Below are 121896 nucleotides of genomic sequence, written 5' to 3' on the forward strand. Positions count from 1 at the left end.
CAGGCTTCACTGCACCCTAGGGTTCTTGTTCCTACACCAGCGAACGTGGCTGTAATTTGGGGTCTGCTGGGACCTTTGTCTGTGGGGAGGCTGCACGGCCTCTAGCAAATGTCCTCCTGGCAGGGGAACCGTCTCTCCCTGTGTGGCCCAAGGACCCCTCAGACCTTGCTGTCTGCTCCTGGGGACTCGCCCTTTCCACCAGAGCACCACCAGGTATCAAGCTGCGGGATTTCTGACTCTGTGCTCCCTTGTTTATAGAGTCCTAATGGTATTGAAACCATCTCCTTTCTCCTTTCTCCTTTCTCCTTTCTCCTTTCTCCTTTCTCCTTTCTCCCTTTCTCCCTTTCTTGTTCAGTTCCTTTTGGGTGTTTCCACTCTTTCTCTTTCTCTCCAGCTGCTTTCAGAGGGAGTGCTTTTCCTATACTCTCCTCCCTGTCTCTGCCCTCTCTCTACAAACAAAAACAGTTCCCTACCTTCCAGGGCTTATCTCTCCCCCAGTTCAGCTCGCTGTGCCATGTACTTACTGAGTGCTCTGATTCAAATTATGCATATTGTTGTGTTAGTCCTCAGATCAGTTTTCTAGGTGTGCAAAATGGTTTGGTGCTGATCTAGCCACCCTATCCTTCTTTTATAAATACGCTTTTATCAAATATTAGTGATTCAGGATCTAAGTGTTCCTTGGGTTCTCTACAATGTAGGATTTAGAAGACACCACCTACGGGCAGACAGGCAGAATTTAAGTTAGAAAATGAAATAAAAATACAGCCCTAAGGCCACACAGAATGCTGTTCTCTCTCACCTCCTGGCTGCTCACCAGATAGATCCTCGTGGTAAAATACACATTGGCTAATACATTCTTCATGTTAAAAGAGTGTATTGTGTACCATATACTAGAGGGATTTCTAAGTCAGCCCTGACTAATTTGAAGATGGATATTCTGGGTCAAATTTCTCAGAGTAGAAAGCCCCAGCAGAGGAAGAGCCTGTGCTGAGACAGGATGTGACTTATTTGACGTGTTTAAGACCAGATTGTGGCCAGATAGACCCAATCCCATCTTTCAAAGTCCTATTAACTAGTATACCTTGGGCAAATCATTTAACTCTTGAAAGCCACAATTCCTGATCTGAAAAATTGAGATTATGATAGGACCTGTTCATAGAAGCCTCCTGTGAAGATAAAGGGCGCCTGGGCGGCTCAGTTGGTTAAGCGTCCGACTTCAGCTCAGGTCATGATCTCACAGTCTGTGAGTTCGAGCCCCACGTCGGGCTCTGTGCTGATAGCTCAGAGCCTAGAGCCTGCTTCAGATTCTATGTCTCCTTCTCTCTCTGCCCCTTCCCTGCTCAGGCTCTGTTTCTCTCTGTCTCAAAAATAAATAAAAACATTTAAAAAATTTTTTTAAAAGCCTCTTGTGAAGATTAAAATCATGTCCAGAGAGCTCAGTAGTTGGAATCTAACATATTCTCTAGAAAGAGCCTGCTTCTGTGATGAAGCTAATGCAGGATATTCTTGTTGCCATCAAATTTCGATTTGCCTCAAATCCCCTGGGTTCCTCATTTAAAACACAATTTCTACAATGCTTTTAGATATTTTGATTGGGTTAAGTCCCTGAGCATATATATGATAACAAATATCTGGGTGATTTGGGTATACATTCTAGCAAACACCTATGATAACTGACCTCCAACACACTCCTAAGCAAGGAAAAATAAAAAGCAGCAACTCTCTTGAAGGATAAAACTTCTTTCATTATTTGTATTACTTAAGAACTTAAAGCCTTAAGACAAACTTCTGGGAACAGTAATGACAAAAAACAACAATAATAATAAGCATACCCAACACACTCTACAACTTATTATGCACCAAGATTGGTCAAAACACTTTGAATACAGTAGCCTTTTATTCTTCAAAATAACCCTTTGAGATCGGTACTCTCTCTTGTTGCCACCATTTTACAGATGAGGAAACTGAGGCACAGAAAGTTTAAGTCACTTGCCAAGGTCTCTCTATAAGGAACAGAGCAAAGCGAGCCAGGTTCTAAACCAAAAAAGTCAGGCTCCAGAGCTGATGCTCTTAAACACAGATCCACCCTTCATCACAAATATGGCAATATTCTCTGCCAAACCAAATCACATGGACTAAACAGCTACTCTTCAACAAGAGGGACTAAGTTTTCTGTAGAGTTTTTCTATTTAATGAAGTCCCCAGGAGAACAGGTCATTAATACTGTAGTCAATGACAGCCTTTTACTGCGTTCAACTTTTTTTTTTTATTACTTATTTTCATTTGTTGCTCTCCACTTTTTTTACCTTACAATATCCCCATGCTGAATTACTGTTGTTACCATGTTTTAGTCTGATGTTCATGGATAGACGTGCAACAGTCTGTACACGTGTGTGCACCTCTAATTAAATTTTTTTTCTTAATGTTTATTCATTTTTGAGAGAGAGAGAGAGAGACAAAGCATGAGTGGGGGAGGGGCAGAGAGAGCGGGAGGCACAGAATCCAAAGCAGGCTCCAAGGCTCCGAGCTGTCAGCACAAAGCCCAACACGGGGCTCGAACCCACGAACTGTGAGATCATGACCTGAGCTGCAGTGAGACACTCAACTGACTTAGCCACTCAGGCACTGCCCTCTAATTTTAAAAATGAGCTGTCTAACAAAACCAACCCATCCTTACTGAAAGTCAGGGTTCACAGAAGCTGAAGGGATGGAGTCCTAACAACCTCTATAGAAGGCTGGTTTTGGGGGAAAGAGCTAATGTGTACTTAAAAGCTTAAAGTTTATACCTCATTTTTACCAACTATAGCAAGAGACATAGTTTAATGGGTAGCATCTCCTGGGCTGTATTTCAGGAGATCAATAGCTAAGAATAAAATTCATTCATAGGGCTGGATTTTGCAACCAATTTTAAGGAACAACTTGCCACTTCTTCCATCCAAAATCCCAAGGGAGAAGAGGAAAATAAGTAAGGAAATGACAGTAGTCAGAACTCATAGTCATCCTTAAGGGGAATTGGTGGCAATTCAACAGTGATTTCTTTCATTTCTCCTTTCTAACCCCGCATGGTCTGTGCACAGGTTTTGGGATGATAATTATGTGTGTATAGATGGAGCATTCCAGGGTTCATAACCAGGCATTCATTTGATATGACTGAAGCAAATCATTTCATACTGAGTCCAGTTAAGAACTTTCCAAAAGCTGGGGCGCCTGGGTGGCTCCAGTCGGTTGAGCATCCGACTTCAGCTCAGGTCATGATCTCACAGTTTGTGGGTTCGAGCCCTGCATCAGGGTCTGTGCTGACCGCTTGCTCAGAGCCTGGAGCCTGCTTCAGATTCTGTGTCTCCTTCTCTCTCTGCGCCTGTCCTGCTCACGCTTTGTCTCACTCTGTTTCTCAAAAATAAATAAATGTAAAAGAAAAAAAAAGGAACTTTCCAAAAGCAATTCCTGGCAAACCAGGATCACAGACATCTTGTCACTGAACTGATGTGGGCTTGGAGAAACAGAGGGTGAGTAAGGACCTGCACTTTTGCATCATACACAGAGAACTAACAAGGTGCCTGGCACTAAATATGAACTTGATAAGTGTTTGTTGAATGAATAAATGATGCATCTTACCCAAATTCCTTCTCTTACAAATGAAAAACTCGACCTTCATAAAAGTAGAAAGTTTCATGAAGCAGAAATTAAGGCAGGAGAGAGGAAAAGGAGCCAGGCATATAAAGGAGAACATGCTTCCGGCAATTACCTTCCTTTTTTCCAGTTCTCTCTCACCCTTTGTCTGTATGTCTGTGAGTCCTTCTTATTCTCCCTCGGGTCTTTGTTCATTAAACTAACTGGCATTAATCAGTAACTAAAATATGTTGTTTATGTAGTGGATTAAGGAAAATTAAAGCATTTAAACACACATCTTTAAAAGATAAGCTGACTTCAGTTAGTTTTGAGTTTTTTCTGTACATCTTTACAATAGCAAATTGCTTTTATTTGTCTGTCTTTGGATTAATACACCTCAGGGGTGAAGAGGTTCTCAATTTGTAGTCTAACTTACCAGCACCTTACCTTACTGGTTAATTTATGTAGTTCTCTGGCTCTCATTTTATTTTAGTGGCTAAAGAAGAGAATGCACTTGTTATTTTATACATATTTCCATTTTATATAAATTATTTTATATTACATATAATAATTTATGTTTTCATATTTATTTATATTTTACATAGTTACATTTTATATATAAATGTGTAATTCATGAAAATGGAAGAGTGTGTAAATTCATGGAAATGGGAGAATTACCACTGAGAACTCCTGCCTCTTGTGTCCCCTGCCCAGATGCTCAGGGATGAAGGCAACTTGAGTTGAATCTATGAAACGTACCGTCCAAAAGTTTAATGTCCTCTACAACATCTGTTCAACATTTGACTATTTTCTTTTTAAACATCTCTAAATCATGGAAAATTCAGCACTTCATGGGGGCAGCCATGATTTGAACTGCTCTCAGTTCTGAAAACCCCTTCTTGTGTGGAGCTGAACTTTCATGCCCTGAAACTTTCATACACTGATTGTTCTTGATTAAACCCTTTGAGCCTCACAGAACAAATCTGATCTGTCTTCCACCTAACAATCTTTCGGATATTTGAAGACAGCTTTTATGCCCATCCCTGTCCCCCAAACCTTCCCTTTTCTGAAATAATCATCTCTGGTTCCTTTAGCTATCCCTCATATTACATTATATTGAGTATATTTGCACTGTTCAACATTGTTCTTTGAACATATTCTTGTTTGCTCGTGTACAGAGCTGATCGTGGGCAGAGAGACACTGCTACAGACACACTGCATCAAAATATTGAAATAGTTTCACTATAATGAATAAAAAGCCATGATTCTAAGACTCTCCCTCAGTGCTCACCACTGCCCTCCCCTATCAACTGGGACCCTCCTGACATCTTTATGACCAATAGCTAAGAATTGTTCTTAGACCACTGTCTTTTTGATTGGTAAATGACCAAGTCATATCAATTGCTAACTATTTTAAACATGACCCATTCCTAACTATCTTTTTAAAAGTAATGCCTGGAAAAAAAAAACCTTTATAGAAAACCCTGCATTTACTCAGCACTTCTGTGCCTAGCACAATGGCAAGTGTTTCCAAATATTATTCTCATTTTGTTGTTATAGCATAACTGTAAAGCAGTCATCATTATATTTATTCTATAAATGAGAAAACTAAGATCCTCAGAGGATACATATTGTATCCATTGTTTCACAACTGTTAAATGCCAGAGTTAAAGTTAAAAAACAGATCAATGGTCAAATAAATTTGGGGAGTGCGGCCAGTTCTTTATCTTCTTGCAAAATCATGTTGAACTTGAGCACATTAAAGATTCTAAGACGGTCTTCAATAAAGGAAATGGTTTATCTAATGTATTTGAGTTTTTCCCCTTGTGATGTTTAATACCCCAAAACACGTTAGTGAACCAATGCTTTAATTATTTTTTAAACTGATCCTCACTTTTGAGTCATGGTAATCTAAATGGTGACTCAGAGCCCCATATTATTTTCATGTCATTGTTAAGGACCCATTCACCTTTCCCACCATTGGAAAATGTGTCCTGAACCCAAGGCCAAAGACTTAATTTTATCCCTCCTGTTTTATATTTAGTTAAATTTATGCTATGGGTTCAGATTGTCAGTATCACAACTCTGTCATCCTGTAGAGTCACTGTTCCTCCTGGTATAATTCATCCTCAGACTAGCTGACCATAGTCTCTAAATCTTCAGACAAAGAATTACAGATGTTAAACAGAAGAATTGGGACCTTCACTTTCAGCCTCAACGTAATGAAGTTGGAAGCCATCATTTCCATCCTTGTGATTAAAATATCTGGTTAAACTAAAACTCAGTGACTTTTCTTGTACCCATCAGAGAACTCAGGTTTCAAAACAAAACATTACTCTGTAATCTGGAGAGATAAAGTCTATAAGTGTTTACTTAGAACAGAAGGCACTGGGACCATAAGCCATTAGGAACATTTATAGAGTAGGTCTGATAAATTGCTAGAGGCTAAGTCAGGATTAGTGTGAGAGGAAAAACTCCTGGGGCCGTAGTCTTAGGAGCGGCCCCACATATTTTTGAGTGCTACCTCCAGAAACCCAGCCAGGTTTTCATGATGAAGATCTGAGAGAGATTTTCCATTGGCTCTGGAGGAAAAAGGGGAAAAATCGTCATTGTGAAATATCTTGTAGTCTTCTCCATAACAAAGGCCTACCCACGGAAAGGGGGGGAGTCTTTCCCTGAGCCTTATTCCAGCTGAATGAGGAGGCTATTCCCCCTGCCCATCCCCCTCTCACCTCACTGTACCAGTTAATTTTAAGGGATAAATTAAAAAGTGATGCCACTGAAGAAACACTTGTGACAGCCCAGAGAAACAGTACCCCCTCAAAGAAAAGACTGAGATTTAATCATAAAATTATTGAATGTTTTCCCTCCCCTATACCTTCCCACCACAGCAATGGGGCTCTGGTATGATAACAGAGGATTACAGATGAAGGAGTTGCAAGACACAGAGTATCTCTGAAGAAAAGTGCATGGGGAAGCCCAAATCAAAAGAGGAGACCTTTAAGAAAGGATTTGAAGCCTCTGGCACCTGAAGCTTTAGTGAACATTAAGCATAGCCCAGTTTGTAGCCAGATTCACATAAATCCTTACAGAAAAAGCCTATTACCTATTTACCTGTCTGACTGCCTCCCCCCAAAAAAAAATTACAAAAAGAAAACAAAAAACATAGTCAGGAGAGACAAAGCAATCATTAGAACCAGACTTAATATGTCATTGATATTGAAATGATATTGAAAATCAGAAAGGGATTTTATAATATAATTTCTATGGTTAATATGTTAGGGGCCTTAATGGAAAAAGTATGCAACATGCAAGAACAGATGAACAATGCAAGAAGAAAAATGAATCAAACAAAAATCAAAAGGAAATACTTAAAGAAAAGAACCCTGTAACAGAAATTAAGAATGCCTTTGATTGGTTCATTAGTAGACCCACTAAAGCTGGGGAAAAAATCAACAAACTTAAAGATAGGTCAACAGTGACTTCCTAAACTGAAATGTAAAGAGAAAAATGATGAGGAAAAAATAGCACAACATCTAAGAACTATGGAACAATTTCAAAAGTCATAATATATGTGTAGTTCAACTATCAGGAGAACAGGAATGGAGCAGAAGAAATATCTGAAGTAAAAATGGCCACAAATTTTCCAAATTAATGATAGACACTAAACCACAGATCCAGGGAGATCAGAGAATACCAAGCAGGATAAATGATATAAACAAAAGAAACACCTGGTCATATCATATTCAAACTGCAGAAAACCAAACAAAAAAGGAAAATCATGAAAAAAGCTGGGGGAGGGGGAGTGCATCTGTAGAGGAACAAGAATAAGAATGACAGCAGACTTCTCATCACAACCGATGCAAGCAAGAAGAGAGTAGAATGAAATAGGTTGCTGAAAGAAAAAAAAATAAATAAATCCACCAACCTAGACCTCCTGTGAAATTATCCTTTAAAAGTGAAGGAGAAATATGGGGCTCCTGGGTGGCTCAGACAGCTAAGCATCTGACTTTGGCTCAGGTCATGATCTCGCGGTCCAAGGATTTGAGCTCCTAGTTGGGCTCTGCTCTGACAGCTCAGAGCCTGAAGCCTGCTTCAGATTCTGTGTCTTCCTCTCTCTCTGCCCCTTGACCATTCACTCTCTTGCTCTCTCTCTCTCTCTCAAAAATAAATAATAATTAATTTTTTTTAAAGCGAAGGAGAAATAAAGACTCTCTCAGACAAACAAACACTGAGTGAATTCATCACCAGCAGACCTGTCCTGCACAAAATGTTAAACAGGCACAGATCCTGGGAGGCAACATTAAAAATCCTCTTTGAATGACATCATTCTGTTAAGCATCCCTTGTTCGGACATATGTGAACCATCTTGCAATAGGTTGCTTTAAATACATACTTTTTCATCCTTTCCCCAGAAACTTTATGAAAAAATTCCAATATGCCTGTGGAATATCAGATATAAAACAGGCAATGTTTTTTGCTAAAAAACAAAATGATGAATTCTGTCATAAGTTGATCATAGTGAACTTTTGTTGGATCCTCTTCTAGGATTTTATGAATCATCTCTTTAATAATTCATTCTGGAACCTTGCCCAACATTAATTTAAAGTTCACTAATTTGGAATGGCAGAATACATTTTTTTGTTCCTCTTTTTAAAATTTGAATCTACATTTGCATTTTCTTATCTTCCATTTCCCGCTTTATCCTTAAAATTTCTTCATATATTACTCTCCTCATTTGCACCCTAGGATATTGTACTCTGGGGTTTGGTTTTCCCACAGCAGAAAAGTTGAGCTCATTTTTAGCAGCAGGGTCATCTTATACCATTTATCTCATCTTTATCTTTATTCTTCCATACTAATGCTTACTCTGCATAGTCCAGTGTAGAAGTCAGTCTCTTTCACAGAAAAAGACAAAGCAAAATAGGAATTAAAGGTTCTACTCCATTATGTCAGCCATTGGCGTCATACCCTAATGGTGAAATACTGCCCTATTCCTGAGTCTGTTCTTATGATGATCTTATTCCTGTCCTAAATGAAACTAAGATTTTTTTTTAATGTTTATTCATTTTTGACAGAGAGAGAGAGACAGAGCTTGAGTGGGGGAGGGGCAGAGAGAGAGGGAGACAAAGAATCTGAAACAGGCTCCAGGCTCTGAGCTGTCAGCACAGAGCCGGACACGGGGCTCAAACCCACAGACCGCGAGATCATGACCTGAGCCAAAGTCAGAAGCTCAACTGACTGAGCCACCCAGGCGCCCTGCAGCTAAGATCTTTTGATCGTTTTTGGTTTTATCATAAGTTGTAACCCATTTTGGACCTGAGCCTTTCTAAATCTGATCTTCAGAACTTTGCTTTCCCCTCTGTTGTCACCTTATATATATATTTTTAATATTAGGAGCCCTTGTTTCCATTGCTGTAAATCTAAGGTCAATTGGAGAAGTCTAATACGATTTCTGTATTGCCACCCATATCAATTCTCTTCTTTCTCCATACATTTATTACACTATATACAAATGCAGATGAATAAAGCTCACTTCCAGTCTATATCCCTCTTGAAACAAATCACTAGCAGAGGTTGAATATCTCTCTAGTTAATAAAATGCCTATCATTAAGGTATTGATATAAGGAAGCTCAGTTTCCTGTTTCTTGATTAAAAAATTTTTGCTAATTTCTATGCTACTTATATGGGATATTTATTAATAAAAGAGCTCAATGAAATGTCAGAGAAAGGCAAATATTGTATTCTATCACTTATATGTGGAATCTTTAAAGAGCTGAACTCATGGAAACAGAGTAAAATGGTGGTTCCCCAGGGCTGTGGGGTGGGAAAAATGGGGAGATGTTGGTTAAAAAGTTCAAACTTCCGGGGCGCCTGGGTGTCTCAGTTGGTTGAGGCTTCTGGTTTCGGCTCAGGTCATGATCTTGTGGTTCGTGGGTTCAAACCCCGCATCAGGTTCTGTGCTGACAGCTCAGAGCCTGGGGCCTGCTTTGGATTCTGTCTCTCTCTCTCTCTGTCCCTCCCCTGTTTGCACTCTGTCTGTCTTTCAAAAATGAATAAACATAAAAAAAAGTTCAAACTTCTAGTTACAAGATGAATAAGTTCTGGGGATCTATTGTACCACATGGTGATTATAGTAAATAATACTGTATTATATACTTGAAAGTTGCTAAGAGAGTAAATCTTAAATTTTCCCGTCACAAAAAAAAGGTAATTATGTGACACGATGCAGGTGTTAGCAAATGCTATTATGGTAATCATTTCACAATATATATGTGTATCAAATCAACAGATTGTACACTATAAACTTGCACTGTGTTGTAAGTCAATTATATCTCAATAAAGCAGGGGGGGTGTAGAATAAAAAAGAGCTGGAAAAATTTGTTGCATAGTGCATACCATAATACAATACATGATCTTATAATGGAAAGGGCTTTGTTTTTCAAAAATCTGGGTTTGTCTGCTGTCCACCACTGACTAAACATAGAAGGGACCTTGTAACTTCTTGTGCCTTTGCTTCTACATGTCTAAAATTGGGTTAATGAATGAATATGCTGGGAAGCCTGGGCAGCTCAGTCGGTTAAACGTCTGACTCTTGGTTTTGGCTTAGGTCATGATCTAATGGTTCAGTTCCTTAAGTTTGAGCCCCTCCTCAAACTGACAGCACAGAGCCTACTTGGGGTTTTCTCTCTCCTTCTCTCTCTGCCCCTCTTCCGCTTGCATGCATGTTCTCTCTCTTTCTCTCAAAAGAATTAACAAAACTTAAAATAAATAAATAAGTGAATATGCTGTTAGTGCCAACCTCAGAAGGTTAAGGGTAAATAAAACAAACTACATGAACTTGACCTTAGTGCCTCAAGACAGTGAATTCCAAAGTTTGGAACATGATGCTTTACACAGTTGTTGGACGTGTACTAAATAGCATTAAGTCACATAGTAAGAAAATTATTTCAGTTCTCTTTAGTCCTTCTAATTATGTAAAGAAGAAAGTCTGCGTTCAGTGTGAGTACGGTTTCACACCTTTCTAGCACTTGTTAATCTCCCTTTTAAACAGAGAGAAACTAGATCAAAGGCCTTTCTTCAGCAGGCAACGGCATTTATCTACGATTTGATTACATTATTTTGTTTTAATTTTATTTCTTTTTACCATTGCCTTCTATTTATGCCAAGCAATATTTGTTTTCAATTTCCCATTTCTTTTTCAAATAAAGTAATTTAAAAATTTTTAATTGATTTATTTTAAATAACAAGTGAAAACTAGTACAGGTGAGTTGAGCTTTGGCAAAAATCATGAACTTAGTTATAAAAGACTGTGGAAATAGTCTATAATTCAATGTACACATTTTTAAATGTATTATACTAGCATTGCCAATGAAGTTATATTCTTTTTTTTTTTAATGTTTATTTATTCTTGACAGAGAGAGAGACAGAGCATGAGCGGGGGAGGGGCAGAGAGGGAGGGAGACACAGAATATGAAGCAGGCTGCAGGCTCTGAGCAGTCAGCACAGAGCCTGACGCAGGGCTCGAACCCACAGACTGCGAGATCATGGCCTGAGCCAAAGCCAGACGCTCAACCAACTGAGCCACCCAGGCGCCCCCAGCCAATGAAGTTATATTCTTATTATCAAGTTGTTTCTTTTTAATAAAAGAAACTAGTTCTTTGGTGCTTGGCACAAATTCCTAAGACTGACTCTCAAAGCTTCCTCCGCAGAATTTTAAAAGGATTCATCAATAAATAATGAAAATACAATTTGCATGTGACACCTGATTTTATCTCCTTTAAGTTGAGGGTAATATCCTGCCTCCTTTGCATGACCTGCAGTAACCATCTGAGCGTTGAATGCACAATTGTTGCTAACTAAATATTCAAATGTTTGAGTTGACATTTAGACGTATCAAGAAAATTTGTTTAAGATAGGAATCCTCCTGCTCTTCTCAGATGTTAACTACCAGAACAATTTCCACACCTAACTTCCACTCTCTCAAATTTGAAGTTATAGCTCAGATAAAGTAGAGAAGAAAGAAACCGTTTCTTCAGCTATTTGTTGATTTCATATCGTGAGCCAGTAGCCTGTAAGCAGTGTGTGTGATGTCTAAGACTAGCTCAAGGAAGTGTACTTTCTCCATAATTTAGATATGCTAAGCCTTTGGTTACCATGCTATACTGTCTTCTCTAATTCCTTTCCAACTCGGTCTCTACCCCCATCACCATGACAACACATATCTTGTAAAGAGAACCTTTATCAACAGGTAACGTAAGACCTTTGATGTTACTCTTCAGGGATCTCATCCATATCCATACTCTCTGTGGGATCCTGACATTTTAATGTCTGAAATACCTGAATTCCAAATAACCAATAGGAAAAGGGAAATAACTCTTCTACATTCTAATCACAAAGAAGGTTGCTCAAAGTCCTAAGCCAAAAAGAAATGCAAAATGTTTCCAGAACCTCATCATGGAAGATATTTAAATATTCATGAGAAACATTATTTGTCATTAGAATATCTAAAAGGAAATCCAAAAGCTGCAGAGGAAGACCAGCCCGAGGTGGATTTAAAATTCGCTGCCCTTGAAGCCAGGGCAGTAGGGTTCACACCAACTCCATTTGACTGGCTTCTTCTTTAAGCCTATATAATCTTCTCAACTAGTACTTTGCTTTTCCTTTTATTTCTGACTCTTGGTCTTAAGGCCCTTAATAAAAAAAGTGACATGGATGACTGCCAAAATAACATAATTGGCTAGAATCCAAAATTCTGACATTTGTCTGGCATGCTAGGTTGTTCATTGGAGCCTAGATTTCTGAATCCTTTGAATATTGGGCTGGCTGACTGCTCGCCGATAACAAGCTTTCCACCAGACTCCCATCTGCCCTCCGGTAGGAATCTGGTTTAACTACTTTGTGAAAGACCAAGCTCCATTTTGCCCTTAATTTCTCCCATCATCCTCTGAACAGCCCAGTGAAGTAATCTTACTGGCTGTTTTCTATGGAGTAAGAAACCTGAACTTGGAAAGTTAAATAAGTTACTCAAGGTTATGGAACTGTGAAGGGCAGAGCAAGGTTAAAATCCAGGTCTGTCTGAATACAAAATCCATTCTCTTCCTATTACGACAGCCAGCTCCATAACAGTGTTATTCATAATGTCAATCTTAAGAAGTCTTAGAATATTAAAAGAAGTATTTCAATTGACTTGCATCCAATATTAGCTTATCACTTGCCTTGAGAAGCAACTATTCTTCCTCATCTGTCCGATCAGAAATTCAACTCTCCGAGGATATTTAGTATCCTCTCTGGCAACTTTTGATGGTGAAACAGCTCTTCTGTTCAAATGCTATTGCTGTCAGTTCATATACATGTGGTTAGAAACAAAGATGGCTACCATGCCCTTGTCCCTTCTGCAGAAAACAGACAATAAATGGACTCCCTCATCTTACTAATACTTATAATTGGTCCATCATTCAGAATCCCAAACTTCTGTTCAAGTTCTATTTTTCTACTTACCTTCTGTGTGTGTGTGTGTGTGTGTGTGTGTGTGTGTTTACCATGCATAACTTTTCACTGTTTCTTTATTTGTCAAGTTTAAGAAAGTCCTGTGTCTGGAGCTCATTAACAGCATCTCTAACAGACCAACAGCACTTGGAATAAGCATGAGCAGCCTGCAAATAATACTCCTCCCATGTATGTATACTGAACTTTGGGAAATATTCTATGATTCCTTCAGCTTTCTCAAAGAAGACACAGTTTCACCTAGAGAAAAACAAAGCTTGGGACAACTGGCTTCCTTCTGAAAGCTTCCATATGTAAGTCTGTGACTCCCAAATTTTCTGACCAGGAGTGCATGTTGGCACCTGTTTATGGCATGTAGAGGTAGCCTGAAGTACATGGATTGTGTGTGTGTGTGTGTGTGTGTGTGTGTGTATTTGTGCACCCTTCCCTGAGTTCTTCTCATAAACCAATTGTTAGAAGAAGCCCCAACAGGATCTCTTACACCAAGAATGTTTTTATGAAGTTCTGGCAGTCCTTGGACCACAGTTTTTAAGAGCCCACTATTATTATAATTTATTGGAACAGCTTATTACCACCCCTCTTCAGTTCTCAATAAGAACAGACTTCCACATCTCTCTGAAGTGCAAACAGTGTGTTCTAAGTCATAAGGAGCCCACTATGTCCCCCACAGTGATTTCTATTGTTCCGGTTGCATCCTGACTGATATAGTGATGTAACTATGGGTCTAACACAGCTTCCTTCTTTAGGATTGAGGAAGCAAGTCTGCTCTGAAAGGGTAAAGGAAAGAGTGAGGCATGAAAAAGTGGGTAAGCCGATTTCCCTTGTGTGCTTCAGAGCACGCAGATCACCTGCATCCACTACCTGGCAGGTGAAGGGCTGAGGGTAATGTGCACATATAAAATTCTCCAACATAGTAATCCAGCCTGGGGACTACAGGTTCCCAAAGGAGAGAAAAGGGCGGACCCAGAGCAATTTCAAGGGTTCTGCCAATACACATAAGTTCCTACCATAAATTTTGCTGTGGACTAATTAGTACCAGAAGGGGGCAATGAGAAAACAAAGTAAAATGGATTCTAACATTCCAAATGAGTAAGAGGTGTATTTTACAGCAAATGCGTTAGCCCGGCCACATCTTCTCCATGCCCTGGCTTGCTTCCCTTCACCACCTTGGTCTTTTCTGGGTCACTGCACACCACAGCCGAAGGAGCAGCTGTGGCCTTCTCTGAGACTGCCCCAGACACCTGGGTGGGGTGAGATAAGGGAGGCAGCGGTACTTTTAGATGAAAAGGGGATCCACCAAAACAGAGAAGTTGCAAAAGTGGTCTTGATCCCTGTCTCATTTTCACGCATTTCTTTAATTCTTCTTTCAATTTCGACCACAGGAAAAACAGGGACAAAACCAAACAAAACCGAACCTTGGAAAGTCTTTGCAAATATCAGCCAAGATCACGCTGAGTTCTTAATTGAAATAATTACTTTATTGCAACCAGCTCTTCATGTCAATAGGAATGAGCCGCATGTCTGATGTAGAGGTTGGGGCGAGACCATCAAAGCAACTCTGAGAGCCCCTGGACTCAACGTAATTGCACTCTACCATGTAAAAAGAGGATGGAGAAGGATATGATGAAACATGATACATGGCAAAGAAGGCCATGTCAACATGCTTGGCAAGCATTCTCCAGAAACAACGGTTGAATTGAACTTAATTAAAACCAGCTAACAAAGTGGAATTTCAACCCGATTTTTTCATATTTGATTGTAAGGCTAAAATAACTCTAGACAAAAGTGAATACTGTGAAGAATAGAGAAAGAGTCTTAGAGGAGTCTGATAATGCCATTGGACAACTGGAGACAAATTAAACATTTTTGTGGGCCGAGATGACTAAATGTGACAATACATCAAGAAAAAATCATAAATCATGAAGTAAAAATCTTAACAGAAGGGAATAAAACATGAGGAAACTTCGAGCTTTCTCTATGGGTCAAACCACCGCCTCCTTCAATATTCATTAAGAACCTGGGAGGTGAATATTATTATTCCTACTTTAGAGATTAGGAGGTCATGATTCTGGAAGATTCATAACATGTCTGAAGTCACAAAGATATTTGTGTTCCCGCAAACGTTGGCAGGTATTCTACAAAAAGAGTTCCATGGTACATAATTTTTTTGAAAAGCCGATCATACTGTTTCTCTCTTCTAGAGATTAGACTCTGAGAGGTCATGCAGAGATCAATCTTTTTAACTTTTTAAATATCTCTTTAATTCAAAACTTCTCAAACTTATAACATGATGGGAAATATGTGTGTGTTTGTGTGTGTGTGCACTTACCACCTTTGTGAGCACATGAATGTTCTACTAGAAGCATTTTGAAAAGGCAGCAAAATGCTATAATGGAACTAAATCGATAAGACTAAATTTAATACAGATAAATTTAAATCACATATTAGATATTTTAAAAGTGTAATTATATAAGAACAAAATTCAGGCCAACAGTGTATTTTAAAATGCCCAGGAGAAGGACTACTACAAGCCAAAGATGATGACAAAGCTAAAAGTTAATGAAATCTTAGACACCTTAATAAGAGGATGCTGTCTATATCAAGGGAGAGTAAGGTATATGTCTGGCCATAAATGAAACCTTGAAATAGAATGTTGACAAATTAAAGGAGGATCAGACATTGACAGTGAAGTTGAAAGTTCTGGAAACTATGTCACATGACTTTACTGGGGAATCTGGGACTATTTCATTGATGTAACTATTTGGAGGTTTGAGGTTGCTAAGATTCAGTAGTTAACATTCTTCCCATAGTTAACAGATCGTGATAAGGATAATGACTTACTTAAGGATAATAGACTTACTTGGTATTTTCCTAGAGTCCTGAATGAGGAGTAACACTTTATAGTTATAAGGGATTACGTTTAGTTGTCACATAACAAAATGACTCAGAAGAAAATGGACAGATGAAAGATCGGGCTTGTTAGTCTCTTAAAAGTCACCAAGGAGCAGAGGTGTTTTTCTAGTTACTTCACTTAATGGGAATACACTCTGAAAATTCAGCTGTAGTGAAAAAGGAATTTTCAAAAATGCCAAGGGAGCCTGGATGGCTCGGTCGGTTGAGCGTTCAACTTCAGCTCAGGTCATGATCTCAGAGTTTGTGGGTTTGAGCCCCAGGTTGGGCTCTGTGCTGACAGCTCAGAGTCTGGAGCCTGCTTCAGGTTCTGTGTCTTCCTCTCTCTCTGCCCCTCCCTTGCTTGTGCTCTGTCTCTCTGTTGAAACAAATAATAAAAACATTAAAAATATTTTTTAAGGGGCGCCTGGGTGGCTCAGTCAGTTGAGCGTCTGACTTCAGCTCAGGTCACGATCTCACAGTCCGTGAGTTCGAGCCCCACGTTGGGCTCTGTGCTGACAGCTTGGAGCCTGGAGCCTGTTTCAGATTCTGTGTCTCCCTCTCTCTCTGACCCTCCCCTGCTCATGCTCTGCCTCTCTCTGTCTCAAAAATAAATAAACATTAAAAATTAAAAAAATATATATTTTTAATGCCATAGCCATGTTCAAAAAGGAAATAAAAGTGTATTTACTGGTCCAGAATTGAATAGCATCTTTGTTTATCAAATAACTCTTCTGTTGACCCCATGGCAACTTCAGTCATTGACTATGCTTGCTACAGTGCTTCTCCTCTTTGCTGTTGTAACTGCATTGACCTGCCCCACAACCGACTAACGTCTTTCCCTTTCATGGCTTCCTATACTTCAAGGCAGGAGAACCTTCCTGGTGGCTTCTCCTCACTAGTTTCTCTGTTGTTTGGCTTCTGACATCTGTGCTCTCTGGTGATTTTCTCTATGACATACCTTAAAACCTCCTGAAAGATCATCTTATTGGATTTTTCCTGCTAACCATCCAGGGGAGCACATTACCGTTAGATTTCTCTTACAAATGCCTTACAGACTGATCTCTCCGGACAGCGGCCTTTGAGACAGCCACTCAGCCATGATCTACCCAGTTGTGACCAGGGTGATGTGATAATAACACCGCAACCTGTAGGAGAGACATTCGTAAGAGGGGCTATAAGTGGCAGACACATTAGATGGCCCACCAAATACCACCATCTCAGAGGAATGCTCCAGAAGGTACTTCTGTTTTGTATGAGAGAGTAAATAATACCTTTCGTATAGTCCCTTCTAACACCAATATTCTACTATCTTAGAGCGTAACTCTAACCCATTGTTTTTTCTTCATACTGAAAAACTAAATCTTAAGTCTTATAGAAATAATGGATTACTGGTACCATGTTTGATACAAAACATAACTGAACATAATTTTACTTCTTCCAATAGAAGTCTCTAATCCAGAACATTTATTAACAAGTGAGACAAAAGAGAGAAATGAGAATAAGCTGTAAATACACACAGACACAAGTTTCTATTTGACATAAGCCACCCTGGCTCTTACTTGCTGAATTTAAGTAGATCTCAGTATCTTTGAGATTTGGTTTCCTAATTTGAAAAATGGAGACTATGATCTGACTTTCAGGGTGTGAGAATCAAATTTTATGAGTATGAGAATTCTGTATAAGTTGTAAAAATGTCTGTAATGCCTTAACCGATAACCTGGAAATGATTCAAATCACAGGATTTTGTTTCCCTCAGTATCCAGTTAGCAAAATAAGTTCTTTCAAGCAAATGCACAGTGCCTGTTTTCTGCCCAGAAGAAAACTGGGCATTTGAAATTTTCAAAGGAGCACAATAAATTCAGGCATCCTTCTAGGTGATGAATTTACAACCAGACAGTAGTTCTGCCTTGATTCTTATCTTTCTCTTCCTCATAGTCTGCTGTTTGATTTCCTACATGATTCAAAAGTATAGAACCACCAATTAGTTTATATTTCATATTAATCTCTGCAAACCAAGTTGAGTTACAATCTGGACAATAAATCCTAGAGGAAATACCCAAGAGACTGTCATGACACATTGTTCTCTGGCACAAGCAGAGATAATAATTAAGAATCACATGACTTAACACTAAATATAGATTTCCTGTGTGGTTTTTGTCATACACGCATCTCAGCCTTTTTTTTAATGTTTATTTTAATATGCCCCACATTTAGCCTCTGGAAATCATTTCAGTGAGAAGCTGGGAAGCTGCAGTAAATTTTTGATTACTAAAAAGACAAATGGATGGGTTATTTAAATATCTTTATGTTTATGACAATAGATTTGTTTCAGATCAATCGTCCCATTGTGGCTAACTCATAAAGAATTCACATCAGAGTAGGAGAGGCTATGCATTGTTTTTCTCAATACATTATTATCTTGAGATATTCACTCAGTCAACCAACATTTATTGAGCCCTCACCAGGCTAAGGCATTTCTTCCCGGGCTAAGGATACTGCAGTCAAAAACACAGATGAGCCTTCTCCTCTGGTAAACTGTCAATTCTGTTTTGGAAAGGCAGACTGTAAACAAGGAAATAATAGAGAATTCCAGATGGAATGAAATGCTAGAAAGAAAAGAAAGTGGGAAACAGAATAAGGAAAAGCAACAGGGAGAGGGATGGACCTATTTAGATGAGGAGAAGATGGCGGGCCCTCAGAAGGGAGGTACCAAGTGATGAGGAGCCCGCCGCTCGCACACTGGAAGGAAAAGTCATCAAAGCGTAGAGAACCACAGGGGCAGGGTGTGCTCAGGGAACAGAAGCCAATGTTGCTGAAGCACAGAAAACAGAATGCGGTTGGAGATGTGGTCAGCGAGACAGGCAACAGCCAGAGTCTACGTGAGCATGTGCGCCGTGATGAGGGGTTTGTGTTTAATCTAAATTCAATGGGAAGCAATTCGAGCTTTAGCAAGGCACCCATCAGAGCTACATGTTTTAGTTTCTTCTGATTATTGGCGATAGGAATGGACTTAGGGAAATCATTTCCGTTTTGGAAACATTGAATAACACGGACTAGTTTATTTTATACTGGTCTCTGCATTGCATAGTAGGAGTTCAAAGCTGATAATAATAATTAAAAGAAAAAAAAAAAGAGTAGTCACATAATAGAAGGGTTGAGCCTTCTGGTTCTGTGATCACTGTAGGAAGACCAGAGATTATGAGTTTGTGGAATTTTCTACTTCCTTCCTGTATAGTAACAGATGACTCTACTTTGTCTTTACATTTTACCCAAGATGATAACTTTTGGGCCACCTGGGTGACTCAGTTGGTTAAGCCTCCGACTCTTGATTTTGGCTCAGGTCATGATCTCATGGTTCGTGGCATCAAGCCCCATGTCAGGCTCTGTGCTGACAGAGCAGAGCCTGCTTGGAATTCCCTCTCTCTCCCTCCCTCTCCCTCTTTCTCTGCTGCTCCCACCAAAATAAGTAAAATAAACTTTAAAAAAGACTATAATTTTTGCACAATGTTGTTTTAAGCACACAGCCCTGTTATCTAATTTCAATGAAATGTCATCAGCATAAAAAGCAAACAACAAAACAGAACAAAATTTGATCAGCATCGATGTGGACAATGAAAAGAAAAAACAAAATAAGAGTGCAAAAATATGCAAAAGCAAAGAGGATGGAAGAAAAAGAGAGGAGAAGCCTGACACACGCCTGGGGAATACAAAGAAAGTTCATTTCTAATCATCAGTTTCTGTGTACTTTTGAACCGAGAGGGTTTTGAACGGAGTGAGTTCAAAAGGTGGCCAAGACGGATAAAGTGTCTTTGTTAATCGAAAAATTTAAAGTGAATCTACTCAGGAGAAGCATATCTACAAGCCCTCTAATGAATTTCTCAGTGGGGGAAAAAAAATCTGAACCTAATTCTTTAGGTTAGTTCTCTTTAGTGAAAGACAAGTCTAGTGAGCCAACTTTTCTGAAACCCTGAAAGGAAAATGTTGCAGAGAATTAGGGCTGCAAACCATTGCAGTTTAGGCCTTTCCCCTTGATCTATTTTATTTTATTTTTTATCTTCTTTGTTGGCTAATCTGAGAACTCTGTGTCAGGCTGCCAGGCAATGCAAAGGTCTGAACTCTTTGTGACGGGAATTTGAAATAATCACATTATGTCTGTCAAGGCTTTGTATTTGTAGAGGTAAACAGTAACAATCAAGAGAAAAAGTCTGCAACCTGTATTTGTATTACAGGGATAATGACCAGGACCCATTGTACTTAATGGAAGAATAGTGTGTCATCGCCAGCTAAGTCTTTGAAGTACAAATATGATCGCACAAGGTTTCCCATAGAAAACTTCTTCCTTGAACTTTGTGACCGTTGGTATTTTGGTAAACCTAGTTCCATAGCCTTATAAAGGATGCAAGGGAATTTCAATAAGAAGGTCATGAAAGTAGACTTGGGTTGTAGAACATTTTATAAGGCTTTACTTCTGTAAGTCTCAAGGTAATTGTAAACATCCAGTTTTATCAGTTCATTGCATCTGGGAAATAAGTCAGCTGCTTTTAGTCATGGAATAAAGACAGGAAGAAATTTAAAGGTTCAAAGCTCTGAACTCTCTTAACTCATTTTTTAAACAATTACAGAAGATATTTTGTCAACATGAATAAATAACACAAAGTGGTACTTGAATTAAAATTGGAGGTGTTGCTACACTAGATAAGTATTTATATATTATTAATGGTAAAATGGTCAAGGTAAATTGGATAATGGGGCTGGAGGGGAGGGACACATTATTTTTTGTGTGTGATATGAAAGTAGAGAACAAGTTTTCTTTTTTTCTAGTACCAGTTTGCTCTTCTAGAAGCAATATTTTCCATCAGTGGAGGAAAAAGAACTATAAATAGGGATGGTGAAAGAAAAATCTGGGGGAAAATATCAAAAGCGAGATGCTTAAGCAAGATGAAGGCTTAATTCATGTTTTGGGGTCACTTTATAGAAGGCCATATGGTTTTGCAAAAATAAATCAATCAGTCAATCAATCAATCAATAACACTGGTATCTAGTAAGAAACACCTGTTTGCGTCCATTATTTACCATCCGGGTGATCTAGGGCAAGTTATTTCACCTTCCTGAGCCTTGAGGTCCTTAACTCTAAAATTAAGAGTCCAAATGAATTTCATGGAGCTATTGGGGGACATAAATGAGATATCACCTTAAAAGCAGCTGACCAATGGTATATAATACCTAAAACACATTCACATCTAATTCACAGTGTCTTCACTAGTATAGCAAAACTACATCAATTTGTATTTAAAAGAAATCTGCGTTGGGGCGCCTGGGTGGCGCAGTCGGTTAAGCGTCCGACTTCAGCCAGGTCACGATCTCGCGGTCCGTGAGTTCGAGCCCCGCATCGGGCTCTGGGCTGATGGCTCGGAGCCTGGAGCCTGTTTCCGATTCTGTGTCTCCCTCTCTCTCTGCCCCTCCCCCGTTCATGCTCTGTCTCTCTCTGTCCCAAAAATAAATAAAAAACGTTGAAAAAAAAATTAAAAAAAAAAAGAAATCTGCGTTAATGCAAGAAATAAGAAAACTAAAAGAGTTCCATATTTTCATTTCCCTTTAATATACTGTATCTTCCTCTGTAAGTATACTGAGGGATTTTATTAGTGGCAATGAATTAACCACCCCTTTATATAAATGCACTTCTTCCTGTTACCTTAGACTCTCAGGATAAAAGACAGTGGGAAACTTGCCTTTTTTTTTTTTTTACAGGTTTAGGAATGAAGGAAATAAGTTAAAGCAAGAGGCTAACGAGATACGCAATTTCTTCTCTCTCAGTGGTACTTTTAGAGAGGGGATCAGAGCTGCTAGAGAAGAGCACCAAATGTGGAATTATTTAAGGTGACTTTTATTAGTTGGATAATGACCTGAGTTCTGAGAACTCAAATAGGATTAGCCATAAATAAAGAAATTCTAGAACCAACGAAAAAGATTTCTGCACTTTTACCTTTTTAAAAAAATTTTTTTTAACATTTATTTTTGAGAGACAGAGATACAGAGCATGAGCAGGGGAAGGACAGAGAGACAGGGAGACACAGAATCTGAAAGCAGGCTCCAGGCTCCGAGCTGTCAGCACCAAGCCTGACCAGGGGCTCAAACTCACGAATCACGACATCATGACCTGAGCAGAAGTCGGATGTTTGAGGGTGAACGCTTAACCGACCAAGCCACCCAGGCGCCCCTGCCCTTTCACCTTTTTAAAAGGGTTGGGAAGATAGAAACTGAAGTGTTACAGTTTTTAAACGTAGTTAAATTTACTGAATCTTTATTGTGGATCAGGCGCTAGGCTGAAAGCTTCTTTGTTTTTCGAAGCTTATTTACTTATTTTGAGAGAGAGAGAGAGAGAGAGAGAGAGAGAGAAAACGAGTAGGGGAGGGGCAGATACAGAGAGAGGGAGAGAATCCCAAGCAGCCTCCATGCCCTCAATGCAGGGTTCAATCCCACAACCCTGGGATCATGACCTGAGCCAAAATCAAGAGTCAGACACTTACCTGCCTGAGCCAACCAGGTACCTCTTGGCATCCATTTTAAAGTTAACAAAGTAAAGACATATGATATCTGTCCTTCTCTGATTGACTTATTTCCCTCAACATAATACCTTCCAGTTCCATCCACATTGCAGCAAATGGCATGATTTCATATGTGGATCTTAACAAAAGTCCATGGGGGAAGGGAAGGGGGAAAAATAGTCACAAACAGAGAGGGAGGGAGGTAAACCACAAGAGACTCTTAAATACAGAGAACAAACTGAGGGTGGATGGGGGGCTGGAGGAGAGGGGAAAATGGACGATGGGCATTGAGGAGGACACTTGGGATGAGCACTGGGTGTCGTATGTAAGCCAATTTGACAATACATTATATTATGAAAATAAGAATAAAGTTAACAAAGTAGGCCAAGATCATATAATTTTTAGACAGAGGATACCAGCATCTGACTCCAAAGTCCTAGCCCTTGACTACTTCATTGCACTGTTCGGTAACACCAGTACATGTCATGAAGCCTCCACTGAAACATTTCCACTTACATGGCCTCCTGGTATTTACCCATATTTTATGGGAATGAATTTTTCAAAAGGAGCAGTATGATATGGGATACAGTCTGATAATTTGTCCTTGTTTTCTTTAAGAGCCTGTAAAGTCTCATGTTGGGATTCCTATTTTAAGTGAATTTATAAACAACACAATCCATTTTCTTCTCCTCTTGTAAGTATTATTAGGACAAATTTCAGTGAACTCCGATTGTCAGATTGTTTTGCAGGAATTCTCTCCTGGGAGGTAACCTCTTGCTTTCAGTAGAGGTAATAATTAGTTACCGTCTCTGTAGCTCACATTTATTGAGAGCTTAGTATGTGCTAAACTTTATATATAACTTATCCCATTTAATTCTTACAGATCTCTACAGGTAGACACTACTATTATCTTCGCATTATGGCGAAACAGGCTTGAAGGAGGTAAGTTTTTGTCTTGCCCGACATTACAAAGCTAGCAACAACTAGTGGCAAGATTTGATTCCAGAGCTATGCGCCTACAAACCCAAAGTCTCCGTCATGTAAAAGTTGATTGTAAAGTTGATCATCGTAAAAGTTGATTAAAGTCACATTTTACATTTTACACTCTTGGGCAAGACATACAACCTCACTGTTCCACAATCTCCTCTTTTGAAAAATGGGAACAATAATATAACTGGCTCTCAAAGTAAGATGAATAGATATGACATAAAGTACAGATAAGAGTTTGAAAAGTTCTAGAGCATATAGTAAGCATTAGATAAATGCTAACAGAAATTTTAATTCTACCCAACAATGTTCTTTGCGTAGAAATGCTAAACTCTATCTAAATATCTTTGTGTGTTTCTTGAGGTCCATGTAGAACCAAGTTACAGTAACGAGAGTGAACCTTTCTGGAAAGAACTCAATCTGATCACACACTGTTAAAATGCTAAAGTTGGGGCGCCTGGGTGGCGCAGTCGGTTAAGCGTCCGACTTCAGCCAGGTCACGATCTCGCGGTCCGTGAGTTCGAGCCCCGCGTCAGGCTCTGGGCTGATGGCTCGGAGCCTGGAGCCTGTTTCCGATTCTGTGTCTCCCTCTCTCTCTGCCCCTCCCCCGTTCATGCTCTGTCTCTCTCTGTCCCAAAAATAAATAAACGTTAAAAAAAAAAAATTTTAAAATGCTAAAGTTGTTGGAGGTTAATCCTACTTGGATTTGTCCTTTGGTTCCAATCCCACTGTCCATGTGAACTAGTGTCCAATTTCTATGGAGAAAGGAAGCTATAAGTGAAAGCCCCTATACTGTTTTGTGATCCAAAATATTTATAAGACTCTGGTGTATGGAAACGGGAATGCAAGGTGCCATTTCTTTATGATCAAAGTAACATGGGAAAGAGACCCTCCTAAAAATGTTTTCTAAGAAGTTAATAGCGTATGCACTTTTTCTCTAACTTTCCCATTCAGGTTGGCCACCTTAGATGGCATCTCATTTTACACCACATCAAAGGACTATCCTGAAGACTTACATTAAAAAAGAAACAGACTTTACATATAGCCTATCCTTCTAAAATTGTTTGATTTGGAATTTCTGGAAAATATTAGATTAAAGGCATATTTATTCTATATTTTTCCTTGGCATCTATGGAAACTGTCAAAAACTTTTTAAATGGGGAAGAGCATTACAAGTTCAGAAAAGAGTTATAAAACAAACAAACATAGAAACAAAAAATCATGGGACCATATTCACAAAATCTACCAATTTCTGTACAATGTTGACCAAAATGAAGGCAAAAGCTATAAACATACATATTTAAAGTAAGCCAAAGAATTGATAACGATGTTTCCAATGATATTTTAAATAAAATAAGAAGGAATAAAGACATGGCAGTCCACAAAAGACTTGGGGAATGGCCCTAAGAGAGTCAACATCAACACTATGCAAATAGCATAGAAGTAATTGATACCGAGGCTCAAAAAGTTTTGACTTCAAAAAATGCATCTGGAGGTAACATGAGAAGAAGAACAATAAAGAGAACAAAGACCAGATTTGTAGTTAAAGATGAATGCAACTTAGCAGAAATAAATCCAGAGTGATCACTTCTAAAACCACAGTAAGCCAAGAGACTCTGTTGAAACCCAAGATGACCTCAGACTAGTTCACCTGCTCACCCCCAAAAGAACCATGCAACAAGGTCAATAAACAATTTTGAGTTGATGAGGACTAGTGAGGCACCATTCCCAATCTGACGGTGTCCATGGCTCTGACTCAAGCCATTAGTGTGTTCCACACTGCTCTTAATCTAAGGGCTGGTAACATTAATTTCTTCATTCAAGAATAGTAACAAACATAAAGAGTCCAACATGAGACCCTCAACCAGAAGCTACAAAAACCTTTGTAAATGAACAAAAGGAGAAGAAAATAAGATAATACACTAATAAATAGAAAACCATTAAACTATCCTTCTCTATGCTTAAAGGGATTATAAGCATATTCATAATCAAGGGGTTATGAATTCTTAAAAGGGATTTGGTGAAGAGCTACAGTGATCAAGGACACACCATACGGGGCGCCTGGGTGGCTCAATTGTCTAAGTAACCAACTCTTAATTTTGGCACAGGTCATGCTTTCATGATTTGTGAGTTCAAGCTCTTCGTGGGGCTCTGTGCTGACAGCATGGAGCCTGCTTGGGAGTCTCTCTCTCTCTCTCTCTCTCTCTCTCTCCCTCTCTCTCTCAGCCCCTCCCCGCTCAGGTGTGCACATGCACACGCTCTCTCTCTCTCAAGAAACAAATAAAACAAAACAAACAAACAAAAAACACCATAAAAACATGTGACCCTATGTAAAAGTCACCAGAAGTAACACATAGTATTATTAAAGTCTTCAGATATTGGAGCTATCAGATACAGAATATAAAACAGCTATGTATTAAGTATTTTTAAAAATAAAAGATTGACTTTTCTTTCAATGCACAAGGACAAAAAAGTAATGATGAAAATTTGAAAAAGAACCAGGTAGGATATTTAGAGAATGGAAGCATTGAAATTAAACATTTAGTGGATGGATTAAATAGGAGATTAAGCAGAGATGAAAGGACCGTGTGAAGAAATTATCAAGAATTAAGTAATTATGAAGAAATCAAGATGAAAACAAAGTGAAACTAGGAGATGAAATATGCAAAAGCTACATGAAAACACAGACGTATAGAATAGGATTTTCTAGCACACATCAAATTCAAAATGTGGAGGGGGAGGATAGAAAGAATGAAGGAGAGGTGATATTCAAGAGATACAGCTGAAAAATTCCCTGACTTGCAAGATAAGCAGCCTTAGGCAATGAAATCAAAATATAATATGCCATTCAGGGTAAACAAAAGAAATTAACACCTAGACATATTGTAGTGAAAAGGTATATTATTGAAAATAAAAAGAGGACATTATAATTATTCACTAAAAAAAAAACTAGCAAAGATAATAAATTAAGAGCAGATTTCTCAAGAGCAAAAATTGAATAAGGAAAATCGTAAAATAAAATCTTCAATGTTTTGAGAGAAACTGCTATGTGCCTATAATCATGAATCCGGCAAATCTTTATTTCAAAAAATGTGAAATAAAGATTTTCTTACATTAAGAAATGTAAGTTCACCATTAGACTCTCACTGAAAAGATCAATATTGGGGAGAAAGAAAATGATGTCAGAAGCACTATCTGAGATACAAGAAGGAATGGTAAGAAATTAATAAGGATGAGAGTAATAAATATTTACAAAATAATCATTATTATCATATTTGTATGGTTGGAAGAAAGAATTGAAATACTGGAAAACAATAGCATACAATTCAAGAGAAGGGTGATCACAGTTAATGGGCAGTATCTTTGCTTTCTCCAAAAGAAGAGGTTAACTGTGTCGACTAACTTCAGACCTTGCTAGATTATTAAATGCACATGGTACAAGTTCAAGCATGTCCATTGAAAGAACAAACTGGAAATGTATGCCTTCAAATCCAACCTAATGGGATGAAAAGCAAAAGCAAAATACATTCATTTAAAAAGCAGAATTTTTATTTTTTATTTATTTTTATGTATCTGTGTTTTTGAAAGGAGAATTTTTAAAAGCATAGAAAAAACAAGTCAATAGCACAATATAAGATACTAGAACACATACTAATAAAGTAAATAACCAAAACAAATAAAATAAAACTAAATGTTCCAAATAAAAGATAGATTTTTTTTAAGGATGAACTTTTAAAAATCTGGCTATGTTATGTTTACAAGAGACACAGTTACAAAATAAAGATCCAAATGTGTTAAGAACATGGAAAATGATATGCCAAATCAAGAACTGCAACAAAAAAACTCCGCAATATCTATTTTATATTAGAAATATGGACTTTAGTCCAAAAAGTATTAGAGACAAAGACATCCCTACATAGTGATAGAAGTTTCCAGGGGCACCTGGGTGGCTCAGTCGGTTGGGCATCCGACTTCGGCTCAGGTCGTGATCTCACGGTTCAGGGGTTCAAGCCCTGTCCGTGTAGGGCTCTGTGCTGACAGCTTAGAGCCTGGAGCCTGCTTTGGATTCTGTGTCCCCCTTGCTCTATGCCTCTCTCTTTCTTCCTCTCTCTCTCTCTCTCTCACTCTCTCTCTGTCAAAAATAAATAAACATTAAACAAAAAGAAGTTTCCAGTAATCAGAAAAATATAATTCTAGACACTTATACACCCATAAAATAACTCCAAAATATGGAAAGCAAAATTTTATTTAAACATGAGACGTTGACAAATCTAACAAAAAGTGAAAGATTTCTAAACATCTGTCTCCATTTAATGGCCAAGTATAAAAAATTGAATTGTATTGATTTGGCATCCAGATATTAGAGAATACACATCTGCTCAAATGCACATGGAACAACAACAAAAAAGGCGACCATGTAACAAGCTAAAAGCAAATCCCAGCTAATCGTAAACAATAATTATTATACAAACTATATTACCTGCAGTGTAATTAAGCGATTCAATAACACAAAAGTAGGGGTGCCTCAGTGGCTCAGTCGGTTGAGAGTCTGACTTTGGCTCAGGTCACAATCTCAAGGTTCATGAGTTCGAGCCCCACATCATGCTCTGTGCTGACAGCTCAGAGCCCAGAGCCTGCTTCAGATTCTGTGTCTCCCTCTGTCTATGCTCCTCCCCTGCTCACACCCTGTCTCTCTCTCAAGAATAAATAAAGATTAAAATTTTTTTAAAAAAATAACACAAAAGTTAAATAAAGTATCCCATACTTTTAGAAATATAAAATACAATTCTAAAAAAAAAGCCACAGTTCTATATAGCTCATTTGCAAAATAAGTATTCATAATGCAAATTTAAGATATTTAGAACAAAACAATAAAAAAGTACACATCCAATGTTTGTCAAAACCCATGGGATCCATCCAAACTAGTAATTAGAAAGAGATGTATAGCCTTAAATAATTACTTTAAAAAGCGCAAATCCATTCTAAAAAATTAGATACGTAACAGTAGACTAAATTTGAAGAAAGTAGTAGAGGGGAGAAAATTTTGAAAGCAAAAATCAGTAAAAGACAAAATATAGTAAGTACAACAAAGATAACATGTATACTTTAAAGACTGCTGAAATAGACAAGCCTCAGCCAAAACTGAAAGGGGAAAGTGAGAAGAGACAAACAAACGTTAGGATTTTTAAAGATAGCATAACTAAATATTTAATGAAGATTAAAAAGAAAATCAAGGGGCGCCTGGGTGGCTCAGTCGGTTAAGCGTCCGACTTCAGCTCAGGTCACGATCTCGCGGTCCGTGAGTTCGAGCCCCGCGTCGGGCTCTGGGCTGATGGCCCAGAGCCTGGAGCCTGCTTCCGATTCTGTGTCTCCCTCTCTCTCTGCCCCTCTCCCGTTCATGCTCTGTCTCTCTCTCTGTCTCAAAAAATAAATAAACGTTAAAAAAAAATTAAAAACAAAAACAAAAAAATAAAATAAAATGATACCATGCAGAATATTATGCTAAAAGCTTTCAAAACTTACATGACATGAGCAGTCTTAGAAGTATGTAAGTTATTAAAAATCGCTCAAGAAGAAACAGAACTATCTTTTTAATTTTTTTTAAGTTTTTATATATGTATGAGTGCTAGAAACAGTATGAATGGGGGAGCGACAGAAAGAGGGGGAGACACAGAATCCGAAGCAGGCTCCAGGCTCTGAGCTGTTAGCACAGAGCCTGACACAGGGCTTGACTCACAAACCGTGAGATCATGAGCTGAAGTCGGACCCTTAACTGACTGAGCCACCCAGGCAGCCTGAAACAGAATTTTTGAATAATCCTATAATTAGTGTATAAAGTCAAGTAAAAATGTGCAGATCTTCTTGAGAAGTAAATAGCAGGCCCAGATGACTTTACAGTTGAATACTACGAAGTTTCCAAGGAATAGATCATGCCTATCTTTCAGAAACTGACCAGGAGAAGAGAAAAAAGAGGAAACACTCCTTGATTCAATCCTTAGACTGATTGGTAGGTCCCAGAGCTACAATAAGGAAAACGAAGGTGATTCAGAGAAGACTTCTGGCCAGTACCAAAAATTTGGGATAATCCTCAACCTCAGATGGGATAGGAAGAATGGGGTGGGTGGGGGTGATTGAGTACCTGCAACATAGACAAGGAATAAGAAAACCAGGAATCATTAGCCTGTGCAGGGGCCATCACAGTGAACAAGGGACTCTTACTAGGATAGAGTGAGTATACTAATTAGAAGAGAATATTTAGAAACATAATTGGTAATTTCAAGGTGATAGAATTCAATGCTAAAACGTTCCAGATATTAAGAACTTGATTCTGAGTTTTACAAAAATAAGTCGATGTACCAAAAAGAAAAGTAGACCATGATTTATGAAGGAAGACCATCATAAATCAAGCAAAAAATGAAGAAAAATGATGGCAACCCAGGGTGGGGGGGGAGAGAAAAGATTTGGAGAACAGAATACGCAGATTGTTAAGCTATAAAAAGTGGGAATTCAAGAAAAAGAGAAGGTAGAGATAGAGCAGAGGCAATAATCACAGAAACAAAATAAGGGTAAGCCATCATTGGGTGAAAAAGGAGGTGAATTGTTCAGATCGAATGGTCAATCTAAACACGTGTAATGCACACAGACACCACTGATGCTCCTTGGTCTGATAGGCAAAATGTATCCGAGAATGTTTTCCAAGAATAAGTGCCCAAGAATTCCAAGAGTACGTATTTCAAAATATACTTTATAAGGGAAACAAACTGGCTTTGGATTGTTTACATGCAAAATGAGAACGCAAAAGAGAGAAAATATTTATTACCGTCTTGAGAAAAGGCTGTCATCCTAAAGCACAATCCCCACCAGTAGAACATTCACCTAAGAAAGCAAAGAAGAGGTGTTTTCATATATCAAAGGTTCAGAACATATGCATCTGATGAAGTTTAAAAATAAAGTTGTGGAACATTATATGTGGTAAAATTCAGTTTAGGTAAATGTGTTAGATGTTTACGGTTTTTAGATATTAAAAACTACAATTTCATACATAAATTATATTTTTTACAGTACAATTTCATATAGACATGCCCAAAGGTCTGTAAGAAAACTCACTAAAATATTAACAATACCTCTGAGGACATGAGTAGGCGTTAACTGGAAACATGTTTTATTTGATTTAATAAAAGCCTTGAGATGCCTCGGTGGCTCAGTCGGCTGAGTTGTCTGACTCTTGATTTTGGCTCAGGTCATGATCCCAGGGTCGTGGGATCAAGCCCCAGGACCAGCTCTGTGCGGAGTGTGGAGCCTGCTTAAGACTCTCTCTCTCTGTCTCTCTCTCTCTCTCTGTCTCTCCCTCTCTCTCTCTCTCTCTCTGTCTCTCTCTCTCTCTCTGTCTCTGTCTCTCCCCCCCCACCCTTCTCCACTTGTGCTCTCTCTCTCTAAAAAAACAAAAAGCATAAAAATTATTTTGTCATTGCCAAGCAACGATGCCCATGAACGTTCTCGTTTGAGGATAGTCTCCTAATCCATGCTTAACTCGTGTTAAACATGTTCCCTCTTCTGGCACCTCACAGAGGATTTTGCTCTTAGAAACCTGACATTTAAAAAAAAAAAAATTTGTTTCCAAAATGAGCCCAAAGGGCACACATGTCTCTCTTGCTTTCTAAAATGACTGCCAAATTTTGTGTGTCCCATGCTTAGTGATGCATACACAACATTTAGTTTTTTATTGTAAGACAAGAGGGTCAATAAGTATCTTGTGGATCCTTTTGTTTATTAAATTTCCCCCCTAAAGGAGCAACAATCAAAACCCTCCAAATAAATGACACAAAGGGAAAGCACGCGGATTTTTTGTGTGTGTGTGTGTAATTCTTCAAATTGTAAAATCAGCAGAGATACTGCAAACATGATCGGTCACACATTAAAATCCAAGGATTTGGTTAAAAGCAATGAACATGAACTCGACAGTGGTCTGGCAACATACCATTTCTAATCTCACTGTATCTTTTTACCAGGGGCTGGTTCATCTGTCACCTCCAATGACAGAGAAAGGGGAGACGCTCGTTTGTTACAACTGGCCTACAATTTCTGAGACAGATTCTAAGTCTCTTGAGTATTTAAATATGATCGATCCCAAACCCTCTGATTACCAATAGGTTTGAGCACCCATTTGAGGCCCCGCTGAGCCTGCCCATTAGCATTATTTGGTGCCAAGTCAGAGAGAGAAGAGTTTTGAGGCACAGAATCAAAGCCAGCTTCAAAACTTCGCACGTGCGTGGGCAATGCTAGGTACTATGGGACACACAGAAATGAATAAGTAAGCAAATCCGCCGTCAAAGAAGGTAGTATTTTTAGCGGCATAAGGTAAGAACATGTATGACGATATATTCCATACCGTTATATACAATATAAAAAAAATACAATCAGTGCTATTAAGAAAGTGAAGCACAAAGACCAAGGAAAGGTAAAGGATGGACAGCTCACATCAAGGAGGAGATATCAAGGGGGAAATTGTGGGTGCGTGTGTGGATGTGAATGCATATCTGTATTCGCACATCTGTGGTGTGACGGGGAGGGTGGCATCTGAGCCATTTACACACAATTTATGGAATTTGAGAAAATTAGAAACGGAGAGGGGGGGAGCTGTATGTAGATCAAAGGAACGGCATCAATAAAACAATAATGTCGAGAAAGCTTGGGAGTGAAATGGCGGTGCAAAATCCCAAATTCAACCCAAGATAATTTGGCATGCACTCGATCAATCTACAAATTTTGTTAAAGCAGGTGATCATAAAAACCAGAAGATTTCATCTAAAAGATACAGGTGTATATTCATTCACCAACATTGTAACCTAAAACCAAGTACCCTTCTTTGAGTATGGACTCCCTGATTGGAATTCCAAAGGCATCATTCTCTTATAAAGCATTTATCTAGGGGCGCCTGGGTGGTGCAGTCTGTTAAGCGTCCGACTTCAGCCAGGTCACGATCTCGCAGTCCGTGAGTTGGAGCCCCGCGTCGGGCTCTGGGTTGATGGCTCAGAGCCTGGAGCCTGTTTCCGATTCTGTGTCTCCCTCTGTGGCCCTCCCCCGTTCATGCTCTGTCTCTCTCTGTCCCAAAAATAAATAAACGTTGAAAAAAAAATTTAAAAAAAAAAGCATTTATCTAGAATATCCAGCCCCAATTTCTTTAAAGTGCGAGGTGAATTCATAGACACTTGTGAAGCAAACCAATTGCAGAATTTGAGGCTTTTATTATTTTCTTCCAATGTTTTATACTGTCCTGCCCAATTTCAGTAACAATTTTTTTTTTTTTTAAATTAAGTTTATTTATTTTGAGAGAGACAGAGACAGCACGAACAGGGGAGGGGCCGAGAGAGAGGGAGAGAGAGAGAATCCTAAGCAGGTTTGGTGTTGTCAGTGCAGAGCCAGACTGGGGATTCCACGTCACAAACGGTAAGATCATGACCTAAGCCAAAACCATGAGTCAAATGCTCAACTGACTGAGCCACCCAGGCGCCTGCCCCTCAGCAACATTTTTAAATAGCAAGTACACTTGGGAATTACAAACAACCAAACCCTGAAGAGCATAACCTCAACGAAAGTTAGATGAACACACCGAATGTGAATTAACCCGGGAGTGGAGATCTTGTGTTGGTCTGATGAGGCAGTTATGCAGAGAAGTCTGTTAAGAAAGCCTCTACTGCAGTCCAGAGGCATGAGATTCAGGTAGAGAAGCTGGGGAAATACAGCTGAATGGGAAAATCGGGACTGTGTTGAAGGAAGCATCGAGAGCTCTGCTAAGGGGGCGCCTGGGTGGCTCAGTCTGTTGCACGGTCCACCTCCTTACATCGGCTCAGATCATGATCCCAGGGTCCTGGGGTTGAGTCTCAAGTTAGGCTCTACACTGAGCATGGAGCCTGCATAGGATTCTCTCTTCCTCCCTCTGCCCCTTCCCCACTTACACTGGCTCTCTCTCATCTCTCTCTCTCTTAAAAAGAAAAAAAAGGGGTGGGGGAGATTAACCTAGCAATCGAGTAGGATGAGAGGGAGTAGGCAGAGAGTGGGGGTAGGAGTGTGGATTGTGCAGGGAGTTTCTTCCACAGTCTAGATTTAGGTCCGAAATTGCAAACTGGTTTCCAGGAGGCTAAATATGGCTGCCAGATATATTTTCTTTGGCTTGCACTGTGTTTTCTCAAGTTCAAAATTTAGTTGTCGATGTTTAGAAATGGGGAGACCATGACCATGGGCAAGACAGTTAAAAACAGAAAACCTGAAAAACAATTCACGGGAGCCGAGTAGCAGCTGCCCTTCTAGTCAGAAGCTCTACAGTCCCCACCTCTTTCTGCTCTCCTGACACTGAGGCTGATTTGTTTTTATCTTGCCTATACCACTCACTCATGTATGTGCTCTCCCTAATCTTTGTAGTTACAGAAGCTGGAAGGTCTGTCCATTTGATACAATCGAAATACAGGATATCTAGGAGAGACAGGGAGAGTGGGGGTCAGGTATATTAGAAGCAAGGAATTCTGGCTTGAGAAAATGGCTGAGGAACACAAGTAATATTTTAAGTTGTGACACAGGACGAAAACCCCAGGGAAAAGGGTAGAGAGGGAAAAGCAGAGCGCAGAGGATACAACTCAAGGAATGGCTCCATTTAGGTCAGTGAAAGAGGAATTAGAAAAGGAATAATCAAGAAGGCAGGACGAGAGTATTTCATAAAGGAGAGAGTCTGATTGCAGAGAGCAAGTGTTACAAAGAGGTTGAGAAAAACCAGGCTTAATATACACACATATTTAAAACATGTAAAATTATGACTGGATCCCCTAAGTCTAGGAGTGGAGACAAGTTATCTTGGAGTATGATTTTGTTATGAATAGGAAGCTTCTAGAGTGGATCCTTAATTAGCTAAATATAATCTACTGTCTTACAGAAATAACAGGACCTTTCATCAGCTAACTGCAGCTGCCCCTGGCATGCAAAGTTGGGCGCTATTGTAGGTGAGACAAGAAAACACTGATCCCTCTTTTTAGACTCTCAAATTAGCCGTTTAAGACCTCCACTGCATTGAGATTGTCCTCAATGCGACCCAGTCACAGGGAAAGGACACAAAGGAGATTGACCACAAGGGAAGGAGTAGTCTCAACAGATGGTCTTTGCTCAGTACTAGAACCCTGCTAGGCATGCAAAGAGGGGTTGCTCCCATGTGAAAATTAGAATAACTCCTTCCAATTCAGCCATCCCATCATGAAGGGGGTCCTGAATCCAAAAGACTAAGCATGAGAAATTGAAAGAACTGCCATCTTGAGAGCTCACGTTCTCTTGGCTGAATTAAATACCAGATGATCTAGACTGTCCTCTTTCCAAAAAATCCCAAGATACTGAAGCCTTGGGACCAGGAAAAATACCAATCAGTGCCCTACACTCTGGAGAGCAGGATTTCATTGATGACATTTTGTGACACAAACAGAAAGAACAGTAAGTGAACCTGGGCTGCCAAGTGACTTCTCACAGTCTCCATTTTTATTTTCAGGAAAGTTTGGAAGCACAACCAAGTAAAGTCCCAAGGTTCTCAGGGAATTTGGAAAGGAAGATAGAATAGGACCCATGAATGATAGTTTGCTCATGCTAAGTTGAGCAAATCCGAGGATCACAACATTTATTTCAATATTGAAGACATATGACCTTCTTTTTACTTTTCATGTTGGTAAAGCAGACTTAAGTATTAAATTCAGAATAAAGAAAGATGGCAAACATTTATAGGCCTGATGGAAGAAATCTGTGGCTAAGTACGAAAGATGTGGGACATGGGAAAAACGGATTCACATCAGTCAGTACCTTTTCTCAGAAACAGGGCCAGAGGGAAAGTGACACAGACACCACTGGGGGTAAAAGAATTGAGGATATTCTTTTCAGATGGCTTCCATTTCAGTCATGTAAGAGTCAAAATCATTCCGTGTTGAAAATGAGGGAAGGGCACCTGGGTGGCTCAGTTGGTTGAGGGTCAGACTCTTGATTTCAGCTCAGGTCATGATTTCACGGTTCATGAGTTCGACCGCTGAGTTCGACTCATGAGTTCATGAGTGCTGACCGCTCAGAGACTGGAGCCTGTTTCAGATTCCGTGTCTCCCTCTCTCTCTGTCCTTCCCCCACCTGCACTCGGTCTCTCTCTCTCTCTCTCAAAAATAAATAAACATTAAAAAATATATAATAAATTAAGACATGTAATTTTCAATAGTTTTCATAACTTTCTTATCCTTTTTCTCTTATCACTCAGAGTCCAACCCTTTACCAATAAGAGAGCTGGCAGAGAAATCATGAGCATAGAACAGTGTTTCTATGGTTCCTTGACTATTTGTGTAAGAATCTGTCGGGGAGCTTGCTTAAAAGGAAGATTCCTGGACCCCACCCAGACCGATTTGACAGACTTTCTGGGATCTGATGCCTGCATTTTACAAGTTTCCCAGGTGGTTCTTATGCAACAAGCCAGCACTTGTCTGAAGACTGCTGTTTTAGAACCACTATCTTAGCTCATGTCTAGTCCAGCAAGTCTTAGGCACGACTACTCACCCACATCCTGTTTTTAATCGGTGGCTCTGTCTGTAGTTTTAGAACTAAAATAAAAGAGTCACACACTGTGGTGAGGAAATGGCAATTCTCTCTAATTAGGATCAGTCGCATACCTATTACTGTCTTCTATGTTTCACCTATGCATTTTTAAAAAACACTTTAAAAAATTTGCCTGTACATCACTTATGGTCAAGAATTGAAGGATACTATAATTAAGTATAATTATATAATTTTATAATATTAAACTGCATTGCCTAGTCAATCAGTTTATCATTGTCCACTATTTAGTTGTGGTGGTGATGAGGTTTAAAGATGTATTGACACATTAACTCAATTTCTGGACATTTGGGGAGAAAGCAATTACAAAATTTCACCCTCCAAACAGTGTCAATTATGTACTTCTCATTTCCTTTCTGGCATTACAGGTTCATTAGCATTTGCAGATTCGGATAATAAACAATTGGGGCAAGAATGGAAGACACTGTCTTCAAACATCCACTGAGAAGGGAAGGGGTACTAGGCGATATCTTGTGTGCTTATCATTTTGAGCATGGACATCAGTAATAATTTGTAATCTTACCTGAATGCTCTCAGGTTATAATCACGAAATTGACACTGTCGTAAAGAAAAGAAAAGCTTACTGCAAATTCAGGTGATTTGCTTAGAACAACAGTTTTATAATTTCCCTTATCATATATCTGATTGATTGATTGACTGATGACAAACAACTTTTTTTTTTTTTTTTTTTTTAGAGAGAGAGAGAGAGAGTGCATGTATAAGAGCAGAGAAGGAGCAGAGGGAGAGGAAGAGAGAGAATCCTAAGCAGGCTCTGCACTGGGCACGGATCTCAAGAGCTCAATCTCAAGACTGTGAGATCATGACCTGAGCTGAAATCAAGGGTCAGATGCCTAACTGACTGAGCCACCCAGGCGCCCCTCATATATCTGTGTTAATGTCATAAATGAAGTGAAGTTCTTTGCACTCCTTCCCTAAAGGGTTTATGTACAAAAATAATCACTTTTCTGACTCCAAATTGAGTTAGGTGGCCCTTGTATAGGCTCCTAAAATATATTATATATCTTTTTTACCTTAGAGTTTATCATAATATAATATGTGTCTTCTGACACAACTGTAAGTATTGAAATAAGAAACTTTTATCTGTTTTCAGTTTCTAACACAGTTCCCCCTAATTAAAACTGGTCAATTGTTCATTGACTTGTTGAGTGATTGAAGAAACAAATGAAAACTGAACATAAGCATTCTTTTGTGAATCAAAATTCTTGTCCCTTTAAAAAATATTTCATTCATCTGGTAGCTACAAAATTATAAGAAGGAAAATTGTACATGCCACCAAAGGTGAATTAAGCTGTGCACCTAGGAAAGGCTAGTAGACAGTCTCACAAAAGATATCACAAAGTGACACTCTTTATCATGGAGAATTTAGTTAGCAGTAGGTGTCCCCACCGTTGTAGATTTAGAAACTTGATTCTGTCATCATCAGTATTGTTCCTTGTAATCGGTCCTTTCTCTGGTTGCTTTTAAGATTTTCTTATTGATCTAAGTGTTTCATGGTTCTACTATAATGTGTGAGTGTGGGTGGATGTTATTTACCTGCTCAAAATGTAGTCTTTTTTGACTCTCGTAATTCATGGGTTTTTTCTTGGATTCTGTTAAATTCCCATTCATCAGCTTTTCAAAACAGCAACCCTCTCATTTCCTCTATTTCATTAGATGTATCCTCAATATTTTCATTCCCTCCTCCCTCTCTTTAACCTATTTCTAATCTTTTCACTCTTTTTGTCTTTCTTTCTCTATGTGAACGTAATTTCCTACATCTTTTAGTTCACAAATTCTCCGTATCTATGTTGGGTTGTTTTGCTCCTCCCAATTGGAAGGCTTAAGTTCAATGACCATGTTTTTAGAGTAAAAATGTGCTTAAATTTATTTAAATCTTCCCAGTTAATCTTGATTAAAATAAAATTCCACCGTGCTTCCTATTCCTTCCTTTTATTCTTTTCAATCAACTTCCATGTACTTCTTTTTAATAAACTATTTCTTGAACAGTTTTGGTTTTACAGAAAAATTCTGGAGATAGTTCAGAATTCCCATATACCCAGCACCCAGTTTCCCCTATTACTGACATCTTATGTTAGTATGGTACATTTGTTACTGTTAATGAATGAATATGGATGCATTTTTAGTAACTAGAGTCCATACTTTATTCAGAATTTCTTTTTTTTTTTTTTAATTTTTTTTCAACGTTTATTTATTTTTAAGACAGAGAGAGACATAGCATGAACGGGGGAGGGTCAGAGAGAGAGGGAGACACAGAATCGGAAGCAGGCTCCAGGCTCTGAGCCACCAGCCCAGAGCCTGACGCGGGGCTCGAACTCACGGACCGCGAGATCGTGACCTGGCTGAAGTCGGACGCTTAACCGACTGCGCCACCCAGGTGCCCCAGTCTTTTTACTTAGTGTCTTTTTGTTGTTGTTCCAGGATGCCATCCAGGAGACCACATTACATTTAGTCATCATACCCACCTTGGCTTCTCTTGGCTAGGACAACTTCTCAGACTTTAGTTGTTTCTAACGATCTTAACCATGTTGGGAGTTTACAGTCAGTATTCTATGAAATGTCTCTTAACTAGGATTTGTCTAATGTCCGTCTCATTATTAGACTCAGGTTAAAGGTTTGAGAAGGAAGACTACAGAGATGTAGCTCTTCTCACTACATCATATCAAGCCTACGTGTAATCAATGTCACCTGTCACTATTGATATTGATCTTGATCACCTGACTGAAGTAGTTGTCAAGTATCTCTGCTGTAGAGATACTTTTCTCTCCCCTTTCCATGCTGTATTCTTTGGAAGGAAGTAACCACGTTTAAGGAATGAGGTGCTATACTCCACCTCTTTGAGAGTGGAATGTCTACATGAGTTATGTGGAATTTTTCTGCACAGGAGATTGGTCTCTTTCCTCCATTCATTATTTATTCAGTCATCCATTTATATCAGTATGGGCCCACCCATGGATATTTATTTTATATCTTTGGCTACAGTCTAATACTCTTTTAATTAATTTGTTGCTCAAACCTCCACATTTGGCCATTGGAAGCTTCTGTCTCCCTTTGATATCTCCATTACAATGAGGTTTTGTTTTTATATTAAATACTTTACATTCTGGCAGTACAAACTACTCCAGGTTCTTGTACACTTCCTGCCCCAGTTCTAGAATCAGTCATTTCTGCAAGGAATCTTGGCTTCTTTTACTGGAAATGGATTTAGAAACCAAGATCTTGGTGCTAGGTCTGCTCATTGATTCTAGGGTATCTCATTCCTTCTATACCTTCTCTGCTGACAGAGCAAATTAATATGTGTGAGTATATTAACCCATGTATATAATATAACTATAAATATTTCTCTGTGTAACCATCTGTATCAGTATTAAGCTAATACTGAGTGCATACTGATGTCTCTATCTATAACCCATTTCCACATGGACCACCCTAGTCTCTTCCCTTACTTACAGTAAACTCCCACTCCAATAGAGAAAATCCAGGCTCTCATCATCAACCAGTCATTTATTAATAGTTCAACTCTAATATACATGTACAGAAGTATCAGAATGGTTTACAGCCACCCCTATCAGAAAAAAAAATTTTTTTTCAACTGGGATATGTTTATGTATGGTTTCTTTTGCCTTTAATTTTATAGACTAATCATTCCCAAAGTTACTTAAGTTGGCTCCTTTTCCTTATCGTTTCTTAAGTAGGTTGTTTCATACATTAGTAATACAGTCAGAGTGTCTTGTCCCATTCTGCATTTAATCCTGGGATCCTCCAATGTTTTAAACGGGTTTTTGTTAATTCTCATACATTAAGTTATTTTTTGTGCTGTAAAGTTCTACAAGTTTGGACAAATAGATAGTGTCATGTATCCACAATCACAATATCATGCAGAGTAGTTTTATCATACTTGTCTTGGTCTGCTTGGGCTGACATAACAAAATTCCACAGATTGGATGGCTTAAACAACAGTTGTCTCACAGTTCTGGATGCTGGGTCCAGATCTAGTCCAACATTAAGGTTCCACAGGGTTTGGTTTCTGGGGAGAGCTCTCTTCCTGGTTTGCAGATGGCTGCTTTGTCCTCAAATGGCCATTTCTACCCACAAGGCTCGGCTCCTGAGCAGTCAGTCACCAGAACTGTGAGAAAATAAATTTCTGTTGTCTAAGCTTCTCCATCTGCAGTATTTTGTTTCCATAGCAGTATTTTGTTTCAGTAGACCAAGTAGACTTAGATCTATAAAACTCACCAGGGCTCCATCTATTCAACTTTCTCCATATACACATCCCTCCATCCTACCCTAGACCTCTGGAAACCACTGATTTATTTGTCTCTTCCAGAATTTCACGTAAATGGAATCTTATAATAGCCCTTTCAGATTAGCTTCTTTAACTTAGCAACAGGCATTTAGGACTTATCAGGTCTTTTCCTGTCTCGATAGCTCATTTTTTATACCTGAATAATATTCCATTATATGGATATACCACAGTTTATCCATTAACCTATCAAAGGACATTCAAGTTGCTTCCAAGTTTCAGTGATTACGAATAGAGCTGTTACAAACATCTGTGTGTGGGTTTTGTGTGAACATAAGTTTTCAATCAGTCGGGTTAATACCTAGGAGCACAATTGCTGAACCATATGGTAAAGCTATCTTTAGCTTCATGGGGAAAAAAAAAGCCAAACTGTCTTCCAAAGTGACTGTGCTATTTTGCATTCCTACCAGCAATGCAAGAGCTTTTCTGTAGCACTACATCCTTGATGTCAATTGGCATGGCCAGTTGTTTAGATTTTAGTTATCCTGTAGCCATGTAGTAGTACTTCATTGTTGTTTGAATTTGTAAATCCCAAATGACAAATAATACTGCATTCTTTTCATGTATGTATTTACCGTCTACGTATTATCTTTGGAGATGCGTCTGTTTAGATGTTTCGAACATGGTTTAATTAGGTTGGATTCTTAGTTTTGAACTTTAAAAGTTCTTTTTGTATGTTGCATATAAGTCCCCTTCTAATATGTTTTTTTGCAAATATTTTCTCTCAGTCTATGCTTTTTCTTTCGATTCTGTCAACAGTACCTTTCCCAAAGCAGAAGTTTTTAATTTTAATAAAGTCCAGTATATTGCTGTTTGGTTTCATGAATCATCCTTTTTTTTTACCTAAAAATTCATGACCAAACCAATGTTATCTTCCAGAAGTTTTAGACTTTTAAGTTTTATATATAGGCCTATAATTCATTTTAAGTTACTGTTGTGAAATGTGTAAGGGCTTGCATATGGATGTCCAGTTGTTCCAGAACCATTTGTTGAAAGCACCATCCTTTTTCCATTTAACTGCCTTTACTTCTTGTCAAAGATCAGTGGCTATATTGTTACAGGTCTATTTCTGGGTACTCTCTTCTGTTGTGTTGATTTACGTGCTATTCTTTTACCAATATCATGCTTCTTATTATTGTAGACTTACAGAAAGTCAAGAAATTAAGTATTGTGATTCCTCCAACTTTCCCCTCCTCCTCCTCCTTCTCTTCATTCTTCTCCTTTTTCTTCACTTTGGCTATTCTAGGTTTTTTGCCTCTCCATAGAAATTTTACAATCAGTTTGTCAGGGTCTACGAAATAGCTTACTGAAATCTTGATGAGGATTTCACTAGATGTATAGATTAAGTTAGGAAGAAGTCACATCTTAACACGACGAAGTCTTCCAGTCCTTGAACACAGACTCTCTATTTATTTAGATTTTCTCAGACTGAATTTTTCACATATAGTAACAGTACATATTTTTTCAGGTTTATACTTAAGTATTTCATTTTGGGGTATTATTATAAGCTTTGCTGTCATGTTTTTGTTTTTGTTTTCATTTCAAACCCCAGTTGTTCAGTGCTTGTATATAAGAAATCAACTGGGGCGCCTGGGTGGCGCAGTTGGTTAAGCGTCCGACTTCAGCCAGGTCACGATCTCGCGGTCCGTGAGTTCGAGCCCCGCGTCGGGCTCTGGGCTGGTGGCTCGGAGCCTGGAGCCTGTTTCTGATTCTGTGTCTCCCTCTCTCTCTGCCCCTCCCCCGTTCATGCTCTGTCTCTCTCTGTCCCAAAAATAAATAAAAACGTTGAAAAAAAAATTAAAAAAAAAAAAAATCAACTGGCTTTTGTGTAGTAATTTGTATTCTGTGAACTTTCTGTACTCACTTATTACTTCCAGGATTTTTGTTGTTGTTGATTCTTCCTGAATTGCTACATAATCATGTCATCTGCAAAGTTTAATTTCTTGTTCTCAGTTTGTATATACTTTTTGTTTCCTTTCTTGTCTTAGTACACTAGCTAAAACTTTTAACACAATGGTGAATAAAAGTGATGACAGGACATCCTGAGTTTGTACTTGATCTTAGTGAGGAAATAGACAGTTTCTCACCATTATGATATTTGCATATATTCTTTAATAAGGGACTTCTCTTCTATTCCTAGGAAATATAAGTCTTATTTTCTTTCAAACTGCTTTATTTTCTCAAATTCTGATGATTCTGCTATTTGTGGCATCTCCTGACTTTTGCTCATGGTTAATCATTTCCTTCTGTGCTTTGTAGTTTTGATTATGAGAATTTTATTTTGTGTTTCTGTGCATTCCTGACCTATGCTCATAAAGATGTACCCACATAGAAGTGACAAATTTCATCGTGTCAATCACTGAATTCACTTCAATACACTCAAATTCCCTGAGAAGAATTTTAAAGAAGTAGCTAGTTCACACTTTAATATTCTTTGAAGTTTCCTAATATTTCATGCACCTGAGGAACAATGTTGGGAGGTCAGTAATGGACCTGAATTCAGTTTCCTCTTCAGCTTTTTTGCTTAGTTATACAATCTTGGCCAGGTTCTTTAATTTCAGAACTCTTTAATCTTACTACTTCTGTATTAAAAATTGTTAACATTCTCCATTTATATTTACTCAAAGAAGTTTAGAAAAGACTCACTGTATTATCAAGTTTGTGAACTCCTTGAATGATGTTGTGAACAAATCCTAAGGCACCTCCTTGATCCCCACCTCCTGATATTCACGCCTTGCGCAATCCCTGCTCTTTGAGCTTGGATGGATCCCATGACTTACGTCTAACATAATATGGCACAGTTGGTCAGATGTAACTTGTGCAGCATGTCCTGAGATGTGGCAAAGATGATGTCACCTGTATGGTTACATTGCATTATTTAAGGCTGCCTTGCTTGCGGTCTCTCTTTCCATTGTTGGCTTTTGGTGAGCGAGCTTCTGTGAATCCTATCTATGGCACAAAGAAATGATTCTGACAGCAACCTGAGGGAGCTTAGTAGTGTTTCTTTTCCCAGTCAGAACTCCAGGTAAGAAGTCATCCCAGATGACACCTTGATTGCAGCCTCATGAGTCCATGAGCAAACCCAGCTAATATTTGCCCAGACACCTGACCCACACAAATTTTGAGCTAATAAATGTGTTTTAAACCTCTAAGTATGTAGTAATGTGTTAAACATCAAAAAGCTGATACAAGGGTGCAGCCTCAATTAAGTAGGTAATGCCTTTTAAAAATGTCAGGGGCACCTGGGTGGCTCAGTCAGTTAAGGGTCTAATTTTGGCTCAGGTCATGATGTCGCGATTTATGGGTTCGAGCCCCAATGTCAGGCTCTGTGCTGACAGCTCAGAGCCTGGAGCCTGCTTCCAAGTCTATGTCTCCTTCTCTCTCTGCCCTTCCCCTGCTGATGCTCTGTCTCTGTCTCTCAACAATAAATAGATGTTAAAAAAATTTTTTTACAAAATAAAAAATAAAAATGTCAAAAAATTAGGTATCAAGATGTCATCCCAGATCTCTTAAAAATCTGCTTTTAAAATAATCATTTCATGTAAGGTGAATAGGTAAAGAGATAGAGATAGAGAGAAGGGGGGAAGAGAAAGGGAGGGAAGAGACTTCTGACACTGAAGAATAGCATTCTTTATTCCAGAAAGGTATTAACTTTTTTATTGCCCATATTCTGTAAGGAAATAGATACAAAGTACCAATAACCTTGTAAACTGAAGGGTTGGATATAGTTGTTATGTAGTATTTACTATACTTAAGTTGTATACATCCATAAATATACTGTATGATCAGTACACACAAATTATACCCACGTTTGATTTCTTCAGTTCAAACTAAGATTTTTAATACTATTTGTACATGCAACTAAGATATAAAAACACTACAAAGTAGAAAGTGATGAAGAAAAGCTCATTTCAAAAAAATAGAGTACCCACGTTTCTGACACCACAAAGGTGGTGTTCCTTTAGCCACATGACAGAATAATTCTCAATATGCTTCATTCAAACTTGGCTTCTCGATGCCTGCCATGCGACAAAAAATGCATTTTCACAACCAGTTATCAATTAGTGAAATCCACCAATATCGCATATTTGACAACTTTGGGATAAGCAAAAAACAAAGCACTTAGCTTTTCAATTATTTTCTCAAAAATTACATCAAAGTGAGTCATTGTGCTCCAAAAGATTAGAGAAATGAAGTCTTCTGAAGCCCCACTGAGGTCACAAGTCTGAAAAGCTCTGCTGTGAGAAATTTACCCACATTTCCACTGAACAGCTAGTTTTCTTACAACTTGTGAACACACAAAACATGAGATACCCTTCCTTCCTGTACTTTGGTTAAAAAGTGCTTTTCTTTTTTTCCAGAACATATCAAACTCTTGACTCTAATTCTTCTTACCTCAGACTCTAGTAAAATTTGCTCTGTCCCTTCCCTGAACTTTTTTAGATTTGACGATTACTGTAAGGAAGAAGCATTATACTGTATTTAACACGTAAAGCCAGAAGAAAAGCAAATAACCTATAACTTGCTTTCCCAGATGATCTGTGGAAGTTCTTGAAACACTGATCACGTTGTAGAAGAATTTAAAGTCATCTTTCCTCAAATAAACATGATGATTTCTTTCCCCCGGATTTGGCAAAATAAGGTTAACAAAATACACTGCAGATGATCATTCTAATCTATGATGGGAAATAAACAGTGTCAGGCAATCACAACTGGTTTGCAAGCCCTTGCTGAAAATAAATGTATTGTTAACCACGTAGCTATTAATGTGCCCATATTTGAAAACTAGCCTGTGGAGGCCAAGAGAAAGAGTTATTCTAAATGTGTTTGTTTTCTTTTTTACCAAAGACAATTTTTATCCATGCAGAGTCTCTGAGGGGTGTGCTTTATGTATTCTCTGAGGAGTGGGGGTGGGGGGAAGTTCTGTGGTGATGACCACACAGAACCAGCAAAAGAGTAAACAATATCTCGAAAGACTGAAGATAGGCCAGAGCCAGAAAGAAATGGCTTTCGATGTAAGCCTCGCCCTTGGCCATGGGAACTTCTCTGAATTCCTCCTCCTTTCTGTAGGCCTAACACCTATCTAACAGGGTCGGATCACATGGAAAGCATCTTTAACCTGCTAGGTATTCAGTAAGTGGTACACAGGATTGTAACTGTTCCTGTGAAACACTACAAACTGCTTTTCATATGAAAGATTCTCAAGCAGAGCCGACTGGATAATTCTAAGTTCAAATAATTAATGGAAAGCAGGTTCCAATTAGAAATCTTTTTATATTTTATTTTTTAACATTCATTTATTACCCTACAGGCTTCCTCACGCTTCCTTTTTTTTTTTCTCAAAATGACTCATTCTTTTGATTTAAGTGTGGTTCCACTCAAAGTCACCTATCAAACATCTTTCTCCCAAACACACATACACACACACACACACACACACACACACACACACAGCTTTAAATCAGTAAGGACTATTTATTACACTGTCTACTCTAGAATATAGGTCATGAGCAGCTGTATCACCAGAACAGAGTAACCATGGACTTCAAATGGATACTGAATGAAAATGTGATTGAAAGGCTAGAAGTAATGTGATACTAACAACCAACACGCAAAAGAATGCTAAGGCAGTAACTGTGGAATCTATAATATAAAGTGAGGAATAATGCGAAAAACTCTACAGGAGAAAAATCCTTTTCCTGGCTTTAATTTTTCAAATTTCAGACATTTGCTCAAAAACAAAGATTGCAAAGTTGTATGCAGGATCTTGAGAATTCTAGACTTGCCATCAAAGTTTAGGCAGAACAAAAGTTGAATTGCGTAAGTGACATTCTCACCTATTTTGTTTAGGCTGACTATAAAAAAGGCCGTATCATAATCTTCCTCAGCACCCCTATTAGACAACATGTTTCCATGGATCTCATGGATCTAAACCCTAATATTAACTTATATGCCTCCTGCTTTATTGTTGCTGTGTTTGTGAAACATAGCTGACTATCATCTTTATTTATAATCCTTCACAGATTTAAGCAGAAAACGTTCAAAATTGCCTATTATTAAGCCTCCCTGGAGGCTCCTGATCTTAAGCAAACATATGGTTCCGTGACCTACCAATGAACCTACGGAAGGTATCCCAAATAATTATATTTCGTCACTCTTTTATTTACACTTGACTCTGAAAAGTTGTCAGTTTTTCACATAGATAATCCAGAAAATAAATATAACCCTTGCCTTCACAGGCAGCATTAAAATGAGCAGGAATGTGCATTAATTTGTTATAGTATCTAACTTATGACTTAATTCCCCTACCTTCTGGTTATAAACAGAGCTTTCCCGGCTACAAAACAACTTAAGAAGCAAAAATCATGACACAAAAATTTAAATAAAGGTCACTATTGCCATGAAATGGGGTTTCAGTTTTGCAATCCCTCCACAGTTTCCCACCAGGCCGGGTGGAGTTGTTCTAAACAAGTCTAGAGATATTTACGAAATAAGCTAATACAAAAGGGCAAGACAGCCCATCAGAAGCGACTCTCTTCCTCTTCCACTGCACGGTGAAGGCCGGGGATGAATTTTAAGAGTTGTTTCCGGACACTTCCCCTTCTGCTTTTCCGGGGCAGGGTCCCAAATATGTTTGACAAGTTGCCCTCCCACAAGGGGGACATGGACCCACTACTGGCAGTACTAATGCTTCGGTTCCTCCTCGAAGAAGACCTCTTCAGAAAATCGTCCCCATCCCTGGGGACAAAGCACTCATCATCTGTGCTCGTCTGTCGACTGAAGGCTCCCCTGCTTGAGTCCTCAGACACACACGTCTGGTAGCCATCTTCGCTGTCCATCGTCATGGAGCTCAGACAGCTACTCTCGCTGGATAATCGATTCCGGTCCAGGAGGGCAGGGCTGGGCCCAGGCAGGGTTCCAAACAAAACTGATTCATCTATGTCCATGTTCTCCAAACTCGAGCAGTTACCTGAGTCACCTAGAATGCAGAAAAGAAAGTCTACTGTGGAATGCCTATGAGCATCACTCCCTCCGAGTAAATACACAAAACTTCTCTTCAAAGGGTGCAAAAAAGAAAGAGTAAAAGTGAATAATATTTTTCACTGAGTTTCGCCTATATGAACAAGTGACTTATTTTGAGGCCATTTGATAAACCTTGTAGGGGTGTTTCCCAAACTATTGTTCGTGGACTAGCTTCCATGTAACAGTGTTCCACGGTCACAGAAACGGTAATGCTAAATGAAATAAATTTAAACAAGATTCTTCGTATAAGAACAGTTCAACTCATCTGACAGTATGCCAGGGTGAATGGTCAATCTCCAAGAATATAATTTCTTTTTTTTAAATTTTTAATGTTTTATTTTTGTTTTAATGTTTTAATTTGTTTTATTTTGGGGAGAGGGAGAGACAGAACACAAACAGGGGAGGGCCAGAGAGACAGGTAGACAGAATCCAAAGCAGGCTCTAGGCTCTGAGCTGTCAGCACAGAGCCCAACATGGGGCTTGACTCACAAACTGTGAGATCATGACCTGAGCCGAAGTCAGATGCTCAACCGACTGAGTCACCCAGGCACCCCCAAAGGTATTATTTCTTAAACTGAAGTGACTCTGCAACATTCATTAAAATTCTCACAGAAATGGGGCTCTAAAGAATATCTTTGGGGAAAAAAATAAAGAATATACTTGGGGAAATGCTGTCTTATGGACTTCCTCCATTTAGTTCCTCTGATTTTTAGTTACCATATTTTTATTTATTTTTTTAATGTTTTTATTTATTTCTGAGACAGAGAGAGACAGAGCATGAGCAGGGGAGGGGCAAAGAGAGAGGGATACACAGAATCCGAAGCAGGCTCCAGGCTCTGAGCTGTCAGCACAGAGCCTGACACGGAGCTCGAACTCACGGACTGTGAGATCATGACCAGAGACGACGTCGGATGCCCAACCGACTGAGCCACCCAGATGCCCCAAGGTACTGTATCTTTTAAATAATTATATAATTACTGTAACATAAGTTGAAGTATATGGGAAACACAGTTATATAACCTGCGCCTATAGGCTGATTATAGAGAATTCAAAAGGTGTTTAAAACAGAAAAAAATACCTTTCAGCCTCAATATTCCTTGTTTCTTCCCAGACTACTTTAACACTTAAATGCTCTGGAATGCTACTGTGCCCAGAAAACATCCCTGTCCTGAAATAAGTTAACAATTCATTTGTACAAGTTGAATTTGATCAGCTTAGCTAAATTTGTTCATCAACCTTTCTCTGTATCTGGGCTCTCCAAACTCAAATTTTAATTGTACACCAACATCCATCCTGTCCATACCCCACTTCCTTATGTACTACCTGAGTTGGTTGGTACGCTGCTGAAAGAAAGGGGATTAATTGTTATACCAGCCTGAGAATGACATAATTAGAAGGTGACTCTGCTTCAGGAAAAGAAATAGAAGAGACTTTATTTTTCTATTTGATCTGCAAGGTTCAATATGTGAGCTCTGCACTGACTAGTCATAATGCTTTCCTTTTTACTAATAAAACCTACTTTACATCATCTGTCAACGAGTTGATGAATTCTTTTTGATTGGAAAGCCGTTGAGAATCTCATGTCTCGTGTATTTATTCTAGGCCTAGAAAAAGTAAACTAAAGAAGTCCTTCAATCTCTCAAAAAGAACATGTACAAAAGTGGCTTTACGCAGAGTCGTTTCCCTTAATCCTGAACGAAACACCTTGTCCGTAAAAGCCTGTTCCTATAGAACCCCAGAACTGCCTGTACTTATTAGACCAAACCCCATCTCCACCGCAGAATGCTCCAGAAGGGGAGGCAAAGGTTTCCTAAACACCCTCAAGTCTACAGAAATCCAGGAGGTAGCTGGATTTTTATACCTCTGTCCTGCTAGGACACTTCAGACCCCCCCCAAAAGAATCTATTAAGAATTGTTTTAATATTAATTTTAAAACATACAAAAGAGAAGTAACTTATATATAAATTTCATTTAGGAGAACAAAATTTCAACACAAACCTCTATGTCATACATTAGTGACTAATTATGAATTAAATGTCTTTTTTCCCGTAAATAAGTTATGACTTGAAACAGACATTCTGAGTTATAAATGGAGACTTTAGCTCAGTGTTATCTTAAGAAGATATAACCTATGTTTCACACCCACATACCTAGTGGTTTCAGTGAATTATTTGTATGTACAAGTTCATTCCTCGGGTTACAGGAGTCACATAGCAAATGTCGCATCAACAAATTTTTCAATCAACCCATTCCCTTCAGAATTCACACAACTGCGGGAGCCATGCATTGACTATTGGGATGATCATTCCGATTTCTGTCTTGGGTTTATGGGCCAAGAAGAAGAGATTCTCTGCACTCATGTAACTTGTATAATATGAACAAATGACAGGAGCTCTACCCAAGAAGCGTGCTACCATTCCAGCTTCCATAGTTTCTGAGACTCACACAACCCCCGAGCCATAAACATTGTCAGGAATTTAACTCATCTATGGCTCTTCTAAAATCTCCACGTGCCTCTTGCAATTGTGCACATGCATGTGAGCATGTGCGTGTTTTCATGTGCCGATGTGTTACACGTATGGAGGAGAGGAGGTGACTGGACTTACTCACCCTCCAGATACATAGGTCACTCCAAAAGTCATGACAAAAAACATACACTAGCATTCCTGATCCATGCTAGACAATTTTTTTCTTACAACGATGATAATCTTAAAATAACGTAGAAGCAGAAATACAAAAAAAAAAGATGAATGTTAGTGTGGTTTCTGAACAGGAAGTCACATTTACCATGAAGCAGACGCTGTTCCTGTAACTGCAGAGATCTGAACTCCACCCATTTTTTCTTCAAGGTTTGCTGATAAAGAAGAAAAAAAGTGTTAATTATTGGGAATCCCCAGTGAAGGTAGCAATTTACTTCTGGGTGTTGAGATTTGTCATTAATTTTTTTCTTCCTTTCTTTCTAGCACTAACAAACCCTCTCATTCATTCAGAAGATTATTTTCTATACAAAAGGGGGATATTGGGAATACTACTTTCTCAAGAAATAATCTACTAGCACCAATGAGTTGAAACAATCGACAACAGAAACAATGACTTTTTTTATTTTCATTTGTTTTAAATATTACATAACTGATTGTTTGGGTCTGTGTCCATTTACTAGCTGTTGAGGCAAGGATTTACCATCTAGGCTTCCCCCATGCACAAGATGAAGGCCTTCATAGAATCCAGACCCTGGGATTGTCATGAAAATTAAGTAAGTTAGTAGATGTAGAATGTTTGGAACATTGATTACAACTTAGTAAATGTTCAGTAAATGCCATCATTCTATAAGCCTGGGGCATTAAACCAGTGTTTTCTGCTGCACACCTATTTATCTTTCATACCAAAAAGGGGAAGCTGGCCTGTCTGAAAGGCTTCCTTTGGAGGGCTAAACTTAGAACACTGCTAATAAGGACCCTCACTTAACTGCTTCCTTCCTTGGCTGCTCAGCACGAGAACAGCGTCCCAGGGTGGGAACGAAGTGGCTGCTGTCAGTCAAGACTGCTCAGGAGACCTGGCCTAACCCATCAAAGGGGCTGAGGTGAGGAAAATCAAAGCCAGCCAGGCAGAAGAAACCATCTGACAAGGATAGCTAGAGGCTCATTCTCCCTCACATCCTTTGGCCTTTACCCTACCCCCGGTCCTTGCCGGTTGCCATCCCCACAGCAAGCCCAGCAGGCAGGCACAGCTCAGATTTGCCTATGGCCGCTTCATCCCAAAGGAAAGGCAGCCTAGTTGGAAACAGGCACTGCTCGGTAAGAAACAGTCTGGAAGAGGTAGATGAAGGCTGAAAAGAAGGAGGGAAAAAAGCACATTTGGAAGGGGAAAGCCTAAGGAAAAGAAAATAATACACTTACAAGAATATCGTCGAATGCTTAAGGGAAGAATGGCTTTCCTCAGTTCAGGGACTGAACTATCAGTGGGCGGGATTTTCCAAGCCTTGGTAACAGTAACACTAAGCATCAACCCTTAGAGTTACCTATATGATATGCAAGCACTAAATCAAAGCCATAAAATGCCTGGCTCAGTTGATGTCTTGTTTTTTCTACATTATACTTTAGTCAGCGTGTCTACGAGATGGCCGGGCTACCTGAATTACAGCTCCTTTTATTTGTGCAAACTGTGGTCCTGTGAAGGTCAGAGTTAAGGACCCATGGAGAAAAGACCTAGGATCCAGCGCCTTCCTCCTTACAGGGGTCTATCTCCTGCAAGAGAATAGAGTCCAGGAGAGGAGCACGGCATAGGCTGACAATCAACACTAAACACAGAGAGAAGCTTGCATTTGCTTTCAGAAATACAAAGTCAGGCCTTGCCAAATAGTTATTTTTTGTGAAAACAAACGTTTTAAAATATCTAACCCGTTGATTTGGTCCAGTTATCTAGGCATGTCATCATTTAAACCAAGAAAACACCAGCGTAAAGAGCAGATGTGTCAAAGTGATTAAGAGTTTTTGGTCTCTGTGGAAGCTTCCCCATTTTCCTCAGAATCTGTTTCTGCCTGTTCTTAACATTACAGTGGTATATTTGGACCAACGAGGGCTCTTGCCATCAGAAGAAAACGAAAGCATATGGGAGATCTAACCCCACTGGGCCCTATTGCCTCAGTGTACCTAGCTCAGGGCCTGGTATGCAGCAGCTGCTTAGTAAATACTGGTTGAATGAATATATCAAAGGATGGCTTCCTGAAATCAAACTCAACTCTCACAGACGGGTATTTCGAGTTGGATGGGTTTCCAACGTTTCCAATATACGTGAGACATACAGCTAAACATTTCCATCTTTACGACTTTTATAAAGTGCTCTCGTGGATGATACGCGGTTTAATTTTCCTAACTGTCCTACGAGGTTCCAGATTAGAAAACAAAGGTGCAACGTACCAAATCCTTCCCAAGGGCTACGAACCCAGTAAAAAGCAGAGTTAGATTAAAAAGTAGCCCCTCCAGCTAGCACAGTGGATGTGCTGTTTTCACGTTAAACATCTGAATCAGAGGTCCCGAGAAAGGGAATCCCTGAAGCCATGGCTCAGAAGGGACCACTTTTTCTGAAGAAGAGCTTGTGGCCTCACAGAGTCTTTGAAAGATCAGTGCATACTTATGTGGGACCCACACACTAAATGTCATTGTGGGAAGGGGAAGCCAACTTGACCCTGGTTACACGTCAGATCCAGACATTTCTGGCTCGTGACCATGAAAACGAGGCTGAGAAAAGCTGCTAATGGTGGCTATGGCTCATGTAGAACTCGAGCCTAAAGAGGCAGTTGTATAAAAATGCAGCCTCATGACCTGAGCCAAACAGGACACTAACCCTCTAGAAGGCATCCACACGGCCAGCCCTGGCTTGAGATTGGGAGCCTCGAAAGTGCAGGGTGGAGGAAACCCAAGCACAATATTGAGTGGAAGGGAGAGACCACCATATAAGGGAAATGGGCAATATAAAATCCAAAGGTATGAAAAGCTAGAAAACTGATTGTCAGCACATGGATTCTCTCCAAATAAAATGAAAATGAACAGTGTCCAAAGAAGACTTTAAAACAAGAATATAATCCTCCGAGGAAGAAATGAAACCAATGTTGATCGGAACAAGAAATCTGAAACAAAGAAGTAAAACAAGAACGGATAGACATGAAAAAGAATGATCTGAAAATTAAAAATCAATTAATCCTGGGGCGCCTGGGTGGCTCAGTGGGCTAGTCATCTGACTTCAGCTCAGGTCATGATCTACCAATTCATGAATTCGAGACCCGCATCAAGCTCTGTGCTGATAGCTCAGAGCCTGGAGCCTGCTTCAGATTCTGGGTCTCCCCCTCTCTCTGCCCCTCCCCTGCTCACTCTCTGTCTCTCTCTCTTTCTCGAAAATAAATAAGCATTAAAAAAATTTTTTAAAGAATCAATTAATCCTTAAAGCTGGATGGAAATAACTCATTCTATACAGCATAAATACAACATTACTGAAGAACTAAACAAGAACCTAACAAAGAAGATAAAGTGATACAAAATATGAGTGGTTAGGAAGCAAGGGAAATAAATCAAAAGATTCTAAAATATGTCCAACATGAATTCCAAAAGATATTTCAGGGAATGGTGAAGAAGGTATATTCAAAGAGATCAAGATGATAGTTTTCCAAAACTGAAGAAATTCATAAGTCTTTAGATTGAAAAGATAGTGCAATTTTTAAGCAATATAAATTTAGAAATGAATCCAGACCTAATCACATTTCAGTGAAACTTTAGATCAGTAAAGACAAAAGAACATCTTAAAAGTAACCAGAAAAAGACAAAAGATTGCCACAAATTGAAATACTGGTTTTTGAAAAGACTCAAAAATAGAAAATCCTCTAGAGTCCCATAAAAAAGGGCATAAAAAGTAGTACAAGTAAAAATGGGGACATAATCCTTCTTGTGAAGAAAATAAAAATACGAGAACAGAATTTTTATTATCAACTTATTCGATAAATTTGAAAAATTTGAAAATTTATTAACAAAAACATTAATTCAATAAAACTGTCTCAAACAAAACAAAACAAACAAAACAGAAATCCTGAGAAGTCTTATAATTAATGAGGAAACTGAAACAGAGTTTAGAAGTATTCTCACCAGAAAAGAACCTTAAGCCCAGATGATTCAGATAGTTACAAGAATTCTAGCAGAGAAGAAAAGGGGAAGATCCTTCCCAGCTCACGCTAAGAGTCCAGAAAACATGATACCAACACTAAAGAAAGATAGTTTGAGAAAAGAAAACTGCAGGCCATTTTACCTATAAATGAAGCTACCTTCAAAAATCCTAAAGAATATATTAGCAAATCAAATCTACAATTATATAAAAAAATGATTGTAAATTATGACTAGGTTGCATTATTCTAGAAATGCAAGAGTAGTTTAACATTAGAAAATCTTTAAATGTCATTTGCCATATTGACAGATTTTTAAAAAATACATAAACAGGAGGGGTGCCTGGGTGGCTCAGTCAGTGAAGCATCTGACTTCAGCTCAGGTCATGATCTCGAGGTTTGTGGGTCCGAGCCCTGCATCAGGCTCTGTGCTGACAGCACGGAGCCTGGAGCCTGCTTCGGATTCTGTGTCTCCTCCCCCTTCTCTCTGCCCCTCCCCTGCTCACACTCTGTGTCTTTCTGCCTCTTGATAATAAATAAATTTATTTTTTTAAATTCTTTTTTTTTTTTTTTAACGTTTATTTATTTTTGAGACAGAGAGAGACAGAGCATGAATGGGGGAGTGTCAGAGAGAGAGGGAGACACAGAATCTGAAACAGGCTCCAGGCTCTGAGCGGTCAGCACAGAGCCCGACGCGGGGCTCGAACTCATGGACCGTGAGATCATGACCTGAGCCGAAGTCGGATGCTTAACCGACTGAGCCACCCAGGCGCCCCTTGATAATAAATAAATTAAAAAAAAATTTAGAAGTACATAAACAAGAATAATACATGCAGAAAGCAGTGTTTGATAAAATTTAATACACAAGCACTATAAAAACTACCAGTAAATTGCTATGGAAGGGAGCATCCCAAATCAGAAAAGTATATTCATAGAGAGAGCTCGTTCCTAATAGGAACAAGTGGGAATTCCCTTTAAAATCAAGAAAAAACAAAGATGCCTATTATAGTTTCTATTCAACACTATATTATAGGCTATAGTCAATGTAATGAAGAAAGAGAAACTGTTATTCTCAACGGTTACTATCTTCACAGAAAACCCAAAATAACCTACAGATAATTTGTTTAAATGATATAGTTTAGCAATAGTTTAAACAAGATAGTTTGAATGACAGCATAAAAATTGACTTTATGTATCTATACATCAACCTCAATCAAAAGGTTTATTTTTTATAAAGAAACTATAATACAAACAAAAGTCATTCATAGAAAGGGATACATCTAGCGAAAGACATACAGGATCTACTTGTGTAAAATTATGAGACTCTGTTGAAAGAGACAAAGAAAACAATTAAAAATGGCAAGACTATGAAAACTTTTCCTCTAAGATCAGGAAGAAGACAAGATGTCCACTCTCACCACTTTGATTCAACAGAGTGGAAGTCCTCGCATGATAATCAGACATACAAGGAAATAAAAGGAATCCAAACTGGTTAAGGAAGAAGTAAAACTGTCACTATTTGCAGCTTGTATGACACTATATATAGAAAACCGTAAAGATTCTACCAAAAACTATTAACACTAACAAACTCAGTAAAGTTGCAGGAGACAAAATTAAAATACTGAAACCTCTTGCATTTCCATATGCTAATAATGAAGTAGCAGATTATAATTGCATCAAAAAGAACAAAATATCTAGGAATAAATTTAACCAAATAGGTGAAAGACTTCTACTCTGAGAACTGTAAGACATTGATGAAAGAAACTGAAGACAACACAAACAAATGGAAATATATTCAATGTCCACCCTTTGGAAGAATTAATATCATTAAAATGTCCATACTACCCAAAGTAACCTAAAGAGTCAATACAGAATACAGTCCCTATCAAAAGACAAACAGTATTTTGTAAGCTTATTTATTTATTTTGAGAGAGAGAGAGAGAGAAAGTATGAGTTGAGGAGAGGCATGGAGAGAAGGAGAGAGAATCCAAAGCAGGCTCAGCACTGTCAGCACAGAGCCTGACATGGGGCTCGAACCCAGGCACCATGAGATGGTGACCTAAGGCCAAAGTCAGATGCCCAACAAACTGAGCCACCCAGGCGCTCCATGAATAGCATTTTTTAAAGAACTAGAATAATCCTGGGGCGCCTGGGTGGCTCAGTCAATTAAGCACCAGACTTCGGCTCAGGTCATGATCTCATGTTTGTGGGTTTGAGCCCCTACACTGGCTCTGTGCTGACTCCAGAGCCTGGAGCCTGCTTTGGATTCTGTGTCTCCCTCTCTCTCTGCCCCTCCCCTGTCTATGCTCTATCTCCCTCTCTCTCTGAAAAAATAAATAAACATTAAAAAAAATTAAGGGGCGCCTGGGTGGCTCAGTCAGTTGACCATCCGACTTCGGTTCAGGTCATGATCTTGTGGTCTGTGAGTTCGAGCCCCGCGTCGGGCTTTGTGCTGAAAGCTCAGAGCCTGGAGCCTCTTTCAGATTCTGTGTCTCCCTCTCTCTCTGACCCTCCCCCATTCATGCTCTGTCTCTCTGTCAAAAATAAATAAACATTAAAAAAATTAAAAAAAAAAGAACTACAATAATCCTAAAATTTGTATGAAACCACAAAAGAACCCAAATAGCCAAAACAATCTTAAAAATGAACACCAGAACTTGAGGTATCACAATCTCAGATTTCAAGATAAACTAAAAAGCCACAGTAATCAAAACATTACACCAGCACAAAAATAGATACATAGATCAATGGACTAGGATAGAGAGCCCAGAAACAAACCCATACTTATATGGTTAATCAATCTATGACAAAGGAGTTAATAATATACAATGGGGAAAAAATAGTCTTTTCAGTAATTGGGAAAACTGGACAGCTACATGCAAAAGAATGAAACTGGACCACTTTCTTATACCATATAAAAAATAAACTCAAAATGGATTAAAGACCTAAATATGAGACAGGAAACCATAAAACTCCTAAAAGGAAACATATGTAGTAATCTCTTGGACATTGGTCTTAAAAACATATTTTTGGATATGTCTCCTCAGGCAAGGGAAACAAAAGCAAAAATAAATTATGGGGCTACAACAAAATTAAAAGCTTTTGCTCAGCAAAGGAAACCACCGATGAAGCAAAAAGGCAACTGAATGTGAGAAGATATTTGCAAATGATATCTGCAACAAGGGATTAACATTCAACATATGTAAAGAACTTCCATAATTCAACACCAAAAAGCCCCAAATAATCCCATTAAAAATGGGCAGAGGACCTAAATAGACATTTTTTTCCAAGGAAGACATACAGATGGCTAATAGACACATGAAAAAAACACTCAACATCAGTTATCATCAGGGAAATGTAAATCAAAACCACAATGAGATATCATTTACATCTGTCAGAATGGCTAATATAAAAAACCCAAGAAATAAGAAGTACTGGGGAGTATGTGGAGACAAAAGAAACTTCATGCACTATTGGTAGGAATGCAAATTGGTGCAGCCACTGTGAAAAACAGTATGGAGTTTTCTCAAAAATTTAAAAATAGGCGCCTGGGTGGCTAAGTTGGCTAAATGCCTTGATTTAGCCCCACTCTTGATTTTGGCTCAGGCTATAATGTCACGGTCCGTGAGGTCGAGCCCCAAGTAGGGCTCCGCACTAACAGCTTGGAGCCTGCTTGGGATATGCTCTCCCCCCCCCTTTGTCCCTCCCCCACTCACGTGTATATTCTCTCTCTCTCTTTCTTTCTCTCTCTAAAAATAAATAAACTTAAAAGAAATAGCCAAGATGTATAGGCACCCTAAGTGTCCATAAATAGAGAAATGGATAAATGGTGTCCATAAACAGTGGAATATTATTCATCCACAAAAAAGAATAAAATCTTGCTATTTGTGACAGCATGGATGGACCTAGAGGATACTATCTAAATGAAATAAATCAGACAGGGGAAGACAAATAGCACAGGATTTCACTCCTATGTGGAATCCAAAAAAATTCCACAATCAAACAAACAAAAAGAAACAGATTCAAAAAATACAGAGAACTGGTGGTTGCCAGAGGGGTGGGGAGTGGGAGGATGGGCGAAAAAATGGCGAGATCGTCTGTCACTAAGAAAACTCAATACCATACAAATGTCAAGCATTTTAAAATTGAGCTATCTACATACAATGTGGTATCAATCAAAATTCTAAAATGTACTTACAGTACTTGACAACCTGATTCTAACATTTATATAGATGATCAAAGAACCAAGAATAACCTGGACGTTTTGCTCAATGGAATACCAATATTTAAGGTAAAATAACTGAGTTTGAGATAAACAATGGATCGGAATACGGAGCCCATAAGAAAAACCATGCATATATGAAACGTGCTTGAAAACAGAGGCTTCTCTGCAGTTCAGTTGGGGGAAAAGACGGACTATACAATAAGTAGTACTGAGAGAACTGAGTATTCATATGAGAATCAGAGAAAATTAGAATCCCATCGCAAACCACATGTAAAACTTAACTCTGGATGCATTCAGAATGTAAGTGTAAAAAAGAAAAACCTTAAACCTTTTAGAAGAAAATATAGAAAGTGCAGATTACCTACAAAGGATAAAAAAATAGGAGCTCTTTCGTAAACAAAAATATCAAAGGCGCAATACATTTAAAGTGCTAAGGAGACAGAGCATCAGCTAAGAATAATTCAGTCACCTCGCAAAACTCTCCTTCAGCAGTAGCAGTGAAAGGTTTTCTTGGCAAAGAAAGACCTACTTACCCTTGCTAAAAGCAAGTACTACGGCAAAAAAAAGAAAGTAAACCCAGAGGTAAGGAACAGAAAAAAACAGCAAGCAGGCCAATTCAACGTATGAGTGTATTTGTTCACTACCAGATATCTGCAACAGAAGCCTGTAGTTTTTCTTTCTAAAAGTTGATAAAATTCTCCAAAGGCAAGCAATAATAAGAAAGATGGGGTCTTAAATGGACATTTAAACATGTTAACGTTCTTATGATGTTCTATGAGAGGATGGGTATATTGAAGAAATTCATGCATCGTTTAAAAAATAGGTAAGTATGAATATTAAAACTTCAAGAGAAAACATTGAAGGAACAGAAATTGCTTAGAAACATGAAACGTGTTTTTTACAGGAGAATTCTTTATTCCGTGAAATATAGTCCTATTTGATCAGTCATACTTTAAATAACACCACCAGTTTATTTTGTACATTTCTTTCCTTTTTCTACAAAAGGTTAAAGAAGCCAGGTTTATTTAACAACAACAACAACAACAACAACAACAACAAAAAGATGTTCACGAATACTCTCTTTTACAAAAACAAATTAAGTTTTGACAGTTTTAAAACCTAAATAGGGGAGCCTGGGTGGCTCAGTCAGTTAAGGATCTGATTCTTGATTTCGGCTCAGGTCATGATCTCACACTTGATCCAGCCCTGAACTGGGTTCTATGCTGAGCCTGGGGCCTGCTTGAGATTCTCTCTTCTCCCTCTCCCTCTCCCTTTGTCCCTCCCCACTTGCACTTATGCTCTCTCTCTCTCAAAAAAAAAAAAAAAAAAAAAAAAAAACCTAAATGTAATATGAAGCACTGTTTATTACATACAAAATATTCATGATAAAATGTTAGAGGCATTCCCTTTAAGGTCAAGAACAAGAAGATTATCACTCTTGAACAACATGGGGGGGTTGGGGCACTGACCCCTGCACAGTAAAAAAATCTACATATAACTCTGCACTCCCTAAAAACTTAACTACTAATAGCCTACTGTTGACTGGAAGCCTTAATGATAACATAAACAGTTAGCACATATTTTGTATCTTATGTTACATACTGTACCCCTACAATAGAGTAAGCTGAATCCTTGCGCTTCAAACCTTTGTTGTTCAAGGATCAGCTATATTTGAATAATCAGGGAGTAAAGGGCCAAACCTTTCAGTATCTGCGGATAATATTGTGTCTAAATAAAAAAATCTAAGAGAATCTACAAACATATTGGAATAAAGAGACTTCAGCAAGACTACTGGATTTAAAATTTACACAGGGGCACCTGGGTGGCTCAGATGGCTAAGCGTCTGACTTCAGTTCAGGTCATGATCCCACGGTTTGTGGGTTTGAGCCCCGCATCAGGCTCTGTGCTGACAGCTCAGATTCTGTGTCTCTCTCTCACTCTGCTCCTCTCCTGCTCACTCTTTCCATCTCTCTCTCTCTCTTTCTCTCAAAAATAAACATTATTTTTTTTATTTACACAAAAGTAAATAGCAACAACCTAAAAGATCTTTTAAAAGTAAAAGATCATATTGGAGCGCCTGGGTGGCTCAGTTAAGCGTCCAACTCTTGATTTCAGCTCAGGTCATGATCTCATGATTCATGGGATCAAGCCCCCCATCAGGCTCTGGTCTGACAGCACAGAGCCTGCTTGGGATCCAATCTCTCTCTCTCTCTGTCTCTCTCTCTCTCTCTTCTCTCCTCCTCTCTCCCACTCATGCATGTGCACTCTCTATCTCTCTAAAAATAAATAAACATAAATAAATTAAATTAAAGTTAAAAGATCATATTTATTATAGCAAGAAAACTTAGAAGGTACATAAGAATAAACATAATAAAAGATATACAGCAGTGCATGAAGAAATTAGAAAATATTTTTGAAGTACACAAAAAAACCTGATTTAAAAGATCAAGTCCTATGTTTGAAGTAGGAAAAGTGAAAACCATAAAGATGTCAATTGATATTTATTCTATAAATGTCAATTCCCATCATAATCTGAACAGAGGAATTTTTAAAGAAATTTTACAAATTAACTCAAAATATAGCAATAAGTACAATAACAAGAGTACAAAATCAGTGTTGATACAGAAGGAAACAGAGGTTATTGATGAACTAGATGTGGGGGGAGGGAGGAAGAATACAAGATAAAACAGAAACAGTAACTCTACCCTCACGGGCGCAAAAATTAAAATGTACACACTTCAGGGGCGCTCAGTTGGTTAATCGTCCAACTTTGGCTCAGGTCATGATCTCACAGTTCGTGAGTTCCAGACCCACATCGAGCCCTCTGCTGTCAGCACAGAGCCCGCTTCAGATCCTCTGTCCCCAGCTCTGCCTCTCCCCAACTGGCACACACATGTGCATGCTCTCTCTAGTTCTCTCAAAAATGAATAAACATTAAAAAGAAAAGAAGTACATGCTTCACAAAGAAAATTGATAAACACCAGCTATTGCTAAACACAGTCCAGGCAAGCAACCTGCCTGTAGTAGGCCGTGTGGTCTCTGCTTAGACTGGCCCCCTCACTGCCATGCAGGGGAGATCTCTGGGATAAAGAGATCATTGCAATCTGTAGGACCATGACTCACATGCACATGGGTGAGGGCTGTACTTCATGGCCTGGCAGAACCTCACCCATCTAGCAAACTGAGATTTTCAAGACCCCCAAAAAGCCATCCCAGGGAATTGTATCTAAACATCCTACAATATGCACTGTCTCCTGGAAACTTAATTTTTTTTTTTTTTCCCGCTTCAGAGTTGATTGCGTGTTGGCCAATGAAAGGAGATTCAAGGACAACCACAGGAGCAGAGGGAGATGATTTCTGGAGGAAGAAAGAGGCTGAACAGAAAGACACAGAAGAGGAAAGTGGAAAAACAAAATTTCTAGGCCATCCTGCAAACAGGCAACACGGGGGAAAAAAATGAAGAAAAGACCGGCAACTCCTCCTTTGTTTCTTCCCCAAACAAAATGTAAATCAAGAGAGATCACAGGTGCATGAATGAAAAGTTCTTCAAGTGATGTGCCTTCCTGTTGCTTTTCTGAGCCTCACAGAAACACCGAAGGAGGAAGGAAGAACGTGATTTGCACTGGCTTGTGGAATTTAATATTCCTGTAAAGATAATTGTGTGGCTCTTGATAATTCAGCAGTTTAGACTCATCATGACATTTCATCTTCAAGGGCTATTTCAATCCCTCAAATAGATTTTTATTCTACCACTCACACATTCAAGGATGAAAAAGGTACCTCACTGTATTAAATTAAATTACCTTTAAAACTTGTAGCTTTGCTTCCAGCTCTGTTCTTTTGAGAATCATTGTTCCATTAAGAGTCTCTATCCTGTTTTAAGAGAAAGGGAGGGGGGAAGGGAACAGCATGAGTGATTCTTTCAAACAAGTACCATCCTTGTAGATTATGCCACTTTGAGCACAAGACTACACTTAAAAAAGCAACATAAATGTTATTATTTCCATGGCACTTCAAGTATCTGCACCTAGGCAGAATCTTCTGACAATATTCAGAGAAAGAAAATGGAACAAAAGCAACACAAAAACAAAATGTCCCCTAGAGAGGGAGGTTGAAAGAAAAGATACTGTTTAACCTGTAACCGATGGCTCGCTTTATAGATGCCAGCGTATGGCAATGATTGTTGTTCTCTGATGGAATCTGTTCTTATGGTCTCTGACTGAATCACCTATTCTATTTGGTGAATATTTACTGGGCATTTACTGTGTGCCAGAATTTAGATAGTCATGCTTAGCATGAGGGGTCCAGCAATGAAACCAACATGCAATAGGGATTTTCAAACAGTGGAAGCACCATGCTCTTTCTTGGAAAAGGGAAACATCCTTTCTTTCCTGGGATGCTAGGGACCTTTACTCTGTAAATTGACTTAATTTCGCAGCTCGAACAGACGGAACCGAAACCACTAAGAGATAATAACCTTCTTATGACTCTCACATCTTGGAGCCTTTTAAGTTTATAAACCTTAATCCTAGCATTATCAGTTTGATGCTGTTCTTTTCTCCCTATATCAAATGCCTTTCTAAAAATAAAAGGACGTGTTCTTTCCTGAGTGATTTGTTTTGTGGGCTCATGTTGAGGCCTTTATTTTGACTACTAAGTCAGCAATCTGAATAAGGTAACAAATTCCATGTGTTAGTCACACACCTAAATATTTTTAAAGTATTGGTTCAAATTCCTTCTGACAAATAAGCTGTAACTATTTATTAAGATTCAGGAAATCTTTCAAGTCATGGGGGAATAATAGCATTAAATATGGAGATGAATTTTTCTCTATTTCTAATAGCATCATTCCCAAGATAATGAAATGATAATGAAAGCCAAGATGTTGTCTCCTTTCTCATTAGGATGGTCTTGTCTCTGGTCACGAGTGAGGATCCCTATGAATCTGTTTCAGTGGGAACTTTAATGCTGACCTGAGCTGAACAAGCAATAAATGTCTATGTGCCAAACCTCAGGAATACACTGGTCACCCTCTTCAGTATTTATACAGTTGTCTCTCATTTTCCTGACGTCTGAATTTCCATTTGTCTCCACCCACTACTCCTTAATTACATACCTGCGTTCTACCCACTTCAACCATTTGGAACATAGCCTCCTGATTCTAACTGCCACCATTTTCCCTGGGATTCTATATGGCTCCAACCATATAGATTCAAGTTTCTCTGGAGTAAAGAGCTCCTTTACCCTGAACTCACAGGATCCACAGAGTTGGACCATCAGGAGTCCCACACACAGTAAGAACATCTTTGAAGCTTTAGACCAGAATAATTGAAGAGCATCCAGAGGATTTTCTGTTGGCAGCTTGCAATGAGCAGCTGTGGGGTAGCTGAAGAGAACAGATCTTGGCTTCCAGAGTGGGTGGTCAAATCCTAGCCCAGTCACTTACTATATCATTGATCTTAATTCCACCTAACTTAAGCTTCAGGCACTTGATCTATAAATAGAAATAAAACTAACATCACAAGTTGGCTGTGAAGGATGAGTGAGATAATGCACACACACCCCACCTTAGTCAGAATAAATGCTTAAATTACTTAGCCTGACAAGACCCATGCTCCGCCCCCTGGCCAACTCCCCGCCTTCATTTCTTATATTCTCCCTAATCTACCAACCACCCATCACACTGGTTGTTTGTCTATCTCTTGGACATGCCAAGCCCATTTTGAGAATTCACAGACCTCTCTCTTTGCCTGAAAGGCTCTCACCAGAAGTTCACATGACCATCCCTTCTTTTTCTTTATGTCTCAGCCCAGATTTCCCCTCCTCAGGCAAGATCCCTCTAAACGCAGGTAGAATCCTCTTACTCAGTATTCTACCCCGTTCCTCATTTTACTTTCTTAATAGCAGTAACCAAAAGTTGAGATTTCAAAATTACTTATTTTGAAGGCTTTCCTTGTCCATCTCCCTCCACAGATAATAAAGCACTACAAGAGTCCTTGTCTTTGTCTCTCCTAAGCCTATATCACAAAGCCGGAAACATAGTATTTGCTCAATAAATATCATTTGAATGACTGAGGAAATTCCATCTTTTAACTAATTACTGAAGTCTTATTAGGCTCTAAAGGATGGTATGGTAGAAAATTCAGTCAAATCTCTAGTTGGGGAGAACACTCTCCCATGAGTAAGTCTGGACTATTAGTAAGTGTGAATGTGTGTCGCAGGGCAGGGAGGGTTGACCAGAGTTTTCTTCCTGCTAAATGGAACACTAGAAGAGAAAAACAATTGGCTTGTGGTGTGAGAGTAAAAAACTCAGCCCTCCTGACCTTTTATTTGTTCTAACCACAAGATTATATCAACCATGGAAGCTGGACTAATTCCTCTCTATCCAAAGAGAATGTGGTGCCAGTTTAGTTGAATTTGACATTAAGATAAATAAATAAATAAATTTTCTAAATGCCATCCCTCCCACACAGATGTTGGGGCTATTGATGTCCTCTGACTTTAGATGTTGACAACACTTTCAAGTTTGAGGAAACCTTGAGAAACAAAAGGGACTGATAATACACGTCTGTACCCACCCGATCCCAAAGCTTTGGTGCACTGCCTCCCTTCTTGTGATCCTGAACAAAAAGCCTATTCATTCACTCAACAGGCATTGTGAGAGACCATAACATTTCTGAAGCCCCATGGGAAGCAGATGGATAGTTACGTTAACACGTTTCCTGAAGATCTGATCAGGTCAACGACTTGTTTGTGGGTAAAGCCTTCCGTGCTCACACCATTGATATTTGCAAGGACATCACCTGGGAGATGCCAAGGAAAGTGAGTGTTAAAACACTTGCTTAAAGAATCCCTCCTGACATGCAAATAAAACAAAACAGGCAAGCCCCAAACCTTAGCAACATAAAAGAGGGAAGAAAATTCAAAGCAGCAATCACATCCTGACCTTCGGTAGCATAAAGATTTCTTTTCTTGCTATTTAAATCATTCCCAACATGAGCAAAGTTATAAATTACCAGTTTGCAGGCCAGCGTAGTGGGCTGGGCTATCCTCCTGTATTTTGCAAATCAGAGTGCACATCTCAGAAGAGCACATGTTCTGGTTCTGGAGCCTGTAAGTCTAAAAATTCAAGTGATACATAATTATTATTCAAAAAATTCAAAATCTATGTGTCAAAAAATAAAAGGGTGTTGATTACGCAGCAGAACAGGTAAAAGTACAAAGAACAATTGGAAAGGCTTTCTTGAATATAAACTGAATCAAAGGTACCAGTCCTGAGATTCTATGATGAAATCTGTAGCCAACACTTTTCATTAAAAAAAAAAAAAAAATCCAGGGTGAGACTAAAAGTGGGATAAGACTGGCTCAAGATTTTCCATTTTCAAGCCTGAGAGACCACCTGATGCTCTCATTATTACATATCTATTAAGAAAAATTAGGTTTCTTATTTCCCAATGGGATAAAACAATAGTAGCCAAAAAGCAAAGAGAAAAATCTCTGTGTGGTTCTCCCAAGCTAAAGCACTCATTACAAGAGCATATGGAACAGTACACATCCAGGAAGGGAGATGTGCCAACAATAATTATTTTAAATCAGAGCTCTGCAAATAACGACAATCTGCCCTGTATTTTTTCAAAAGTGCTATAATTGACGTGATTACCTTCTTGTCTAAGTGCTCTCTGTATGCCTGCCTGAATACTCACCGGTTCATTAGTCACTCAACTAAATTAGAAAAAGTTATGCCTCGTCTCTTGCCTCAGTTCGTCAAAAGCCGCTTGGTTTTGTTTTTATTTTTGTTTCAAATTGTACCAAGAACACTCCATAAATATTGCTCGATATAGTGGCCCAGTGACCTATAACAAACATATTTTTCTTTTTCACACATTTAAGTTACGAAGCCTGGTTCCATTTAGAATCAAAATCAGTATCTGAGTTGAGTAATCTGATTCCTAAAGTTATTCCTATTACAGTACTGCTTCTCCGTGGAGAAATTAATGCCTGATGTTCACTCCTTCTTATTTTACAGACGCAGAGACTCCAGAACCAGAAGTCAATCATGTGCATGCAACTCCTAGAAACTTGACTTAGTTAACATCTAAGGAATCTCTATTCACTCTGCAAGGCATTTAGAATCCCTATATCATAAAGGTACGAGGGACCTTTAAAGGTCATTTATTACACTTCCCTCTATGTCAGATCCCTTTAACAGCTTTTCTGCCAGGAAGTCTTGCTACAGCCTGGACCCTTTCAGGAATGAAAAGGTGATCTAGTCCATGCGGTACATGAACCAAAGCTCTAACAGTCACTCCTCTGGGAAACCACCGTTATAACAGCTCTTATTAGCAGTGAGAATCTGCCCTCCAGGTCCAGTGATCAAAGTGAGTACGATGAGGGGAAACATGTTGATTTACACAGCCAGCATATATGCGCACAACCAGTGTAAAATTTGTGGACTGGGGACAGAGAAGAAAAGGCAGAAGCCCCATAGTTCTGGATTGAAATAGTCAAATAATCCCCCCCCATCCCCCTCACACACACACACACACACACACACACACACACACACACACCTAGTCTTCTAGTTCCCATTTTTAGAAGCCAATGACAGAACAATCCCCTGCATTTCTCAGAGATATAAAAGTCACATTGCCCTCTCTCAGGCCCAGTGACCTTTATTCTAACACCTGCCATTGTTTGATCTACTGGTACCAGGCACGTTACTAAGGACTTTATATGACGTATTGTTTCATTTGAAACTCCTAAGAATCCCACCAGGTAGCACCGAGAGAACAGGAACTTGGTGTGTATGAATCTAACATTTGTGTTGCTATCAAACTGTGTGACTCTCACTAACAGTATAAAACTAGCACCCAGGGAAATCCAAAGGGGATGTGTAGTTTCTTTGCCAATGTGCCCTTCACTTGGTAGACCAGAACCCAAATACATGTTAACCATGGGTGCACGATGGGGATACATGAGGCTCTATCTGGTCTTCAAAAAATTCCCAGAGTATTTCCCCTATTTGATGACTACTGCAAATCTTAGGACTGTTAAAGAATAGATTATGGTGTGGGGACGCTTGGTTGGCTCAGTCGGTTAAGCGTCCGACTTCCACTCAGGTCATGATCTCGCTGTTCGTGGGAGCTGTGGTGACGGCTCAGAGCCTGGAGCCTGCTTCTGATTCTTTGTCTCCCTCTCTCTCTGTGCCTCCACTACTCTCTCTCTGTCTCTCTCAAAAATAAATAAACATTAAAAAAAAAAGAATAGATGATGGTGTGGAGCTGGCAATGGAAAGCATATACCAAGAGGAAATTGGCAGAGGACTGGCTTCCTGCTTTACTGGAACACACTGCAGTTCAGAAATAAAATCATTAACTCATGTTTATCTACAAAGGTTCTAGCTGCTGTAACCTGCTGTCCACTAATGATAGTTTTGACTTGTGCTCCATGTGGAGTCAGCATTCATGGTATGGGGGAGAAACATGGGGAAACAATGACATATATCATAGAAGAGTAAGAAGAAAATCCTCATTTGTTACATTAAATAGGATAAGTGGGTAGTCATCGATCTTGTTTCCAGTAGCAACTGCTACATACCCTCTGGATAATTCTCATTTAAAAGCAAGCACAAAAGGCAGTGTCTCCACAGCAGAGAGAGAGAGCGTTTCGTATGAATGGGGAGTAAGAGAGAGTACTATGCTTCTAAAACCTCATAGAAGAATCATAGATGTCACCGAATTTAAAAGTAGAATAGTTCAGAAAGTAGAAAGTATCTTTCTTCTTCCTATAGCCTTCTCCCTATTCCTTATAGCTAGGGTTCCATTTGGTTTCTTCATTCAGAAGGCATGTTTTACTTATTAGCAGTTTCCTGTTCCTAATCTTCAAATACACAGCATCTTTCCAATTTGGGGGCTGATATTCAGTCACCAAAGTTTTTTGAAAGCAGCACCAGAGTTAATCTCAAAGCTGATGTGCACTATAAGAATACGATTATGCAAAAGACTATGATTATCTAAAAGAAATGCCAAAGTGTGATGGAGGAAAAAAAAACAATAATACATAAGCTATTACTGTTGCACTTAATTGGACTGGACTTCATCTGACCTAACTCACCATCTTTACAAATATGGCCATGAAAAAGCAGAGAGCAAATAAGAAATGAAATTTTTAAGCTATTAGAAATTGAAACCTATATGAGGCACCTGGGTGGCTCAGTCAGGTGTCCAACTTCAGCTCAGGTCATGATCTCATGGTTTGTGAGTTAGAGCCCTGCATCGGGCTCTGTGCTGACAGCTCAGAGCCTGGAGCCTGCTTTGGATTCTGTGTCCCCTTCTCTCTAGCCCTCCCCTGCTCACGCTCTGTCTCAAACTCTCTCTTTCTGTCTCTCTCTCTCAAAAAATAAATAAACATTTTTTTGAAATGTCAAAAAAAAAAAGAAATAGAAACTTACAAAGACTGTTAGAAACTTCCTAGAGCATGAGACAATATGCAGGTAGACCCAAATGTTCTAAAATGTTTCAAATAGTAATTATAAGGTGTTGTCATTAAGAAAAAAGTCCAATTTCCTTCGCCATATCCAAGATGAAATCCTTAGTATCTCAAAATGTAACAGAGGTTCCACACGAATACATGCAGTTCCATATACACAAATATACACGCTTTCAAGTATTTCTTGAATGCCAGAGAATAGATTTAAAATCTGATATACAATACAAAAATGATTATGCAAAACACATCCTAAATGCAAATATATAAAATCCACATCTGTAATAGAGTATTTCACTTTCTTATTTAGAAGATCTGGCTGAAACCAAGTGTTTCTGATCAGGCTCAGACTTACAGGAAAACTAAAGCAACTCAGAACAAGGAGCTGAGCAGGTCTCAGGGGTTTTATTTTGGCTTCAATGTTTTCTTTCCTTGATGGCACCCAGCACGCTGAAAAACTCCCCCAAACCACTGCACACTGGATAAAAGTCACAGATACAAGTCACGGAGCCCATGATTCTCTGATCCTGTCTTCACTCTTTCTTTGCAAATACCATACTATCAGTACCACTTTCTTCATTAAAATCTGGAAAATTGAAAACTGCCCACCTGGATTTCAAATCCAAAAGTTCCATTATCTTGCTTTTCCACGGTAACAAGCTTTCTGTAACAAAAAAAAATTGAAAAATATGCATGAAGACCAAAGTATCACATTTGTCACAGACGTATCATTAAATAACTGCCACAATTACGAACAGCTGACGTTCATGTAAACTGTAGTATGTGAGACTCTGTGTGTGTGTGTGTGTGTGTGTGTGTGTGTGTGTGTGTTGTCGTCCACAGTCTGAAGAGCTGTGCTCCTGAATGCCTTGGTGAGAGACACAAAAATACAAGAATCTCTTTACCTTTGAGACCAGGAGAAGTCACCTAAAGAACTTGATCTCGTCAAAGCAAGCTGAAAAATAGAATAAGCACACAGTTATCCAAAGGTCCTTAAGACACAACTATGAAGTGTTGTAAATCACCAAGCACTTTGTTCTTTGTCACCTTCTTTGGCCCAGCTCTGGGAAATTGTTATGGAAAGGTAGTAATTTCCATTTTCTAGTGGTAGCAAAGGAGAGCGGGGGAAGGGGAATGTTGGAGCATTAAAAGGCTAAATGAGGCTCAGATAATAATACACCCTGGCAAAAAGAGTCCACGTAATGTGGCAAAACTCCAAAGCTTCCAAAAGGAATGTCATCTCTAATCTCTATTTAAAATAGCCTCCGAAAGATTAACCATAGCAATTTCTAATCACACGGAAATCCAAAGAAAACAACACCCACAGAATGGCATATAAAACTCAAAGGCTTGATAGTTTTTTGAGATACTGACGAAATGACTGTATTTATTATAATAGTTCAATATGTTACTGTTTTTAACAGGATAAAATAATCTCTAAAGAACCAACTCATATGCAGAAGCACAATTCAGGTGAAACCAGGGACTCCAAACCTCAATTCTGCTTATGATTGATTTTTGCAGAAGGTCTGGAAGAGTGCGGTGAGATCTGCAGCCAAGAGAGCAAAGGAACCAAATAGTATAAACAACAGGAATACTATCACCTTTCCTCCTCGGCATATTTTGGAAAAAGATCCTATAAACATAAACTTCCGAGATACCTTCTACCCTTGTAAATAGGAAACGTAAGCAAAAGGCAGCATCTTGTTTTTTCAGGCGATGGCTGTTTTTTCTGTGTTTTTGTGTTATTGTTTAGGAATTAACAAATGGTAATCAGCCCTTTCTCAAATGTTGGTCCAGTGGCCCAAAATGTAAACTGCAATCCTAGCTAACCCACGGGTGTTTCATGGTCAACCTGACACGCCTGTCATCTATCAGTGAATACATAAAAATGTCAGGGGCCGCTTGGGTGGCTCAGCCAGTTAAGTTTCTGACTCTTGGTGTTGGCTCAGGTCCTGATCTCGAGGGTTGTGAGTTCAAGCCCCACATCGGTCTGTGAGCTGACGCTGTGGAGCCTGCTTGGCATTCTCTTTCTCTCTCTCTCTCTGCCCCTATCCTGCTCATGCTCTCTCTGTTTCGCTCTCTCTCTCTCAAAATAAATACATAAACTAAGAAAAAAAAAGTCAGGAGAACAACACATAATCCAAACAAATAGAGGTTGAAAATCAGAAGGCGAAAAACACATAAAATTAATGCACAAACAAAACCCTCATTAAGGCATTTGTTAGGACAGAAGCCTACGTCACTGTAATGAATCTGAATTATCAAGTACGAAATGCCAGCCTTTTCACAAACTTTCTGAAATGGCTCAGCGTTCAGAATTTGGCTACTGATTGGTCAGTTAAGCTAATGTAGGGAAGAGATGATCTCTCCTCGCTTTGATGCAAATTGATTGTGTTTTGGAATTCCTTGTCTTTTCAGTTCCACCCCTCAAATCATTTGCATCATCCTGAAGTCTGCAATCAGAAGGCTCAGACCCAAAAAGATTCTCTAGATTTGCCAGAAATTATTTATTTTCAATTTGTAAGGACTAATGATAGATGGCCCGCAACAATGTGCATAGTTTATTTCATCCTGATTTGTCCTACTAACCACAAACATGGGCGAGGGACGACTCAGCTATGCAGTAGGGCTGCCTTCTTATAAAAGAGAGCAATAAACTTGATATTCCCAAGTATTTTCATCTCGCCAGCACACTGCACTCACATTGTCTCAATCGACTTTCATTATTTGCATCTCCTGGGCTTTTATCCTTGTTTCCGATTGCAAGCTTCGTAGGTAGGTCATATCTACCTGTTACCTGTTATCATAGCCAGGGCTTATATTTAAAAATACTACTCTTGCTATCAATATTCATCATATTAGTCACACATTCTTGTATGTGGAGACTGTATGTGTATTTATATAAAGGGTATGCTGGATCAGATACCTCACCTCTGTACAAAATTATCTTTATCCTTAGAGCCAAGTGGGGACTGTACTTGTTTTATTTTCTACCCCAGTGCCTAGTGCAGTGCCTGGAATATAGGGGAAACTTCAAAATAGCTAAATAGACAAATAGAAGTAAACTATTAGACACCAACGTAAGTAAGTAGTGGTGAAAGATCAAGTTCAGGAGAAATGCATTAAAATGTTCTTCAACTTTGCCCTTCATCAAATTTTAAATATTTGCAGGAAAAACTCAAGGGTAATCATTAAAAATAGAAAATTAAATTTAAGAAAATCCCAAACACGTGACAACATCAAAAATGAAAAACAAAACAAAACAAAACAAAAAGAACAAAACCATCTCAGTCCAAAAACAGCAAGAACCATAAAGGATTAATAGGAAACAAAGGAAGTTCTAATGCCTTAATACATAACTGCCAAATGAATAAATGGTGGCCAAAATGAATGAGTTATTTCCAGCCTTTCCTCAGCAATTTTAAATGCCCTTTTGCCAGGCAAATAATCACAGCACTGACAGGAACGTTAAGATTTCATCTGGTCCACCTGTAACCTGCCTTCTAAAGTAAAAAAAAAATCATTCCAGATAAATTCAAATATAAAATAGTTTAACTCCACAAGACAAACCCAAATCCTCTACACAGAAAGCAATTTTCCTACTTTTCTCTGGCTCACCTCTCTATCTAGCTAATCGACTAGTTGAAAATATTTGCCTAGCACACCGTGAGGCGCACGGCAGAGACCCAATTCCTGTGGATCAACTGATTTGGGTTACCAGCAACACACACACAAAATCAGACTAAGTCAAATTGTAAATTGGTTTCTACTCTAGATCAGCGATGAACCTCTCTTAGGCACCTAATGTTTAAAGAAAAAACAATTTAAACAAATTAGGCACCATCAAATTCTCTGACACGTGCCACATCTTGACACACAGCCTCCTTGCATGTGATCTGGGCTGTCAGACTCAGGCCATGTGAAAGGGAATGTTCCCAGGGTTCAGCCCGTGCTCAGGCACCCGGGTATCTGCCAAAGTGGGAAGAAGCATGCCTAAGGCCTTATCCAAAGCATCACCCTTTGAAAAATATTTTGCCTACAGCCCTTTTCCTAGAGTGAGCGGTCCTGTTCTAGGCTCTAACCCGTTCTAGGCTCTAACCCAGGGCGTCAGTGCTCCCGAATGCGCTCCCAGCCAGAGCCTTTTCTCGGGGTTGCAGCGGAGACACCAAAACGTATGGATAAGGAACGGGTGTGTGATGAACGGCATATGCCGGCAACAGCTGTCTTTTATTACACATTATCTAATATGAGAACTCTAGGTTTGGCAATTTGGCAGGCCTGCAAGCCACACATTCAATGACGACCGCTGATTAGACAAAGCTCCTTAACCCCTTGTTAGCCACTAATATAAAGATGCCTGGGGTTGAGTTTATGATTCCTCTTCTTTTGTTTTTAGTCAGAGGGCTTCAAAGATCAGGCATTAATATTCAAAACGGAATTTTTGCCGCTATGCGGTGATTTACAATGTCCCTCTTTAGGGGGAAGCCAACACTAAATATGTCAGCTGTCAGTTTGCAAAAGATCAGGGTAATCTGTAGCTCAGCCAGAGAGCCAGCAGACTCACAGGAGCTCAAAGTTCAATACTGCAGCCACTTCTGCTGCTAAGTAACAGATTGTTACTTCCTGGTCCCCACTGAGTGAATGCATTTCCGGAAAGTATTGGGGGTGGAGAGAGGATATATATTAACATGTTTCTTTTGTTTCTATTGTTTGTTTCAAAAGCCCAAATCCTGTGCCTTGTTCTCTTTTCCAGTCTCTGCTGCAATCTCCCTAATTCTTCCAGGAATCCAGGTGTTTTGTTTTGTTTTGTTTTGTTTTGTTTTGTTTTGTTTTGTTTCTGTTTCCCTTTTAACCCAGGAACCTTGGGTTAGCAAGGCTCTACAGACTATTCTAAGATACAGCAAAATAACGGAACCGTGTGCAATTTCCTAACTCGTAAGTGCCCTTAAGGAACCCAAATAAATGTCACAGCTTCCCAAGAAAGTCTCACTGTGGACTCATGAGCTTCTTTTCCAAGAAAAACTGTGGGCTATTCACTCAGGGCATGCCACAGTATGAATTAGAGAATACTTTCCCAATTATTTCGTAGTGAAATTAACACAGTGTTAATGATCAGTTAATGATCAAGATACCTTGTTGCAGTTAGAAACTTGGGAGTTTGGGGTCACAGATGGGTGAACAGACAGAAATCATGTGAAAGCTTCTGCAGGGCAGAACCCATCCCAGAAATAGACACGTTACAGAGTTTAGCACAAAATTCCAGATCAGAACTTTTAAGTGAATTCACCCTTTCTGAAGTTGCCTATTGAGTAATAATTCAATAACCTGGAGAACGTCAGGCAAAGACAACCTGTGGTACCAGTGAGGCACATTCCAGTTTCTAACCCATTTGTCAGGTCCCTGGTTCTTAAACTGCCTTCCAACTGCAACCTACTACCCTTGAGGGAGCGGCCCAGAGGTACAATCACTACTCCTTTGTTATCACCACATTTATAAAGCCTATCTTTATTTCCTCCCGTCTCCTTCCCACACTGTTTCCCATTGCAGGGATTTTTACCCCCCAAAAATATGTTCAGAAGTAGAAGCTGTACTGAGATGTCTGTCGCCTCCTACAAATACAGGTATTGAGATAAGAGGTACACACAGAAATCTATTTTTAAGCAATTCCAAGTGTAAACACCCAAATGCTTCCGAAGATTAATCTGAAACTACATGCTCACCAGATACAGCTTTGCAGAAACTAAAGCCAACAATAACGAGAAGTATGAACTGTTGAAGTCAGCCCTGAAAGTGTTGAAAATAACAGTGGGCAGAAAAACACCTGCTCATGTGGTTGCCTCACAGGGATCTTGTTGCCTGCGATTCAGGGAGTGCCAAATGGGTGATTATTCTCTACAAACCACTTAAAGGAAATGAACATCCATTTGGAAAAGCCTGAAATGTTGGGATAAACTTGCATCAAGTCTCATTGATGCTAACTGTACAGAATCATAAGTATCATGCAGAAGAGAGTTTTTGTTTTGCCTTCTTTTTTTCCTTAAAGTCATTCTCACAACAGGAAGAAAACACTGTTTGAATAGGAGTTTGCTATGGGAGAGAATAGGAGAAAACGGAGAAGACGGGGCCTAAAAAGATGAGAACATCAGATAGATTCGTCGGTGTGAGAATGTGGGCATTTGTGTGTATGTAGGTTATATACCTATGCACAATGCATGTGTTTTGTGTGCCCAAATCCCTCTCCTTATCTCCTTCCAGTAACCTCGTACTGACTGCCTTCTTTTTAGTGGAAGCTATCTTCCCTCGAGTTTAAGACCAGATGTGACTCCTCCGTTTTCACTGCCTTTCACAGCCAAGTCTCCGGGTCTCCTCTCCATTCTGTCCATTTCCTTTTTCTCCAACTACTATAAAAGTTGGTCCCTCATTGCTAGTCTCTACCCAGGTACTCACCATGTTTCTAGAGTGAGGCTCCTAAAACCCTCTACTGCTCAAACATGCCCAGTGGCTACCTGTGTTGGTCAAATCACTGCTTCCTCAGGGGAAGTGTTTAGTAAAGCAGCCCGCCGGCTTCTCGGCCTTTACGCTAAGATCAAGCGTAAAGGAGCCCAGCACCAAGGTCTCCACTCCCCTTCAACAGACACTTATTGGGTCTCCCAGACATAATAATGTGCTGTTACCTCAATGTGCCCTAAAGGCCCCGAGATCTGTGCCTAGGCATTAATTATTCCCTTGCTCTGGAATACCGTTCAGAATTGGAACATCCTATCCTTCAAGGTTATATTAAAAGACACGTCCTTGAATTAGAGCATTTATGTTGTGTAATGCCTATTTTGTTCTGCCTACTGAATTGTTAACCCTAAAAGGCCAGGAAATGCATTCTTTTCATCTCTGTACCTTCTACACACTGCTCCATATCTGAAACCTGAATAAAGACCTTGGTGCTTCCTATAGCTGCTTTATTTTCAGACAGGCAGTAAATTGATAGAAATGTTCATCACTTGATTAAACTTAATGTCATAAAAGCACTTTCGCATTAAACGAAGATCAAAAATCCCAACCATGGCAAATTATGCCTTATCTTCATTGTGAAAAATAACGAGGAATCAGCTGTATACATGGCTGAGAAAAGATCATGACTCGCCCACTATGCTCTAACTCTCTAATCCTGAAATTAGAAGGCTTAAGAGGAGCACATGATGTACATGCAGGATTGAAGGGCAAAAATTCATGCTTTAAAGCAATTCCAGTTCTAAATTCAGATATGCACTTGGAGCCTGATAGCAAGTTATATAACTAAAACCTGAAGGGGTGCTATGGTTAAAAAATTATTTTAAAAATTGGAAATTGTAGAATCAAAGAAACGAAAAATAAACTCAGCTGGACATGGATTTTCCTAAGTGAGTTTTCATCTCTAGGGAAATCCCTTACAATAAAAATAAAAATGAGAACATGATGGTTGAGCACCAACTTCACGTCAAGCGCTGTGTCAGGCACGGCGCATTTTCTTCACTTACGCCAAAGAAGAGCTCCTTAGGGTGGCTCTATTATTATCTCCATTACAGAGAAAAGAAAACGAAGTCTTAGGCAAGTGGCTTGCCCAAGGTCCCACCAGCTAGTAAATAGCTGAGCTGGTACTCAATCTGCCAATTTATCCAGTAAAAGCCTTCATTCCCAATGGCATTAGGTATGTACCTGTGCCCCCGCACTGAAAATAATTTAGTCAACAAATGCTGTCCTGGAGAAAAGGTACTCTCATTCCATTGAAAATGACTATCACGGAGTGAGGCTGGGAGGCATAGAATCAATGGGACACATACAGGGGGAAAAGATCAATGATTCTCAAACGGGCCACATCTGCATGCACTCTCTAAGTTTGATGCACTTAACGATTTTCATTTTACCTGAACACCTTTCAAATGAGAAAAACAATCTTCTTTTAAGTTTGGCCTTGAAAACAATATTTTGTTATGGTCTTAAATCTTTTGGACTAGTCCATGAGCAACCTGGGCTTCTTAGCTGCGTCCTCCCCCATACTCTTAGTGACTAATTCCAAGCCTCTAAAGTACAAGTTCAGTGCAAAGTCAGATAAACATATCACTCTGCTCCCAAGAGAACAGGAAAACTCTGAAAGTACAAAATAGTAATCATACCTGCTTTCTTCCCCGAGGCAAAGTGGCCACTGTGTCTGCCAGCATTTGAATCCTTCTATTATCATCCATTCGGAAGCTGCCTGTGAGTGTGGAGTCAGAGTTATAAGATGGACCAGCACAGTAGTCCACCAGATTGCCATTGCTGTTCTGTTGCAGGAGCCTTTGTAAAGACATTGTGAATAAAGATTACTCCAGCTAGCACATGGTTGAGTGGCCTTGCAGGATGGGGGAAGCTAAAACTCTAACCCTCTGACAAGTAATCAAAAGTAGCAAAGCAGAAAGAGCCCATGTGACTTCTGTGGTTTTAGGTACTTGTTACACAAACCCTATCTTGCAGTTCACTCCCATTTCTCAATGCTTTTTTTTTTCTTTAAGCCCCTGGGAGAAACAATACTTTTACCGTTAAAAAAAAATCAACTTATTATTTTCTCTCTTTCAAAAAACCAGAACTCTTATGCTTTTATGAGCTGTGGCAAATTGTGTTCAAAAAACCATCTGCCTTATTTTAAAAGGAAGAAAGAAATATCTCCCCAAGTTCTGCCATTTGTTACCCACCCATTCTCCTACTTAATATGGGCAGTTCAATGTCAAAGTCAAGATACGCAGACATTCAGTTCTTGTGGATATAAGCAAGAATTACAGGGTCCAGCCATAATGTTCTCTTACAAAGTCCTTGTAATGTACTTTCCCCAAAGTACACCCTAGCTCATTAATGTTCATCAAAAAGGCATTATATCTGCCACTTGGATAACCATTCAACATTCTTCCGGTTGCCCTTCTACTACTTTGTCCTGACTAAAATTATCCATCATCTTACAAGGAACAATGGGAGGAGAAGACCAGCACGTTCAGAGCTCAAAGTTGACCCTCTCTTAGACTGGACTTTGCTGCAGCATCAGCCTGTCGTCCTCGGGGAATAATGGAAAGAACAGGAAGTTATCAGGCAAACCAAGGTGGCGCAAGAATGTTTCTTGTTGGTCCGGGCATGAATATGGGTCAAGGACGCCATCATGAAGTACTCAAGATCACAGATACTTTTTTTGGTGGGGGTTTGAGACCTGTAGTTTTGAGAGAACTGGTTTCAGAGGAGGAGCGGGGATGTAAGTAGAGAAAAGAATCAAAACAAAAACCAAAAAAAGAAGTTTTACCTACTAGAAAAAGTCAACTGTGATTTTCAAAATAATTGTGAAGGTCAATAGTAGGACGTAAAGGAGTTAGAAAGTTTTGAACTAAAATGGAGGTCAAGGTAAATCCAGGCCGAACAGAAGCTGCCAAGTATAAAGGGTAAAATCTTGAACAAAACGATGTTTCTAAAAACATAAAAATATCTAAATCAGGGATTACAACTGCATTTGCCTTCAGGGCCCAGATGGGTAAAATAATATAACATAAATGTGTAAAACAAAAGAGAGTGGTAGAGACTTCGACAACTAAAGAATGTGTCAGTTATGAAGACATTTATGTGGTGTGTGTGTGTGTGTGTGTGTGTGTGTGTGTGAGAGAGAGAGAGAGAGATTTTGAAACATCTCCAGGCTATGAGGTACATGACTTAAATCAACACTATTAATTGAGGACAGCAGTGCACCTGCCCCCTCAGAATTTTATAAAGTTAAGTAAATATTTTCATATTTCAAAATGCCAAATGGAAATTATACACTTGCCTGATATAAGGCCATATAGCAAAATGACAACCAAGCATTACAGATGGATGCCAAAATTGTATCAATTTAATTTGTTATGCTGACCTTAGCTAATATAAATTATAGAAGTTTATTATTAAATTAAGAAATTAGAAAAAAAAGCTTTACTTATTTTATGACATTTGTTTAAGAAGGAGAATCTTTCAAATCGTAAGATCCATTGCTGTGCAACCAGAGACAAAGGCAGAGCTGACATTCAGTCAGTATATACCAGATTGGTCAGACTTGTTAATTATATATTTAGGACCTGGCCTATTTTGATTGGCCAGTTTCCTTCTCTGATTGTCAAAGTCTTGTGTCATACCAGTTATTAAATATTTTTAATAACATCCTCCATCAAAAATAGCCTTTGTGATAAAATGTGGAGAAATACTAATATTTTCATACAAATATGACTTCAAGCCTCAAACCCTTGATTCACAAAGGTGTTCTACTATTTACAATTTATTTGTTCTATAGAATTTACCTCAGAATAATTACACTATTCTGAACTCTCTTCCTCTTCATCCTCCCCTTTATTTTATAAAGCTGATTCAGAAAATAAATCAGATCAATCTATCTACCTACTCAAAAGATTTCAAAATTGCCTCATTGTCCACAAAATAAAATAAAATAAAACTTTTAAAAAGTCCAGTTCTTATCTAACTTTATTCTCTGAAATGTCATATCATTTTTTTCAGATCTTTCTTTTGAACTTAACATATGATATTTAGATTACACCTGGAAAGTAAGAGCCAATGTGTATCTTTAAATGTATACTCGTGTCCTATGTACAGAAAGCATTCAAGCAATGTTTGTTAACAAAAAGGGGAGGGAAGGGGCGCCTGGGTGGCGCAGTCGGTTAAGCGTCCGACTTCAGCCAGGTCACGATCTCGCGCTCCGTGAGTTCGAGCCCCGCGTCGGGCTCTGGGCTGATGGCTCAGCGCCTGGAGCCTGTTTCCGATTCTGTGTCTCCCTCTCTCTCTGCCCCTCCCCTGTTCATGCTCTGTCCCAAAAAAATAAATAAACGTTAAAAAAATAAATAAATAAATAAATAAACAAAAACAAAAAGGGGAGGGAAGTAGATATTCAACAAAAATGAATTAATATTCATCTAAAGCACCAAAGAACAAAAACTAAACTGGTAGAAAATTCTTGTATTATGGACCCATAGTCCAAAGAGCCACAATCTTATGTAAAGAGAAATCTGAGAGATGCAGAAAGAATCTCTTTTAAAATATGTCTGTCATGGGGTGGTGCCAGGGTGTCTCAGTCAGTTAACTACCTGAATTTTGGTTTCAGCTCAGGTCAGGATCTCATGGAGTTGGAGCTCTGCATCAGGCTCTGTGCTCTCTGTCCCTCCCCCACTCATGTTCCCTCCCTTCCTCTCTCCTTCTCTCCCTTCCCCATTTCTCTCTCTCTCTCTCTCTCTCATCTATCTTTTTCTCTCTCTCAAAATAAATAAGCTTAAAAATATATATATGTCTGTCGTCTACTCAGAAAGCTAACATCCCATTATTGGGGGGGGGACATTCTTATTTGAGGCATTTTTTCATAAATATGCAAATACTTGTGGATTGAGTTAAGTTTTAGTACAAATGAATTGAACCCTGAGGTGCTGGAACATGGGCAAGATGTGATAGAGGCCTCTGAGAAGGGTATATACCTAGAGGACAGAACATAGAAAGGCAGGAGGGTCTAGAAGGCAAACTTGGCCAATTCCATACATAACACCCATTAAACTCATAGACAGCTATAAGAAGGTTAACAACAGCGGTTTCAGTGCCTAACTTTTTGGATTCAAATCCTGGCTCTACAAGTAGCGTTTGACCTTGGAAAAGTCATTTATTCTTTCTGCTATGGACTGAATTGTGCCCCACTATACTCATATGCTGAAGCTCCAAACCCCCGTGTGACTGTATTTGGAAACAGGACCTATAATTAAGGAGGTAATTAAAATTAAATGAAGTCCTAGGGTAGAATCATGATCCAATAGAATTGATGTCTTTATAAGAAAAGACATCAGAGAGCTAGTGCCTGCTAGCTTGCTCTCTTGTCTCTCTGCCATGTGAAAACATAGGGAGGGGGTAGCCGTCTGCAAGCCAGAAAGAGAGGAAAGAGAGCTCTCACCAGGAACCCAATCTATGGGTACCTTGATCTTTGACTTTCCACCCTCTAGAACTGTAATAAATTTCTACTGTTTAAGCCACCCGGTCTGTGGTATTTGTTATTACAGTATTGGTCCAAGCTGACTAATACGCTCTCTAAACCACAGTTTTTACATATCTAAAATTAAAAGTTGTAGGGAAGAACAGATAAAATAGTCCATGCATAGCGCTTGGTTCAAAGTAGAGTATTACTATTGAATTTTAAGTAATAAGAATTCAAAAGGAAAAACTTCAAAGGAAATTACTTTAATTCTCTATGAAATGCCTTATCTACTACCAAATGCTCATATATGCAGCAAGGATGGGCAGTCTAAAGGCCAGAGTACATGTGAAAACCCTTGTTGTCCTGTACCATTTTGCAATGCTTGCAAAACACTGTCAGAGCCAACGTCAGAAATTTCTGGGTTCCCATTACCCCTAATTCATCTATTCGTTAGAGTAGATATGGGACAGAAGGAAATGGCTGCTCAAAAAAAGAAAGAAAGAAAGAAAGAAAGAAAGAAAGAAAGAAAGAAAAGAAAAAAGAAAAACCCAAGAATTCCTTTGTGTCCTTCAGGTTTTAAGATAGTGGTTGGGTTTATTTTATTTTGGCTGTTTGCCTTTATTTGCACAAGAAGTCTTTATTTGCTTCCTGGAAAACCATAGGGTTTTGTTTTGGTTTGGTGTTTGGTTTTGCTTATTTGTTTTATTTTTGCGTTTTGCCTTCATTTACACAGGAGGCCCTTATTTGGCTACTTGCACTGACATAGACACAGGTTATAGTCACACAGACAATATTTGAGTCTTTTATGTTTGAGTTTATGTAAGGTAAATTTAATTTGGTAGGGCTACTCTCATATCTGAGAGCTGACTAACAGTGACAACTGGCTTATCCTATTTATCACCTATTTGTGTGATTGGACTGGGTGGATGGGTGTCTCTATCTTCCTCAAAAACTCTGTGTGGGTCCCTGGGATTCTGAGAGAGTTCCTTAAAGGGAATTCTCCTTCTTCAGAAAAAGGTAAACGACAATCAGGGCTGGCTCTGAAAAATAACAAGCTGAGGAAAGGGAAATAATAGAAACAGAGATCATGAAGTCCCTATATTAGAAACCCTAATGTGGATACAAACCAAATACTAGCTTCAAGTTGTGACGTACTTATTTAAAACCACACACACACACACACACACACACACACGCAAGACTTTAAATCTAATATAAATAATAGTTAACAATAGATCATATCCATTATGTTTTATTACAAGTACAAGGAAATTTTCTGACCTATTGAAGCTTAATCCAACCAGTCATGAAGCTATGGGTAGACTATAGTGCCACCTAAGAGATTTAGCTGCTGAATTCATCTGGGGTCCTAAACAGATTATCTAGATCAGTTGTTCATGAATCCATTCAGTAAGATAATTTCAAGCCTTATTTCAAATGTAAAAACAGATTATCTTTGTGCATTCATTTTGTGCATTTATCGCATAGAAACATAATCAACTGCTTTTTAAAAAAAATTATTTACATCATTTTACCTACTTCAGGTTTAGGGAGCGTGCTCTGAGCATGATGGGACTATGCCAAAGATGGGTCTCTAAGAAGGTCCCTGTTAAAGGTATAAAGTTGTACATGTTAAAGGTATAAAGTTGTATGTGGGCCACTTTGAGGTGATACGTATGTGTGTAGGTTTTACACCGGATCTTTGTGGGTGTGTCAATACATCTGTACAAAATGCTCTGTAGGTACGAAGGACTTAAGTCTTCAGGACACAGTCTCTACAAATTATTTTATTTATTTTAGTTATTTATTTAATTTGAGAGAGAGCGCGCACGAGAGACAGCACGTGTGCGCGCATGCAAGGGAGGGAGGGGCAGAGGAAGAGAGAAAGACTCTCAAGCAGGCTCCACACTCAGCGCAGAGCCCAACGCAAGGCTGGATCCCAGGACTCCGGGACCATGACCCGAGCTGAAAGCAAAAGTCCGAGCTCAACGAACTGAGCCACCCAGGCACTCCCCTACAATGCTTTTGAGACTGTGCTCCTCAGAATGTAAGAAGATCCTTGAGTTACCCAGAGGAGAAAGGGGTGCCAGCTTCTGGAATTTCCAGCCCTGACTTGAACCACAGTAGCTCCATCTTTATTTGCTTTGTACTGTGTTCCTCCTCATACCACATGGTTTCCTTGGCTTAAAAAACGAAAGCTACAGGCTTATAGAACAGAGAAAAGAATCACAACACATACTGTGTGAAAAATAATAGCCTGTTAAGTCACTCGTTAAGAAAGTGTCAGTCCGCAAATGAGTTTCCTGGTATTCACAGACATGGCTCTCTTTTGGAGGGAAAAACACCAACAGTGAGATAGCTAGGGTTCGTGGGGACAAGCCCCAAATGAAAAACGTTGTGTACCTGAGGCGCTTTCTGTTGCCTACTCCTGTGAAACTGTTTCTCCTCCGGGACAGAACCAGAAAGGGGCCACAATGCAGCCTTATACACAAGCCAGACTTAAAATGGGAGACCCCGGCTCCAAACCACACCAATGAGCTTACCGAATTGCCTGTCAGTATTGACCAATCAGAACAAGGCCCTTCCAACCTTTTTGCAGAAGGGCACTTTCTCTATGGGAGGCCTGCCTGACTGGGGTCTGTCTGTCTGTTGGTGCCGTTGCTCCTGTAACAATAGTAAAGACTCTTTAAGCATGAACACAAAGTAATGAGTGACCAGTAGCCCAAGGATCCCTAATTCTGGATTTGCTGAAAAAAGGTTTTAAACTACTTTTTTCCCCATGAATTTATTAAGAGAAAGGTGAAGATGCTTTAAGCAAACTGAAGTACATTTTCATCCTAAAGAAGTCATTCTCTGATATGAAGATGCCTTTCTCAGAAATATAAAGTCTCTAAGAGAAATAAATTGGCCACCTAATTACCAGAATATTTTCCTTGCTTGAGGATTATTATCTTAAAAAAAAAAGTAGCTGTTTTTTTTTTTTCTTTTAAAGTTGCTTCATTAGTAAAGCATTTGGGATATGACCAACACATTTAAACATAAAGGTAAAAATATGTATTGTTTTTTATTCTAACAACCATAAAATAGGTGAAAAGTATCAGCTACACCTAATAAAAATTACTTCAGTAAAGTATGTGGTTTCCATTTGAACATAGGGGTAATTCACTGAAATGAGTTCATTCAGATCCATTTGAGTCAAAGAATAGGACCTTAAGCATGTGGGCAAGAAGATAAAATATTTATAAATAGATAATATATACATATGTGTGTATACATAGATGAGTGTGTGTGCGAGAGAGAGAAACTGTAATCTTTATTGGTGATATGGTTGCATAACTAGAATATCCGTGACAATCTGCAAGCCACTGAAAAGCAGACTCAGTAGACGGTTTTCTTAAGTGTGAGTTTCAAAGGATACCATATAAAGAGAAATGAATTTATCATACTGCAGCAATGGATGAAAAGAACTGAAATAACGGGGGAGAGAAACATTATCAAAAGAGCCAAAAACCATAAAATAGGAATGAACCTAGCATGTTTAAGATTTTATGAAGAACATTATAAAATCCAGACTAAGGAAAAGAAATACCATGTTCCTATATGAGAAGAGTCCTTCTTATAAAGATATCTGTAAATTTCCTAAAGTATTCAATGTACTGCACATCAAAATCCCCACAGGTTTTGTTAGCTTGTTTGTTTATAACATTTTATATACGTTCTTACACTCATCTGAACAAGAAAGTACACAAGACTGGCTGAGAAGAATTTGAAAATAATAGTGGTAGGTAAGTATGGGAATTGAGAAAACTATCGTACCTGAGTATCAAAAAATATCATAGGAGTTAACACCATCAAATAGAATAGGTCAATAAAAAGAATATTAACAAATAGAATATTGTCAAATGGATAGAGAATCCCAAACACATCCATGCATATTCAGGTATTATATCATTAAAGCAATTAATTTCATCAGGAAAAGAATAGACTCTTCAATAAATGTGGTTGCTACCCATGTGGAAAAAAATTAAGTGATAGTATTTTATTACAATGAATAATAAATTCCGGATGGTTTAAAAAGTTAAACGTGGGGCGCCTGGGTGGCGCAGTCGGTTAAGCGTCCGACTTCAGCTCAGGTCACGGTCTCGCGGTCCGTGAGTTCGAGCCCCGCGTCGGGCTCTGGGCTGATGGCTCAGAGCCTGGAGCCTGTTTCTGATTCTGTGTCTCCCTCTCTCTCTGACCCTCCCCCGTTCATGCTGTCTCTCTCTGTCCCAAAAATAAATAAATGTTGAAAAAAAAATTTAATAAAAAAAATAAATAAAATAAAATAAATAAAAAGTTAAACGTAAGAAAAAAATTTTACATATATGAAATAGTAGTGGAAAACATAGAATATTATAGTAAGATCAGGTTGGGAATGGTTTTCCTAACAATATAAAAGTCCAGACAGCATTAGCAACATAAAGATTAAAAATTTATGTCCAATGAAAACTACAATGAACATAGGTCAAAGCTAAATGGCAGATATCAAGAAATTGTGATGCATAATTGATTACAGAAGAAATACAAGGCATCAACACATTTATTAAAGGATATTCAAACATGTTAGCAATCAGGAAAGTAAAACTTGAAATAATAGACACTAATTTTACCCACCAGATAAACAAAAAAATAAGAATGGATAATACCTAGTACTGGTAAAGTTATAGTTAAGTGGACTCTTAGAACTTTGTAGGAATATAAATCAATAAAGCTTTATTAATAATTTGACAGTATTGAAATCAAAATATACATACCAGGAATTCTACTAAGAATTTACCATACAGAGGTACTCTTAACACATGCAGAAAACAGTACAAAAATGTTTCTTGTGACATTGTTTGTAATTATGAAAAATTGGAGTTTTAAATGTATATATATTGGGAAGTGTCTAAGTAACTGATGATAATTCCATGGAATATTCTGCACCCATTAGAAAATACAAAATAAATATGTACATGCATAAAGATCTTTAAGGGAAATAAAGCAAGAGAAAAGAATAATGTGCATAATAGGATCCCATGTTTGTTCCTTAAAAAAAGATCATTTATGTAGATGTGCACAAACATATGCCAACCTGTGAATACTGGTTACTGCTGGAGAAGGTGCTGTGGGGGCAAGGGAGGAGGGGTATGAAAGAAGCCCTACAAAATTTAGTCTATGTGTTTTGAACCTTTAATAACAAATATGCATTCCTATACTAGTTGGTCAACTTAAAAAATACCAACAATTCACAGAGAATGTTAAAAAGACAATCACCTTTCGTTGATAATATCTTAGCATTTTCAAGGTCACCATACCTGTTTAAGCTTAGTGATGAGAATTATTGGATGTGTGGTGTTTGTTCACAGCCTACGATTTTGCTTTGTTTAATGGGATATTTTGCACCCATTTAGGGAATTCTTTCATATTTCTTTATCATTTTCTGTCAACCAACTAAACTTCTTCCTCAGGAAGGACCGCTGGACTCCCCACAACATAGTGTAGTAAAGGAGAGGAACACAATCACAAGCCACTGATTTTTATGCAAGTAAAGGGCACCGGTTCGTCCTATTGAAACCCCCTCCTAAGTGGCAGAACTGCCAAGTTCAGTTCTCATTAGTCTTCTATTACCCCTCCCCTTCCCCACCACACACGCATAGCTCCATTTCAAAACCCAGATCTTTCATCAAAATTCAAGGTAAACAAGTGACAGTGTTCCTTCCTTTTCCCTCAGTGAACACCTTGCATCACCCTCAGTACTCAGCTTTTTCTTAACTCGCCCAGGGGCTGCAGGCAGTGCCACCCCACAGAATGGGGAAGGGTTTCGGAACTGTAGAAGGGAGCTTCTTAGAAAGCAAGAAACCTGTCTGGGACTGGAATTTTGCATACTACTTGGAAGACTAAAATACCTACTTGCTAGGTAGGTAATTTCCTCCTGGCCTTTGAATAAAATCCAAACTCCTTAGCCTGCCCTTTGAGGTTGTGTATATTCTGGTAGATCCTATGACCTCATATCATACCACACCCTGGTTACACTGGCCTTTCTTCTGACCCTCTAACAGAAAGCAGTTCCTCCTCAGGGCTTCTTGCACTCACTTTTCTCTATGCCCAAAACAGTGCTCTCCCCACCATCTTCAGGTGGCTTGTCCTCTGTCTCTTCAAAGTTCAGCTCAAGTATTGCCTCTTGGTGAGGCCCAAACTATTCCTAACTGAATGGATAAAGGTGTTAAATAAGCCAGTCCAAGCAGAACAACTCTGGGAGGGAGTGTGCACCTTGGAGTTTCCTAAGTAGACAGCTGTCCAATCTACTGAACCCCTGGAGCTGCCTGGATTGACCTTACTACCTGTAAGGGATTTGCTTTCGACAATAGCAAGAGAGGCAGCAGAGAAAGGCTAGCAGGAAGCAACTTAATGGAGTGTACTTCACCTTCTCCATTTTTGCTTTTAGAGTCTAGAGAGATGGGGTGTGTGTGTATACGTGTGCATCAGAAGGAAATACAGAAGAACAATAAGGTAACTCTAAGAATATCAGAATTCTCTATTTTACTTCCATCCCTGTCTACTTACAAAAAGAAGGAAAGACATGAAATCTTAATTTCTCTGAGATCCAAATGTAATACAGGGAAGGACAGTATATTAGTCATTTCCATGTGTCCATAAAGTTATGAACAGAGCTGGCTAAAATGGGCATCTATAAATTTTTCCTATTATTTAATGGAAATAATAAAGTCAGACAGACACTGTACAAGGTAGTAAGCACAGGAGACAAACCAATGACAATGCATCCTTCTTTGGTAAATCCATAGTTAGAATCTTCAATATAGAATCAACTAAATATACAACTGAAAAAACATATATATCCTTGAAGTCATAAGAAAATACTAGCTGAATTTACCGAATGTTAGACTGGAAGGAACCTAAGAGTCATCTCAGCTAACTCCCTTAATTTTGGGGTAACAACAACAACAACAACAACAACAAAAACAACAACTAAGCCCTAGAAAATGTAAGTCTCACTGAAGAGACAGAGTAATTTCATGGCAGAATTATAAGTAGACTACTTGGTATCCTTCGATCCTACAAGCATTTACTGAGTATATAATCATAGTAACATCTCGGCAATGTCTAAAGTGTTTACTCTCATAAAAATCATAAGAATAGTATTATATTTATCATTATTTTTCAGATGAAGCTCACATACTTGCCTAACCTTACACAACGAATATCCAGGACAGTCAGGATTAAAATCCACAGCAGACATTTCCAATGATAACAACATTAATCACTGTGCAATATTGCTTCCCCAAAACTGCTCTAACACTATGGGGACATAAAGATGAGCCAGATAGGACCTTGCCCTCATGGAGATCAGAATCCAGACATATAGGGAAAAAAGTCTCTCAGAATGATAGCAATTAAAACAATAATTCAAGGGGCACCTGGCTGGCTCAGTTGGTTAAGTGTCCGACTTCAGCTCAGGTCATGATCTCGTGGCTTGTGAGTTCAAGCCCCGCGTCGGGCTCTGTGCCCGGGCACAGCTCAGAGCCTGGACCCTGCTTTGGATTCTGTGTCTCCTCCTCTCTCTGCCTCTCCCATGTTCATGCTCTGTCTCTTTCTGTCTCTCAATAGTAAATAAACGTTAAAAAAAATTAAAAAAAATAAATCTAAAAAATACTATGGATTTACTAAAGAGGGACAAATTATTTCCTCTACTGTAGCTCAGTTCATCCCCCTAAGAAATTTACAATCTAGATACAGTGGTATGATTTGTACATAATTAAATCATAATAAAAAGGAAGAGTACCACAGGGACTGAACTGTGTCCCGCCCCCCAAAATAATGTTGAAGTCCTAACCCTTGGTACCTGTGACCTTATTTATTAGAGTGTCTTTGCATACGTAATCAAGTTAAGATGAAGATTTAGGGTGGGCCCCAATCCAGTATTATTACCCGTGTCCTTATAAGAGGAAAACATCATATTGAAGGGAGACACATAGGAATCACACAACGTAGCAGAGACAGATTTTGGATTGCTAAGCAAGTCAAGGGACACCAGGGATGAAAGGGCACCACCAGAAGCTGTGAAGAGAGAAGGAAGGATTCTGCCCAGAGTCTCAGAGGACACATGGCCCTGATGACACCTTGATTTCAAACTTCTAGTTTCTAGAACTGTGAGAGAGAAAAAAAAAAAGTCTGAGTTAAGCGGCTAAGTTTGTGGTAACTTCTCATGGCAGCCCTAGGAAACGCATACACATCCATTCTTCCTTATATTTAAAGAAAGTATAACAATATTAAAAGTGGAATGTGTGGTCAATCTCAAGAGCAGGTGGTTATTCAGCCCCTCCTTGATCTGGGTGCTGATTCAGAACACAGCGAAAGGTCTGTGAAGTGACAAGTATTGACATTTTATACACAAATTCACGACAAGGAATTATGCTGAATTTGGAAACAATGATACTTTCTCTTTAGCCAAGCACTGATCATTCTTTTTTACTAATCACCTGGATGGGGCTGGGGAGAAGGTTGTGAAATGAATGATCTAACCTAAGATAGGTAGACAGCTGGCCTAGTTCCCAAAACAAAAGCCTTGGGAAATTGCCAAGAAGTCCGGACACTAAGTTTCCGGAGGCAGCCAGCTAGGGTTTTTCCCTCCCCACTGACGGAAAAATACAGGAACTACTGCCTCTCTGGACGAACACCTGATCATATGGTCCTGCCAGTGTCAGCCAGAAAGTGGTCCACATCTCTTGTTGAGCAAGGATATGATCTACTTAAGAGTACTGATTTCCAGTGTTGAGCAAGCCTATCAATTACTATATATATATATATATATATATGCCCATTTGCACCTCTGATTGCAGAGGAAATTGTTAAGATAAAAGTAAGTGAGGACCAAATAAGGACAGTAGCAATGACTTAGGCTCCAGAAGATCTTGTTTCCTTCCCCAGCTCTGCCACCTACCAGCCTGAGGGCTTTGGCAAAGTCAGTGACAATTTGGGGTACGTTTCTCCATGGACTCAATGCCGGGGGAAATGCCACATCATTATGTGGATCAAAATAAATGACACAGGAAATGGAAAAAAGATCTATGAGATTGTAGTCTTACAAGAATCTAAGGGTTTTAAAGTTCCCTAGAGGATGCTAGAATTTGATGCACAACCTACACTCTTCTGGTACCATATTTCTAAAAACCACTTTGGTCCACTTCCATTATATACACCATAGCAGTGAGAACGTAGTATTTCAAACCCTGGGATGCCATCACATCAGCTACAGAGTAAGCTTCAGAGTCCTTCACATAGTTTGTGGCCCCTTCCTCGGCCTGTGTCCAGGACCCTTTCACAGCTGTGTATCCCTGTGTGTGACCTTACACGTACACTGCTTATGAAAGGAGTAAGGCCAACCTTTCGGCTTGAGCTCTTAGGCCCCTGGGCAAGTTACTGAACTGATCTGTGTGCTATTGTCCTCACCTATAAAATGGGACTAGTTACACTGCACATCACCAAGGAAAACACAAGAGTACACAGAACCTAGTATTGTTCAGTAAATGCTTCCTGAAACCATTATTACTCATACTGTTTACCCATATTGGCCCGCCAGCCACCCTGGACTGCTGTGTTCCTTCTATACACATGATTTTTTCCAACTTCTTACCTTTGTTCACAACACATTGTTCACCTGAATCTACTTACACCAGCTCTATCCGTAGAAATCCAACCCATCCTCCCAGGCCTGACTTAAATACCCTATCTTTCACGAAGCCCCAAGCAGATATGAGCATCCAAAACACATTTTTGGGGATCTCTCTTATGATGAATCACATTTCCTCCTCTCCCTTAATAAGTCGTGAGCTCACCTCTCCACCCCCCCTCCCCAGGATAGAATTCTTTCCTCATTCATCTCTGTATCCTTCCAGCTAGCACTTGGAAGAGTGACTTTCTCATAAGAGCTGCTCAGTAAGCATTTGATGAATGCATTCATAACCTGCCCAGAGCTCTGGCAGTTGATTTATTCTCCTGGTGGTTCTTTACTCTGGGCAATGTAGGCATTTGATGAATAATAGTTACTGTGTTTTCAATATCCATGTGTAATTTATGTTTTCTGGATTGTTTGGCTTAATTGTAATGAGTGTGAAATAATTTGGTAGTTTGAAAGGAAAACTTAATACGGTAATAATATACATTTTATACTTTATTTCTGTGCTGGTAAAGTGCCATCAACTGCCATTGAAATACTATACTTTTCAAGGAAAACTTCCATGTTAAATGTACCCATAGACGGTAAGAAGCATCCTAATATCAGAAATGTAAACTGTGGAAAAGATATGCATCAGAATTGAAGAAGTGTAATTAGGGCTCCTTTCTCCCAGCATAGACCCCTCAGTGCTCCAAGATGTACACACTTTATAAATTAGACTCACCTAGCCAGTCCTGTAGGGCAGAATGCAGCCTCTCAATTTGTTTCAGACTTCTCTTTTTCTACTTGATTGAACCTCATGTTTTGTCACTTCTGCCTCTAGAATGTCTAACGTCTAACATCTGACCACCTACCTGCCTCTTCCAAGCTTGGGCCCTGGGTCCAGCAGCCTACAACACAACAAAATGGTAGGCAACTGATCTCCCTACGTACAGTCTCCCCCAACCCAACTATTCCTGTCTGACTGTGTCATACCTCAGGCCTACTGAATAAAGTTTACACTTCTTAGCCTGGCATTAAAAATCAGTCAGAATCTAATTCTTACCTAATTTTCCAATCTTAGCTTTTAATCCAAATAAATTTAGAGTCCCCAAGGTGTGAAAGCCTTCCTCCTGAGAATATACCTAGCATTGTCATACCTCAGCATCTTTGTTTAAACTCTCCCCTCTTCCTGTGTCTGGGTGGCTCAGTCCGTCGAGCATCCAACTTTGGCTCAGGTCGTGATCTCACAGTTTGTGAATTTGAGCCCAGCATCGGGCTCTGTGTTGATAGCTCAGAGCCTGCAACCTGCGTCATATCCCATGTCTCCCCCTCTCTCTGCCCCACTCGTGCTCTGGCTCTCTCTTTCAAAAATAAATAAACATTAAATAATTTTAACTGTCCCCTCTTCCTAAAACCTCCCCCTCTTTTCTATTTGTTGAAACTTCCTCCACTGTTAAGAGCTAAGCTCATGTCCTACCTCCTCGGTGAAGTATTCCCTGATGATAGCAGCCAGCCTATCTCACTACCGCTAAACTCCTATAAAATTTAGTATCTGCCTCATTCACACAGCCCTTGACACATCACCATATATTCTAGTCACTTACGTGAATTGTCGTCCTCCTACTATTTGGATGAAAACCTCATTTTATATATATTTATCCCCCTCATGGGCTTAAACCACATATTGGTTTAGTAAAAATCTAATGGATAGATATCAAGTGAGTAAACAAAATTCTTGGAGCAGATAACTCACTTGACTGGATGTCACATGGAGGTTTCTGGAGTGACATGGGGGGAGTCAGAGCCGATGAAAATTACTGAAATTAAGAATTTTACTTCAAGCTATTCCATAGGCTCGTTTGACAGGGCACTCAGGAGCGTGATAGAGGAACAACTGGCACGCTTAAGGATGCCCCTTAAGGCTATTGGTAAAATAGCCACTGTCCCTAACCGATTGGTTTTGTTTTGACCAAGTAGAAAAAATGCAAAGTAGAAGGGCTAAACTATTAAATATTCTTGGGGTCACGGAGGGGAAACCCTCAAGTGTATGTCACCACCAAAATACCTGTTGTAGGTTAGCAGTGTCAGAAAAAGATGTCACCACTTTACAGGAAAGAGACGAGGAAGGAAAAATATGTCATTTTGTGGAAAGAGAAAAGGAAGCATTTCACGTCTTCCCTGCTGGTGGTTCAACTTCAGCCGACAGGCTCTGTACCGCGGAGGATTTCGGGACCACCCTCCTCGGCAACACTGGAGAAGCATAAAAATGAAGTCTGTAGAAGAGATGCATCTGGAGAGAGACAGTAATTACTGGCCAGGACTGATTAAAATTCTCGCTAGGACCTCAGAGAAGCGCTGAGCGTGGCTAAGCAAAGAAAGGAAAGCATAACTGCTGCTTCCCGGAGCACGTGTGGAGTGAGGAACAAAGACAGGAAAATATATCACTGGCTCCTAGCCACAAGCTAAGAAAGTGAATGAAGGAAAAGCCAGATTGTATCGATCTGTCGCTCCTATCTATGATATGATATTCAACGCCCTAATCAGTGTGTAGGACAACGCTTTTGCTCCCTGTAAGCAGATTGTTAATATTCCCTAGGTCTTTCTCATGCTGCTGCATTTCATCTCCCTCAATAACAGCTATCATAGGGGCAAAGTTTGTTTGTGCGAAACACTTGTCTCACTCATACACCTGGCAAAAAAAAAAAAAAAAAATCCCGTACGTGTTACACACTGACACACTAATGTTTCCTTCCCTCTTCACTCCAGAAAACAAACTTAAGGTTTTACTCCCTGAACCAGGGATGACAAGGTAGTTTTTGTTTTTGGTTTTTTCTTTCTTTCTTTCTTTCTTTCTTTCTTTCTTTTTTTTTTTTTTTTTTTTTTTGCCAGGTTGTTGACTCCCACCTTTCCCTGACCTAGAGAGTTGGTTTACTAGCTGGTTTCTCAAGTAGATTTTTAAAAAATAAATGCTTTTGAAGTATTCTGTCCAAGATGTAGGGCTAACATGAGCAACGGTCTTCAAGCAATTAACTTTGATTTGTTTTCCAATAACTGCTACCTGATGATGTTACTAAACTTACGCCTTTGAACTTTTCTAAGGATACAAATTCCGTTCAGGAGTAAATGGGGTGGGCCTGGGTGGCTCAGCCAGTTGAGCATCCGACTTGATTTTGGCTTGGGTCATAATCCGAGAGCCCCACATTGGGCTTTGCGCTGAGTGTGACACCTGTTTAAGGTCCTCTCTCTCTCTCTTCCTCCCTCTGCCCCTCCCCCCCCCACGTACTCTCTCTCTCTCTCTCTCTCTCAAATGTAATAATCAGTTATACCATTAAAGATTTGTCACTCTCCACTGTATCACTTGCTTGCTGTTTGCTATCCTTTGCTTAATGGTTTTGCTTCTGGAACATGGTTCACTCTCCCAAGCAAATGGAAAGCCAAACCATCTAAATCAATGAACTCCCCAGGAAAAACAGCGTACTTGAAAATGCTGGCAGTGTTTAGGGACACGCTAGTCTGTAATATGGCTTTTGTCATTTGCAAGTGAACCACCATGGCTTAGTGTAAATTTCCCTTTTTCTCCACTTTTTAAATGTGATTTCCCTGAAGGCAGGAATCATGTCATGAAAACTATGGACTAAATGGGATCTTTTTTTTTTTCAATATATGAAATTTATTGTCAAATTGGTTTCCATACAACACCCAGTGCTCATCCCAAAAGGTGCCTTCCTCAATACCCATCACCCACCCTCCCCTCCCTCCCGCCCCCCATCAACCCTCAGTTTGTTCTCAGTTGGACTAAATGGGATCTTGAAGATCATCTAGCCCTGCTTACCAAACCCTGAGGCCCTCTTTGTCATTCCCCAGGTAAGCAGTAGTTAATTATTTACTTAATTCCGTGGGTGCTTGAAGGATTTAGGTACAGAGAGGAATGCAGTTGTGTGTTATTTTGCTTTTAACTACTGGTAGTTTGTTAGTAATAGTTTTGTAATTGTCTGTCTTTTTCTTTTCCTTATTCCTCCACTTTTTTTACAAAAACTCTAACAAGGTTTGCAAAGAAACACAAAATTGGCATGCAAACAAGGTTTGAGAAAAAGCAGGGCAGGCTGAGAGGAAACCAGCGGTCTCCCCAGAAGAAAGTGTAGTTGGCATTAATTTTTCTATTTACATTCCTTTTTTTTTTACAGCTGTTTTTTGAAAACCGCTAAGAATAAACAAGATACAATGGGCTTTGTAAAGGGAAGGAAAAGAAGATAAGCGTTGCACCCAAATGCCAACATCACAGATTGAATAGAATTGCCCCAGGTTTTATGACTGTTTCATCCCTAGCTTGAAAAATACTGTATATTTTTTGTCACCAAGGCTAATTTCATATACTTTGTACGTTTCTCCTGTATTCCTGGTGGATGAGAAGCCATTATAAAGTTTGAGATGGGGGGACTTTAGAAATAACTCAATACAATGCCTTCATTTTACTGATGGGGACAATCTGAACCAAAGAGGTGAAGCCACTTGCCTGGAGAGACATGGAACCCTGGAGTAGCTGCGGAGTAAGGCATGGGGCTTCCACTTCCCACACCAATGCTCCTTCTGCCAAACCACACCACCTTTTACCAGAAGATCATCATTAGAACCGCCTTTGCCTTTTTCTTTTCTTTCCGCATAACTCCAGGCTACTAGATTTTCAATCATTTTTATGATCTTTCAACTAATCAGTAAGATTGTGGCATGGCGTAAGATCACAGGTAACTTTTCAATAAAATATAAAACCATCAGTTCATTTGCCCATAATGGCATCTATTGTTCTAGCTCTCTAGCTTTACTAGTTTTCTGTTCCTCTTAATAAAAATAGTTCTTTGCTGCTATTTTCTGTTTGAAAACCAAACTCTCATACATATTTCTGGTTTTTGCTCTTTTCCTACTCCTTTTCATGTGCTACAGATCAGACTGCTAAGATTTCTGAAGCCTGACACAAGAATCGCTTAGTGCTCAATCCCGCTGCCTTACTGCCTGTCATCCGTCCATCAATTCAAAAATGAATATGTAGGAATGTATTTCACAGTCTTGGCAGGACAAATTTTTTAAAGACTCTGACTGATTTACAACATTTAACCAAATTGCTAGAAATATACCCTGACAAAAAATAACCCTCAATACTAAAACATAATTATAGGAAAGAAAAAATAAATTCTTTCTTCAGGTACCTGGAAAAAAAATCTGAGTTATAACAACACCGAATGAACTACTGGTTTTTGTTTTGTTTTGTTTGCCTGTTCTGCTAAATTAAATAAACTAAAAAACTTTTTTATGCTTGGTTATTTGAGGTGGGGTAGGAAAGGAGATAGAATATAAATTCAATCATGGTAACTGGCATTTCAATGGAAAACAAGATTAACATATTAAAACAATAAAAACCCATTGTGCTAACTATGTACACTGGGTTAGCATGCCCTTCTTCCATGAGAAAGAAAGATACTATGCATATGAAACGGGTCTCACATCCTAATAAATATTCTCCCTGCTAAGCCCTTGTTGTCTCAGGTGGAAAACTGGGAAATGCAAACTCAATTTAATACACAAATAATAAAGTTTAAAAAACACACATGCACACTGCCACAGGGTTTTTGTTCAATATGAGTCTACGTAAGAATAAGAACTTGGGGGTAGTCATTCCAAAAATGTTCCAAGTGTGCTGCTTAGAAAATTATGCCTTCTTACCTCTGGAAGAATAAAATGGAAAGAAAGAAAAAGAAGGCAGAACATAAGGAGAAAGAGGAGGAAAACAAGAAACAAAGAAGAATAAGTAGGAAAGCAGCAGGAGGAGGAAAAAGTCAGACTCTTCCTGAGTTAGGGGAAGGCTCTCACAGAGAGAGGAAGATAGTTCTGTTTGCACCCAGATCTTGTTCAACTTTATAATTCTTGACTTTCTACCCAACGGTCTTTTCTAATCACCATTCTGTCCACACTAAAGGTTCACCTAGAATCACAAAATTTAAAAGATATGATTAGAGTAAAAAAGTCCTTGGGACAATCCCCTTCCTCTGCTACATTTGACACACAAGGAAACTTAGGTAGAGACAGTGTATTAGATTTGCCCAAGAACACAAAACATTATTCTAAATAAACTAGAAGAGATAAATTCATTCCAAAACAAATTTACTCGGGGTAAGGGGTGGTAAGAGTGGTCTTTTATATCAGTTTAACAGTAAGTTACACCTGCGTGTGAAAACACTCAAATTGGAGGATTAAAATGTCCTTTGTGAAAAACTGGTCACAGGAGTATCTTTTCCTGGTCCCTGAGTTTCTTAACTAGAAGAGCCTGAGTTGAACTGGTTGGTGAAAAGCAAACTTTGGCCCACTCAGTTTACTTCATATAAAAAAAACTTAAATATGGAGACTAGCGATAGAAGCAAAGAAAGTCCCAAGTTTAGCATGTCATAAGTTATGGATATTTGAAGAAGATGCAGAGAAGAAATCAGGAAGAACCTAAGAGTTGAATGACACGGTTTGGATAAAACACAAAGGCTGACCTGATAATTAGTCTGTTGATTAACTACAAGAGGACAAGACTTGATGTCCAGACAAGAGCAACCCAGTTATTACTACCCTTCAAATGACTACTTGAGGTGACATTTTCCAGAAAAGAAAGGCCATTCAACATTAGCATGTACTGTCAAGGAATTTGTGGAGTGTCTTTTTTTGGAGTTTTACAAAGTTAGGCAAGACTTCTAGGGAAGAGAGTTGGATGAAATCCAGTGGTTACATATGAGAACTGAGCATCCTTAAGTACCCATCTAGCCCTAACAAGTCAAGCAAAGGATCAAGAATGTAAAATAAGGTGGGGGGGGGGGGGGCCTGGGTGGCTCAATTGTTAAATGTCCAACTTTGGCTCAGGTCATAATCACGTGGTTCGTGGGTTCGAGCCCTGCGTTGGGTTCTATGCTGATGGCTTAGAGCCTGGAGCCTGCTTTGTATCTCCCTTTCTCTCTGCCCCTCTACCACTCGTGCTCTGTCTCTCTCTGTCTCTCAGAAGTAAATAAAATTGTTAATTTTTTTTGGAAAAAGAATGTAAAATGAGGAAAAATATTGTATTCTCTTTTAAAAGTAAAAAACAGGTAAAAAAAGGAAATGACCTTAGTCTATCTCCTAGCATTTGCACAAGACACACATTGTTTGCATCTACAAGGACTGAAAGACACTGTCAAAAATTATCAGTTTGTGGGGTGACGGTTCCTGCCAGAGTAACCTAATTGTCTTTGACTCACTTTTAATCTGGGTGGATGTGGTGAGAATGGCTGATGTTGCTTAACAGCATTTAATGTTGGTGTTAAATATAGAAAATTCACAAAAAAGATTCTTATCTACAGAGGAGTGGAAAACATTGTTATACATGATGAAACAGTAAGACAGAGAGGAAGGTGGGAAATGTCCCCCTTCCTGTCACATAGTTCATCTGTGAACAAAGTTCCCTCTGGCTTCAAAAAAAAAAAAAAAAAAAAAAGAGACCTGTGCTCAAGAGAAATAGGTAAATGTGTGGTCGGGACTGAAAAAGCAAGTCCAATATGAATAACATTACCCCCAAGAAAGTATACATTACCTGAAGGTAATGATGGAAAATGATGTACTATTCAAAACTGAAAACAGGATAACTAATTATTACAAGGTACAAAGAGAGTCAATTCTGAAAGTGATACCTTTTAATATGAGAGAAGGAAGATTTGGAACAACAAATCACAAAAACAGCTTTTCTTTAAAATAGCAGTTTTATGACTTTACTGTACAATTTTCTGTGACCCTAACCCTCAGTCTAGCTTACACATTAGTTGGATCTTATTAATATAGTTGAAGATGGAAATACACACTGGTGGTCTCACTTCTCATAAGCATACCACACAATAGAGCAATAGAGTCACCTCTAAGAAGAGATGAGGAAAATAAAGGCATATATATACACACACACACACATATATATACATACACACACATATATATATATGTGTATATATATATGTCTCCTCTGTATTAGGAGTTTGTTGTTAGACTTGACAAATTCTAACACACTAACACATAAGTGCACTCACTGTGCATCCAGTGTTTGAGAAAACTGTCCTATTGTCTTTCAACAATTATATCTCTTAAGCATCCTTTATTAAATCATATTTAAAATGTCTGACTTAGAATATATAATCAAAGTAATACGAAAACAAACCAATCATACACATTTCACCACACTCGCTTTATACGCTTTATATAGAGAAAAACTCGAGTTGATGGTCTGGATTAAATTTAACTTTTCCCCCAGAATCTGTGAAAATTCAATTCAAAACAACAACCTTTAGCAAAATCCCACTGTATATCTGGCTCTAAGCTAAGGAAAAGCAATGCTGAATTTTGTAAAACATTGTCTCTGCCCAGAATGAGCCTACAGTCTAGTAAGAGATCAACATACCCACTTCCATAGAATAAAAGACAGAAAATGGTACAAAGGATTTCAAGAAGACAGAACTGAGAGACTGATTTCTTCTTGGGATGGGGCAGGAGTTCTCTTTAAAGGAGGAAGACAAATTTAGAGATACTAGTATAATTTCAATAGTTAGATACGGTGGTTATGGAAGACTCAACATTTCACATATGGATGAGGGTCCAAAGGGAGTCATCAAGAGGAGAAAACAGAGAGAGAACTGATCAGAGACTGGTAACAAGGCTGGTGTTTCAGGAGTGTGGTCTGCTTAGTAAGAGACAGCTACCAAGCACCTTACAGGGACTGAATGGGTAAGGGCTCTTATCTACTATGCTAAATACTTTGGACTTGATTCAATAATCAAAGGGGAATCACTCATTTTTTTGAGCAGAGGTATAAGTCAACTAAGTGGAAATTTTAGGAAAATTGACTCGATCGTAAATTAATTGGAGGAAAAAGAGCTAAAGGCCAGTTAGACTAATGTCATAATCTTAGAAATAGGCAATAAAGGCTTGAACCAGAGTAGTGTCCATTGGGGAAAATGGGAAAGAGGAGAAGCCAGAAGTACAGAAGTATAGGAATAGGACTTACATAGTGACTCTTAGGTATAAGGCACAATGGGAGTGCAAGTTGAACTCTGAGCCATACTGAGGATGATGATACCTTGGGCAGGAATGGCAAGGAACCTAATGATTTCACTCCACTGTTGGACTCCAATTTCACTGCCACTTCTGTAGCCAAGCTCCTACAAACAGTGCTCAACCTCTGAGGTCCAAAAATCAAATTGCATTGGAAAATCTAATCCTCTCCTTATCCCATGCTACAGAATTCATTTGTAATGGCAGGTCAACAATTGTTGAGATTGTGTAGTTTTCTAAAAACAGTAATTCTGAAAGCCGCACTAAATGTGTATCTTGAACTCAGCTAGATAATCAGAGTCTGACCATCCCTTCAGACTAATGTCCAATCAGAGAATCTGACCTGAGCATCCAAAGACTGTAATGGAATTTGTTTCAGTTGCTTCCTCTTCCTGTATGAGACAACTCCCAGTGGGTACCAAGAAGTCATACTCTACTAGTGAATCTTATCAGTAGAGGAAGAACGTGGCCTTTAATGACCTATTCAAGAGTAATGTTTTATTAAAGTAGTTTAAATGTTAAAAATAATAATGAACTAAAGGGTAAATGAACCCAAACAATACACATGGGTGGAGAAGCCAATGTAGGCAAACATGACAGAAAGCTCCTACAGGTCACTGAGAAACATTTAGCCAAAGATATTGCCCTTGTGTCTCTGTTCGGTTTTTTCTAAATACACTTAAATATGAACACAAGCTCTTTTAAAATTATATCTCTGGTTCTAAGCTCTTGTAAGCACATCATCATGGAACCTTAATGATCGTATGGTCTCCCTCTATTGAGGCCAAACTAGGAGGAAGAGTAGAGCCCCTGGAGCTTGAATTTCCCCAGTTAAAACCCCCACAAGGGAGGCAACAAGTATGTGTACTGCAGGTGTACATGTGAATGTGGAAGGAGGTGGGGGAAAGATTATTCCCAGGGGCCAGGCTGGTCTGATTTGAGGTTATCGGTTTAAATGATGTGACACCAGGGGCGCCTGGGTGGCGCAGTCGGTTAAGCGTCCGACTTCAGCCAGGTCACGATCTCGCGGTCCGTGAGTTCGAGCCCCGCGTCAGGCTCTGGGCTGATGGCTCAGAGCCTGGAGCCTGTTTCCGATTCTGTGTCTCCCTCTCTCTCTGCCCCTCCCCGGTTCATGCTCTGTCTCTCTCTGTCCCAAAAATAAATAAAACGTTGAAAAAAAAATTTTTTTTAAAAAAATAAATGATGTGACACCAAGAGACGACAAACGTGTCAATGTCCAGTGAGCAGAGGAGATGGAGAGCTGACTGAGGAAACCACGTGTGAGAGGATGAAGGGCAGGACAGAGGAGAAGATACACAAACAGAAGCGACAAAATAAGATGTAATAGGAATGGGTTTTGAAACAAATTCTGTGAACAGGGACTTCCCTCGTGTTTCCACATCTCCCTGTGCATAGCCCATCCCGCTTTGCTTGTTCAGGAGATGTGTTCTTTGATGCCAGACCTCAGCGGGTGTTAGAGACTTAATGTCGGTACCAGAAGGCCCACAGAGATACCATTGTGTCAAAGCTTTTCTCTCATAGGCACCTATAATAATTTTTGCCACGAAATCTAAGAGCCAACAGAACGCAGCCTGGACACTTGGCCCTCACCTTTCTACCCCAGGCTTTCACTTCCATACTCACGTAACCACTGCCAAACCATTACTCGGGCTCTTGAGTCATCCAGGTGAGTTTCACTAGGACGGGGCAGGGCTTTATGCACGGACTATAGTCCCTAGAGGATGCAGTTTTCAGCACACCTGCTCACATGAAACTCAGCACGGCATTCGTCCCGGTTTCTCCTGCACAGTCAAATGGTACTTTTCACACACCTTTTTGGCAAAGAAAACAGCTCAAATGCATCTGCGGTTACCCCAGGGGAACCATTTTATAAGAACCTTTTCTTTTTAAATATACTTTATTGTCAGGTTAGCTAACATACAATGTGTGCTCTTGGTTTCATGGGTAGATTCCCGTGATTCATCGTATAAGCACCTTTTCTAGCAACCGCGAACCATCGTCTCTGGTGAGATTTTATACCTGGATCTTCTTTCTGAGATGATGGGCAGCATCCTCATGAGAATGAGCCATCCCCCCTCTTCCCTTGTTAGCCCAGTTCAGAAGTGCAAAGAACTTCTACCTGTTCCTCCTCCTAACCAGGATTCAACAATTCAATTTCCTGGACATTGATCCATCATCTACTATGTACAAAGCTATGAGATGAAGTTCTGGAAAGTAGAGGGATGAGCCTAACATGAAAAGCTACTTGGGGGATAACTGTATTTTATAAAGATGACCTCATAGATATCCCATAGGCTTTCCTTACAATGTGATTTTTGAGAGGCAGGATATACATTCTATTCCCTTGAGTCTAGATAAGGCTGTGGCTAGTGCAGAAATATGCCATGTGACATCCAAGGTTAAGTTATTAAAAAAAAAAAAAAAGGAGTTTCTATCCTGTTCCCTTGAGATGCATGCAACCCAGCCACCATGCTCTGAGGAAGCCAAGTAGGTCCATGGAAAGACCATGTGTGGGTGTCCCGGCCACCATGTTACTTGAAGTTCCAACAGAGAGCCAGTATCAAGCACCCACATAAGAGCAACTGAGCCTTCCCATGATTCTAGCCCTACCTCTGAGCCACCCCCCCAATATTGAATGGAGCAAAGATTATGTTCCCCTTGGACCTTGCTCAAATTGTCGATATGTGAGTAAAAAGAAAAAAAGAGAAAAAAAGAAGAAGAAGTATTTATTTTAACTTCTGAGTCTTAGGATCACTTGTCACTTGATGATAGATAACCAGAACCATCATGCATAGCATGATGTCCTCAGAGAGCTCACAGTCAATTTAGGGAAATAAGCATGTTCACAAATGACTATAATATGTCAAGGTATAACACAATTACCTTAGGAGATCCACAAATGAAACTGAATATGCGTGCGTATGCATGTATATCTGGGCTTATGCATAGGCAACTCTGAATACATTAAAAATTCATACCAGTTACCTCTGTGGAGTAGTCTTTGGGGGTAAGGGAAGGAAGACTTCTTTTTGTCTACCTCTTTGTATGTTTTAAGCTTCACCCTATATATGGACTTACTTCCGTAACTACAGAAACTGTTTAAATGTCTAAAATAATGATAAAATAAGTTGAAGGAAAAAGCTAGACTTTTGCTGCAAGCACCTTACAGGGACAGAATGCAATGAAGCCATTGGGAAGAGCTGCCTCTTCTCTCTCTATGCCTCTGTTTTCACATCTGTAGAAAATAGGACCAGCCTTAGAGGGTTCTGTGAAAATTTAAATGCTGTATGAACACCCAACGCTGGTAAGCACTCAACAAACAGAATAAAAAGATCTAAGAGATCCTGAACTGCTGAGTGTTGCCATGGCACGCAGACAGAGGGTCCCAAGTCACAGAATCAGACCGTTGCTTTAGGAACAAAGACATTGTCTCTCCTACTGAGAGTAGAGGATAAAACAGAAGCAGCCCTGTTAGGTGTCATTACAAGAGACAGTGTATGATGGCAGTGATTACAATGTGAAAACTTCTGCAAATGCTACACGGACGTACTCATTTTCCAAAATGTGAAGAGACCACTAAGAGAAAACTTTCTATCCCAGTTCCCCATTCTGCTTCCCCTTTCATGATTTTCATCGGGTGTAACAAGTTGTCTGCGTCTTACAGATGACTGCCATCCACAGGCGGCAAGGTCAGTGTTTACAGTACTTTTGCATCTAGTGTTCAGCTTTTCCCTGTATCTTGAGAAACTAGGCGTTGTCTCAGCTACATCAGGGGAACACTGATCTTTTCATTTGTTCTCATACATAGTTTCCCCATTCAAGTTATATAGGTCACCCAAAAGATAGGGAGGGATAAGTTAACTTCTTCGTCATCAAAGTGCCCCACGTTCTAAAACGTTGGTGACAACATGATCTATTTCTAGAGGTATGAAGGTTTGGAGCACTCTAAACGAAATGGAGAAGGTGAAGCCAGCCAGCCATGAGATTACGTGATGGGCGAGTATAACCATAGTATTTTCATAATTGGCAATGAGTTATCTTAAGTGTTGTATGTTTCAGGGCAATGGCATCATCACCATGCTTGCAAAGTCAAATGAGTAACGAGCAGTTCCTCTCTGACTCAGAAATTTCTGTTGTTTCCTGTTTGATTTAACTTCCCCAAGTATCTTAGAAACAGATAAAATATTGCTTCAGCTGCTTCAAGGTGACCAGACTTGATATTTTTTCTTATGGACCAGGTGTTTCACCTCCTTCAAGCTTCTGGCACGTCAGGAACCGTGTTGTAGCTCCATTTCCCTTTCCTTAACTTAGCCGTGAAGCCAGCCTCTCAAATGCAAGAGAACTCTCTATGCTCACAATGAATTAAGCAACAACAAAAATAGCAAAAGAAGAGACATCATGCTAAATGTGGTCAAGAGCCAACTTGTTCAATTTTACGAAAATTTAGCCACTTGAAATCCCTTTTTAAACAGGGATAAAATTAAATAAACCAAGAGAATGACTAAGTAACAAACAAATCTTGCTGATTCCATCACTGCATAACGCATATGAGGAAATGTCTGTGTGAACTGAGATGAATACGAAGAGTACACCGTACAAACTATGTACTCAGGGTTCCCTCTCATACCTTGGGTGGAATTGGACAGGGGCACGAAGCATCCCTAATTAGCTCTATAGGAGCTTGTCTTGACGGGGACAAACACAACCTACAAAGGTTCTGTGGCGACGCTTAGCTGGGACTTCTGAAAGATGGTTCAGGTCTCTAGCAAAAATAGTAATAGTAACAACTGGACACAAGATTTATGTGGTACGGCAGTCATCCCCGCCCTCCTCCAGACCATTTTCCCCTACTTGTCATTGTCACTGCTGATGGCAACATTCTGGAAAGAAAGTGAAAGGAAGGGCATGTTCAGATAACAATGAGTCAATGATTCTCTTTTATATCTTTTAAGTACCCTTTTATCATAAGTCTTTAGCACAAGAGGTCCCTCAACAAGAGGGCACGAAGTAGAATATGAATAAGGTCTGACGATCTCATGTGTAACTTGTGACTGTAGTTGAGAACACTGTATTATATCATTGAAATTTGCCAGGAGAGTAGAACTTAAATGAAAAAATAAAAGGGTGAGGTGATGGATGTGATAATTACCTAATGAAGCAAATCCTTTCACAATGTCAAAATCATTGTGTTGTACACTTTAAATATCTTACAGGGGTACCTGGGTGGGTGGCTCAGTTGGTTAAGCATCTGTCTCTTGATTTCGGGTCAGGTCGTGATCTCATGACATCAAGCCCCTCATGGGGCTCCGTACTGACAGCATGGAATCTGCTTGGCATTCTCTCTCTCCCTATCTCTCTGCTCCTCCTCCACTCACATGCTCTCTTTCTCTCTCTCAAAATAAATAAATAAACTTTCAAAGAGTAAAACTAGGGGTGCCTGGGTGGCTCAGTCGGTTAAGCTGCTGATTTCAGCTCAGGTCATGACCTCACGGTTGGTGGGTTCGAGCCCCGAGTTGGGCTCTGTGCTGACAGCTCAGAGCCTGAAGCCTGCTTTGGATTCTGTCTCCCTCTGTCTCTGCCCCTCCCCCACCTATGCTCCGTTTCTCTAAAAAATAAACAAAAAAATTTTTTTAATAAAAAAATAAATACCTTACAATTTTGTCAATTATATTCAATAAAGTTGGAGTGCGGAGAAAGGTGTCTACTGAGGTTGACATTACTTCAAAACAAGAATCAGAGCCCCACTAACGCATGGCATGTGGCTAAGTGCACCTTCTATTCTTAGCTGCCCAGGCCATGCCTTTCTCCACCACTAAAAGTGCCTCCTCGATGGTCTAATTAGAACCAATTTGACACCTGCTCTATCTTGAACCCCTCTAAGTAAGAGATTTCTATACTTTCTTAGCCACCTGTCAAAGTGCACATATGCATAACAGCCCCTCCACTAGCATAGAAAAAAGTTTTAATTAGTTTCTTGTGTTCTTTCTCAGTTTATGAGTTCTTACAGTAAGTAAACCCACATTAAAAAGGTGGGTTTTTTTAGATAATAAAAGTTTTAGAGCATGTCAAAGAGTCTGTAGATTTACAGGGTTACCTAGGAATTACTGATGTCAACAATATTGATCTGATAATCCAGACAACACTTTCCCCTATCCCCAAGAGGAGTGGTTTCAACTATAGTAACTCCGATCATTTTTTTGGCCAAGAAATAACATATCTAAGCCCCTAACGACCAACACGCAGCAGACAGTACAAAACAGAAACAAAAAGAAAACAAAACAGAAAACTAATGCCAGATGACACCGCTGGCCTGGGGTGGGCTACTCAGGGCTCCTCGCTGATCGCTGACTCTGGGGTCTTCCAGATTGTGTTATTCCTCTAACAAGGCCTACTTGCCCCCAAGAAGGCCCTTTGTTTGCCTTGTATTATGAAGTGCATGTTTACATCCCCACCCCTACCACATTTATGTATTGAAACCCTAATACCCAGTGTGTTAGTATTTGGTGATTAGGCCTTTGGGAGGTAATTATGGCATAAGGGTGGGGCCCTGATGATGGGATTAGTGCCTTTCTAAGAAAAGACAAGTGAGCTTGCCTCTCTCTGATCTTTTTTTTTTTTTTTTTTTTCTTTTGATATTTTATTTATTTAGGGGAGGAAGACAGAGTTGGAGCAGGTGAGGAGCAAAGAGAGAGGGAGACACAGAATCCGAAGCAGGCTTCAGGCTCTGAACTGTCAGCACAGAGCCCGAAGCGGGGCTCGAACCCACGAACCGCGAGATCACGACCTGAGCCAAAGTCGGACGCTTAACCGGCTGAGCCACCCAGGCGCCCTGTGATCTTCTCATCATATGACACACAGCAAGATAGAATCCGGCTCTCAGCAGAACCCAATCATGTTGGTACCGTGACCTTGGGCATCTGAGTCCTGTGAACTGGGAGAAATAAATGTGTGCTGTTGAAGTCACCCAGTCTGTGGTATTTTGTTATAGAAGCCCAAGACTAAAATTCCTTGAAACCTGTGGCAACTGACACAGCCACCAGTCCCACGGGGCTCTTCTGGGCACGTTGCTGCCAGTATGTCACAGGCCAGGAAGCGCTGCTGGGGCACAAGGGCCTTCTGAAGCTCAGGGATTATCAACAGAGCTCAGTAGCAATGCGGTGTTCCCTATTGTATATGAATTTTTAATATGTCCCATAAGCTGAGAACAGTGGCCCAAAGCTTTTTACACTCCCTGTGCCTCCGTAACCTCACCTGCAAAATGAAGATAATGCATCTGTTTTTGCAGGATTGTTCTGGAGATAGCGAATGATGCTTTGGACAGTGCCTACAATATTGTCACTCAACAAAAACAACAACGCCAAGCTGTAGTAGAAGTAGCATCAGCCGCACAAGTAGTATCATTTCAGCCTTTCCCAGACAGATCCTCTCTAGTGGGGTTATTCACAAGGTGGGTCCATTCTCAGAGGTCACTCTGGGGCTCGAGCCAGCCTCCAGGAAAGTTAGATCTGCAGTCAAACCCCAGAGGGAACTTTAGATCCAACAGGGCACATTCAGAATTTTGCCCACAAAAAGAAATAAACCATTTATGTATTTTTGTCTTTAACGTGTATTAAGTGACACTGAGAGAATGCCCCCAAACGTTAACAAACTGGAACACTACCCAAACTAGAGATTAATGATTGTTGTTTCCCCAGAGCCTGGCCAAGCTTGCTTTGGGCGATTTACTGCCCTATCATCCTGGTGCTTTTGGAATCCCAGTGTGTGCCCGTGTCACATGCATCATGCAGATGCCTCCCCTGGAGGAGGGATCTGGAAGCACCAGACAGCTTTGCCACTCTTCTTCAGGTTCTAGATTGCTTCTCCAGGAAATTTCCCCTCTCCAAAAACTATTCTCAATGTCCCTCTCGTGTACTTACATTCCCACAGCATGGGGGATTTTTCTTACCACCCCACATCATTCACTGGCTTTTTCTCTTCTGTATTTCCCAACAGGTTGTAAGCTGCCTCAGGGCAGGGTCTCAACTCTTTTTCACTTGTATCTCTAGCACCTACCAGAGTGCCCGGTGATAGGTGCTCTGCACTTTGCATTTGCTAAATGAATTACTGAATACTAGAAGTAGAAGCAGTGGCGGGCAGGGTTGACATGAGAAGTTAATAACAACGTCAGGATTTCCAACAGGAAACAGAGGGGCTTTATGTGGCATGGAAGTCTGAAATGGCTCCACGCTTCTAAAGAGATTTAGTGACTTGATGGGCATTTGAAACTACCTGTAGACATGCTGGTTTTAAATGAGCACTTTACAACTCTGATTGTGACCTCTGTCTTTACAAAACAGCAGCTAAAACCACCGCTGTACTACTGGTAGGTATGTCCTCCCTGAAAGAATGAGCTGGCCCGAGTGACAAGACGTTCCTGTAAAGTGGCAGAATACCATTTGCATCTGAAAATCTGGCACCTGGGGTACTGCGTGTGGTGACAGCCAAAACTGCCTTTCGAGATAAAGTGGAGATGAGAGAGGAGAGAAGGTGACCTTGGAGGAGGCGAATTCATAGGCATCATCTCCTAGACCTCACAGAGCAACCAGTGAAACGATGCACAGGCTATGATGATTCATGCCCTGGGATTGGTGATATCACCTTTTGAGATCCAACAGCCAGAATCTCATATCCTGGGCTGATGGAGAACCCCATGGGATCTTACTAATAGAGAGGATCTTCTCTATATAAAACAGTTCAATGATGACTCAATGGAAAATGCAGCTTTAAATACACCTGATTTCTGTTCAAGTTCATTAAAAATAATTATGTTCATGGTTGAACCAAACACAGATACCTCCTAAAAAAACAACGAAAGTAAACAACATTCTTTTCTACCATACCTACATAAATGGCCACTCACTGTGGGCAGGTAGGCAGGCTAGTGCAAGGGAACATAGGAAGGGATCCCAGGTAAGTTGAGGAGACAGAAACTGAGAGGAGAAACTTGAGTGTGGATCAAGGATCCAGGATACTGGATGTTAGAGCCTGATTCCAGAAGGGTTTGATTAGAACCAAGAGGTCAAGATGAGAACCAAAATGTAGGGAAATAAATCCTTCTGATCCGGCCATGGAGCAGAGCTTACAAGAGATAAATACATCCAGCCTCCCAGGGGAGACAAGCGTTTGAAGAAAATAATTAGACCTTCAATTTTCTCTAAGACATTTTATAAAGTTCAATTGAAACGGGGGGGGGGGGGGGAATTGGAAAATTCTGTGTATATTTATAGAAAAAATGAAAGTAACAGCTAACAGACCAATTACATCTACTTTTGTTGCTGCCCTCCTCCCCAGTTTATAATATAGCAGGGACTGGAAAGTTCAGAGATTTAATAACAGAGAAATGCTAAAGACTGAATTCCAAGACTCATTCCTTTTTTTTTTTTTTTTTTAATTTCAAGTTTTTATTTAAATTCTAATTAGTAAACATATAGTGTAATATTGTTTCAGGGGTAGAATTTAGATTTGTATCATCACTTACATGCAACACCCAGTGCTCATCCGAAGTGTCCTTTTTAATACCCATCACCTGTCCACCCCATCCCCCCACCTACCTCCCCTCCAGCAACCCTCAGTTTGTTCTCTATAGTTAAGAGTCTCTTATGGTTTGCTTCCTGCTCTTACTTACATGCAACTTACATGCAACTTACATGCAACTTACATGCAACACCCAGTGCTCATCCAAAGTGTCCTTTTTAATACCCATCACCTGTCCACCCCATCCCCCCACCTACCTCCCCTCCAGCAACCCTCAGTTTGTTCTCTATAGTTAAGAGTCTCTTATGGTTTGCTTCCTGCTCTCTTTGTTTCCCTTCCCCTATGTTCATCTCTAGTGTTTCTTAAATTCTACATATGAGTGAAATGATATGGCATTTGTGTTTCTCTGACTTGACTTATTTTGCTTAGCATAATACACTCTAGTTACATCCATGTCATTGTAAATGGCAAGATTTCATTCTTTTCGATGGCTTAGTAATATTCCATTATCTATCTATCTATCTATCTATCTATCTATCTATCTATCTCCCCCTTCTTATTTATCCATTCATCAGTTGATGCGTATTTTCGCTCTTTCCATAGTTTGGCTATTGTTGATAATGCTGCCGTAAACATGCTGTTGATAATGCTGCATATGCCCCTTCAAATCAGTACTTTTGTATCATTTGGGTAAATACCTAGTAGTACAATTGCTGGATTGTAGGATAGTTCTATATTTAACATTCTGAGGCACTCCATACTCTTCTCCAAAGTGACTGCACCAGTTTGCATTTCCATCAACAGCTGTTGTTTCCTGTGTTGTTAATTTTAGCCATGCTGACAGGTGTGAGGTGGTATCTCATGGTGGTTTTGATTTGTATTTCCCTGATGATGAGTGATCTTGAGCATCTTTTCATGTGCCAGACTCATTCCTTTGGAAACATCTTAACCAGACATTTTAGAGGTAACACTGAAAATCTACATGACATCTATAAAGACGTGAGTTTGGGAAGAGAACTGGTTTGTTTTAGAAAAACACCAGCTTTTATCAACATATCCCAGGGGATGGACTGGCATCTGTTTTCAAAATTAGAGACAGAGGCACCCATCCTTGCAGTTTTTCTCTTGACTCCATTGCTTTGAAGGGGCGGACCAAGAGCATTCACTGTTTCAACATTTTTATTCACTCTAGACTTCCTCCTGGCTGTGCGGTCATCTCTGATTTGAGATCATATTTGTGTACCTCTCATCATTTTCAGTGATCTGCCCCTCTTCCTTTGTCTCTATTTTGCCCCCATACTTCTTCTTTTGTTTGTTTAAAATAATTTTCCACCCATTCTTGTCTCTGTTTTAAGGCAGCCTGTAAGAGATAGAAATCCCCCCCACTACCTGTAACCATGAGGAACATATGTCATGATCTTTCAAGTCCTTTTTTGTTGTTATTTTTAACCGGACGCATAAATAATTGCATATCCTCTCTTGCTACACTTAACCATGTTCTCTACTCACTAAGAACTACTCACAACATGATTTTAATTGTAGAGAGATAGTCCACTCTATAGCCATGCCGTATTTTCCAGTTATTACCAACTCATCCAACTTTATTAAATATTAAGTAGTTTCTAACATTTCACTATTAGAAATAATGATGTGATGAAAACTTGAACATAAATAGTTGTCCACGTAACCATTTTCAGAGGATAAATCCTTATATAAAAATATTGGTTTGAAATGATGGATGTTTTAAGGCTGTCTATGGATATTGGTAAAATTTTGGTAGAGATTTTCCATCCATCCTGAAGAACTCCTGACAACCTTGATTACTGCCAGTTAAAACTTGGTCTGTGAGAGAATCCCAAGCAGGCTCTATGCTGTCAACATGGAGCCCAACATGGGGCTCGATCCACGAACTGTGAGATCCTCCCCTGAGCTGGAATCAAGAGTCGGATGCTTAACTGACTAAGCCACCCAGGTGCCCCTAAAACATCTTATTTTGATAGAAGGTGTCTGAGAGGCCAACACACAGAATGGGTGTCTACAGTTAAAAGTAAAATAGTACTATAATAGTTAAATGTCATTTTTGCCCAAGTGACTAAATGTCTCAGAGCTCTGCCATGTTTAATTTGACAGCTTTGGTTTTGTCTTTCTCTGCCTCTAGTACCAAGTAAACACCAACTGAAGTTGTGAACAGAGAAAAGAGTGTTCTAAGAAAAGAGCATCCCAGCTTTTGGAGATTGCTGTTTTTTTAGGTAACAATGAGTCACTGTAGGGTTACATTGTTCGGAACGGTAACTGTGGTGCAGAATTCTCTGTAGCCTTGAGGTAGCTGCACTATCAAAGAGAAGGCTTCCTGGAAGAGGTGTCTCTACTCATCCACCTGTGCTGCTGCCTAGTCATCTCAGGATCAGTGTCTCCTAGTATAACATATAGAGAGGACGTAGAAGACTAAATTGCATCTATCATTTGCTAGACATTCTTTGCCCAAAGGATGGACAAACACGTAACAAATTACTTGGTTCTATACAGATGTGAAGAAATCTGTCATCCATTTAGAAAGCAGATATCTTGGGGCGCCTGTGTGCCTCAGTCAGTTAAACCTCCGACTTTGGCTCAGGTCACAATCTTGCAGTTCGTGAGGCTCAGGACTCACAGCTCAGAGCCTGGAGCCCATTTGCAATTCTGTGTCTCCCTCTCTCTCTGCCCCTCCCCTTCTCTCTCTCTCAAAAATAAATAAACATTATAATTTTTTTTAAAAAGTAGAAAGCAGATTTCTCTATTTTGGCTACCTATGACTGTTTATAAGAATATATTTTTTAAGTTTATTTTTTATTTATTTTGAGAGAGGGAGAGAGCAAGTGGGAGAGGGGCAGAGAGAGAGGGAGAGAGGATCCACAGTGCACAGGGCTTGATCTCTCCATCCCATAACCTGCAAGATCATGAGCTGAGCCAAAATCAAGAGTTGCTGGCTAAGCCACCCGGGCGCCCCAAGAATGTTTTTAATGTAAGTTAATTCTTAAAAGACTTTCTTTTTTAGAGCACATTTAGGTTCACAGCAAAATGTAACAGAGAGTATAGAGTCCTTATATCCCCTTTGCCCCTACACACGCACAGTCTCTCTCACTATCAATCTCACACTCGGGGAGATTTGTTACAGTTATTGAACCTACACTGGTACATCATTCTCATTGAAAGTCCAGGGTTTACATTGGGGTTGACTCTTGGTGCTGTATGTTCTATGAGTTTGGAAAAATATGTAATGACATGTATCCACCACTGTAATATTTTACAGATTAGTTTCACTTCCTAAATATCCTCTGTGCTCTATCTATTCATCCTTCCCTCCTCTGACATGCTGGCAACAACTAATCTTTTTGTTGTCCTCTAGTGTTGCCTTTTTGAGAATGTCATATAGCTGGAATCATACAATATGTAGCCTTCTCAGATTGGCTTCTTTTCCTCAGTAATATGCATTTATGGTTTCTCCATTGCTTTTCATGGTTTGATAGATCATTATCTTTAGTACTGAATAATATTCCATTGTGTGAACATATCACACTTTATCTATTCATCCACTAAAGGACATCTTAGTTGCATCCAAACTTTGGAAATTATGAATAAAGCAGCTATAAACATCCTTGTGTAGGCTTTTATATAAACATAAGTTGGTTTTGTTTTTTTTGTTTTGTTTTGTTTTGTTTTGTTTTTAGCTCATTTGGGTAAACATTAAGGAGTGCAATCCTTGTATTGTAGGGTAAGAGTATTTTTAGCGTTGTCAAAAACTGCCAAACTCTCTTCCGTAGTGGCTGTACTGTTTTCTCATTCTCATTAGCAATGGATGAGAGTTCCTGTCATTCCACCTCATGGCCCCAGCATTTGGTGTTGTCAATAATTTGGATTTCACTGTCCTAACAGGTGTGTAGTGGAATTTCATTGTGATACGGGGATCATACAAATGCTTAACCATCGTCTTGTGTATCTTCTTCAACGAGGAGTCTGTGCAAATCTTTTGCACATTTATTTCATCAGCTTGTTCATTTTCTTATAATTGAGTTTTAGGTGTCGTTTGTACTTTTTGGATAACAACCTTTCATTTGGTATGCCTTTTGCAAGTATTTTCTACCAGTCTGTGGCTTGCCTTTTCATTCTCTTGGCAGTGTCTTTAGCAAATAAGAAGTTTTTCATTTGATATAAATATTTGTCCCCAGAAAGGCACAAATGTTAATAAGCTATTAAGTGTAAGTTTTCCTGCCACCGCGGAATGAACTACTGGAGTCCCAATATTGAGATAAAGAAGCTGGAGGACACCTGCAGCCATCAACTCCTCCCAGGCTCCCTGAGGGAAAGGTAAGTGGCCCCACTGCTCTCAATTGCCACTCCGCACCGTGTCCTCCCCTCCCCCAGTGAAGTCTAGAAGGAAGATTGGAGGGGAAAGAAAAGCAGCAAGTCTTCAAAAGCTGTGAGGCGGCCTTAATACGGGGGGGGGGGGGGGGGGCGGAAAGAGTGATGCTGAGGGTTTTTTATCCGCTCCCCAAGGACACACCTCTCACCGCTGAGCCAAGTGCGGGGGCTGCCAAGAGAGCCATTCTTAAAGCCAGGGAGAGGGGGCTCTAGGGGGAGAATGCCAGCATTTCATGACTAACTTGGACATCTGCGTATGCAGTTGCCTTGCCAGTTCACTTACTGTATCTATTTGAACTGAGGGAAAAAAGGGACGTGGAGAGAGGGCACAGCCCCGGGGCCACTTGCAAGCTTTTGTCTGTGGGCCAAGGGAACTCAGGGGAAGTAGCCAGTTAGTGCAATCTTGCCATATTCCGTGCACGAGGGCTGGCTGCTGACCGAGCAGAGCCCAGCAGCAGTAGGGTGGGTGGTAGTGTTGGAGAAGCGGGGGTGGGGGGGGGGTGGTGGTGGGTGTTACACGTATAAGATCTTACTGGAGCTGGATCGCCTATACCATTAGCTTGGAAAGGCCCCCAAAGGGCCTTCTGAAAACTGCTATATGGACGCCTACCATACCGGGAGCTTCAGCCTGCCAGTCAACCTTAACCAGAGGAAGAGAAAATCTTTCACAGAAGAAGGATGAAAACCTCACTATTAAATGTGAGAAACTTGGCCTTTTCTTCTCCTTCCTCCCTGCCCCACATCTCCTCAAGTTGTTGTAGCCTGGAAAAGGGAGACAGAGATGGTGTCCCAGAGGCAAAGCAAACCCCACCCTCCCATTCTAAGACCTTCTCCTAACTGATGATGTCAAAGGGGATACTTTGTCTCAGGCTTGAGACTGAATTTTTGTAACAAGGAGTCACTTGTGTTTTGTTGTCATTTTTTTTTTTTTTCACAGAAAAACTGACCAAAGGTCATGGTATCTGTCCAGAGAAAAGAGAATTTTGACAAAGCTTAAGCAACTGGAGACGGAAACATTGTTACTTTCACGTGTATGCCCTCAGGCCAAGTTCAGACTAGTCAGTAAACTCATTATTCAGTTTATTTATTTTTTTTTTAATTTTTTTTTTCAACGTTTATTCATTTTTGGGACAGAGAGAGACAGAGCATGAACGAGGGAGGGGCAGAGAGAGAGGGAGACACAGAATCGGAAACAGGTTCCAGGCTCCGAGCCATCAGTCCAGAGCCTGACGCGGGGCTCGAACTCACAGACCACGAGATCGTGACCTGGCTGAAGTCCGACGCCCAACCGACTGCGCCACCCAGGCGCCCCTCATTATTCAGTTTAAAAAACAATGTGATATTGATGTTAAGGAAAAGTGGCCCCCTAAAGTGGTCACAAGTAAAAAGTGAAGGAGGAAGACAATATATGTACACTTTGCATTCTATTTTTTTTTTTTTTATTTTTTTTTTCAACGTTTATTTATTTTTGGGACAGAGAGAGACAGAGCATGAACGGGGGAGGGGCAGAGAGAGAGGGAGACACAGAATCGGAAACAGGCTCCAGACTCTGAGCCATCAGCCCAGAGCCCGACGCGGGGCTCGAACTCACGGACCGCGAGATCGTGACCTGGCTGAAGTCGGATGCTTAACCGACTGCGCCACCCAGGCGCCCCTATTTTTTTTTTTTATGTTTATTTGCTTATTTTGAAAGAGAGAGTGAGCGCGAGCAGGGGAGGGGCAGAGAGAAAAGGAGAGATTCCCAAGCAGGTTCTGCACTGTCAGCACAGAGCCTGACTTGGGGCTCTAACCCACAGACCATGAGATCATGACCTGAGACGAAACCAGGAGTCAGACACTCAACCGACTGAGCCACCCAGGTGCCCCTGAATTGTATTTTTGAATAATGGAAGACCCTGAATTGAGAAACAAACTATACAGGCATACTATGCATGTACTTAGTAGAGTAGATTTATGGTATGTTACAGGATAGAAACATGGATTTTAGAGTTAGAAAGACCTGGCTTCAAATCCCAGCTCTGCCATTTGCTACCTCTGTGACTCCTTAGAATCGTCATGAAAAATGGCCACAATGATGCCTTCTAACAGTGTTAGTGTAAGGATTAAAGAGGAAATATGATAAGCATAATATGTAGGAGGTCACCGTGTTCAAAAATGGTTAGCATTTTTTCCTTCATCATTTATTTATCATTACCATGCGTTATCATGGATGTTTACTGAGAGGATATGAATAACATCAATAGAAATAACAGCACTGGTTAAAATATATTTCAGTTGAAATTTGGGTTTATAGAAAAGCCCAGAACAATTCATGTTTCAGGGTGAACAAAGTTCTTCAAAACAGCTAGCATTTGGCAATAATTTAGGTACCCTAGTTTAGGGACTACATTCCAGGTACAAATACGAATGCTTTGGGATTTGCCCCACTATCTATGCCTTATCACATGTCAGGGCTAGAAGGGCACTTAGGGAGGAAAGTAAGGTCCAAAGAGGGTAAATGATTTGCCCAGGGACAGTCTGGTTGCATCTCACCCCCACTGGTCCTTCATACCCCCCGTCTATTAATTTGTTGGCTGTTGCAGTCATAGCATACATTTCGGGGCCTCTAAATTTTATCTTTGTCTTTTAAGAAAGACACCTAACAAAGGTATCAGCCTGTTTCCTCTACTCTTCATGCTTCTCCTTGGGAGAGTCCCTGGCAACGGTCACATGCACGCGAGCCAGACGGTTCAGTACAACCTGACATCGCACTGAATTGCCAGAAAAGGATTTCATTTCATGACAGTCTATTTGATTTGTAGTCCCTGTTCCTTTCCATTTTTCTCTTCATTCATTACTCCTCCCGTGGAGAGTGGGTGGCAGATAGGAACAACTTGCCGAATTTGGTGCATTTCATTTTGTTCCCTTTTAGAAGTTCTTACAATGGTTTTCCTGAGGAAAATCAATTAACTATTGACATAAATACTATTTGGGGATCAATTGTAATTCCAATTAACTGTGCCATCTGGGTGGCTTATTACCACTTCTGGGAAACATTTGTAATGGTGAGAAAGGGTGCCTCCTGTCCTCATGTTTATGCATTTTCCAGTCTGTGATCTATCTTCAGACCTTGCCCCTGGACCCCCAAGATCCAAGAACTAGCCTCCTGTTGGTTACCCCTGTCTCTATCTTCCCGGAACCATTTTCCCGGCCACTGAAGTCTTAACCACTTCTCTCCCCACTGCAAGAAGTAATATTTACTAATTGCATTATTGTATATCCCTCCCCTAAGTGCTTTCTGTGGATCATTAAACCCCTGGAGGTAGACAAGATGGCCGTCCTCAAAAAGGAGGAACCTGAATTTCCAACAAGAAAAGCACTTTGCCCACCGCCACAGAGGATTCAAACCCAGGTGTGTGTGACAAAGGCACGGCTTCTTCATCTCAACTGCTATGAGTCTCTCTCACAGCCAGGCTCCTGGCGGGCTCCAAACAGTCTTCTCATGAGGTTAACAAGCTAGAGAAACCCCACACATTTTCTGCATCTTTTACAAAATGAAGATCCCCAGGGATATTCCCCCACCACCCCACCCTGACTGGCTGAATCAGAATCACTACAGGTAAGACCCAGGAACCAGGACTTGAACACTTGTCATACTTGAAAAAGTTTGAGATCCACTGCCCTGTGTTTTTGATGCCAACTGTCCTTTAACAAACCTTTCCTGGAGACAATGCCCTGCCCCCTGGTGGCCTAACCCAAAAGTGTGACTGCCGTAATGAGGGGTTTGAGGGAATTCTTGATGATACACTCACTGATCACCTTTTGACGGACAAATTATTTGATTGGGTTTCAGCTGCCTCTGTCTGAGTTCTGCTTACTTTATTCAGGCCCATCACACAGAAAGTACCTGAAAGCAATTGGCTTGCTGACTTGTTTCTTGTTTGTTTGTTTGTTTGTTTGTTTGTTTTGTAGCAGCTACAAAGAGAGATCGGTTTTTGTTCAATAAATGTTTGATTGTTTATTCTTTGCAGATGATACGGAGCTAAGGACAGAGCTCCTGTCCTTAGAAAGACTAGTGTAGGGGCGCCTGGGTGGCGCAGTCGGTTAAGCGTCCAACTTCAGCCAGGTCACGATCTCGCGGTCTGTGAGTTCAAGCCCGGCGTCAGGCTCTGGGCTGATGGCTCGGAGCCTGGAGCCTGTTTCCGATTCTGTGTCTCCCTCTCTCTCTGCCCCTCCCCTGTTCATGCTCTGTCTCTCTCTGTCCCAAAAATAAATAAACGTTGAAAAAAATTTTAAAATAAAGAAAGACTAGTGTATATATAGATAAGAAAATACCCAATTCTTTTCCCTAAACACACACACACACAGACACACACACACACACACACACACACACACACAGAAAGAGAGAGAGTTTCCATGAGCTGCTTTGCTCTGCCTTCATCATTAGGATACCATGTTTGAGCTCTAGTGCTTAGCCAGTTTAAACTTGGCTTCTCACCAGCTTTTTCCTTTCTCTTAATAAGAGCTTTCAACTTTCCAGGCCATTCTCTACTCTTTTCCCTTTTCCTGGCCATAATGTCACACTCCTGTATTTATTGGACCTTTCTGGCTGTTACCAAAAATAGCACGCATGTCACAAACGCCACATCTGCCTTTCACAGAACACATTCCCACCACCAAATTTGCTGACCCTATAATATAAGAAAAAGTAGAAGAGATCTAGTGACAAGAACAACAAGAACAAAAAAGAGAGACCGAGTAACAGCAAGTAGAAGCCCAAAATATTTAGGAAAGAAACCCCAAAGAGCCAATCAGCTTACTCACTAAACACTTGACTAAGGACTTCCCAGTAATAATTCCCTCAATATTTTATTTATCTTAATATATAACACTTCGTTCACTCTTGTTTGCTTCCTCCCCGCCCCACCCCCAAGAAAATAACACAAGAGGAGAATCAACCCGCGCGTTGCAAACTCAAACTTACCATAGAACTTTGGTTGGCAAATCTCAGACAGTGATTCCTCCTGGTCTCCAAGCCAGGCCACATGAGGTTGCCTGCCGTCTGCTCTACATGAATTTACAGCTCCATGCAATACCACAGGACACTGACGTTCTGAAAAAGAAATTTGATCTCATCCTGATTCATACCGCCCTTCTCTTTCCTGAAGGGGGATCCCGTGTGTTTATTTTAGGACCTGGGCAAACTGTCTAGTTTCAAATACCTCACAAATAAAGAGATGGGAAAAAAAAAAAAAACCCGTAACAATTCAATAATACCTATGTGATTTTCAAGCCCCAAACAAATGGGAAATCATGGCGCTTTATTTTATAATGAATCAAGTGGGGGAAGGAAACCATTTCTTATCTGGAGTCACCCCCAAATAAATGTTTCACGGGTGGCTTTTATGGGGACACTGAGGTCTCAGAGTTTCAAATGCTGCTTACTATAACCTAACCACAAAATATACTCAGCTTGTGTTTGTTTTCAGATTAATAAGTCTAATTTAATTGGAGAGAAGTTTCCTTCCATAGTTTCTTAAAACAAAATCGAAGACTTTTGGTTTATTTAGTGCCGTCAGCTAAACCCAGACTTACCTCAGTTTTTTCTTTGAAGCAAGACAGATATCGTTTGTGTGGTCTTTTTAACAGGGAACCATGTTAGTTTTTGTCCACATAACATTCGTTTCCAGTCCTTAGGAACAATAGAGAGAGAGAGAGCAAATTTGCTACATGTACAGCAACCAGCATATGAATATGTATTATGGAAAATTTTCCACACACACAGAAAACCTCATGATTTGCTCTGGAAAACAAGTCACTTCAAAGTTGTGGAAAATAGGACCTGTTCCTTCCTTTAAGGCAAACTCTGCCGCTGATACTCAATTTGGTTTTTCTGCTTGTAACCGGCTCTCCCTGAATTACTTTGAGATGTTTGTTGTGTGTGATCAGCTGAGAGTTAATATATTGTAACCTCAAAACAAAAACACCCAAACAAAAAACCCAAACCTCTTTTTCTTGAATTTGTTCATAAAGGACAGCCATTCTTAATAAAACAAGACAAGGACAAACACAAAAACCTTTTGTTTCCCAGATCACACTTGAACTGCTTAATGATCGAGTTCCTAGAAATAAAGGCAATTTTTATAGTCATAAACACATTGGAAAACATTGAAGCCTGTATCTATTGAGATAGACCTCCTTTTTTTGCCACTATCAAATATTTAAATATTATGGAGAAAGTGGTCACAACAGTTGAAATGTACCCATACAGAAGATATCTGGTTTGTCCTATGAGTTCCTTGTAATGCAACACTATTTTCTGCCAGTAACTTGTCAAGGCTTTGTATTATGTGTTTAAAACTACATACATTAAAGAAACCACCCATGTTGGCACATTCTCCCAGTCGCCTGTATGACATCCTCTAGTTCTCCTTCAGAATCTAGTCCCCATGGGTCAGCCTCTCTGCCCTAACAGCTCCTTCCATGGCTGGGGAGCCCTCTATACACTATTTGCTCTAAAGGTCATTAGGATCGACCCCAATTCCATTTCCCCAGAGTGTCTTAAGGAGGCCTGAAAGAAATCTTTCCAGCGTTTGCTCTGTCCCTACCTCTCCTGTAGGGCTGGAGGTGGCTGGAGGAAGGCAGGAAGACCCGTGCAGCTGTCCTCTGCGCGATGCAGGCCTGGCATGGAGCTGGGGGAGGGCACAGTGCGAGCAGCTGGAGGAAGAGAAGGAGGAGTAATTCATGTGCCACTGCAAACATGATACAATGCCAACAAAAACACCATTCTTTTTCCCAAGAAGTTCAAAGCGCTTTGCAAACATTAACTCATGAGCCCAAGTAGTCATGGAGCAAATATTCCTTTATTATGCCCTTAGGGTAACCACTGCAAGCAAAGTCAAGAGAAAAGGGACTCTCTTCATTGTTTCATTATTCCTCAGGTATTTATTGAACACCAACTATGTGCTGGATATGAGAGGCAGAAGAACAAACAAGACAGACATGGTCTGCGCTCCTACGGCAGCAGTGGGGGGCACGAAGCACCAGACTCTGCTGCATACGCTTCTTTATGCTTTGTGTTTGTCCAAATTGTTTAATGGAATTTGTTTCATTCTTCAGAATGTCTATAATGTGCTAAGTGCTGAGCAAACACACAACAGAAAAACTTTTTAAGCTACCTGTAAATAGCATTATGACGATAGGAATTGGGAATATCAACTCAAAGTGCTTTCTTTTAAGATACCATAAACAAAGCTTTACTGGGAGCAGTCCTGTCTCTTGCCATGTTCATGGAATTACTGTGGTCGAACAAGGAGAGTTAAGATCAGTAACATCATACCAAGCAGTTTATATAAATAATCTGGCTTTCTAACAATGATTAATCAGATGAGCAAGCATCTTTGGTGAAGCAGAGAGCCATTATCCACAGGTCTTCTCCTGACTCCTTTTTATTTTATGTGAAAAGATGGCTGATGGGATGCAGAAAATGACTTATGCCAGTTCTGAACCCTTCTCTTCAGTCAATGGATTCCAGATATTTTAGAGTATAGGGTTATCTAAGACTAACTAGACAAGAGTCTGGTAACTGCTTTTAAAAAATGCATGACTTTCTGATGAATCAAAAGGGAGGTAAGCCTTTATGTTTTAAAGATGTTAAGTAAGGATTCTAGTCTGTCCTGGGAGTCACTAGCTCAACCCACTTTGAGGCTGAACATAGAGGCTGTTGCACTCCTCCGTCAGCAACTTACACATATTTTAAAAGTCTAGGGAATTATAGCACCACTTTAAACCCAGCCTTCCTCCCCAGCAAACACTTCCCTACTGACAGAAAATATTAGAGTTCTAATGTTGATCTGCCACTCAAGCGTATAGGTTAACACACAAACTCAGTGAGATTCAAGCCCCATATCTTAGTCCTTAAATAGGGTCTTCATTTGGCCCCAAACTGCCTTTCCAGCCTCAACCTCCCCCTCCGTTACTCTTGTCACAGCACGCATGTCCATAATACAATATCACGCTCTGCCTTTCTGCCTTGAAGGCTGCTCCCCTGCCTCCTACTCCAACACACACACACACACACACACACACACACACACACACACACACACTTTGCCCACCTGGAAAATTTTTCATTCTTCAAGATTAGATGAATTCTTTTGGTTATTTCTTCCTCAACTCCCACACCGCCACCTTATCACATATTTATTTATAAAGGTCTCTAAAGCTTGAATGTCTCAGGTTTTGAGATCATATTTTATTCCTTTGTATCTTCAGCAGCTAGTATTAAATTTTTGATGAAGTTAAATTTTCTACAGAACATCAATATAGCACTTATGGAGGCTGGCAAGGT

General features: G+C 39.6%; 1 protein-coding gene and 1 long non-coding RNA gene across 6 annotated transcripts; one reads left to right on the forward strand and one right to left on the reverse strand.

Annotated features, from left to right (window-relative positions):
* Positions 1–44092: 44092 nt before the first annotated feature.
* CYTIP (cytohesin 1 interacting protein) lies at positions 44093–120260 on the reverse strand. 5 transcript variants are annotated; one of them, XM_086718642.1, is made up of 11 exons: positions 120155–120260; positions 119142–119238; positions 118531–118659; positions 77010–77089; positions 69765–69814; positions 69469–69523; positions 65391–65493; positions 65084–65177; positions 62178–62247; positions 50291–50357; positions 44093–47459 (listed from the first exon to the last, which is right to left on the reverse strand). In XM_086718642.1, the coding sequence occupies exons 4-11, from the start codon at positions 77076–77078 to the stop codon at positions 47002–47004; spliced, it is 966 nt and encodes a 321-aa protein (XP_086574768.1). In that variant the 5' UTR covers positions 77079–77089; positions 118531–118659; positions 119142–119238; positions 120155–120260; the 3' UTR covers positions 44093–47001. The 5 variants fall into 5 exon arrangements, with proteins under 5 accessions (XP_086574768.1, XP_086574766.1, XP_086574769.1 ...); XM_086718640.1 differs by having other exon boundaries at positions 77010–77169; positions 120155–120259; XM_086718643.1 differs by lacking the exon at positions 77010–77089.
* Positions 58460–62191, forward strand: LOC147578489 (uncharacterized). Its single transcript, XR_015255238.1, has 2 exons — positions 58460–58674; positions 61665–62191. It is a non-coding gene; the product is annotated as an uncharacterized LOC147578489 (long non-coding RNA).
* Positions 120261–121896: the final 1636 nt, after the last annotated feature.

This window comes from Puma concolor, chromosome C1, assembly GCF_028749965.1.
Source record: "Puma concolor isolate L17-30 chromosome C1, mPumCon1.1.hap2, whole genome shotgun sequence".
NCBI classification, from domain to species: domain Eukaryota; kingdom Metazoa; phylum Chordata; class Mammalia; order Carnivora; family Felidae; genus Puma; species Puma concolor.

Coding starts and splice junctions, on each gene's coding strand:
- CYTIP (XM_025924887.2), bottom strand. CDS start 77,183: ATGTCTTTACAAAGGCTCCTGCAACAGAACAGCAATGGCAATCTGGTG. Junction 69,815..77,009: donor TGCCTCGGGGAAGAAAGCAG/GTATGATTACTA, acceptor TCTATTTTTCAG/CTTGCTTTGACGAGATCAAG. Junction 50,358..62,177: donor CAAAGCTACAAGTTTTAAAG/GTAATTTAATTT, acceptor CTTCTTTATCAG/CAAACCTTGAAGAAAAAATG.